At 41.3% G+C, this 144,179-nt stretch overlaps 8 protein-coding genes across 18 annotated transcripts; 6 read left to right on the top strand and 2 right to left on the bottom strand.

The window, feature by feature from the left end:
* The first annotated feature begins 14,352 nt into the window (after window positions 1-14,352).
* Window positions 14,353-33,866, top strand: LOC134532179 (zinc finger protein 239-like). Of its 2 annotated transcripts, none has more exons than XM_063368575.1 (3): window positions 14,353-14,600; window positions 24,704-24,891; window positions 27,796-33,866. In XM_063368575.1, the coding sequence occupies exons 2-3, from the start codon at window positions 24,704-24,706 to the stop codon at window positions 28,523-28,525; spliced, it is 918 nt and encodes a 305-aa protein (XP_063224645.1). In that variant the 5' UTR covers window positions 14,353-14,600; the 3' UTR covers window positions 28,526-33,866. The 2 variants fall into 2 exon arrangements, with proteins under 2 accessions (XP_063224645.1, XP_063224646.1); XM_063368576.1 differs by lacking the exon at window positions 14,353-14,600 and adding an exon at window positions 15,672-16,274.
* A 13,834-nt stretch (window positions 33,867-47,700) lies between these two features.
* LOC134532177 (glycine--tRNA ligase) lies at window positions 47,701-65,981 on the top strand. Its single transcript, XM_063368570.1, has 14 exons — window positions 47,701-47,992; window positions 49,323-49,527; window positions 50,301-50,442; window positions 51,819-51,984; window positions 53,387-53,532; window positions 56,153-56,302; window positions 57,727-57,889; window positions 58,389-58,553; window positions 58,885-59,011; window positions 59,227-59,353; window positions 61,361-61,556; window positions 62,435-62,528; window positions 64,302-64,489; window positions 64,903-65,981. Exons 1-14 carry the CDS (start codon window positions 47,765-47,767, stop codon window positions 65,014-65,016), a joined length of 2,211 nt encoding a protein of 736 aa, XP_063224640.1. The 5' UTR covers window positions 47,701-47,764; the 3' UTR covers window positions 65,017-65,981.
* A 6,452-nt stretch (window positions 65,982-72,433) lies between these two features.
* LOC134532178 (phosphatidylinositol N-acetylglucosaminyltransferase subunit P) lies at window positions 72,434-76,656 on the bottom strand. Of its 4 annotated transcripts, XM_063368573.1 has the most exons (5): window positions 76,333-76,656; window positions 75,214-75,342; window positions 74,378-74,476; window positions 74,248-74,346; window positions 72,434-74,216 (listed from the first exon to the last, which is right to left on the bottom strand). In XM_063368573.1, exon 5 carries the CDS (start codon window positions 74,113-74,115, stop codon window positions 73,732-73,734), a length of 384 nt encoding a protein of 127 aa, XP_063224643.1. In that variant the 5' UTR covers window positions 74,116-74,216; window positions 74,248-74,346; window positions 74,378-74,476; window positions 75,214-75,342; window positions 76,333-76,656; the 3' UTR covers window positions 72,434-73,731. The 4 variants fall into 4 exon arrangements, with proteins under 4 accessions (XP_063224643.1, XP_063224644.1, XP_063224642.1 ...); XM_063368574.1 differs by lacking the exon at window positions 74,378-74,476 and having other exon boundaries at window positions 72,434-74,281; XM_063368572.1 differs by lacking the exons at window positions 74,248-74,346; window positions 74,378-74,476 and having other exon boundaries at window positions 76,333-76,655.
* Window positions 76,657-82,063: 5,407 nt separating this feature from the next.
* LOC134532176 (ADP-ribosylation factor-like protein 5B) lies at window positions 82,064-92,779 on the top strand. 6 transcript variants are annotated; one of them, XM_063368562.1, is made up of 5 exons: window positions 82,064-82,522; window positions 82,606-82,701; window positions 84,940-85,148; window positions 87,802-88,037; window positions 92,392-92,779. In XM_063368562.1, exons 2-5 carry the CDS (start codon window positions 82,656-82,658, stop codon window positions 92,438-92,440), a joined length of 540 nt encoding a protein of 179 aa, XP_063224632.1. In that variant the 5' UTR covers window positions 82,064-82,522; window positions 82,606-82,655; the 3' UTR covers window positions 92,441-92,779. The 6 variants fall into 6 exon arrangements, with proteins under 6 accessions (XP_063224632.1, XP_063224633.1, XP_063224634.1 ...); XM_063368563.1 differs by having other exon boundaries at window positions 82,073-82,522; window positions 87,834-88,037; XM_063368564.1 differs by having other exon boundaries at window positions 82,087-82,522; window positions 92,360-92,779.
* Window positions 92,780-97,977: 5,198 nt separating this feature from the next.
* LOC134532175 (prostamide/prostaglandin F synthase-like) lies at window positions 97,978-104,433 on the bottom strand. Its single transcript, XM_063368561.1, has 4 exons — window positions 104,301-104,433; window positions 102,727-102,931; window positions 98,723-98,838; window positions 97,978-98,393 (listed from the first exon to the last, which is right to left on the bottom strand). Exons 1-4 carry the CDS (start codon window positions 104,352-104,354, stop codon window positions 98,166-98,168), a joined length of 603 nt encoding a protein of 200 aa, XP_063224631.1. The 5' UTR covers window positions 104,355-104,433; the 3' UTR covers window positions 97,978-98,165.
* Window positions 104,434-106,274: 1,841 nt separating this feature from the next.
* On the top strand, window positions 106,275-118,334 carry LOC134532174 (transmembrane protein 256 homolog). 2 transcript variants are annotated; one of them, XM_063368560.1, is made up of 4 exons: window positions 106,275-106,575; window positions 113,124-113,286; window positions 116,593-116,711; window positions 116,961-118,334. In XM_063368560.1, the coding sequence occupies exons 1-4, from the start codon at window positions 106,489-106,491 to the stop codon at window positions 117,102-117,104; spliced, it is 513 nt and encodes a 170-aa protein (XP_063224630.1). In that variant the 5' UTR covers window positions 106,275-106,488; the 3' UTR covers window positions 117,105-118,334. The 2 variants fall into 2 exon arrangements, with proteins under 2 accessions (XP_063224630.1, XP_063224628.1); XM_063368558.1 differs by having other exon boundaries at window positions 106,292-106,575; window positions 116,562-116,711.
* A 2,944-nt stretch (window positions 118,335-121,278) lies between these two features.
* On the top strand, window positions 121,279-130,132 carry LOC134532333 (uncharacterized). Its single transcript, XM_063368754.1, has 2 exons — window positions 121,279-121,561; window positions 130,041-130,132. Exons 1-2 carry the CDS (start codon window positions 121,279-121,281, stop codon window positions 130,130-130,132), a joined length of 375 nt encoding a protein of 124 aa, XP_063224824.1.
* LOC134532173 (ragulator complex protein LAMTOR4 homolog) lies at window positions 129,292-136,071 on the top strand. Its single transcript, XM_063368557.1, has 4 exons — window positions 129,292-129,513; window positions 130,787-130,868; window positions 133,523-133,643; window positions 133,995-136,071. Exons 2-4 carry the CDS (start codon window positions 130,797-130,799, stop codon window positions 134,096-134,098), a joined length of 297 nt encoding a protein of 98 aa, XP_063224627.1. The 5' UTR covers window positions 129,292-129,513; window positions 130,787-130,796; the 3' UTR covers window positions 134,099-136,071.
* Window positions 136,072-144,179: the final 8,108 nt, after the last annotated feature.

Genomic DNA, 144,179 nt, shown 5'->3' with positions numbered 1-144,179 from the left:
GCAGCGTGAACCGGCGGCCCTCCAGGTGGTGGCGGTAGCGGCGCATAGCCCAAACGACGGCCATGCACTCCTGCTCGTTCACATGGTACCGCCGTTCGGGCTGGCCGAACTTGGCGCTGGCGTACTCCACCACCCGGCGCACGCCTTTGTCCCCCACCTGGTATAGGACGGCCCCCATCCCCTCCTGACTGGCGTCTGTCTGAAGGAACAGGGGAAGGTCAGGCTGCAGACGGGCGAGCTGGTGGCACTCGCGGAACTGCCGTTTCACCGCATCCAGGGCGGCGTCCGCTTCGCTGGTCCACTGAAACCGGAGCTTGGGTGACAGCAAGTCCGTCATCGGGGCGGTGACGCTGGCAAAATGCGGAATGAACGAGCGCAGCCAGTTGAGAAGGCCCATCAACTTCTGCAGCTGCTTGCGGGTTCGAGGGGCGGGTTTGGACTCAATAAGGTTCAGGTGCTTTGGCAGAGGGCGGCAACCCTCCGCGTCCACCATGTGCCCTAGGTACTCCAGTTCAGCCGCGCCCACGTGGCATTTCTGGGGGGCACACGTGAGGCCGTGTCTGGCCAGCCGCTCAAGGACCAGGCCGAGGTGCCGGGCGTGGTCCTCCCACGACCGTGACCAGATAAAGACGTCATCCAGGTACGCGGCGGCGAACTCGCCCGCGTACCCGTCTAACACACGCACCATCATGGCCTGGAAGGTCGCGGGGGCGTCCATCAGCCCGAACGGCATGGCACAGAACTGGAAACGCCGGCCGTCAGGGGCAGTGAACGCGGTCTTCGGGCGGTCCTCTGGACGTACCGGCACCTGCCAGTACCCGGACTTGAGGTCCAGGGACGTGAAGATGCGGGCGTCGCCCAGCCCCGCCAAAGCGTCTGTTATGTTGATGAGCGGTGGTGGGGCGGGTATGGTTACTGAATTGACTGGTTTGAAATTCACACAAAAACGCATGGAGCCATCTTTCTTGTTCGCCATGACAATCTGGCAGTTGTATGGCGACTCACTGGGTTCGATGACTCCATCGCGTAACATTTCCGTGATCTGGGTCTGGATGACGTGCCTTTCAGTGGGTCCGAACCCGTATGGTTTTACGAACTGGGGTTGGTGAGGTCGGGTGGGGATGGTGTGTTCCGTGGTTGTGGTACGGCGGAGCATATCTGTGGCCGCAAACACCTGTGGCTGTTGAGACAAGACATTGTTTATGAGCTCTACATGGGCAGCGGGCACACCGTTCCTCAAGTCCGCGAGCGTGATGGGTGTCCCCTGCTCGGCGGGTGGCCGATAGCCCAGGCTGTAAACTGTGCGCCGCTCGTGGTGGCCAACGTGCAACCTCCCCTCCCTGACTTCCACAGTGGCGTCCTCCTGCGCCAGCCAAGGCAGACCTAGGATCAGCATCTCCCGTAGTCCCTCTACTACTAGTGCTGTTGTGTGACTAACATGGTCCCTGATGGAGAGGGTGATGTTCGAGCGGCCAACAATACGCGCTGTCGCCCCCTGCGTCGCTAACTGTACCTCCTCCACATCTGAGACAATGTCCCGTACGCTCGAGCATTGAGCCGACACATACGTGTGGCTGGCGGCCGTGTCGACAAGAGCATGCACCGGCTGTCCATCCATCCTGACGGGAATTCGGAGTAAATGCCCCGCCCCAGGTCCCAACAGCCCTAATTGGAACGACTCACCACACTGCTCCCGGGGCGCTGCCGCTGCCGTCAGGCGGTCCGCAGGTGCTGCCGGTGTCGCCGGGGTCACCTGGTGTCCGGTACTGCTCGCCGACGACCCGGTGCAGGCCGCTGACGAGTCGGGTGCGCCGCGCCCGTCCGTCCTGACGGGGCGTGCCGGTGTGTCAGCGGACACCGCAGGTGCTGCCGGTGTCGCCGGGGCCACCTGGTGTCCGGTGCGGCTCGCCGACGACCCGGTGCAGGCCGCTGACGAGTCGGGTGCGCCGCGCCCGTCCGTCCTGACGGGGCGTGCCGGTGTGTCAGCGGACACCGCAGGTGCTGCCGGTGTCGCCGGGGCCACCTGGTGTCCGGTGCGGCTCGCCGACGACCCGGTGCAGGCCGCTGACGAGTCGGGTGCGCCGCGCCCGTCCGTCCTGACGGGGCGTGCCGGTGTGTCAGCGGACACCGCAGGTGCTGCCGGTGTCGCCGGGGCCACCTGGTGTCCGGTGCGGCTCGCCGACGACCCGGTGCAGGCCGCTGACGAGTCGGGTGCGCCGCGCCCGTCCGTCCTGACGGGGCGTGCCGGTGTGTCAGCGGACACCGCCGGTGCTGCCGGTGTCGCCGGGGCCACCTGGTGTCCGGTGCGGCTCGCCGAGACCCGGTGCAGGCCGCTGACGAGTCGGGTGCGCCGCGCCCGTCCGTCCTGACGGGGCGTGCCGGTGTGTCAGCGGACACCGCAGGTGCTGCCGGTGTCGCCGGGGCCACCTGGTGTCCGGTGCGGCTCGCCGACGACCCGGTGCAGGCCGCTGACGAGTCGGGTGCGCCGCGCCCGTCCGTCCTGACAGGGCGTGCCGGTGTGTCAGCGGACACCGCAGGTGCTGCCGGTGTCGCCGGGGCCACCTGGTGTCCGGTGCGGCTCGCCGACGACCCGGTGCAGGCCGCTGACGAGTCGGGTGCGCCGCGCCCGTCCGTCCTGACGGGGCGTGCCGGTGTGTCAGCGGACACCGCAGGTGCTGCCGGTGTCGCCGGGGCCACCTGGTGTCCGGTGCGGCTCGCCGACGACCCGGTGCAGGCCGCTGACGAGTCGGGTGCGCCGCGCCCGTCCGTCCTGACGGGGCGTGCCGGTGTGTCAGCGGACACCGCAGGTGCTGCCGGTGTCGCCGGGGCCACCTGGTGTCCGGTGCGGCTCGCCGACGACCCGGTGCAGGCCGCTGACGAGTCGGGTGCGCCGCGCCCGTCCGTCCTGACGGGGCGTGCCGGTGTGTCAGCGGACACCGCAGGTGCTGCCGGTGTCGCCGGGGCCACCTGGTGTCCGGTGCGGCTCGCCGACGACCTGGTGCAGGCCGCTGACGAGTCGGGTGCGCCGCGCCCGTCCGTCCTGACGAGGCGTGCCGGTGTGTCAGCGGACACCGCAGGTGCTGCCGGTGTCGCCGGGGCCACCTGGTGTCCGGTGCGGCTCGCCGACGACCCGGTGCAGGCCGCTGACGAGTCGGGTGCGCCGCGCCCGTCCGTCCTGACGGGGCGTGCCGGTGTGTCCGCGGACACCGCAGGTGCTGCCGGTGTCGCCGGGGCCACCTGGTGTCCGGTGCGGCTCGCCGACGACCCGGTGCAGGCCGCTGACGAGTCGAGTGCGCCGCGCCCGTCCGTCCTGACGGGGCGCGCCGGGGTGACAGTGGAGGCCGGGCTAGGGTTCCAGGGACAGTGGCCAGCCATGGCACTACCCCCTAGCGGGCGTTTCCCGACGTAAGGCCGCCCGCCCCACGGGCTTGCCAGACAGCTGCCCGCGTGGGACAGACGTCGTGCCAGTGGTACCGCTCCTCACGGCAGTACTTGCAGCGCGGAGCCCCCTGGTTTGGTGCCCCGGTGTTCTCCCTGGGTGCGGTACGTCGGGACGGCTGCTCCCCCTGTTGCCTCGGCACTGGCTCCACGTACGGTACCAGAGCCCTGGAGACCTCGGGGGCCGCCAACATCGGTGGCGACGCACCTGGCCGTCGGGTGGGCGGCTCGCGGCTGCGACGGACAGCTTGCACGTCGCGCTCCACCTCGTTCGCCAACCGCACGAACGTCTCCAGTCCCTTGTCGGTGGCGGCCCTAAGGAATGGCCGCAGTTCGGGCAGCATCAGCTGGACGACTACCCCTAGCATGCTGCTGTCGTCCTCCCCTTCCGCCAGCCGTCGGTGGAGCCGCGCCTTAGACCTGATGAAGGCCTCCGCGCTCTCCCCCGCCTCCTGAGGCCGGCAGAACAGTGACTGTTGACACCGGGCCCGGGCACGGGCGTCGTTGAAACGCTCCTCCAGTCCGTTGGCGAAGTCACCCCACTCCATGCCGTATTCTCCGGCTGTGGTCCACCAGTCAAGGGCACACCCCCTCAGCTGATCGCACGCCTTCTCCGTCCACTCATCTGTAGGCACCGCGTATCGTGCCAGCCTGTCTCGGCATGTCCGCAGGAACTTTGCGGGGTCCTCGTGCTCCTGCCCTCCGAACTCCGGCAGCTTGAGGGTGCCGCCGGGGCGCGGTGCGACAGGGGCCGCCGGCGTCGCTGACGGTCTGTCCAGCGCGAGCTCGCACGCGCGGCACATGAATAGCCCATTTCGGAAGTTAAGGAACTTCCGGGCCTCGGTGCACGAGCGGTGCCTCACGGTGCCGCACTGGTGGCAGAACGCCACCTCATCGGGCCGCCGATGACATCCCCTCGCGCCGCACTGAATTGTAGACGTCGGCCCTGATTTTCTGTCGTCAAAGTCTGTTTTGTGCTTCCTATCTGTGTCGCAGGTACAGGTGGCGAAAACCCCTGCCGCGGCATGATTTATTGGCAACCCTGGCAGAAGGCATGCGTGGCATACCCCTTCCATGTCTATCTTTACCGCTCCGTCACGGCTCATGTTCGTGCTCCTGTTCGGCGCGTAGCAGCTGCGCAGCTGCGCCACCTGATCCGTGTGCGAGGCGCGCGGACTTCCGCTCCCACAGCCGTTATCTCGCCTGACGCGTAACTTGATGCGCGTCTGGCGTGTAACTTGACGCGCGCCTATCGCCAGGTGCCCGCTCCTTTGGCTGTCTGCGCGTCGCGTCCGTTTCCGCGCGATTCCCGACTTCCTACGCGAGCCCTTACTGGTACACTAATTTGAAGTATAAAATTTGAAAAATTTGAGAAAAAATTTGAAAAATTTGAAACAAAATTTGGAAATTAATTTTTAGAAAATTAAAGCCACACTAGTCGGGCGCCAATTTGATGCCGTCCCCGCTACCTCTGAGTATTTAGACGTGATTTTGTTCAGTTCGTGATCTCAGGGAAGGTTCGGCCTTGTGGCTAGAGGTAGGGGTCAACGCAGTAGGGCCCCCCGAGCTGTTGAGGCCACTCGGGACGCCTGAATAATAACACAAAACCTCTTCAGATAGTTGGTGAATTTAATACAGCACAGCCCAATACATGGTGCTGCCCGTTCTGGCCGTAACGGTTTGCCCGACGCGACTAGTCACACGCGCAGCTCACTTCCTCAGTGGCGGCTCACGATTCTTATGCGCGTGAGGGGCAGACTCGTATACGTGACGCGAAAGTTACAAAAGACACTCTGACATGGCACACGATATTTTGAAGCACAATACACTACACTAATACCTAGCTCTGGATAAACTGGGCTAGCAACACGTAGGCCCGTGTCTCCGGCGACTCTACGTGGTGACTAGGTGTGTCCCAGGGACTGAATCGTTATTAAGTTTGGTGGCGCACTACAGTACGACGGTGATACATAAGCCCTGACATGACGAATTACACTTAGGCGAACAACTATTCCGCTAACACATTACACTTGATAAACTGGGCTAGCAACACGTAGGCCCGTGTCTCCGGCGACTCTACGTGGTGTCTAGGTGTGTCCCAGGGACTGAATCGTTATTAAGTTGGATGGCACGTGTCGCCTGCTGGCTGCCCCGTGCGGGCCAAAACTAAGTAGCCTGTAGGCTAGGTTGGGCGTGAAGCGCCGACGTAAAAACACATACTCTCCCCACAGTACTTACGTATGACGTAAACACTCATCTCGGAGCACTGATTGAATTAAGTTAAGTACCTCATGGTAAATTTAGGCCGACCGCAGAACTGTACAAAAGGTTGAAAAGAAATTACACTATGGAAAACTACATGTCGGTGAATGCAAAGGTTGAAGGTTCCGCGTTGCGCGCAGGCTGCCGGCCTGGTTGAGCTCTCGAAGGACACTAGCGGTGTCGCCGTGCGCGACCCCCCTCCCCCGCCAGCCCTCCCGCGGAAACGTGTGAATTTCGCGGGAAACTGAACCGGCCAGGTTCGGGACAAATCGCACATTGAAACATGATTTTGCAAAGACTTAATTATTAATTAATAAAAAATAATGTTTAATAAAATCCTGTGGAAAAACATAATTATAACAATTTGTTGTAGTGCGGCGGAAGGATATGCCACACCCGGCCGGATCCTTGCGCCGGTGTAGCACTCGTTGTATGGCGTTCGCCTCGTCGCACGAACTGCACTTTGCTGCGCGCACGGGCGCGTTCGGTGCACACGCTTTTGCGAGACGTTGATGAGGCATAGCGGTCTATGCGACAGAGGAGCATTGGCGGTCGGCGTCAACGTTTTATGTTCTTATCTTAAAAGATATATTATAATAAAGCCGCTCTAATGAGAGTTAATTGTTTCTTGGTTAACAAAAGCTGTTCATTATCAAATATTTTTAATTGTTTATATTCGATTTATTTTTATTTACGCGACGTCATACTGTACGCGTACGAAATACGACTCGATTCGATGCTGTTACATAAGATAGCATGTGCCATGACATGCGGTATCAGAAGTAACGAGTAACGATACGAAAGTAACGAGTACTAATTGTTATAGTAACGAATACATACGGGTACACACTTTTTCGTTACTTTTACACCTCTAATGTACATCAACATGACCATAGACAACCATAAAAAATCGATATAATGGTGATAGTGAGAAAAACAAGACATTTTCTAAGCCTTTATTTCTACAGTATTGTTTTTCCTAGTATTCATGTACCATTATGGCGATATTCTGTATAAAAAAAATAAACCTCCAAAAGGTATTTAAATATTAATTTTCAATGCCAATAGCCAATCAATGATATTTTTATAGAACCACAAGAGCAGTAGGTATATTTTCGGTGACTAGAAAAAAAAAAAAGGGAGGTTTGTCTGTACTGTCGGTTTACGAACGATAATTTTACTTCATAACGTTATAAGAAAACATTGATGAAAAATTGCATTCTTTTTAATTTTCAAATATTATTTACGATTTTTGCAAAGTTAATTTAAATAAATCGTTTAAATATAATCACGAACAATTAATTAAAAAGCCTGCCTTAACCTGTTTGATATTATAGAAGATTTTCTCGCACGGTGGTTAACCAGTTCTTGCACGCTCGCATCAAACGGAACGTGACAATTTTTCGTGTGTGCAGCCGGCGTTCATTGATTTTTAATACGTTATCACGTCAAAATGTTTAAATCGTTATGTATTGACAATATTAACCAGGGTGTCTACACGATTACATGATAACTTTAACGCCGCCGTCAGTGCTCCCTCTGAGAGCACAGGCCGTTATGTGTCCACAACACCTGATCAGTGCCGTGCCACGAACAAGCCCGTGCGTGCAACGTAGTGCAGTGCCCCGAACGACGTGACGTCAGTCACGACCTCCTACGTGTGCAAAGCGCCCGGCCGGGTGTGGCATTGCGCAACTAAATAATCTGTTCATGCATTCGATAAAACAAGCAAAAACTAAAACTTGTAAAATAGCCAATAACTAATGTTAATTAAAAAATCATTGTGTAAACCAATATCGTTCACAAAACTGGCCGAAATCATCTTCCCGCGCTCTGCAGTTTCCCGCGGAATTTTCCCCCTCACTAGCCAAGGTGGCCAGGGAGGTTAGGCAGTCGCCATCCAGCACTCGCCAGGGCCGGCAGCACCGCGCACGAGGAGCATTCATCTTTCGCGCCAATCTCACCATTTACAGCAATAGGTAATTATAGTCAAACCGTTTCAACTGCTCCCCGGTCGGCCCTGACCGGCCGTACGATATTTCGTGCGGTCTTTCAATATAATGTGTGACTCGCCACTGGGTCTTTCTTGTGCTACGTAAATTAATTAGGTGACCCGCCGTGGCACCTGCGCCTCACGCTACTGAAACTCCCCACTTGGAATTAGTTCATCGCCCACGCGGGGCGGCACTGTGCCAAACGCGAGACTAAGTTTACAGACGATTCATCAACTGGGACGTGCAACGGTCACGGACGCGATATCCTGCCGGATTCCTCCGTGCCCGTACCCAGCATAACGTGGCCCTCACCACCACGCGGGGTAGCCGCCATTGTGTGACCACCTGAGTGGGGCACCTGAACTTGGCCCGAACCCGGGACTAACCACAGTGACTGTAGTGTAGTGTTTTGTATTAAGTAATTTTGTATGACCAGTCGCCCACGCATTTCACGTTGCGTTCCGCATACTTTCACGTAGGTAGGAACAGACTTACCGTTCGCCGAGCATCCCACTCGCAACTCGCCGGGAACAACCCCTATCAACGTACTTGCCACCGGGTTACCGTGTGGCCGTAACAAGTCCGCCAATAGAGGGTGGCGTGCGTGGAGCTTAGGTCGACGATGAAGCGGCCAGTTACGTGAGCGTGTAACGTGTAAAGTGTGCGACGGAATAAACCAGCTAAAAGTACGTGTGTGTTTTTATTAATAAGGCGTCCTGGGAGGCCATAACAGCCCGGGGAGTCCTTTGTCGACGCGTCCCTGCCTGCAGCCACGAGGCCAGGAACCCCGCCCTTGAGATCAAAATTAATCAAAACATTTCTAATTCACGTAAAATTCAGATCAGGCAACGGCGACGGCGTCAACGTGGTTAGATTGCACATTAGAGGTTACACATTTTGCCATCACCCGACCTCTGTAAAAGGTCCGGAGATACCTGACGGGCGCTACGGGCGTCGCGCTGCTGCTGTTGTCCGGAGGGGCGCCAGGCTAGCGGACTGCTAGGCCGTTGATTTTGGGTCGTGGGTACTCTGCCCTCGCGTGCCCCGCCAGGTACACGGCTTGAATCTAACCTGAATGGTTCTCCCTTGACTGTGAAGGCTGCTCGGCCGTGTGGAGCATGTGAGACTACGGAAAGTTATTGTACACAAGTTGGTGAGAATTGCTTTTAATTTAGTCCCACTACAAAAACTCTTACCAACACTTGACGACGTCTAGCGGTTACACAATTAACAAAAAACACAACACTACGCGACACTAAAGGTTACCATGGCAGTCTCGCAGGACGTGGGTCGATGCTCGCTGGAGACGACCAGTGCCGAATGTTGACGGGTGCAGGGGGGGCTCTATGAGCGGGCTCCTAAGTTCGGAGAAACACTTATTTGAGTGCAGCCGGCAGGCATATGCATGACATCTTTAATTAAAAATACTTTCGCTGGAGTCGGCCAGTACCGTAAGTTCCGTGATACGATACATAGCTGGGTATCACACTGAAGACGGTCGGAATAGGCCCGGTTCCGCAAAATATGAGCCGAGTCGACGTGAGTAGCGGTGAATTAATAAAAGGATTTAAATTTGAAGATGTAGTACAGAATAAAAATAATCAATGATACAAACTTGAATGCTGCCCACGGACACACGTCTGTTCCCGGCGCGGAGTGGTTGGAGACTGCCGAACATGGCCGCCTCGCAAGGAAGAGAAACTTTCTCTTCTTTGTGAGTCGGCACCAAAAACTTATAATAATTTAATTGGTTATATGATGAGTAAAAAACATGCTCCAGGTGCTTGATTAAAACTTGGCATCCGGTAAATATTTGCCTAAGGCTTAACAATTGTTTTAATTGATTAATTAATTAAAAAAAGCGGCACCAAGTTGGCGACTGTAAATTTAACTACAAATTGTCTCAATGTGCACTGTTTGGGTTTGAATTCCCTTAGTTTGGCTAGACCTCTATCATAGGACAATTAATCAAGGCCAGTAGCCGCTGTGGCTAGTAACGAGGGTGGTTTTCTGTTCCGTGCGAGCCGCGCACGCACGGAGTCTCTACGACGCTCTTGCTTACTGCATGTGATTACTTAATTTCGTCATAATGCCTCGTTTGGGAATTGTTTTCCGCAGTCGAGCCCCAGGGATTTCGTGTCCTGATGTTTTAATTCAGTTAATTGAGGTCACGGCCGGGGCGCTCGCTTGACTCAATCCGGCTGGGCGAGAGGCGCGCTCCGAAAACGGGATACGGTACTGGCGGTGCGGAGCATGGGCTTAACGGCCATGGTCGGTACGACATCAATTAAAATAAGATGAAAGTTAGATACAGAGATTAACGAGTTAGGACTCGACACACGAGGCTGGCTAGGAGCTTTCGACGATATGATTACTAGGCTTCGAAGCCTGAAAACTGCGTAAGACTCATTTGCGCTGTCCTTAAACCCCTGCGAGCTCCCGACGGTAACTGGCGTGAGAGCGCCGTGCGACCTCGCGCCGAGACACGTGAAGCACTGGAAAACAGCTCCGACCAGTTTTGGACTAAAATGACATATTTCACAATATATGATTATTTAACAATTGGACAAAATTTCCCTTGAATTAATTATCTTTTAAATGTTATTAATTTGGTTGTTTTTGCTTTAAAAGAATAATTATTGATTTAGTTTAGCGCATTGCCACATCCAGCCGGGCGTTGTAATCGACTTGGTGTTCGTCGCGGTGCACTTTCACTCACTCGGCGGACATCATGCTCGGGCTTGTTCGATGCACTTAAGAGTAAGTGTTGTGACATAACGGCCTGTGCGGACCAGAGGGAGCACTGGCGGTTGGCGTCAAAGTCATCGACCTAAACCTGTTTTATTGTCTTTATGTAAACTCCCCATGCATGCCCGGTTCTTTTACGGTGCAGGGCCTAACCCTATCGCTTAACTTTAAACTCCCCACACGAACCATCATGTGGGGTAGTTCACCTTATGGCATGGGCTGACTCCCACTACCTACGAAATTTTACTTAATGTCGAGTGCACGAGCGCCGACGACAGCTACGTGTAAAAATTTTTCATCTAATTTAACTTGACGTCGTCCGGCCGAAGGCCACCCAAAAGCCTGACCTGCAACCGTTAGTATCCGACCCCGCTAATGGAACGCGCCCCTAGCCATGGCCCACCTGAGTCAGACGAGCGCAGCAGGACTTAGGTATTATCAACGCCCTTAATGTAATCGGCAAGACAAACCGAGTCATGTACACAGTAAATTCACTAAACTTTAATGAACACGCCACTTTGAAATAACAACACCGTGCAACACAAGTGCGACGTAGGAGCACGTGTAGTTTTTTAGTAAAACAACTGTGAGTGCACCCCTTGCGGCCTTCTGCCTGAATTCAATAGTGTATTATGTGACGTAACTCAAACCGCCCCAAATTAGCATTAAACATTCGCCACTGGATTAGTTATCTAGCAACAAACAGTCTCCAGTGTGACTCTAATAATTCAAAATTATTTTATACATAATTTATTAAATGTCATTTCTAAAACATATATATATATATTAAGTTAATCATTAAGTTTTATTGTATGAATTTAGAGCCACTTAAATTTAGTTATTAATATATTTTTTTACGAATAACGGAACTTTAGAAACTCTGGCGCGACAGGGAGCTCACCCCTCCCCTCGCGCCAGGGCCAGACGCCAGTACAGCGCGACTCGCGGACCGGGACGGACGCACGTCCCACAGGGAGCCATCATCTCTTTGTCTTCACCGAACTTCAATCTGGTAATTATAATCAGACCCCGAAAACTTTTTTAACTACTCCACGTGTGCGCCTGGTCCTTTTCCGGTGTAGGACCTAACTCAGCCGGGTCAACTTAACACGCCCCACACAACGCATTACGTGGGGCCGTGCAATATACGCTACGGGCTGACTCCTGCCACCACAGACTTTTAATTAATCGCCAAGTGCACAGGCACTGGCTTCAGCTAATCGTAGATGTTTCTTAATTTAATTGCGAACCGCGGTCCACACAGGTGGGCCCGCGCATCGCCGTTCACCAATTACGGGATTAGCCGACTCTAATCAAACACTCTCCCTCAACTGCGACTGGCGTGAGGACATAACGTTAGTGACAGCGCGTTAGAGCGCCTAGTGTGTAATTGACAATGTACTTTATGTTAGGGAATTCGTGTGATTGTAAGTGCAGTGTAATTTGCCATCGTAATTAAACGTCCACTCCGCATACTCTGTGCGCGACGTGTAAACGACAGTGCAAAACCGTGTACGTTATTTCTGAACCTCACCAACCTAGTTAGGGATCAGCATCCTATGCTGTGGATGGCCGGTGGGGCAACAAGCATTATGGATCCCTAACATCATCATCACCACCGCCGCCGTTCCTAGTGGGCCACGCAGGGGCTTTCGGACTTCACGACCCACCTCGTGGCTAACCTCTGCGTTAGCCCGGCGCCCTCCCGGACACGTTTCCCCGCAAGAGAACAGCCTTCCCGCTAGGATCACCGCCGAGTCTCGAACACGAGAACCCGGGCGACGGCAAACTGTGGACCGCGACTCACACAAGTGAACACGTACGCCGCCAAGTTAGTAACTTTCGGGATTGGCCGTCTCCAATCATCCCCCCCTAATTTTGGCTGGCGTGAGGTCTTAAACTAGATATATTGCGTCAGAGCACTATTTTTTAACCAAGTGTATTTTTGTAGGGTAATTCCTTGTGCGCCGTGTAATGTGTGATGATGTAATGTAAGAGTAATTGCAAATTTAACTATCAACATGATTAAACGACCACTCCGCACATTCCGTGCGTGGCGTGTAATCGACAGTATAAATCTTGAGTTCGTGTTTGTTATTTTATTGAGTCTCCCTATCCCAGCTAGGAATCAGTGTATTATGCTGCACAGGGCCTGGGATGTGATACTAGCTTGGGACCCCTCCAACCACGAGCTTCACCGACGGTCCTAGCGGGCCACGCAGGGGCAACGCACCCATGTAACCAAAATTTTGTTAGACGCTGAGCTAACCTGGTACCCTCCCGGAACACAATTTTAATAAGAACCAGTTTCCCGCTAGGATTATCGTCCATAAACCGACTTTACAGACAAACCCCCGCCTTTTTTTTAACTCTTACATTACTACAAACTTGACGCCAACCGCCGGTGCTCCCTCTGGTCCGCAAAGGTCGTTATGCCACAACAACACGGGCTCCGAAGTGCGTCGAACACGCCCGAGCGTGATCTTCACAAAGTGTAAGAAAGTGCACCGCAACGAACGCCGCGACGACGACAGCGCCCGTCGGGTGTGGCAATGCGCCTAATTAAACACTTGATTATTTTGTTAATTAGAACAACCAAATTAATAACAATTTAAAAGAAGGGTTTATGTAAGGGAAATTATGTCTAATTGTCTTATAAGCATATGTTGTGTAATTTGTTTCTAAGTCCAAAACTGGTCGGGTCGGTTTTCCCGCGTTCCATGCGTTTAGGCGCGAGGCCGCCGGGCGGTCTCGCGCTCAGTCATCATCAGGGGCTCTCAGGGGTCGGACGCTCCGCGAACGTCGGGCCAGCACTTCTAGTTTCTCTTCAACATTTCAGCAATAGTGTAAGTTTCTACAAACCTTTCAATCAGCTCGGCGCCGACCCCACTTCAGTCGCACGATACTTCGTGTGACACTTAACTTAATAATTTATTCCCTACAGGGATCTCTAACTTAATACGTAAGGCCATGTCCAGTTTAAGGACAGCGTAATATTGGCACGCAGTTTTCGGCTTCAGTAGCCAATTAATTGTTATCGTCGAGAATCTTGTGAAATACTGACTAACTTTCGTATTGTAACTTTTTTCATATTTTAGTGCAATTTGTAACGTGTGTTTTAAGTGACTATCTTGCCATTTATTGAAGCTTTACGTGTACGTCGCACACTGACGTGATCGCGTAACTTTTCGAGACTTTAGTTTTTCGTCGCAGGCTAGACTGCAAACCACCCTAATCACAGGGTTTTCGCTATTCGTTTACTTTTATACATAATTTGTTGCAACCACAATTCCGTGACTGTGTACTGAATCTTACTCAGGGACACGTAGACACCGTTTCAACTCATTGATTTCACTTTGCAATCTACCCTGGTCTCGCGTATTGTTCGCCCGCGTTTATACGTGTGTCACAGCGGTTCGACAACGGACGCGGCCAGTAACAGGACCATTCAGTGTATCAACGTTGAATAAAGTGCAGTGTTTTGGTAATCTGTTTATTAATCATTTACAAGGCGTCCTGGGTGGCCTGAACAGCCCAGGTGAATACGGTTCCACGGCGCACCCCTGCCTATAGCCACGAGGCCGAACCCCCATTAAAATCCCTGAGATCTTTTCAAGCATTCATATTAAATTTTAAAACATAAACAGGCAGCGGGAGTAGCGTCAAACTTATTGGTTGTAAACAACGGGGTGTAATTGTTGGACCAAAAATTTTGGTAGGGTGACAGGGCCTTAAAAGGATATCCAAAATATTTGCTCAATCGATAAAAAAACTTCTCTATCGTATTCAACAAAAAGTCCTACATTAAATGTTTGCAAATTTGTGTTTTCAAATAGAGTTCCTTTCAAACGCCTCGTTTATGATGTTTTGGCGTTCCATACTTATATTTTTAGTCTATGGTTTAAATGTTATTAAAGTTTTTTGTTTATTTTGTTTTTTGGTGGTTTAAATGAGATCTTGTATAATGTTGGCTTAAATAGGTGGCTCAATAACAATATTAAATAGGAATTTTTTTACAAATTTTATGTTGGCGTCTAGTAATCACTTTAATGGATTGTTTTCTGTTAAAATTACCTGACGTCGCTTTGGACATAAAAAGTATTTGTTTTTAAAGTTTGTATTTTGAATTCAAGTGTGGCGAACTGAAACTATATTAAGGTATTTGTTTTCATCAGTTTGATTTCAAATTTATTATCATCAGATTGTATAGGCTATCTTGATTATTAATTAGTTTCAGTATATACAAGCAAAAATATATATGCAGTATTTTTTAAAATTATTACTTTGCGGTTTTTCATTAATAAAATACATAAATTTGCGTTTTTCAGTACTACAGTCTTATCTCTTCTTACCTATTAAACAGCGTTTGCAAATTCATAGTGCTTTCAGAGGAATTACTGTTGGTTGCATAGGATGTAGGCTACATAATGAGAAAATGGTCTTGGTTTTCAGATATCTCGAAGAGATATCTTTTTGGGGTAATATTTTTCCAGCTTTTCTTCTGTGTACATTCTCTCACGTTACATCATGATTCTCTTATCAAGTGAATTGCTCCATTGAGATTACTTTTATCAAGTCTTTCGTCAACTGTCATTTTCTAGCTGCCCAAGCAAATGTTTCAGCAGTCATTTTCGTGGTAAATATGTAGTTGGGCGGTATTTGCGAAAAAAAATGTTAAAAATCCGAAATTACTTTTATCAGATGCTCTTCAACTTCCTCTTTTCATTAAAAGCGGCGGAGATAAGAATATTCAAATGCTTTAGGAGATATTGAATTTTTAAATTTCATCACAAATATACCAGTGCATTCATGTGGCTTTCACTATTGTTTCTTGTTTACGAGTATCTATTTTTGGTAAATATGTAGTGTACGGATTAGCGGCAAAAAAAATCGTACAAATCAGAAATAACTTTCATTAATGATGTCACGTGATTGTTCGTGATAGGCCAGAATTCAAATGAACCAATACGTGATTATTTAGTTCATTTATTGTTTAAAACGGTGTTTAATTACCGCCTCCAACTTAGGCGAGTTTTTAACGTTTCTAATTTTAAAGTTTTATTTGTTATTGTTGCGCAAGTAATAAGTAACAAAAAAAATTTACTTGAGTTGTTACTGTTCATCCTTTGTCCCGGATTGTTAGGTCAGGTCAGTTACATTATAAATACTTTAAAACTAAAGAACCATTGAAATTAATTCATATTATTTTTAATTTACTGTTCTGCAACATGTTTGTTTTGACAGTTTAATTATTTATTATTATTTACGATTTATTTATTTTGTTTGCTCTATGTCTAATATTATTTATTTTCATAAACGGCAATTTATTGTTATGTATGTCTATGGAAAAGTGATTCTTTGGATTTTTACCGGACTATTTGAACTAGGTATTGTTGATACCCCTCTAAGGACTAATGAACTTGGAAACTGTAAACGGTAAAATTAACGCCGTGATTTTATTATGTAAATTATTATTTTAATATTTATTTATTTAAATTGTACGTGAAATTTTGTTATCCGCGCAATTGTTGCGTTCGGAGTTCACGTTTTCGTTAAGAAATTAAGTAACCGATTTAGGTTTTTGGCCAATCACAGGCCACCATTTAAAAGTTGAGTTTTACTGGCTTATTGGAGAAGCTAGTAAGAAAGAGAGTTCTACAATGGCCAGCTGAAAGAGCGGCAACTTCGTGACGTCGGCGATTTTAAATCCTGAAAATTAGCTATTTAGCAACAGGCATCCCGGATAGAGGATGATAATTATGGATCATTAGGGAGTCCAGAATATTGAAATAGGATTTATCTAAAAAGATAAATAATATAGGAGTGAAAATCGTGAGTAATAAAAGTGCCCAGATTTTTGTGTCCTCATCTTATGCACAGATCACGCAACTCTCGTTTTTACGTCACATCGTCGCCGGAAATTAATATAAACATTGATTTTCTGAAGTTAATTGACTTTACATATGATTCGAATAATACTTGGATATAAATTTTACGATTTTACACACTAGTTAACAGACTCAGAGGTCCTATAGATAAGAGGCTCTAAGCTCTACCGATGACATTTTGAACCTAACTAGCCGAGGTAAATTGATTTTAAGTTCCCTAAAACATTAATTAAAAACTGTGTAGTGTCAACGAACCCGAATAAGGACTTTTGTAAATATTTAAATGTGCGCAACATAAATCCTGGTAATTAATTGAACTTTTATCGGAGTTATATGATGTCAATTATAAGTTAAGTTGTTGTTTTGGATATAAATAGTAATTTAATTAAAAAAATTGATAAGAGTAAAATTTTTAAATCGTTTTTACATTGGGAATAAAATAATTATATATTTTATATTCAAAGTGTTGTGTCATGTTATTTGTAGTTTCATCTACCCCAGTGTATGTTTATGTATGTTTGTACCCCAATTAAGTAACACCTAACTGTGACCTACCTGATATCAACATTACCAGTGGAGAGCCACTCAAGTAAAATAAAATTTGTTACACAGTTTAAACGCAGCCCAACGTTTTATTTAGCACAAAGGTCTCCGCACATATTTAATTTGGCGACCCAAGTGGAGCCTAAGTAGGAAGTAGCTCTACATTACGCTTAGTTTCAAAGCATTTATAATGTAACTGACCTGACATAATCGACCATTTTCATTAATTAGGCATTCACAAACACATGGAAATAAAAAAAATGGCGGCGGTCAATTGATTTCACAGGTCTTGTATAGCAAAATAAGAACGGCGATATCTCCTAAAGTATTTGGAATTTCTTATCTCCGCCGCTTTTAATGAAAAGAAGAAGTTGAAGAGCATATAATAAAGGTATTTTCTGATTTTTAACTTTTTTTTCGCAAATACCGCTCAACTACATATTTACCGAAAACCTCAGATTCACACCAGTCCATTCAGAGGCCTGAACAGTTCCTATGTTCATCAAAGTTTGCCACACACTTGTGCAACTTTGGTAGCACTTAATATAGAATGAAAATAAACAGGAAAGATGTCTATGTCTTCTTTCATAGACTAAAGTGACAGAAAACTTAGAGAATTTTTGAGCTACATCAAAAATACTTAAAAAAAATAGTGTGGATGTTTGATTAGGTTAGTTTAGCTACATAAAATACACTGTAATTGGTTGGTTAGGTTAGTTTAGTTTAGCTAAGTTGTAAATACTACAAAATAATGTAGCTATGTACTAACCTAGCCAACCATCACCTAGGTATTTTAAGCTAACTATCGGACGTCACAGCTATTTAAAACGGATAGAAAAAATTGAGAAACATGGTTTTCACACTCTACACACGTCCCTAAATTTACCCTGAAGGAATGATTTCATAATTCCTACTAGCTTGTGAAAATAGTTTATAGCTTACATTACTGTACCATCATCGGACGTTGCGGCTTCGGGGAACAAAAATAAAATAAAAATGGAAAATATTTTTTTCAAGTACTAGAGACCTCCCTAAATTTACCCTGTAAACATGGTTTCTTAATTCCTACTGGTTCGTGAAAAATAACAGTTTAAAGCTTATATTACAATACCTATGTTTTCACAATGCCGTAGCCAGTCATTGTTTACCTGCGATCGTGTATCTCTTTGTTTAGTACAACTTTAGCCAACTATGGAGAATTAAAAATACTCTAATTGTTCCGTTTTATATATTGAAGTTTATCCCTGGATCATGAAGGCTTGATCCTGTTGGCATGATCCGGTTGGCATGATCCGGTTGGCTTGATCCTTTGGTACATGATGCTTGCTGTTATAGTTCAGTATGTCGAAAGATCCTGATAGCATGATGCTGTTGGCATGATCCTGTGCTGTTTTAATTCAGTATGTCAGAAGATACTGTAGGGTGTTTGCCAAAATAAGGTACCTAAAGCATGTCCCTAGGCCTTAAAAATATTGTTACGATCGCGCTTGGCTGCAGTGCTTGGCATCCCCGCACTCGTTCGGCCTCCCTGCGCCCCCATCCACCCGCATCCTCTCCCTGGTATCTCGTGTCGTACTGTCTCGCAACATCCTGACCGTCGCAGCGTGCACCTGCCTCAGATCGAGTTACTTAAAAGAGGCAGCACTGCGGAATAAAAGGATTCAGACATGTTAATCGGCGCGTTTTGTGGGAACCCGTAGCTTGTTGCGTTTATCGGCGTTCTTTGAGCAGCTGCCGCGTCCTTCGAGGACTCACGACGCGTTTCTGGGCATTTCGACGGCGAAGGTCGCGCGATATCTCGGAGACATGCCCGATTGTTCTGGACGGGAACCCAAGGGCTATATAAGGAGGTTGGGCCGACCTTCGAGAGGAGTTCAGTCAGGAGTTCTCCTGCGGCGGAGTTTCCGGGCGATAGTGCCGCGGGTGCGGCAGAGTGGCGAAGTCCTTGGACGAAGGTTCCAGGGCAGGGAGTGAGTGAGTTCAGTGGAGTCGGGAGTTTTCCCGCGGCGGAGTTTCCGGGCGATAGAGTCGCGGGTGCGGCGGAGTCAGTGAAGTTCCGAGTGAGGCGTCGAGTGGGATCTCGGCGAAGGGTGTGATGGCGGCGGCGGCGGAGTGTGGCGACGGAGTCCTGCGGCGGGAGACCCACGAGGGGTGCTGCGGCGAGAGTTGCGCCAGAGGTGCGGCCCAGCGAGGTGTGCGGAACGAGTGACTGGGGGAATAGACATTTCTTTAAGTGTAGTTAATTGTTTGCCATCTTAGAAGATTAATTGTAAGTGACGTAAGTAGTGGAAATAAATAAAACTGTGTGCGATAAAAATCTTTAATTGGGCTATCCTTTACGAACCCGCGGTAAATCGTAACAATATTATACATTTGTATTAATAGTAATTTTTACAATAAGATATATGCTTGAATGTAATAGAAGCCTATTATTTATAATATTTCTTAAATAAATGTTTTTATATTTAAGATGTGAGACCAAGAAAGTGCCAATGTCCTCTCCGTGGACTGTCCCCAAGTACAGTTTGATAACATTTTAATTATCCACAACAATATAATTTTATGTTATTTAATATTAATTCTTTAAATTGTAATGTCCAAAGATTAAAAAAGAAATCATAAAATTGCTGGACTGCAAAGGTTTGAATTTTCAAGTAAGATTAATGTTTATTAATTGTCCCCAGGAAATGGGTCCTTTGTGTGGACATACAAAATAGTTTCAATATAAACCTCCAGGGTGCAGCACTGGCCACTGAACCCTACAAAAAAGGAGGGAAAAGAATCTATCTTATTTTCTATCAAGTCATAAGTGGATGATTGGTGATTTATTGGTACCTACTTACATTAGTTGATCCATGTGATTTAACGGTTGGTCAAGATCGCTTAGTCCACTCTGTGGACAACTTTTTGAAGGTGAGAAATGATATCTGTCACTTCTAATAGATGAATAGATAAAAAGTACTACGTATAAATTTCTTTTACAAATGCAGTGATATTCTAACCTTAAAAATTAAAGGACCAGAAAACAAAAGTACAGTTTCTGTCCCCTCCGTGGACGTCCCCTCCGTGGACGTCCCCTCCGTGGAATTCACAGGCTACAGAGGGGACATCATTGTACACGTAGTGAAATATTTCCAGAGTTGAATTAATGAGAACTGTATGGAAGTGTTAGTGCTATTTCGAGTAGGTACCAGAACTGCTGACATTGCAGCATGGGCCTATTAACAGACCATAACATATTTATGTACTTAATCATTGATAAAATTTATACATTAATTATGAAAATTACCATACAGCTGCACTAAGTACTGTTTTTGTTAATTCATTAGATCCAGTATACTTGTGTAGAAAGATATTTGACAATTTAAATATTGTCACAGGTACATGATTTTGTAATGCCTTAAATGTTAATAATAATTTACCTTGCAATCTGCTGAATTGATTATTTTCTGCTTTGACAAATGTTCATGCAGCACGGTTGTGGTCTGTCTATCCTCATTAAAAAAAAGCATTAATTTTACTCTTTCAGATGTTTTATCATTACAACAGAGCCCAATAAACGTTCTGATAGATTTTGTATATATCTTGCAGAATAATGGCTCCCATAAAAAAGAAAACTTCAAATTTCGCTGATAAGATCAAAAAACGAAGGGAACAGAAAAATATCAGCATGAGAAAGGCTAGAGAAAGGTTAACTAACAACCCAAGAAAGTATGAAGAAGAAAAAACTAAAGAAAGGGAAAGATACCACATGAGGAAAAAATTAATTTTGAATATGAGTGAAAGGGATGAACGATCAGTCAGGAAAGAATGGAGAGACCGGAAACAACATCAACGAAAAGAGAGAGAAAAAAAAAGCGAAAGAAACCGAAGAAGAATTAAAAATTAATTCTCCTGAAATGCCACCAGAAATTTCAGATGCTGTAGTACCCTCAACTTGCTGAGTTGAATGTGGAAAAAAGCGTTCAAGGAAAAACAGGAAGAAAATGTAAGAAGAAAAATGGAAGTTGGAAAAGGACAATGAGAGACTACGAAGAAAACTTGAAAGATACAAAAAAAGAATAAATAGAATACGAGATTCATTACAACCTAATGCAGATACTCTAACCCCTAGGAAGAGAGTGGAAAAGTTATTTAGTAATAACAACACTAATTCAGAAAAAGTTAAAAAGAAAGTTTTGTTTGCTGAAGTTATCCGTGACCAAATAAAATACAGTTTTAAAACTGAGAAATCTTTATAAAAAAAAAAAGTTACTAGTTTTAACTGGAAAAATTATCGACTCTGTGTACATAACCACACACTAAAAAAAAGTACCAAAATCAATGGTAAGGTTAAATTTGTCCACTCGGTGGACAGTAGAGTCCACTCCGTGGACAGCCCCAAAATTCTATTTACGTTTTATTAATTCAATTTAATGTATCGATCTTGACCACTTATTGTACTGAATTTGGCGTAACAAGGGGAATATTTAAGAATCTTTACAGGTGTATAAAACATAATAATTTTTTTTTTTCAAATCATACATAGTTTAGGTACCTTATTTTGGCAATCACCCTGTACATAAAAAAATTGTCATATAATAATGAACTATAATTGTCAGTCAAATAAATAATTTTTTTTTTCTGTTGTAACCAGTCCAACTGTTTACAGTTATATTATTATTATTTTTATTATTATGGTAACATTAATTGTACATTTCATGAGCCAATATTATGTATTTAATTATTTTATTGTAAAGAGGACAACCAAAGTATAACAGATATTACACATCTGATTGCCAGAGACAACACACTTTTAACTTCAGGGTCTTCTAAGCATTATTCTTTGGAAACTTTATTCATTTGGTCTTAGTTCGATACTCTTACACGCTAACATCCAAGTTTTATTTCACTATGCAGTCTATTCGGTTTGCTGATAGCTATAGCTCCTTGGTTGCTAGGGACTGAAAGTAAATAGTTAGAAGGAGGAAGGAAGGGAGACGCCATCACCATCTTGCAGCGGGAAGACGTTTCTCGGGCTGGGGCAAACCAAAGCCTTGGTTGCCGCCCGAGGAATTGAAGATTCGCGTCATCCGCGGTTGTGTACTATCTAGAATTCTCCATTCTCCGAGTTGGGAGAATAGTATCTGGACTGAATAAGTCTTAAATAGGGAGTATCGGCGACATTGAGTGCCAACTTCCGCATCAGTCCCATTTCGTCCCGTAGTGGTTCCGGACGACTGTCAGCGCCAGCTGCGATCGGCCACGACGATTGGTGAGACCGATCCTAATTAAACTAGACTTTCTAGGACGAGAGGGAAGTCGATTCTTCAGCCAGACGCCCGGCTACCTCAGATCTTCTGTAGTTCGCCAATTACAGCTTACAGCGTCCAGTGTTCCAGTGTAGCAGCAGACCACCTGGAGGTCCTAAGAAGAGAGCCTCAAGCCTCCGACAGCGTATAGCTAGACCCGCCATGGTATTCAATGTGTTCCAGTGACGTCATTTGCATTTAATTACCGACACCTCGGTTTGAACAGAAGTTAACATACAAAATATATTATTTTGGTTGTTCTCGCTTAATTACATGTTAACAGTAACTTCACTCCCATATTCAAGAACCCATTAAAATCATATGTTTTTCAGTTATTACTATTTCATTTATAACAAATGTCAGTTAAGTAATGCAAATTTCCACTATTCACACAACACTACCAAATTTTCCTTTTAATAATTACTCTCTGGACAGTAACACAGTGCAGTGACGTGCTAGCTGGATTATCAGTCTGGTAGTCAATCCAGTAGCAGCGTTCCTGGTATCTACTGCGAAGAGGGTAGGTGCCCAAAACCCCGTAATAACACACCATATTAGTTAGAGTGGCTACCACAATTTGGAGCCAACGTATACTACAGGAGCAGCAGCATATTTAACTACACTGTTTAACCCACAATCATAATTCTTTTGTATTTCACAATGTCTTATATGTGCAGGATCTTCACCAACGTACTGAACTAAAACAGCAAACATCACGTACCTACCACTGGATCAAGCCAACAGGATCATGCCATCAGGATTAAGCCTTCATGATCCAGGGATAAACTTGGATACATGAAACACAAGCCATAACGAACACAGAATATATGATGGCTGTAATCAAAGAATTCCCTGGAAAGACTGCAAAATACAATGTGTCAACTACTTCAGTGCACAGCATATGTTCCTGTCAGAAAATGAAGGATGTTAAAGATTCAATTCAAATTTTAGGCACCAATTAAGACTCGTTCATTACAAAATGACTCCAAATTAGTACCTACGTACTTCAAATGCAATGTAACAAATCAAACATTTCATTATACAATTACATACTTATTCTAATAAAACAACAAACATTAAATACAAGCATTAAAAATGCCTTACAACTGCAATACAGTAATTATTTAAATGAATTTCATTATTACAGAAACTACATTGACTAATGTTATCCAAAAAAAAATATTATAAAAACCCACGCGGGTAAACTGAGATGGTCTGCAATTGCGTGAATACAAATGTATTGGAATGTAAGCTGTAAACTGTTATTTTTTCACAAACCTGTAGAAATTAAGAAACCTGGTTAATTCAAGAATGTCTCTAGTATATGGATAACATATATCCCTATTTATTGGGGGTAAACAATGAATTACGACGGCAGCGTAAAAGCACAGATATTGTAATGCAAGATATTAATTTTTAATTTTTGAACATACTACTAGAAATTACGAAACCTTCCCTTGGGAGCAAATTTAGGGATGTATGTAGTTCGTGAAAACCATGTTTTCCTATTTTTTCTTTCCGTTCTAAAAAACAGCGTAGTCTGATAAATACCCATTTTAAAATTTTTTTAATGTACCTTAACCTAACTTATCGGCCGCAATATTTTTAAACTATTTTTCATTTAGCTTACCCAACCTAACTGACCATTATCATGGTATTACAAATTTGTAATAGTAACACCAGACCTTAAAATGGTAAACTACTATAATTTTTTTTTTTTTTTTAATTTTCAGAATTGTATCTTTCCTTTAATTTTCCAATTATTTAACAAAACAGCATAAAATTTGTTACAAAATACTCTGTAAAAGAAATTAAAAATTCAATTCCTCTATATGTTGATTTTAGGTAAACAGAAAAAACCGTTAAAGAAAAACAGAACATGCACGAACACGGCTTTGGAAGAAAATGTTATTCTCTCTCTCTCTCTCTCTTTCTCTTTCTCTCTCTCTTTCTCTCTTTCTCTCTCTTTCTCTTTCTCTCTCTTTCTCTCTCTCTGGTTTTCTTCAAATTATCTAGTCAATAGAAGTATTATATTAATAATGAAAATTATTAATATATGCTATCGTAAATCACAAGTTGGTGCTCTGCCCTGCAATACCGCTAAAAATACATCCCTGTCAAAGGTTTACACTTGGATTTGGATGCACAATAGAAACTAACAATTTTTTATATTTTTTATTTACCTCAGACTGCACCGCAAAATACAGAGACAAAATATACACGTTATAAATGGAGAATCACAGATACAACTATACGATTAAAGCACAAAATGGCGACAGCCTCATCAGTGCTCAGGTATTGTAATGTTACCTATGAATGACAATACCTCAGAAACCAGTATGAATTTGCAAACTTAGTTTTAAAGTTAAGCTGAGGAAAACCCTATAGTACACCATTTTAGAATTTTATCATTTCATTTAAGGAAAAGCAGCGACGTAAGAGTTTTGCCAAGTTCTTCATAGCAGATAACTAAAGCACACTATCATGTAGGTGACATGGCTCAGAGCAACCAAGCCTTGGACACGGGTGGTTGTTGCAGATGGAGGAGGTGGTGTTTGCGCTGCCCGAGGTGAAGGTGGAGATCAAGGTGGAGGCAGATGAGAGGAGCCTCATGTCGGTGGCCGAGGGGCTCGGCCTGAGCCTGGAGGCCTTCCAGAGAGTCGACGTTGACCCCCCGGAGGAGACCAGGGTCAAGGTGGAGGCTGGCACGGACGACCTGGCTTACGCGTGAGTTCAGCACTGCCCCGGTCACCCCGGTCGCCTGGGACCACTGCCGATGTAACATGTGGGGGTGGGGGTTTTTTCTTTCTTTTGATGGTCAGGCTATACCTACGTGATGTTTTTTAAGTTTAGTACAGTAGAGTCTTGATTAATGGAGATCACAGAGACTTCTCCATCCAAAATCAGTATTATTCCGTTGACAGATCTTAACAGACTGAGCAATATGGGAAGGATTGTAATTGGAAAGGATTGGGAAAAGAAGTAGCCACTGCCTTTATCAAAAATAAAATGTTTTTTTAAATACTTATTTTTTAAACTTTTATTTTATCAAACTGGTACTTTTCTCTGGATGTGCATTGTAGTGCTTCCACAATGTTTTGTGTAGATGTCATTAACTATTTCTTCATCTAGATTTTATGCTTATTTGTCACATATTTTAGAGCTTACGTTTGTTAAAAGGCATAGATAATGCAACACAGGTTCTTCAACTGTGCAAAATAATCCAACTTCGCCTCAGTTATAAAGTCAACGTTTGTACTTTATAGAAATATTTATATTGATCAATTTTTGTGGTTGCAGAAGTCGAAACAAAAAATTGTTTGATTTATGATATGCAAATCTTTACAAATTTTAAATAAGCTAAAACGTTATTTTGTCTCTGGAAGTATGCTTATCTTTGGTTTTTTTTAAAAAGGTAATAAATTTGTTGTTTATTACTATATTTGTAAAGAATAGGAGATTCATTTTGATTATATTTTGCTTGCGTTAAAGCATTGATTTTTTTTTGTTTAAAGAAAAATTGTAGAATCGCGTGTTACAAACAAGGACAAGTAAAAATATTCTTTTAGAATATTCGGTTTGTTCCATTTTTCGGTCATTGATAATATGTGTCCGTAATTTTAGCAGCAAACTGGAAACTTCGTATGATTTGAATTAATACTTAAAAGAGATATCGAAGAGCTGTTTTAGTAACAGTAAGATTTATTTATCGATATATACCAAGAATTAAGTAAATTTATTGAAAATATTGTGTTTTGATAAGAATTGTTAATTATCGTCGAAGATTTCAACACTAAAATTCACGGAAGAACATGCAACGAAACTTTTATACTAGAACGAAGATCTGCCTAATTACGTTACCTTAATCGACGCAAAGAAGAACGGTTAAAATATCTTGAGGATTTGAGAGAGAGACAATTCAATTATTCAATCGACGACGACTGAACCACGTTAAAATAGGAAAGGCGCTGCAGTTTTGACGACACGAGCTAATAAGAAGACGTCTCGGGAGCCTAGCAGGAGGACAACCCAGCAGCCCGGTCCGCGAGAAGGACCGACTCGACGGCGCAAACTAAGAAGGAGGCGGCCCACGAGCCGAGCAGTAGAACAGCCCAGCAGTCCGGTACGAGAGGAGGACTGAGTCAACGACCTACCAGCTATCCAGAGCAGGAGAGCCAGCTACACGCGGATTGTCGCAGAGTCCTGGTCATCGAGGAAGTCAATACGTCTGTAGAGGCTATAACTGTCACTGAGGTCGGTTTTTTTTCCAGTCCCCGTCCAGTCGTCGATTTGGAACGTTTCCCGTTTGTTGAATTTCACGAACATTATTTTTTTTATAAAAACATTGATTTCCGCCTGAAAGACTTACCAGCGTCATAATTTAAATCCAAATCTTGTTCTATAATTATTAGAATAACCAAACTAATTAATTTAAATTAACTCTCGGGATCCCAAGACTATTGAATAGTAAATATCTGTTTGGAATTCTTTCAGGGCATTAAATTTGATATAAACGTTAGTCTCTGATGTAGTAATGTTTCACCAACACTCAGTGGTCCACGCTCACCGAGTGCTTTCAATCCTGGCTTAATACATAATTTTTACTTAATTTGAACTTACCACAACTTAACTTTCAACAGAAACATATAGAATTATTGAATCGTTTACATGATATAAAACAAATTGTTGATATATTTACACTACACTAACTTTGAATGAGTTTTTTTTTTGTTTTGTTTTGAACTGGATAAACTTGTTACATACATACACAAAGAATTCCAAGCATTCTAGAATAAGTTAATAGTCTAGTAGGATAAAATTGTGATCAATGTATGTATAATAATAATTGTACCCTGCAACGGCTCTGCCGCACTCACATTAGGTCTAAAATACACCTACTTTAGTTACAGACGCAATTTACTTTTATTTACGACACATAACCTAGTTACATTGATTTACCTTGATAATTTTAGCTGTTTGAACCAAGAACATCTAATTCATTTTTTTTTAAACTGACGGAACTCGACGGTTGTGAAAATTTGTTAAAGAAACATAATCAATTTTTTTTTAGCTTCACACACCCGTTGGTACGTCACAGTCTCAATTACATTGCTCTTATGCCATTGTACTTTTGAAATAAATTAATCGTAACATTTTTATTTAAGCATTCAGAACAAACAACAAATTGTTGAAGTGTATCTACAAATCCTCTTGGAATTCGTGCTTTTATCAAAATCTTAAAATTTCTTGCAGTTAAAAAACATCTCAAATTTTTCACAAAATTACATCTTTGTTTCATGTCTAGATGTTACACACAAACTCATCATCGTTGCCTCTGTATTTATCACGAGAGACCTTGCCATCACAACTAACATTTTTGGACAGAATTTAAACATATATGTGTTTTTTCTTTTGTATTAAACCCTATGTAAATTATTTATACATACTCTAGATCCTCAAACTATTCTTTAAAAATTATTAATGGCCATTAAAAACTATTGTGAATTTCTTCGAAAGAAGTGGTCACCATTTAGTTCCGTTTATGTCTCAAACTATAATAAAAAACATGTTCTGTTTTGTATAATATTTTGCAGTCTTCCCTATGGTCGTGCCATGTACACGTGTGCGCAGGGCGCTGCCCATGCAGCGGGGGAAGAGGCAGGGGGTCGCGAAGAGGTTCCAGTGCGAGATGTGCAGCTTCAAGAGCAGGACGCACGCTGGCCTGAAGGCGCACCAGCGACGAGAGGCACACCGTGCGAAGCTGCGCTGTAACATCTGCGCGCAGGGCTTCCCGCGGCTGAGCGAGCTGCAGTCGCACCGGCGCGAGCGCCACGCCAACGAGAAGCCCTTCGAGTGCGACGAGTGCGGGCGCTCGTACGCCTACAAGGCCAACCTGTTCACGCACGTCAAGATGGCGCACCTGGGCGTGGTGCCCGAGAAGAAGGTGCACGCCTGCCGGCTGTGCGAGAAGGTGTACGTGTTCCCGCGCTCGCTGCACCTGCACATGGCCGCCCACGCGGGCACCAACGTCTTCATCTGCGACGTCTGCGGCAAGTCGCTGACCAACCGGGACCACCTCAAGTTCCACCGCCGCATCCACACGGGCGAGAAGCCCTACGTGTGCGAGACGTGCGGGAAGGGCTTCTGCAAGAGCTGCAACCTGACGCTGCACCGGCGCGTCCACACGGGCGAGAAGCCCTACGTGTGCGACTGCTGCAAGAAGGCGTTCTCCCAGCGCTCGACGCTCGTCATCCACATGCGCCTGCACACCGGCCAGAAGCCGTACGTGTGCTTCGTGTGCCAGCGTGCCTTCATCTGCCGCGCACTCCTCAACGTGCACCTCAAGAACCACCGTGTCTGAAACTGTTCTCTGTAGTGGTGGTCGTTGCTCCTGTCGCATTCTTCAGGAAGACTCTTCAGCCTCTACAGACACTGTTTATCTTCCATACGAACCATACTTTCATTGGTAGCTAATTCTGAAAGGAATCCAACCTAACATGTCTGGTACGCTCAGCCTAATGTACCGTAAGCACGGTAGCCACCTTGTGTGTGGCTGGAGGCAGCACCACACGTACACGGCCAGTCTGCCTTGACATGCAGTCAGGCAATGCACACTTGTCCTTAAGTAAAAGCAGTGATCACGTCAGTGGAGTTAAATATGTGCGTCTCAGATATTAGATGGCATTATCACTGTTGAATGTTTGTATACTTAAAGTTGAATCATAGGGGTGATCAATTATTCAAACTTCATGTGTTTTCTGCACTAGATAATGTTGCATTGAAACAGGCTGAGGAGAGAGGAAATAACGGGGGAACTGGCACCAGCATCAAGGAGATGAACTCTGCGAGTATTAGCTGTGGGCCTCAAAAAGCATAGAAAGTGTGTTGTCCGTCGCGGGAAGCTGCAGTGCTTGCAATCCATCGGACCTCACACTTGTGTCTCGATCCGAGCCCAGCGGGGTCGGCGCTACTGACCCAAGGTCATCCAAGATTGACACATAATTTAAGAGCCCAATCTTTATGGCAGTCGTGGCACCTTAAGAGTAGCAGATATTTTAAAAATTTTAGTTTAGTTATGATTATTTTATATTTAATTCTTTACAGTTCTCTGTATGAAACATTTGCAATGAAGTTTAATGCAAATTCATGCCATGCCAGCAGCAACACAGCTAAGCTTGCTTACATTTAATACAAAAGTAATTCTTTTATTAAGCTCCAATATTTGTATAAGAAAATATAAATATTAATGTTGTACGTATAAACATTTGATATTGTTGCTAAACTAAAATATATAATAAGCTTAGCTAAATTTTAATTTTCTTCAAAGTTTATGACAGCATTTGAATCAGTCTTACACATTCTGATGTATGTTCTGATCCAAACACGAGACCTCAAATGCTCATTGTTCCACTCATTTTTAGCATGGTTCCTGACAGGAAAAATGGACTGGGTTGGATTTTAAATAAAATAGTGAGCTAAGTTGTCTGTTTATTTGCAATTCAACATTAGTCAGGTTAAATACATCCACCAGTTCAGCAACCCAAAAAAAATATGAGAATAGCCTGCCCTTTTGTATTGTAACCAAAGTTACGTACGTGCATGCAGACACAGAGAGAGAATGAGAGAGAGAGAGAATGGGAGAGAGGAAGAGAGAATGGGAGAGAGGAAGAGAGAATGGGAGAGAGGAAGACAGAATGGGAGAGAGGGAGAGGTCAAAGGAGGGAATGAGAGGGACAGAAAGAAGCAAGCAACTGTCATGTGAAGCTTGTTTTTCTGCCAGCGTGACATGAAACCTGTGGTTGTTCCTTTCATTGACCTGTACACTCTGTCTCGTGTGTGTGTATTGGGGTGTTGGGTGAGAACTGTGTGTGCATTTACTGTAGTACAGTAGAACCTCGCATATCCGACCTTCCCACAACCGACTCCTCCCGATATCCGACCTAGTGTCCGACTGTCGGTGATTCACACGCGCTTCCGGTTGGTGAGCCTGTTAGGCTTGAAGGAGTGACTCATCTACGATATGCTTTGTTTTCGTATCAAAAACTGTCAGTTCAGCCGTGAATCTTGATGTGTAATGTGCTCTGACTATAATCTTGTACAGTTCTGTGTTTGTTAACGTCAATACTGTTTGTGTTTTTCCCCATTATTTATTCACGACTACAGAATTTAAAGTGTGCAATACGTAGTGCTTTACGTGTGTGACAATGGCAACTCAAAAACGTAAACGTGTTTGTGTTTCTCTGCAACAAAAACTTGAGATTTTACAACGATTGGACCATGGAGAGTCTGTTATTAAATTAGCTTCTGAGTTGGGTGTAGGGGTGACTACGATAAAAGATTGGAAAAAAAACCGTAAAGATCTGGAAACGTACTCAACAACAGTTGAGACAGAAGATGCATTAAAAAGTAGAAAAATGTTGAAAAAACCAAAACTTGAACTTGTCGATGAAGCATTATGGGTTTGGTTTTGTCAGGAAAGGCGCAAGGGAATACCATTGTCAGGCCCCATCGTAAAGGAAAAAGCCATAAAATTGCATGAAAAGCTGGGAGGTGATCTAGAAAAATTTAGCGCTAGCGAAGGGTGGCTACATAAATGGAAGTTGCGTCATGGCATACGACATCTTATTATTGCGGGGGAAAAACTCTCAGCTGATGATAATGCTGCTACAGAATTTGTAGCAACATTTGAGAAGTTGGTCACAGAACAGAAACTTGTACCCAAACAAGTGTACAATGTAGATGAAACAGGCCTAAATTACAAAATGCTTCCAAAAACCACTCTAGCTGCTAAAAATGAACCTGTGTTAGGAACAAAGCTGGCTAAAGACAGGCTCACAATTGCAACTTGTAGCAATGCCATGGGAAGCCACAAAATGCCGCTGTTCGTCATAGGAAAATCTAAGAAACCAAGAGCATTCAAAAATCTAAACATGGCAACACTTCCAGTTTTCTATCGGAATCAATCATCTGCTTGGATGGATGCGATTTATTTAAGGAGTGGTTTTTTGGCGAATTTGTCCCCGCAGTAAAAAAACATTTAAAGTCTAAAAACTTACCTGCTCGTGCTGTTTTGCTGTTAGATAACGCTCCTAGTCACCCCTCTGAATGTGAATTAAATAAAGGAAACATCAAGGCTTTATTTTTACCGCCCCATGTTACACCTTTAATACAACCTATGGATCAGGGAGTCATCCAGGGGCGTAGCCAGGGGGGGGTTTTAGGGGTTCGAACCCCCCCCTTAGCACAAATCTTTAATTAATTTCTTATTCATCACTCAAACAAAATTTCATATTAAAATTAATAAAATTTTTACCATTACAATATTTAAATTTAAGTACCGAAAACTGCTAAAATAGCACTATTTTACACCTTAAAATCCAAATTTTCCCGGGGGAGGACCCCCGGACCCCCCGCTTTAATACGGTGGGAAGGGGGGGGGCATGCTTCTTAACACCCCCCATACGCTAATCCTGGCTACGCCACTGGAGTCATCGAGTTGTTAAAGAGAAGATACAGAAGAAAATATGTCGGCTCTCTGCTGGACAAAACAGAAGAAGGAGGTAACCTTTTTGAGGCGATGAAAAGTTTCAACATAAAAGACGCAATCTACACCGTTGCTGCAGCCTGGGACGAAATTAATCAATTACCCTTCAGAAGGCTTGGAAAAAGATTTGGCCATCATTGAAACAAGAAGAACCTGAGACAGAAGCACAAGTTGAGACAGACAACACAGAAGTATTACAAAATTTACAAGTGTTTCAGCATGATCTCCAGATGAATGATGTAGAAGAGTGGTTTGTTGAAGCTGATGTTTCGGAAGACACCAATGAAGAACTAAATGACGACGAAATTATCGCTGTTGTGCAGAACAAAGCCGTGGAAGAAGATATCGACTCGGATGAAGACGAAACCACCGGTGACAACGTAGTGAGTCATTCTGCTGCTAAGGACGCCTTCGAAGTTGCGCTGAAATACATTGAGCAACATCCAAATGCAAACCCAATGGACGTATTGTGGGCAAAAAAGTGGAGGGACACTTCTGCAAAGTCAAGATTGACAAAATTAAAACAAAAGTCCATTACTGAATTCTTTAAATAAGGTATGCTTAGATTTTATTGATCTCATTTAATTTAAAAACAGTAAATGTTTGAAATATATACAGCAACATTTTTATAAGTACATACTTTACAATAAAGTTGTATTACAGTACGATATAGCTGTTTTTCTATCTGAGAAAGTCGTTTTTTTTGCTCCTCCCGATATCTGACCTTTTGGCCGTTCCGACCATGGCCTGGTCCCGTCATGGTCGGATATGCGGGGTTCTACTGTAATTGGCTTCTGAAAGTAAGCAATATTTATGTATTTCTTTGATCTGTTCCATTAATTTTAGTGTTGTACTAAACACCCAAAGCTATGTCAGCCAATGAGCACATTATTCTGTAAAAAAAAATCTATATTTTTTAGTAAGGATGTTTTGCAGATTTCTATGTTAGCTGCAAACTTTTTTGTGAATAATTAGTATTTTTTATTTTTGTTCCTATTGTTTCACTAAAAATTGATTAGAGTAGTTTTGTCAATTTTTTTTTACATAATGTATTAAAAATTAAATAATGAATAATAGCTATTTTAAAGAGAGAAAAAAAACTACTTTCGACTCTTCGTTATTTAAGTGTTTTCATCAGAAAGGGAAGAAAGTTTTCTATAGAGGTGAAACACAAACTGTCTTGTTTGATACAGTTTTGTTATAAGGAGGTTATTGTTATAAGAGGTTTATTATATAGAGATTTTACTGTATTTTGAAGTTATGGAAGCCTTAAATGAATTGAAAATTTTTCTATTTACATCAGTAAAAATCAGGAACTTATATTTTTTTTTTATTGTGGAGATAATTTGTGACATGCCTTTAAAACAACAGTTTTAAATTTGCCAAGATATTCGTGCAGGTTGAGTTCTCTTTAAACTATTAATGGATTCTCATAGGGAAATTATGTACATTTGTACAATTTTTATTGTAATTTCTGTGGCCTTCTAAATCCTTGTGCCAGTTTGCATGTTCTGACTGAATGTAATGTAAGCCGTCTCTTCCCAGCCGTGAGTAACTTATGTTACTCGCTGATTTCTTGTTGGAGTGGAACAGGAATTATGAAAGGTATTGACCTTGAAGGCACTAGAAGATAATGCAAGCTTTGTTTTAACATCTATAAAATTTTATGCACATATTTTGTTATAGTATGGGTACTCAGTCTGATAAAATATATCATATGTGACTTGGCTATTTATTGTGGTGTCTGATTTTATGTAGGTATTTGATTGGCAATAGAGTGTACTGTCGTAAATCATCACTGCCTTTGATTTAATAAATTGTGGGCAGAGTCTTTAACGATGTCTCAACTTCTGCACTGAGGCTAGGTCTGTGAAACCAAAAACATTGGAATCAAAGCTTTTATATCTGTACAAGGGCTTATTTTAACCAGTTATATTGTTTAAAAATTGTGTGTTTATATTGTTATGTTTTGAAATTTGGTCTTTTAATATCATAAAACAAATTTTTGTTAATGGTATTTGTTTTGTTTGCATATAGTTTATACAGTGTTGTGGGTAGCTGAAAGTTGCAGTCAATAATTATTGTTTCAAATGTAATAATTTCTGAAAGTATGTTCATTCTTTCCACAATAAAATTTATGGATCACTGCGTTACTTAATTCAGTCTATAATTATTTCAATTTTTTTTATTGGAATGACCTTGGGAAATTTACTTTGTTAAAAAGATCTTAGTATTTTAACTAAAGCTTTTCTGTTCAATGGTATTGTAAACTCAGGAATAGGGAATAATGTACAGGAGGAAAAAAATCAGATGGAATGCCTAACACATATTTATTACGAGTAAATTGTTGAATATGAGGAATTAAAAAATATAACATACATTGGGAAATAAATCATTACTGAAAATTTAGAAGAGGTTAATAAATACACAGAGAGAGAATGGGTGAGAGGAAGAGGGAGAAAGAGAGACAGCAAGCAAATCATAAAGCTTGTTTGTCTGCCAGTGATCAAACCAGCATGACAATGGTTGTTCCTTATAAAGATCTTAGTATTTTAACTAAAGCTTTTCTGTTCAATGGTATTGTAAACTCAGGAATAGGGAATAATGTACAGGAGGAAAAAAATCAGATGGAATGCCTAACACATATTTATTACGAGTAAATTGTTGAATATGAGGAATTAAAAAATATAACATACATTGGGAAATAAATCATTACTGAAAATTTAGAAGAGGTTAATAAATACACAGAGAGAGAATGGGTGAGAGGAAGAGGGAGAAAGAGAGACAGCAAGCAAATCATAAAGCTTGTTTGTCTGCCAGTGATCAAACCAGCATGACAATGGTTGTTCCTTATATAGGGTGAAGGCAACTAATCACAACTATGTGGGCTTCTGAAAGTAAACGATAATTATGTACCTGTTTGGTCTATTTCATTTAAATCCTTATTTACAAATGCTATTGGGTTGAGGATTTATGATAGAGGACATGAGACAAAAATTGCAACCAGTAACTGTACAGCGTGAATGTGTAGGATGTTAACTGCCTTTACTGAGCTAGAGTGAACTGATTGTGCTCAAGAGTGGAAGTGGACAAGTTGAGAAAGCTATGAACTTTAAGACAGAAGAAGCTTTGAGGATAGATGTAAAATATTTTAAATCACAAAACAACTTATTGACGTGTCCGGGGATCTTGTTATCGGGTAAATGTTAGAATTAATGGGCGCCACCGTGCGTAGAGGCACGGACCCGGTTGTGACGTAGCCGATGTGAGGCGTGACTCGTGACCCCTTAATCTGCCCGAATACCCTGGATCCGGCCCGCTCTCAGCGTCGGGCATTATTATATCTGTAACGCAGTAGTCTCTTATGGCGTCTCAAACACAGACACGCACCTTCAACACACATGGGGTCAGGTGTAAGTTGAACACGAGGTAGTTGAAACTGAAATTTTTTATACGCTACTCAACACACGTCCCTCGCACAATGTTTACAATATGATATTAAAATGTGAAAAGCATTGCGGCATGACCAGCTTACGGAGGTTTGAACAGAATATTCGCGGTGATGATGAATTCCAGCGATCCAATACAAATATAAATTACCTAATGCAAAAACGATAGAGATTAGTTAATGGCAGACAGAATTGCTTAGCTCAGATATTAATATTACTAATGGTGAAGTCCTCGGAGTGCTGGAACTGGAAGCGTCCTACTTCGGGTGACGATGCGACGCGACTGGGGCAAGACCTGACTCCTGAGGTGGTTCTTCAGTACTATCGTGACAAAACTCAAGTACCATTATGCGAACCCCAATCTTTTCGCTGATGTACACCAATTTAAGCATGAATATTTTCACAAAAATTTCCATCAAATTAATCAAAAAATAAACTGTTTTTATAATTTCCATACCAATCACATTTAAATAAATTAGAATATAGAATGCCCTTCGGTAGTCCTGGATATTTGTAATTTAATGGAATTAAAATAATAAAATGTCTGCTTGTAGTTGAAAGAACAAAATGTTTTTCAACTTAAAGGAAAAAGGTTTACAATATTAATGATTGATTACTTGAACAGAAAAAACCAATATTGTTTATAATATGTTATTGACTTGACTGCGCCCCCTGGTGAGCGTTAGCGGCGCACACGCGCATGTCGCAAGCAGGGCGTTCAAAATGCCATAAGGCGAGGTATTGGGAGTGATGGCATGTCGCGCTTGGATGGGCATAGCCCTGGACTAGCCACGGGATTGTTGAGGTTGTTAAATTGTCGAGCATTTAGATACATTGTTGTTAGCATCTAAACAAAATAAAAATAGTGTAAGTTAATAAAAAAGAACATTAAACTTAAACACCTGATAATTAGGCACCTAGGATATTTATATAGGTTGATGCGAGCCACTCTCCATCTGGATTGTGTAGAGACCTGGGAGGTGATGATGATTGTCTGGTTACAGCCCTCAGGTGAGAGCAGCCCCACACACAGTGAAGCAAGGCGTGGACCATTTGGCCCATTGTTGGAGAGCTATAGGGGTTTGTGGTCTTTCTGAAACACTTGTTGGTCCACTGTGTAGTGGACACACCCCACTTAGACTATTTATTGCAGCCTCCCGTTGGGACACATGCCAAGAGAGAAAACGTGTGCTGTAAAAATTATTAAAAATATTTTTTCTAAAGTCATGGTCGGAGCTGTGGACGGCATACCTCCAGACTCTGCGCGGAATGGCGGGAGTCACCAGGTCTCCGAAAGGAACACGACATCGGGAGAGTGCTTGCGGACGAGGTGCAGGAAGTCGAAGAGCTTCAGAAGCAAGGAGAAGGAGTAGCATATTAGGATCATAAGGGGAGGGGCAGCGTCCATTGGAGAAAGACAAAAGTGCTTGGGGAAGCACTTCGAATTTCTCCGAAGAGGTGTGGGCCTGGGAAAGAGTGTGGTGGATGAGGAGGAAGTACTGCTTGAAGAGCAGGATGATGTCTCGTATCATGGATGAAATGGAAGTCTCGTCGGAGTCCGATAAGTGGTGGTGTGATGAGGTGGCCTGTGCGGCTGATGAGGGGACATCGCTTCGGGCGGGGAACCGGGGGAGGATGCAGAACCATGTTGGGTTCACACGTTCGTCAATATGGTTGGAAATGTCTTAGGTTCAGTCAGCAGCACAGAAGTGTTTGTGGGCAAGATGTCTATTGGTTTTAGGTGCCATGTTCGGGACAATGAATAACTTATTTGTCACATTACATATGACATTTATGATCATATATTTATATAGGATGATATTTTATTGTCAACATGTATATCTTTAATCACTATAAGTTATGTGGAATATGTTCTTATTATCTTACATTTTAACACGTATCACATACTTATATAAGCTCAAATAATTTTTGGCATGATATTAGGTATTGCCTTGCCGTTGTCCGGGTTCTCGTGTTCGAGACCGGGCGTGGATCCTAGCGGGGAAGACTGGCTCTTACTGAAAATGTGTCCAGGAGGGCGCCAGGCTAGCTCTGTGTCGAACCAAGAGTTGGGTCGGTGGGTGCGAATGCCCCTGCGTGGCCCGCTAGGACCGTCGGCGGTGGTATGCGGTCATAGGCGTGCCTACAGGGGGGGGGGGGGGGCAGGTGGGCCATGGCCCCCCCTAATGTAATCACTCAGATCGGCATTTTCTCAAATGCGTTCGTTAATATTCGTATATTCCTGGCACTGTGACACTCAAACTGTTTTTCAGTGTTGCAGCGTGCTAATTAACAATATTTTTAAACATTTTATCGTTCTGAAAATACAGCCGCCTTAGTTTATTTAAAACACGAGGTCCCTTAAAATGGCCAAGCAAAAAAAAATTTTAAGAGGTTTGTTAAAGTTCTGTTGTCTGAATTGCTGTGTTTGCATTCACTAAAAAGAAGTTCATTTCAAGGTAGAACTGGACCAAGCTATTGGAAAATTCGAGGGGGAAAAATGTGGAAGTACCCTTTAAAAATTTGTCTATGGAAAAAAAAAAAAACATATTTTCAAGATTGTTAAAATTATATGGATATAAATATTAACTAGTAAACATATCTCGTTGATACTGCACAAAAATATAAACACGGCAATGAGTGAATGTATTTAGGCTATTTAACATTCTAAATTCAGCTTCTGATTTAAAAATTTAGCAGGGCCCCCCCCCTAATGGAAATGTCTGGGCACACCTATGTATGCGGTTGGAGGGGTCCCTGGCTGTTAACACGTTACCGGCCCTGCACAGCATAACACGCTGATTCCTGGCTGAATTAGGGAGGTTCACACAATAATACACACAAATTCGGTTTTCGGTACTGGCGTTTGCCTCTGGCGCGAGGGGAGGCCTCAGCGTTCTCTCGCGCCAAAGTTTCTAAAGTTCCGTTATTCGGAAATTTATTTCAATAACAAGAGATTGAGAGTGGCTCTAAATTCGTACATTAAATAACAAAGATTAACCTCATTTGCAGATACTCTCTAAGAATTAGATTTAACAAGTTTACATAAATTAAGTTTAAATAATACGAGTCACACCAGAGACTGTTCGTCGCTTGTTGACTGCTCCAGTGGCAAGTTATACACAAAAAAGGGGAGGTCATAATTACGTTACAAATTACTCTAATTAATTTAGGCTGAAGGCCGCAAGGGAGACACAAATGTATTAATATAATTTCACACGTGAGTGACCCGGGCACTCCTACATCGCACTTTCCTTGGGCGGGGTTTTTAATAAAAAGTGGCATTACTATTAAATTGTGTCTGATTTCTAATGAACTGTGGTCGAGGTGGCTGATTAATTTAGTCATTAACCTTGATATTACCTGGTCCCAACCATAGAGTAAATAAAGTACTAGTACAGAGTGGACACTCAATGCTTATGCAGTTCTACGTTTTTTTTATTCTGAAATGCCCTAGTTGCTATACAAAAACGCAAACTTGACAAACATTAAAACGAAGTTGCGGTGGCTTAAAACCGAGATAAAATACCTTCTGGACTAATACTTACGTTTAAAATTAAAAATAAATTTTAATTTAAATACAACATTGATCGTAGAAAGTACAATTTGCAGTTAATATGCTTAAAACACTAATTTGAATAATAGGGAAATTTTCAGCTTCAACTGAATGTTGGCGAGCTTGTGACTTTTTTCGTGCATGCATTAATATTTATTAAAATATTTTTTTTTTTCCCCTTATATGCAAATAATTTAACTAAATATCGGTAAACGTAACATATAATGATTTAGGAGAGCAATATTTTTAAAACAATAAGTAAATGTCTTACCTTCGGGACAGTGTTTGCCTTAACCTCATTTTGGTTAACAGCCCCGAATAACACCGAATTAAATGCATTAGCCGTAAACACTCTAGATAACATGGAATCTTGGTTTAAAGAAAACAGACTAAAACTAAATCTGAATAAAACAAACTTCCTACACTTCAAGAGAAACACAGTGTTCAATCCCACACACACTTCTTACACTTATAACGGTCAACTAATAGAGGAAAAAAATTCAACAAAATTTTTAGGTTTTGAAATAGACACCCACCTAAACTGGCACTCGCATATACACAACACTGTTAAAAGACTAACCCGTGCTTGTTATGGTCTTAGGGTGATTCGAATGTTATTGTCTAAAGACTATGTAAGATCTGCATATTTTGCAAATTTTCATTCCATTATGAGTTACGGCATGGAACTTTGGGGACACACAGCAGAAGGAAACAGAATATTTAAGCTTCAGAAAAAAGCAATTCGACTAATTTCCTTTTCGAAACCATCATCATCCTGTAGACACCTATTTCAAGATCTCAAAATTATACCTTTTTACTGTCAATATTTTATCCAGCTAATGAATTTAATGAAAGATAACATACATCTACACAAAACAAATAGTGACATACACCCGTATCAAACAAGAACTACACTCAACCTCAGAATACCATCTCACTCCACCAGCCAATATGCCAAAAACTGTAATTATGTGGGAATCTGCTTATATAATAGTCTACCTCGGCATGTTAAAAATATCAATAATAAAAAATTGTTTGCAATAGAGTTAAAAAAAATAGCTGAAAAACAGTTTTTTTTATTCTTTCAAAGATGTAGAAGACTTTATAAAAATAAAAAATAATAGCAAAGATTTTATAGGGTAAATTCAATCCCACTTGCAATGTATGTTAACTTATAAGTAAAATGTAATTGTATATTATTATTATTATTTTTTTGTGAAATTGTATATTTTTGTGTTTTTGTTTTTTGTGAAATTATATATTTTGTGCTTTTGTTTTTTGTGAAATTGTATATTTTTTTTTTTGTGAAACTTTATATGTATATATATATATTTTATTTTTCCTATATGTACTTGACATGTATCATACCCCAGAAATGGGGTCAAAGGATATGAAAATAAATAAATAAATAAATAAATAAATAAATAAATAAAAATGTTTTGTTTACGTATCATAACATTTGTTAAAATGCATAACATGTAACATATTTTCGGATTATATTAAATTGCTGCCTTTTTTTTATGTCCAAGAAACAATTTGTTCTAGTAGAATCACGTTGATTGAAGTTAAGGTTAGGATTTTCGGAGGTACCTACCGAATTGCATTACAAATCGCAAACAAAACTAATGCATAAAAAAACGTGCAGAAGTATTTAATCATTAACACGGGCAATGTGTATTTCTGGTAACATTTAACTGCCTAAGATGTACAATTTTCCCACAAAAACTGAAATGAAGCTGTTACCAATGGCATCTAATTCTTTATGGATTAGGTGAAAGTACAAATCTTTCTCGTATCTTCACTTCTTGAAGACAAGTGTATATCAATTGTTAAGGGAAAAAAACACTTTGATTTCAACATAAAAATTAAAAAGACACCATTTTATCGCAACCCTCACCTGGGTAATTGTTCCGTTTCACGTATCCAAGTTTATTCCTTGATCCTGTTGGCATGATCATGTATGATTTATCCGGTAGCACATGATGCTTGCTGTTTTAATTAATGTTAAAACAGCAAGCATCATTACCACAGGATCATGCCGATTAGTATCAAGGGATAGACTTGGATACACAATACAAAATTTTTACCCACACCTCCCTCTCGACCTAAAAATAAAATTCATACAAAACATTTAGACTAATTTAAGTACATAAGCAGCCAGTTTGAGCAGAATTTGAGACTCACTGACATTTAGAACAGTACCTAAATATAATGTATTGTGTGCTTGTCCTCAATGTGCGACTACACACTACCTAAAAAGAGGAAATTCTGTAGGACATGAAAACAAAACGCTCATCACTATTTTAATTACACAAAACTTTTATTTTGTTTCGTTTTAATAATTTACACATACCTACTTTCGTCAAGCGGAAACTTAAAGTAAAGTTAATTATTATTATCTCTTCTCTTGTACCAGTAGTTAACACAACACGTAGCCGAATCTGGCATGTTTCATAACAGTGATTTATAAAGTAGTTCATGAAAACATTGATATTATTTAACGAGATTACTATTTCAACATGATTGAAACAAAATTTCCTTAGAAATTTTTTATTAAACCTAATATTGCTTAATTCAACGCCGACGCCATTGATTATGGTGTTGAGGATAAACACGTGATTCAACATGCCAACGAAAACTTGTTTATTTTCTTTTAAGTAAATATATTATTTTCATTTCAACAATACCAATTTATTCCATAAATTTGATAAAATGTTAAAATAAATGTAATAATTATTTATTCATCGTGGTATTTTGATTATAATTTTTGTGCTCAGATGTTGGATAAAGTTGTATAGCAACTAGAAAAATGCGATTGCTATGCCCCAAGGTCATTAGATACCAGGTCGTCTCAACAGAAGAAAAACGAGTTTGGTCGTTCGGGTGTTTCCGTGATATGACGTATTCGCTAGACCTTCAAAGTAAACAAAACTGTGAAATTGCGTGCTTGTTTTGATTTTGTTTTCGTGCTGTTGTTTAGTAATGTAAAAATGCCTGCTGTTGAGAAGAAATTGGTTGCTTCATTTGTAAGAATAAGGACTTTATTTAAGATTGAATCATCTCAATCAACAGCTAAGTAAAAAACGTGTTGGAAGAAGCAGCAACAAAGTGTGGAAGAAAATGATAAAAATTGTAACATAAATAGTAGGCTTATAGATTTTTTAAGGAAGTGTAATTTAATTTAGATTTAGCAAAAAAAAATTGTGGGGTGTGTTTGGAGTGATAGTAATCTTTTGTATTTCATATGAAATAATTTACATGCAAATTGCAGTCATGGATAATTTCAGAATGTGTTTGCTTCAGAATTGTTTAACAAAAACTTATGACTTCGCAAGATAAAACTTCTAAAACTGTTTGACAGGACTAAATGTTATTGGATGTATTATGTTTGTAGGAAAACAATAAGGCTCCTGATATTGCTCATCGTTCATTGAATAAAAGCATGTTTGATGTGAACCACACCTAATGAACTTCATTTTCTGGTATAATGAATTTGTCATTGCTTTGTTTATCTTTAAATAGCAAACATTCCATAGCTTGTCAGATCACTCATTCTTTCATTGTATTGTTTTCTTTCTCTGGTTTTTCACTAAATTGAAACTAAATAAATAACTCTTGACATATTGCAAAGAATTGTCCCTTGTTATGTTATTATATTTACATATTTGTGCATTTTATAATTTTTAATATGTTTTGTGGTCATAATTGGGCCACAGTGATTTAATGCAGTTTAACAAAAAAAAAAAAAACTGAACCTAACCGCAGTTGTTTTCAACATGAATATAAAATATGTAGCATATCAAACTAAGTAATTCAGATGCATGGAAAAGTTACAAATGTGTTTGTATACTTATGTAACAAGCAAGTGCACCCATGTGATATTTCGAAGGGGAGGGGGGGGGGGAAGTGAGATCTGGAGGTATATGGTGTTTTAAATATTTTGGAAGACAAATGGTGATTTGTAAGTAGGTACATATATTTAAAATCTTCTACGTGAAAATATTTCAGTGTTGGACGACTTATACGTAACTACATTTTTGTCTTTCTCTGTCAAGGGGGGGGGGGGGGGTGCTTTGCCCCAGGTATGGGTGCCCATGGTAACAAGTAATAATCTAGTGATGTAAAATATGTCTTGTTAGCTCCAAATGAAGTATTTAGGGAGTCATGCTTAGTTTTACCTCAATTTATAACATGAATTTGTCTACCACACACCAAAATTTATACTAAGCCTTATCATTATCATCCACTGTTTCCAGCCTGTGGCTGGGTCAGCCAAGTGGGTCTTGTGACTTTGTCCATTTAACAATCACATTAAAGTGTGATGATATTGAAAGCCTTGCAGTTTATATTTTATTCGTACAAATATAGTTATGTATGTGTGTGTATGTATATATATATACACACACAACACACATACATACATATGCCATATAAATTTCAGAGATAAAGAAAATATGGTATTAATTTTCATGGCTAGCTGCCACACTAATTCTTTTGATCCAGGATTTTGTGCGAAATTACTTTTATAAAAAAAAAACTAATGGCAACAGTATAATAAATAAATTTAACTTTTAATAGAGGTGGTATTAACCAAAATGTAAATAATGTTATATCATTTACATAAATATCTTAGTAACAAAATTTATGTATGTACATATTTCATTAAGGAGACTTCATGCTAAACCATTTGAAACTTTACAAATTGTATGTAAAATTACAGAAAAAATATTAAATTACTTTTTATGTAAATTAATGTAATAAATGATCAGCTACAAGTTGGAAAAACAATTCCTACACATTTGCATTGAAAAAAGCAATTAAAGCAAAATAGTACCTAATGAGATAATGCCTGTAGTAAAAAATAAAGTTTTGTGTATTTTTGTCAGCTTTTTATTTATCTTTCAAATATGTGTTCATTATAAAACATACTTGAAGTGCCTATTTATGTTGATGAAATATTTAGAGAGAAAAATCATGTCAATTGATGTAGTTTGCATGACAGAACATAGTGACTAATTGTATTTGTTTTATAGCTTCTTACTTGCCACAATTTATAATAGGCATAAGTAAATGTAGATTATTATGGATTACCTATATATTTTGTTAAATACTGAATTATGATGTAATGAATTATGTTCTGTGATCAGATTTGGAGTGTTGAAATGTTTCTGATGAATTATTTGAGAAAAATTACCTTGTTACTGTTTCTAGCAGTAAAGAATTATGATGAGAGTATACAGACTTCATCTAATAAAATGAAAACAATTTAAGATATGGAGAAATGTGTTATGTTCATGAAAAATAATGAATATCTGATAAATTAATGGTGACTTCGAAATGCAAATCATCAATATAATCATGAGTACATTTAGTAATAAATTTAATAGTCACAAAAATAAATATTGCAAGTTTTAAAATATGTTACACTCCTAGGATATAAACACTTACAATGAAATATTTTTCACAGTAAATTATTATGTTTATTTGGCTCAGTGGTTTGTACGTAGTTATGGATTACAAGTTTCCAGGTTTAAATCCTGTCACTTAAGAATTATTTTAAGTAAGTACATAAACTTTTACTACATTTTAACTCACTAGAGTTATAGAGGATTATATTATTGATGGTTATTTGTTCACCTAATTGTTGTAATTACTATTAGCTTTGTCATTTTTCACTAGGTCGTCTTACAACAATTATATATTTTTTACTTGTAACAAAAAATTAATCTTACAAACACAATCAAGGAGATTAATTACGAACATGTAAATAAACATTTATATTGATACAAATTAAGTGTATATGTTTGTTTGCATGCTGTTTTTTTTTTTTTATTTTATACAAATGTACAATTTTATTCTACACAAATAAAGTTTTGCACATTTAACCTTTGAAACTAGATGAATGTCACTGTCTACACATTTAAAAAACCTGCCTCTTTTTCTACCTCTTACAGCAGAAGTTTGGCATTTTGTGGTGAAATTTTTTGTAACTAACAGTTCAAAATATGATTACTACTGTGAACATCTGATTACAAAATAAAAAAAAAAACTATTCTCATGCTCCATCTTCTACCAGTAGTTTAATTTTCTGACAAATTAAAAAATATATTTTTTTATTCTAGTTACTCTTGTTCAAAAAAAAATTATGTTTGTATAAACTGCAAATTATGTTTATGTGATACTGTTTCTCATTACCGGCTTAGTACAATTTTACGTTCCAATGTTAAGAGATGAAATAAAATTACTCAGCGATGTATCATGTAATAAAGACTTTGAACAATGGTCGTGATATTTGTGTTTTAAGCCACATATTTGCGGACCACTTGTTGGAAAGTATCACAAGGTAGGAATAAAGTGTTTCAGTGTTTTAGGCATGTTTTCTTCCAGAAGAAGTGTTCAGGTAAATCAGAAACTGAGTATGCCTTACTGCCTGCACTATGGTGCGTAAGTAGTGGCCTTAGTGGGAAAGGAGCATATTTAGTAATACCAGCTTGGAAACATGTAGGTACCTGCCAAGAATGCCAAAATACCAAAATATTTTTATCATGGTAAATGATCTGGGAGTTTGTTTTGCAATTTTAATTTGAGATTTTATATCAAAATATAATAGTATATGTGGTATTTTGGAGACTATTAGTTTTTGGTAAATAAGTTGAGTAAGGATTTAAATGAAAGATTTTAAGCAGAGAAATACATAATCTTTTAAAGAATTAATTACTTTAAAAAAATAATTGTGTTATTATTGTACACTAATAAATCTTTCACTTAGAGCTACCATTTTTCAGAATTACAGATCATAGTTAACCTAGCAAACCTTTCACATAGTGATCATTTACCATGTTACTCAGGAGTTACCATTCTTAAGAATTACAGCTGATGGAAAGGGACATGGTTAATGGTAGGCCAGACAGCTTTAGAGTGCAGTTTAAATTTTTTACTTAAATTAATAATTATAAATGACAGGTCTGTAAGAAAACTTTTTCTATGCAAAATTACTAGCTCACTTAATATGAAATTAATGGTAGGAAGAGGGAGTGGTGACATGGAGTATGTACCACAGGGGAGTGCCATGGGGCCCTTGCTGTTCATAATGAAAGATGTCTGGGAAAGCATGATGAGTAGATTAAGATTGTTCGTAGGTGACTGTGATATAAAAAACCTTGGGAGGAGTGGCACATCTATAAGATGAAATTAGAGTGTTGGTCAAGGAATAATGGAATGGGGATAAATGTAAACAAAAAATAGATACATAGACAAGCAAGTATATTATTGGAATATATTGCAGGAGATTCTGTAAGCAATAGATGATTACAAGTATCTGGGATTAACACTACAGAGAGACCTAGACTGGAAAAAAAAAAAAAAAAAATTGGACAGTGAAGAAGGGAGTAGGGGTCTGGGGTTAACAGCTATGACACTAAAGGAGAGAAATAAAAGTCAATGAAAAGGCATCTTCCATGCTGGTGATAACCCAATATGGAATACGCCACAGGAATTTGGGACCCGTACCTAGCGATGGACATTTAAGAGTTATAAAGGTACAATGCAATGTAGTGAGATAAGTGACAAATATCGGAGGAGAAACAATGATGGAAGAAGGAAGATCCATAGACCATCAGTGATGATGATGGAGCTTGTGTGGGACACACTGTAAAGGAGGAGAAAGAAAGAATGGTGAAATAGTTTAAGGTAATTAAAGGGAGGGGATTTTGGAAAGCTGAGAGATAGGTAAAGGGCAGAGGGATCACATGTGGAAGATACACAGGTTAGAATGCAATGGATTAGACAAAATCATATTACTGCACACAAATATGAAATTTGGTAGTTAAAGGGCCATTAAATATTCTTAGAATATTTTTTGGAGGATAGTCATTACCATAAAACTTGTTATATTGTATGATATTCTTAATACACTTACATTAGTTTGTTTACTACTGCAAATGAACATAACATGTTGACACTTAAACATCTAGCAAGGAAGCTAAATGTAATATTGAATATAATTACTTATCAATGGTAACAAGCATAAACAAATTAGCATTAAATAACACAATATGTGAATATTGGAAGAACAGCACGCATCACAATGTTTACCAACACCAGTTTAGATTTTAAAATACACATTTGAGCTAATTTACGATTAAATAACTGACAACATAACAAAGATTAAATATATTACTAGCGGAAACACGTGATACATTTAACCTGTACATAAATTACACCAGTCTATGTGAATAGGAAAATTTAAGAAAGTGCCATTTAGACACATGATTAATTTGAATTCCCGCGGCAATATGGTCTAGCATGTACGTCAGACGCGATTGACCAATAACAGTAAAATAGCGGGATGAGATGACCTGGTATCTATTGACCTTGGCTATGCCCTATGAAGTGTCCCCCCCCTGGGCGCAACGAGCATTACCCTGCTCGCTTGACTCGGATGGGTCATTGCTAGGGGTGCGTTTCGTTAGCGGGGTCGGATACTGGCGGTTGTAGGTCGGGCTTTGGGGTGGCCTTCGGCCGGACAAAGTCAGCCTAAGATATTACACCTACAGACGAATCTAAATTCACACTTGTATTTTTTAAAGTTTATGTTTTCGAGCCAGGTTAAAAATAACTCGATACGTTTTATTCACCTATTTGACTTTTATCAACTTTTTTGACCAAGTTTTTTTTGCTCCTAACTTTTAAATTGACAGATTAATTTAATTGTTTAACATAATCTCCATTATTAGAAATTTGCAATAATTTTTATGCTAGCTAATGTATATTGTACATATATTAGAAATAGTGTATGTAATCATATACATATATTTCTTAAATTTTGTAACCTTGTTGACAAGCCCTATATCCAGAGAGCCACTGCTCATCAACTGAGTTTATTGGTTGCTAAGAAAATAAATAAAATTCCCATAGAGAGTAAAAAAGGCGGTGAATAAAACATGACTATTATTTCGATATTTAGGGATCGATAGTAGTTTTCCGCTGATTATATATCGATGGTTCATCTAGTGACATTTGTTGACATCGAGGACGTGGAAGTTTTTTCAGATGAAATTGAGTTCCCACGTGTCAGCGGTAATAAGATACTTGTGTCAGAAAAAGCATGCAAGTATATTAAAAACAAAGCCATTCAACGTTTCGCGCGTAAACTACGAAAGCATTTGGGGAAGCACAAAGAAGAACAGGCACGTTAAACTCGGTGTATCAGCGAACAGAATGGCAGATCCAAAGACAGAAGAAATTTTGTCGCCGCTTCGAGCCGCAGTCAAAGAACAGGTGACAACCCCCCCCCCCCCCCCCCCCCACTGTTACATTTTGTCGAACATCTATAAACTATAAATCTATGTACTGTGTCACATGGTTGCAGGTATAAAACCCAAATAGTTGTAGTGTAAACTTATACTTAATAAATGTTTCACCAATACTAATTCTAGACACATTGTTCCAGCACCTATGAGGAAATAATTACCTTGGCTATGCATGTACTGTTTAAACTTTCAATGTTGAAATGTGAATTTGAAGATGACAAGAGAATTTTTATTGATTTATTTTCACAAGACATCACAATGTTCCATGAAACAGTTTAAGTTGATTTGACAATAATTGGTCGATAGTAACAGTTTGGAAGTCGCAGTGTTAATTGCAGTAATAATTTTTGTAATAACCAGCCACAAACTAGCAAATAATAATAAACATTAAAGCATCCGTCTTGAACGGAAAAAATAGAAATGTACTTTTTACTGGTATATTTGTAAATATATGAATCTATAGGAATCAAAACAGGATCTATCTAAGTTGTTTAGTTCCTTTGCAGTTCATGTCAGAATTGATTAGCTAGTCGTGGCAGCTGTAGTGGTAAGACTTGGATTTAATTAAAGTTCTGCAACAAGCATTCTACAATTGCGAACATACACATGACTTCTGTTATGACCTTATAACTATGTCTCATTGTAGAACCAGCGATTCTGTAGGATTACCACCAGTGGTAAGCTGCAATTTTTCTTATGGTTTTCAAAACCAGTTATTTTTGATAACCATTAATGTTTTTATTGACGTGATAACGTCTTATAAATCGATGAACGCCGGCTGCGCGCACAAAAAAGCATGACTCATGGTTACGTTCTACCTGAGCCGAGCGTGCAAGAACCGGCCAACCACAGTGCGAGAAAATCTTCTATAATATCAAACAGGTTAAGGCGGGCTTTTTAAAGGCAGCAATTTAAAAATTTTTATTTATTTTCCAATTTCGTCATATCAAATTAACAATTTATTGACATTGATTTGATTTCAGTTTATTTATATAACTAATTGTTAGTGATTATATTTTAACAAGTAATTTAAATTAAATTTGCAAAAACTGTAAATAATATTTGAAAATTAAAAAGTATGAAATTTTCCATCAATGTTTTCTTATGACGTTATCACATAAAATTATTGTCCGTTAACCGAATTTACAGACAACCTCCCTATTTCAATACCTACAATTACTATGCAATGCGTATTTTGTAGTAATTTAGGAGTTACTTTACTAACATTTGTTTCACCACGGCACGACGGCACCGGTGGAGCAGCTCTGGGAGATGAAGCAACGGCGGTGTGTCTCCAGGGGGACGCGGTGCGGGCCCTGAAGGCCAGCGGCGCCCCAGAGCTGGACGTGAAGAAGGCGGTGGCAGAGTTGAAGCAGCGCAAGAAGGCGCTGGAGGACAGGGAGCTGGCGCTGGCCCCGGTCGATGCCTCGTTCGACCGCGCGCGCATGGAGGACCTGCTGAAGCGACGCTTCTTCTTCGACCAGTCCTTCGCCATCTACGGAGGTGACGTCCAGCGCTGCCAAGCCGGGAAACAAACTATCGTCCTCCCCGATCGGCCAACTTACTTGGATGTGGGATAGCCATGATCACGGGCAGTGACCTGTTTCAAAGGTTCATTTCCTGCTGGGTTCTGAATACTGTGTAGTTTGCCCGAGACACGGTTGGCTGATTTTAAACCACAGTGGTTTAAAACATGATTTAAACCATGGTTTATGCCAAGTGGTTTTTATAAATAAAAAAAAACCCAATGGATTTTAAAAATAATGTATTTTTGAATAGAATCTTTCAACTTTTTCAATGTAGAGTCTAATTCCACTCTAATAACAAAAGTTTGGTCATTAATGTTTCTTGTTATTTAAAGGAACATAAATTATATACTGATCAAGATATTATCATTTAAAAAATCTGAATAGTTGTAAATCATACGTAGCTAAATACTCCTGTAAAATAAAAATATTAAATACTTAATTCCTATTCTGCTGGAAACCCCAGACTGTACTTTTAAGTCCCCATTCTGTGAGAAATACCCATTCCTTCTCCTGTGGGGAAATACCCTTTCTGTGGTCATGTCTCATTCAGATGTGCAGATTTGCTGGACTTCAGTTCTTTGAAGTTATAACTTTTCTAGTTCGACATGAGCGGCAGAAAGTGAGATGTTGTATGGCTTTCGTTTGAACGTGGGGATAACCGAAGTAACTTACAGAACCCTGGTCCAAACAGAAAAGAAGCAGGTTGTCGGGTGTTGTGGCAGGGAGTGGCACTGGGGCGTGTTGCAGGCATCACGGGGCAGTTTGACTTTGGGCCGATGGGCTGCGCGCTCAAGGCCAACCTGCTGCACGCCTGGCGCAGCTTCTTCGTGCTGGAGGAGCAGATGCTGGAGGTGGACTGCTCCGTGCTCACCCCGGAGCCCGTCCTCAAGTGAGCCCCGCTCCTCCACAGCATCTGTGATCTCTTATGCATTTAATCATTCATTTCTGTGGCTACCGTTTACAATCTCTACTGGAATTTTTTAAATAGGGATATTTGAAGCACAGTCAATAATTCTTTAGTCTTTCGCTTGAAGTAAGAGAGAAATTATCCTGTCTAGATTACTTTGATATCTAACGAAGTTACAGTTACATGATTTTCTCTGTGAAAGAAGTTACAAGTAAATCATGAATTAGGTAACTAAGCATTGAATTTAAACCATTTAGTCCATTTAGTTTTAATTTTTACTTACTGGAAAAAATGTAAATAAGCATAATTTTTATGGATAATCATGCCTAAAGTATGCCAAATTTTTTTTCTTCATATCATGCTGTTAGTTCACTTAAAATGTCCAGAGAGAGGTAACTCATGTACTGGAGTGGATAATTTCCTAAATTAAGTTGTATCTGCAATTTTATTTTGCTGTGCTTGAAATTGAGTTCATAACATCTTAGTAGCAATTCTTGGTTATTTATTTATAAATTATACACATATATTATTGCTTAGGCACTGTCACAACTATATTTGACAACAAACATGGAGGCGATGTATTGTAAGAAATGTGACTCAGTTTTCTTCAATAATAAAGTTACTGATAGAAGAAGCAGTGACAGACGAGAGAGTGACAGATGAGAGAGTGACAGACGAGACACTGACTGACGATACACTTACAGAAGCAGTGACAGTCAAAACGGTGACAGATAATTCACTGACAGATGACACAGTGACAGATGATAATTTGACTGGCGATACATTGACAGACAATACAGTGACATACATTGACAGACGAGACATTGACAGATGATACAGTGACAGATGATACACTGACAGATGAGTTAGTGACAGATGATACACTGACAGATGACACAGTGACAGATGACACAGTGACAGACGAGACAGGGACAGATGAGAGTTTAACACTTTGGTATGCCAAAAAGGGGAGAAGGAGAGAGTTGCCATATAGTTGGTCTCTGGGTTTCTTCCACTTTTCTTGACTGTGGTTGTGGCCAAGGCACCTCCTTTCCCCCCACCACATATCATTCTCCCAGGCGACCATACATCAGCAACATTCTTTACTTTCTGACCGATCACCTTTCAACTACAACCGTAATTTTTTTTTGTGATTGCCAGCTTGTTTTATAAGCCATGTAGCCATCTACTGATGCAAGTAGCATCTGAAAAGCTGTTGTAAATACTGTATAAATTTACTAACGAAAATAATTTTTACTTTTTATCTGTTTGAATTGTTATTTCCGGTCCATGAAGTATTGTTGGTAAACTCGCAGTAGAGCAGCTAGGGGTTGCACTGTGGGGGCGGGGTGTGGCAGGGCGTCGGGCCACGTGGACCGCTTCGCGGACCTCATGGTGAAGGACGCGGGCAACGGGGAGTGCTTCCGGCTGGACCACCTGCTCAAGGCCCACCTGGAGCGGCTGGCGGCCGACAAGAAGACGAGCGCGGCCACGCGCGACGAGTGCCGCGACATCGTCGTCAGGGTGAGGACGGCGTGGAGGGGGAAAAATACTAGTTACTTATTACATACGTACATACCTATATCGTTTGATACATTGAAACAAGTATCAAGTTTTTTTTTCTGTGTATATTTTAATGCTCATTCTTTCTCATTCTTCTTTCATATTAGTCTCCTAGTTTCTGATTCTTCTATTTTTCTCTTTTTTACTATCATATCTGCCAGCTTTCACAAGTAGGTTCATTTCAATTTCACGACTTGACATAATTTCCTCTCACTTTTACAGATGATTTAACTTTTATTTTGTTCTGCGTACATAGTTGTTTTATGTACTCCAACTATCACTTAATCACAAGGAGTTGCTTCTTTTTGAAGAGTAGTGTATGTCTTTGGTTTGTGTTTAAACTATCATGATTAGTGCTGCTATCACAGTGGTTACCAGTATCATGATTTGAGGATCGATGCTCAGCTTGCAACTCCCAACTCGTGCCTTTTTTTTTATATATTGCTTTATTTTTTTTTGATGTGTGTTTATGCTGTGGTTTCAGTTTCACATTTTCTACTGAGGTTAAAGGAAGTTAGTCTGTGTTAGTTAGGTTTGAGAATTGAATATTATTATTAAATTTACGTGTTATGAACGAAGTGTTGGTAATTTGAATCACTACCTGACAACATTCAGCAAGTCATATACAGATGTACATATGTATTTCCTCACATAATTTCTTCACAAAAAAAGCAATACATTTCATGCCTGGAATGACGTGTTCTGTCGTTCGCAAGCTAGTAAGCACATTGAAACAGAAAGTTCCAAACTAATAATTTTTTATGGATGCAGAAGAAATCCAAGGTAAGCAGAATTCACTATTCCCGGGAACGAAACGTGAACGGGATGCCAACACAGAGAGAGATGAAAAAGCTTAGCATTCACAACAAAATGTTATTGTGATGGTACACAATAAACAGAGTTGTTAACAAATCAAATTTGAAAGAATAATTAGTTAATTACAATTATGTTGGTTTTAAAGTTGGTTTTTAAATTTTCATAAAATTAATATTGGTGGTAAATTTGTGATTCAATTTTGTATTGCCATGTAGCATACTTGTGAATAGAACGCTGCCATCTGATTGGCTGAACAGGTAGGAGAGGGGGGAGGGAAAGAAAGACGTTGCATAGGTATTTTGCATGTCTGTTCCTGGGCTTCTCTGTCATCCTGTCAGTTGTGTAGTGGTGCAGCTATAGTTGTGTCATAAACACAGATAACACCTAATCTTTAACAATATTTCTAAAGTTAGAGGTAATCCTTTCTAAACCTCAAGAATTCCAAACTCTGTCATTCTGTAGGTATGTGACTAGCTGCACCCGTGGACCCTACAGGAATAGTGCTAGTCGAGGGGGTCGCGTCGCGAGACAGGCTGTGTGTGTGCAGCTGGACGGCATGTCGAAGCAGGAGATGGCGGACGTGCTGAGGAGGTTCGACGTCCGGTCCCCGCTCACGGGCAGCGCGCTCTCGGAGCCCATCGAGTTCAACCTGATGTTCGGGACGCAGATCGGTCCGTCCGGACTCATCAAGGGGTGAGCTGCCTCGTGTTCCTCAAGTACCTCACAAGATCTTTACATTTACTAACTGTTAAGTATCAAGCACTACAATTATTATGTACAAAAATATGGATTTTTTTCAGTTACCTTTAATGAGATTTCACTGTATTGCTAAGCAGAAATTGTTTCAGACTGTAGTAGTGTAGTAAAAGTATTAAAACTGGATCCAAGAAAATTTTTAAATTAAAATTTTTTTTAAAAATTGACATACAAGCATTGGGAATGTGTACATGATTAAATTTTCTTGTTCAATTAATTTTTCTTAATTTTATTATCGTGTAAAAGTTTTATATTGCCCAATTACATGTATGCATGTGTTGGGTTACTAACCCAACCATAGTGTTGCTAGTTTTCTTACAGTTTCATCATTGTTCTCAGTAGAATCATATTCAGGCTATAATATTTCACGTTTCAATCCTTTTCAGTATGTGACCACATGAGATACATTTTCATCGTTAATTTGACTGCTTTGCAATAGCTTCCAAACAGAAGTAGTGGTTGAAAACTATCCTCTCTGCTTCAGTTGTGTGGCTTCGCAGGAGGAAATGTGGGATATTCTGGCATTTAAGGGATGGAAGCTCCAGCTGTCTGTGTGAGTGGCCGTCTCTAGCTCTTCTAGACCTTGCACAGCGACCAAGGACCATGATGTGTAGCTGGTGTTGTTGGTTTAGTTGCAGCAAATATCTCTTATAGTATTTTTGTCATAAAGTTAGGGAGTTCGACGATATCTGCTGAACTTCTGCGTCAGTCGTATACCAACTGCACGTCAGCGCAGAGCCATAGGTGACGCCGTTCGAGTCTTCATCGGTGTGATCGATGTAATTAATTAGTAAACTATTCAGCAGCTGAAGGAGAAGCAGTCTTCTGACCACCACTCCAAAACAATGTTGGTAGTTCATTTCAATAGCCTCGCATGCTGGCATGCCGAGTCAAAGCATCTTTGGTTCTGTATGAATACCATCTCAATTCTGCGGCGGTGAGCCGCCGGAACGATTGATGGTAAAATGATCTGTAGTACTGTGTCTGTGAATAACCTGTCTTCAAAAATCTAAACATTTATATTTTTTAACATAACATAGTCTTTAATTCATTGCTATACCGTATTTACTTGCAGAAGTGTTGCCCCTTCGTATGTGTTGCATCCTTAATTTTGGGCAAAAAAAATCTAATTTTTTTTACAGTAAGGGTTGTCCTCGAATATAGGTTGCGCCATATAACTGTCTCCAGTAGAATACATGTGAAGTCTTTATGGTCCGTGTATCAGCTTATTGCCAATTCAGTATTGATGTCCTTTGTCTTTCCCCTCATCATTCTTTTTGGCCCATCCTCCCCCCTTCCCCATCGCCATAGCTCTATCTAACAAAAAATACAAAGGAAAAGTGTTACCCTTCCCGTGTATTTTTTTTTAACCGTCACCTTGCCCAAGAGAGGGAAGACCACAGGCTATTTCCTTGTCAATTTTTCTGTCAGTTTCTTCAATAAAAACAAGCACGCCCTTTACAGAAGTTTTGTCATGAATGAAATGTTGCAGTAGAAAGTGTATGAAATCTCATGCAAAAACAATGTTTGGACACAGTTGCATCACAAAAACCTGTCGAGATAGAAACGTGACGATTGAGTACGGTGCCAGTTTACTGACATTTACAACAATTAGAGATGGAGCTAGAACCATAAAACACTGCCGCATGGCCGCAAGCACTCACTCATTCACACATTTACACACGTGTTTAGAATTGCTTTATGGAAAACTTCGAGGTTGTGAATAGTATTGTTACAAAAGGGGAAACAGGTCAGGAAAGGATAATCTAGTTAATTATTAGTGCTGGGCTCGACAGTGGTTCTCTCTGCTGTTTGTCTCTTACTGCACGTCTCAGTCTCAACACACTGCCTCGTACTACTTACCAGACCATCGCACACGCATCACCATCCCTGATACTTCTGTCTGCGTTGATCCGATCTTTGCACGTGAAGCCCGATGTTGCTGCCTGCCATCGCTCGTGAAGGGGTCACTCTCTCTATTCACTTAATTTCCCGATGAATTGCTGATATCACCACCAGCCTCTCACACACACTCCCTCTGGTGTCGCCACCAGCCTCTGTTCTGTGCCTGAGCTGTGAGTCTCCTTATGTACCTGTTAAGTTCCGTCCTGGAAAGGTCTCATGGCCCTAGAAGTGTCGCTCATCAGAATCCCCGACTGAACACTTGAAGCTGCAGAAACAATGGCATCCGAGTCACACTACTTCCCACAGCTTCCTGCCGCTGGGGTTCTAGCAGCCTGCCGAGCCTTCCTCAAGGCAGGTGGAGAGGTGCACTGCTGACGGGCGTTGTCTGTGTCCGGGAGGTACCACCGCTGCGCTTGCCGGCCTGCCCCGTACCGAGTGAAGGGTTAAGTTTTCCCTTGCAGCTCATTCGTTCAACTAAATCGGACCTCCAGCTCTATCTAGCGGCTTTCCGTGAGACGCTACGGAGGAGGCCCGAGAGTCAATGTGCACTGGATGTGTGGCGCTTGTCCCGATGTTTGGCCACACGCCCCAGGTGTTTGAGCCGTACGTGCGGGAAGCAGTAGCTGGAGTGGGTTCGGGCTGGTTGCCTCAGGTTCTTGCGGCCGGAGACGGCGCAGGGCATCTTCGTGAACTTCAAGCGCCTGTTGGAGTTCAACCAGGGCCGCCTGCCCTTCGCCGCGGCCCAGATCGGCAACGCCTTCCGCAACGAGATATCCCCGCGCTCGGGACTCATCCGGGTCAGGTGAGGTCACCTTGCTCTACGGCGAACCAGAAGCAAATAACCTGGGTTCTTTCATTCTGGAGTTTGATAACAATTAGCTCAGCCAGTATCACATGTACCCTTCTTGATAACTGCCAGCTTGCAGCGTTTGGAAAAAATATCCTATTGGTATTTTAGCTTGGATTGAATTCAGAGAGAAGTTGTAACATAGTCTCCCCACTTTTATAAGTATTCTTGAGAAGAATAAACATTTTAAACATTATGTTGTGTCATGCAAATGGCTCAGCTGATTATGTAGCCTCAAGGCCAAACTTGCATTTTGTCATTTGAAATATTATAATAATTAAATTTTTTTTTTTATTTAGATGTGTAGGTTATTTAATAAAAGCCTGTCAAATATTTTTTACTGGTTTCCACTTTGCTTGCTAGGTTATTATTTATTTTTATGCATTTTTCAGAAATTTATTTTAGTATTGTTCTTATGTGTATATTCTATGTTTGTGTGCATTGGGAAGCTATAAGTACGCTTCTAGACCAGTGTGCAATGTTTCGGGCTGAGAACCGTCGAGAGAGAAAGTTGCGTGATGTGACTGCGCAGAGGCCTTCTAGCAGTTTCTGTGTGTATTCATATGATAGGAAAATCAGCAGGTGTCCTTTCTCAGAAGAGACTAATTTTATCATGTTTTTACAACAGCCAATCAGAAACACTTTGTGATACTTTTTGTTACAATTTTTGCAGGAAAATCCTCGAATCGTAGGTCAAGAAATTTGTGTACTGCTATGTTTTTGTGAGTACAGGACTGTGATTGGTTGGTGAGGCCGTGCACCTGCTACTTCCCTCAGGGGGTAGCCTCGTTGGTCGCTGTTCAAGCACGGTGCCGGAAAGATGTGCAGGGCACAGCGGCTCATAAACCACAAGTATCGAGTGCATAGATGCAGACATTTTCATGTCGGGATGCTGCTACCAAGCCTGAACCTTTGTTGTATTATTTTTGAGATTGCATTAAACTAAAAATTAGCATGCTCCAGACATGCGGCACAGCCCCGGGTGGTCCGTTGATCCACCGGGACAAAGTATCCGCGTTTCATCGTACATAGACGATGAAGTCGCTAAGGACATTATTTCGTGAAGACACAGGACTGAGTAACGAACTAGCGATCTGCGAAAATGAGAGAGTATTCTGGGGGACCTATCTGGTTTTTCTCAAGAGAAGAATAAAAGTCAAAATAATCTCAAACTTTTTTATTTAAACTCAATGAATAGCAGTTTTCCATAAGTTGAATATGTAATCACAAACAGGACTTTACATCCCACACTACCTGCAACTTCAGAGCAGGTTATTTTTCAAGTGTTCACGTGTGTGAAAGGAACAACCGTCGTCTCAGCCGAGCCGATTGTGACTGGTCACGAAGCAAGAGCGATGACGCTGCAGCTGGTGTTGCAGGGAGTTCACGATGGCGGAGATAGAGCACTTCTGCGACCCGAGCGACAAGAGCCACCCCAAGTTCCCCGCGGTGCGCGACACCCGGCTGCTGCTCTACTCCGCCTGCAACCAGATGGACGGCAAGTCTGCGGAGACGGTCTCTGTGGGGGACGCCGTGGCCCAGGTGAGCTCAGGTGCCACTTGTTTGGTAATAGCACTGTCCCGGCCACCCATCAGGTCCTTGGGCGTGAGTGTGGGTGTGTGAGTTCGTGGAGATAGTCATATGTTCACAATAATTTCTTTTATCATTAGTCATGGCAGAAATCACAATTTTGTCAAATCAGAACCACAAAGAGTTTATGTAATCCACATCTCAAATCTGAATCCAGGTATCAATGGCCAATAAATAAGTTAATATACAACAAATGAAACATATCATGTTGAAACATTGAACCATTCAAAAGTTCATTTCACAAACTAAGTTTCTTGAAGAAATAAATAAATAAACTTTATTTATGTAATTACATACTGAAAAAAAAAAATATTAAGAACAGTAATAGTACTTAACAAGAGTTGTCAGTGTTGATTTTCATCTATTTTTCCTTGATTATCAATCAATTCTTTGAGATGCTAATGTTTTGATGGTATATGTTATTGGGGATATGATTGGTGTGGTGTGCCAGGGGCTGGTAGCCAACGAGACGCTGGGCTACTTCATGGCCCGCATCCAGCGCTTCCTGCTGCTGGCGGGAGTGGACGAGCGCAAGCTGCGGTTCCGCCAGCACATGGCCAACGAGATGGCGCACTACGCCCGCGACTGCTGGGACGCCGAGCTGCTCACGTCCTACGTACGTCGCCTCCCACTCTGCTCACTCCAGGTTCACTGAGGATGTGTGAGACGTCTTGTCACGGGGGTTAACTGCACTTACTGTGAGTTCAGTGCGTGCCGTGCTGCGGTTTCTTATTTCATTCATCCAAGAGATCCATCTAGGGACTTGGAAATTACCATTCCTGCTTAGGACTGACTGGTGGTTCAGAAAACACTTATAATGTAGTTAAAACTGTAAATGTTCATACTGCTACTGACCTGAACTAAGCAGCAGGAACACGGCCTCCACGGAGATGAGTGCTTGCATGGAGCGGGGGGTTGGACGAGGATCGTGCGTGTGTTGCCTGCAGGGCTGGATCGAGTGCGTGGGCTGCGCGGACCGCTCGGCCTTCGACCTGACGCAGCACTCCAAGGCCACGGGCGTGCGGCTGGCCGCTGAGAAGAAGCTGCTCGAGCCCAAGGTCGTGGACGTCACAGGTGAGCGGAACATCGCTCGGTTCACGACGGCCGAGACCCTTTTGCCGTAGCGAGTTGTCGTCGTGTCTGTCAAAGTGCAAACATGCTGAGCTTTATTTGTTTGATTGTAAAATTTGTTCTCCCACGTGTCTTCCTACATGCTCAGCGACAAGCCTTCACATACTTGTGTGTCGTGAGTGCGTCGGAGCAGTGTGCCGACTGCTGCTGTGTCGCAGAGCCGCAGCCTAACAAGGGCGTGCTGGGGAAGGCCTTCAAGAAGGACGCGAAGCTGGTGATGGACCACTTGTCGGCCCTGGACCGCGAGGACATCCTGCAGCTCGACAGGAAGCTGTCCGAGAACGGGTGAGGCCCCATTGTGCTCTCTAATCCATACACAAGTAAATAGATGCTTAGGGCTAATAAAGACGATGGTTTGTAGGTGTCTGAATGCCTTTGGATATTTAAATATAAGATAACACTTCACAAAGAACACTAGAGGTCTTGATAGCCATTTACTAAGTTAAGCCCCACGTAGGTAGGAATGTAACTACTAATATACAGTGAAACCCCTTATTTACGTTACCGTTATTTACGTTTTCCCGTTATTTGCACTATATTCTTCAGGTTCCGTTTAGTTCCCATTTAGTCCAATACAATACTTTCACACAAGTTACGTCTCAAAAATTGAATCCATCCCGCTATTTACGTCACGTAACAACCATAAACAACCAGAAAAAAGGCCTGAAAACATCGTGAAAAACGTAACTTTTATAGTCTTCAATGAACATTTTAAATTGCAAAATATACATATTTTATAACATGAAAAGTTGCTTTTATTTCTTAACATGTAATAATTTAAGCCTAGGCGTGCAAAAGTCCGAGTAATTATAGCAAGAGACAATCTTAAATACACGAGGGAAAAACGTAAACTCACGAATGTATAAATGTGGCTGCTTGTAACTTGTAAATTCTGATACTGTATTTATGTCACAACTTAGCCGAAATACTGGTACGAGACATAACCTTCACAAGATAAAATGAGTGGAGTGTTGGTAACTGTTTTATACGCATTTTATAATTTCGGAAGCATTGTACAGTTGACGCATATTTTTTAAACTAACCATTTATTTCTGGGGATCGTAAATCATTAATTATTGGTATCAAGACATCACGATAAACGTAAACTTGAACATGTCACGGCAGCGAGAAAACTGGTGCATATATCCAATAAACTGGTATTAGAACTGGACAAAACTGGTACACGGGAGGTGGAGCTTACATTTTTTTCCGCTAAGCTCGCATCTATTGGCTGGCTGCTGATGGAAGGTCACGAGTCTGGGCGGAGCATTGAGTGAGTTATACTGCGCATGCGCAGCTCAGAGAACAAAGAGAGCCAGCCGGCACGCGCCGTAACAGCAGCTGACCGAGTACATTGCCCTTTCTCCGCGTATGGCGCGCTATTGACGGTAAATTTCCATCAATTTGCTGCCTTTTTTTTTTTTTTTTTTTTTTTTAATTTTTTACTGTGACGCAATGTGTATTTGTTATAATATTATAAACGCTGCAGGTTGAAACTGTATTTATAATTTGGAGAGGCAAATAATCTCCTTGAACCGCCATAAAAGCAAGCAGAAGAAAAGTTCAGATTTTTTTGTTAGGAAGTAATCAGAAAAACATTTTGGCTTTCATTCTTTTTTTATTTTTGTCAAATGTGGTAAATTAATAATTGATTAAATACTAAAGTAAAATTTGTTGTTAGTGTGTTTGTACCTGCATTATAGTATGTGCTATTAAACAAAAGGAAAAAATACTAAATAATGTAAGCTGTACTCCTTTTTATACTTTTCCCTTTATTTACACTTTCCCGCTTTTTACACTTTTTTACTTTGTCCCCATGAAAAGTGCAAATAAGGGGTTTTGCTGTAAGTGCATTTCGCCGTTACAAAGCAGTGTACAGAGGTACCCCTCGAGTCAGCTGTGGCCATTAGTTCAACTAGACGCCAAGGCGAGAAAAGTACTGTTCCTGCTGGAAGTCTTTAGCCTGTATTCTGAAGCACTCTGGTCCATTGCACAACACTCCAGTTGACGGGGCCCCGTGTGGGTTCAGTGGGAACGGTATTAAGACAGTTTATTTGAGGTCTCATTGCCTCCAGAGCCTGGACGAAGGACACATAGGTAGTTGGTGATAATTATTGTCTCAAAGCATGCAGTCTGCTTCGGAACACAGGATCCATAGCTTCAAGCACTGTGAGGGGTAGCGGAGTAGCGAGGGCTCCGACCGAGAGAGGAGTAGCGGAGTAGCCAGGGCTCCGAGAGAGGAGTAGCGGAGTAGCGAGGGCCCCGACCGAGAGCGGGTGTGGGCGTGTGCAGGCAGCACGTGCTTGCGGTGGACGGCAAGGACTACCGCCTCACCCGCGACATGCTGGCGGTCAAGAGCTACCAGAAGACGGTGCATGTGGAGGAGATCATCCCCAGCGTGATCGAGCCGTCCTTCGGCATCGGCCGCATCATGTACGCTCTGTTCGAGCACAACTTCCGCACCAGGGAGGGCGACGAGCAGCGCACGGTACTGCTTCCTTCGTCTTGCTGGGCCTCGTAAACAGTGAGGTCATTGTAGAGGGGTGAAGGAGTCTTGTCCCAGCTGGGAAACCAAGGAGAACTGTCCGGTGTCTGACCTGCTTGAGGCTTCGTCGTACCCTGGCAGTGAGTTCCGCCAATCCGGACTGGACCCTCTCCCGATCAACGAGGATCCAAATTAAATGGATTTTCTCTTAAAGTGCATGTAATACAAGTTATAAATGGGTTAAAAAAAATTTTTTTGAGAATGTATTTTTTCCTACATGTTAAATTTAGTTTTAATAACCTTTGTATACATAGAGCTAAGTTTTTAAGATACAAACTGATGTAAGATAAACTAAAACCAAATCGCTTCGTGATTAAATCCTGTCTGGATTAGTGGAACTCTGCCGCATAACTCAGTCCCTGAATTGCTTGTGGAAACACTCTTGCCAACCATCATGAAAATGTTTCCTTGCGACACAGCATTGTCAGTCACTTGTCGGTTATCATGCATATCATAGCATAGTTGCAAACGCACCTACGTCATGCTATGTGTTGGGAATAAAATACATATGAGTTCAATACTTTCATTTATTTGCAAATATAAAAAAATTGCTAATGCTCTAGTGTTTAATAATTTAAATAATCTTATTAAAGGAGTTAGTAGTGTATTAAATATATCTGGGTATAAAATTCACTAAGTATTCATGTCCATATTAAAACCAGATGAATGTTTGTGCGCATTCATCATCTCTATTTTGTTTAGCTGTTATTAATAGGTAAAAAACTGTTTGAAGTTAGTAATCAATAAATAAATATTTAGCCACTATTAAACATTGGGAATCAGTTGGTAAGAACCGAGTTCATGAGGTGTTTGTGTTGCAGTTCCTGTCGCTGCCCCCGGTCGTGGCCCCCCTCAAGTGCTCGGTGCTGCCCCTCAGCGGCAACGCGGAGTTCCAGCCCTTCACGAGGCGGCTGTGTGAGTGCTCTTCCCCTCTCCGCACCGTCCCCTTTATGTCATATGAACCATTGTGAAGGCGAACACATTACATCATTTATTTCTTTAACGCTATAAATAAGCATATGTTCAAAAGGATTAAGAAACAAAATGATGTGCAAATGGTAAAACAATTTTAGATTGCATTCCCCGGCACTGGTGCGGTCCTTCTCATGAAGAGAGGCGAGGGGTTAGACTCTCGTCTGAAGTAGTATCGCGTGAGGCTGGCCAAGGCGTACGACTGAGTCATTAGAGACACGACTGAGTCCTGGAAGGCACGTGCTAACGAAGCAGGAGTACTCCATCAGAGCCTGCACAGGATCAACAGTCAGTAAATGAATAGTCGAGATAATTTCCGGTTTAAATGATCATGCCAGCAAACATGAGTAACAAAAATTGGCCCCCTTAACATATTTTCACAGCTGTTCTTACAGTGCCAACTGAGTTAGGGCATGAGACAGGATGGGATGTGGATGTGCCTGTGACTAAGTTTGTAGTTAGCCAGTCACGCCAACCGCACAATGCCGCAGAGTGGCGTTCGTAGACATGCGGGTTGGATATGACAGACAGACGGCAGCGGTTAACCTTTCAGACAGTGCCACTACACGTCCGGAAACGAAATGTCATTTACTGTTACCCTTCAAGATAGGGCGCCTGTAAACAGGCCAGAGGCACAGAGTTTACGTAAACGTAAATTAGAATCTGTGGCTAGCAGTTCCAGCTGGCAGAGGAAGTATAGAGTTGCTGTGGAAGGCAAGTCGACGACTGCTAGGGGAAGGGAGGGGAAGAGTCGTTGCCTCCCTCCAGGCGAGTCTCACCAGTTCAAGGTCACGCAGCAGCACTGAGCAGGGCGTGCAGTCTCTCGCACCGGGGCGCTAATAGAGCTGAGCGGTTGGGAGGAAGGGCGTGGCAGTTGCTTGCATGACACTCATTTACGAAGCAGAATCTTTCGTTGTGATTTCACTAATATTTTTTAATTGTACATCTGTCAATAATTTAATCTTGAAAGAGTAACTTTTCTTAAGTAGATATATGTCAGATGCTTAATAGTTTTAAGCTTATAGGGTTGGGCAAATAATGTTGCTATTCTTGACTGAAACACAATAGCTATAGAGTGTTCGTGAATATAAAGTCAAAATTAAAATTCAGATTGGAATTATGAATGAAACATCCCATGTTCTTGTGGAATGTGAATAAAGCATGTATAATTCAGTGTAAGGGTGTCTATAATCTGTTGGAAGCCTTAACTCTGTACGGATAAGTACCACCTGTGTCACTTTAGCCACTCGGGAACGCTGGCCGTCTGGGTTGAAATTAATACATCCAACACTCGTGTTAAAGTGCTGTGGCCTCATATTCGAGTGTTTTATGTTACAGCGTCAGTATTCTTGAACCCAGGTTTTTGTCTTCATTTGAAGTTGTATAACTGAGCTATTCTTTTGAGCAAATTGTGTTACATTCAAGAGCATATATTTCAGGGCATCATAAACTGAAAGTACAAATATTCTTGACAAAACACAGAGTGTATTACTACGTATATTTTGTAAGACTACAAAATTTGGGAATGGCTTCATTAATTTAAATATCTTTGCACCTGGTGTGTGAACTCTTAAAAAAATTTCTTGGTTAATAACCATAAACTTTAAGTTACTTCAGTATAAATATTTGGTAGGAGAATGTTTGTGTCGAGAGCTAACTTGGTGAATGAACGGAGAGTGTGCTCGTCCAGACGCCGTGTGTCTTGTGGCCGTGCAGCGCAGGAGCTGACGCGGCTGGACGTGTCACACAAGGTGGACGACTCCAGCGGCTCCATCGGCCGACGCTACGCTCGCACGGACGAGATAGCCATCCCGTTCGGCGTGACCATCGACTTCGACAGCCTCAAGGCTCCCCACTCCGCCACCCTGCGTGAGCGCGACTCCATGGGCCAGGTCCGGATCCCGGTCAGTACCGACCCTGCCGGCCCTGCCTTCCTTCCGTACCGTGCCAGCTCACGTTTCTTCTTTTCTCAGTATGAAACAAATAGATTATATACAAAGTATTGCATATTGAAGTATTAAGCAAATGAAAATAACATTGAAATATTTGTTGGCAGAATTATAATTTTTCAGATAGAAAATTATGAGAGTTGTCAGTTTTAGTTTTAGGGCCAGTTATCTGGTGGCAGCTGTTTTTATATAAAATTGAAGTGGGAGGTTAAATACTTTCACACTCCATCATGCCTGTGTTCTATCATGATGCAAGTTCTAAGTGGAACTGGTACTCACCCAATGTGGCTTGACAAAAGAGATGAAGGCGAGTGTGATGTAGCGGCGCCGGCAGAGCGAGGCGTGACGTGACGTGACGTGTCCTGCAGCTGGACGAGCTGCCCGGCGTGGTGCGTGACCTGTCCTACGGCAAGACGACGTGGCGGAGCGTGGAGGCGCGGTACCCCAGGTTCGAGCAGCAGGAGACGACGAGGGCGGCGTGAGCTCCGCCCCTCCGCCCCACGCCTGTCGTTTATTTCAGTTTCTTGTTTTTTTATAAGTATTTATTATTTAAGGACTGTTTCTTGTAGCTATCGTTCATTTTGTTAGGTCTCAAATCTTCCTTATCTAGACGTGGTAAGTCTCGCAGGTGTTCACAATTCTGATCGCTTGCTTGACCTCTTACAGTTCAGAAATAGAGTTCAGTAAATAACTGGTGAGAGTGCAAGAGCTATCGGAACAGATGTGATGCAAGGGAAAGTCCCGTAGTGAATGGCACTGACAAGGAAATGTGGTAACCACAGTAGCATGTGAGGCCGAGTCTGACGAGAGAGGATCTCCTACACGCTGTCCGTGGCGAGTAAACCCATCCACGGAGCGCGGCAGCAGCAGAGGCCCGAGCAAACACTAGTTCTGTGGTGGGAACCGATTTTCAAGTTGAAAGTTTAAAATATGCATCAAGTCAAATTGAATTGCAAATATTTTTTCTTAACATGGCCGTGTTATACTTATTTTAGAAAATCATTTAATAAAAAAATGATGTAACTATGCATAAAAAAATAATTTTGTGCATTGATAAAAGCAGACCTGAGCTTTGTCGCAAATGCCAAGCTTAGCATCACATTCGAAGCTTCAGATAAAATGAATAGCAAATTCCCTGATGTAGTCAAATCGAAAATTAAAAAGAGGTTTGATTTGATTTGCTTAATTGAATCTTCGCACAGAACTAATTCATATGTTTGTTATTTGTTTTCAGTAATATCCCATGATTTTTGGTTGAAAGGTCACAATTCTTGTGTGTGTTTTGGTTACACATCTTCGCAGTTTAACTTTTAGTTGATTGTAAATAATTAATTAACATTTTACCATCTATTCTTTGTGACGTGTTATTGTGAGCAATCCTGCTGCTGTCAAGGCTTTCTACTATCGAGCAATCTTCTCTGAAATAAACTGCTGGTTGGTTTAGTGAGTTTATTGTTTATTCCTTATTGCAATGCCTTGTTATCCACAAAACCATAAACAATTATGATCATGATGTAAAATTAAATTTTTTTTGTGTAACTTGAGTTTGAAACTACACTAGAACCCCTGATTTAATGAAGCAGCTATTTTACAAATACATTCTCAGGAACGAACCATCAAAAAGTAGGAACTTTTGACACAAAAAATATATCAGAAAAATTTTGTAAATGTTAGTGAAAACTGTTAAAAATATATTATTTTCTAATGCACAACATATATTTTGTGTTAAGTATTAATATATACTTAATTATGATCCTATAAGAACAAAAAAAAAAGGACAACTATGTAAGTTGGCGTGTGCTGTCAGCCTGTCAGCAGTGTGGCGACACATGACGTCTGGCTTACACCTCCCCTCCCTCTCCTGGTAACATTTTTCTAGATCATCCCTCCCAGACACACCTTGTCTCCCCCTCTCAACACTCCCTCCCCTCTTAGCCCCCACCTGAGAAACTGTCAACATCCACCCCCCACCATTCGCAATAACCCGTGACGAAAGCCAAACCACCAGTGTTGTGTAGTGCCTTTCCAGTAAAATGATTATTTTGTTTAGGCCCACGCGACAGCCATATACCATTATTAAATACTATATAAGTTATTATGGCATTATATATTAAACTTAAAAAATATTGACTAGTTAAATTGTGTTCATTATCACGCAGGAGTATTTCTGCTGGAATATAACAAACTTAAATTTCTTGGTTGGGAAAAAATTTAGCAGGGCTGTAAAAATATTTATTTTACCACAAATGAACTATAAATACCTTCTCTCCGCATTCCAACATTTCCGGCACGTGACTCATGGCAACTACAACTGTGCAAGCTGAGAGAGAGTTCTCCCCCTCCCCCTTCTGCTAATCGCAGGCTACACATCACATTCGTCACATCCGCTGGCTGCAGAGGGTCGTCAGTAAAACTGCATTCAAAAATGGTGTAAGAGATGTTGTTTTTAGGCATGGAGTATAGTTTTCAACTGAGCCGTGAACAGCGCTCAAAAACAAAATGGGCATAAGTGATGCATTTCATAGGCACAAGCAGGTTTTCAGCTTGCAATACAAACAATTCCTGGGTTTCTCGCACTACAGTGTACAGTATGTTTTAATGAATTTGTCATTACAAACACCTGTGATTGCTTTAATAAACAGTACAGGTGAACTCTCCACTATGTGCTGGTTTCCCTTGATTCTGGTTATCAACGTGCGTTTGTAAACATTCCCAACTGCGAGCTGTAGAGAATAACATATAAAGCTGAGTGGGTAAGCGCGTAGAAATGCACGGCAGGAAATCCTCCCAGCTCAGCAACTAGGCCCTGGGCGAGTCTTGTTTAACCTGCAGTACTTCTGATTCTCTTTTACCCCTCATTTATCACTTTATCCTGTAAAGATTAGATGTTGGCTTGTTCACGACTGGAAGATGTCGCTATTCACGCGATCGTATGGAGGCGAGCAGGATTACACCGCATGATACGCTGTAACGTACAGCAGATATGTACTTTGTAATGTTTGCTTTGGGAGCATTGAGACTGGCTGCAGTGCAGAGGGCCAGCACACATTCCGTGTTCACTCGCTGCGGCCGGAGGTTATTTTCGTTGTGTTAATAGTATTTAATATTATGTTATTTTTATTCATAGAGACCAAATACACACAAATAATACCAGATTTATTAAGGCTCAAAAGGTATTACAAAATATTTTCTGATTTTACGAATGCAGTGTGTAACCGTGTGCATATGTAAAATCAGGGTTCTAGTGTATCTTGGCTAAAGAAACTTTAATAACACATGTTTTGATAGTATGGTATATTATTAGGTAGATACTGATTAGTATGCTGGTGCTATTATTAGTTTCTTAGTTTCAAAATCAAATATGAATACCAAATTATTCTCAAATATGAGTATTGGATTAGAATACATAGTAAGAATTAGAATTGGAATTCCACTAAAAAAAAAAAAGTTTTCTCATTTAACAAGTTCTTGAAAATTAGACAATTAATACTAAATTGAAAGGTTGGTTAGGTTAAATCAGCTACAATAATTACAAGGAAAATTTTTGTCAAAATATTTAGAATTATGAAATAATAATTGTTTTCTCAATTATGCAACTAACCTAATTTAACCAACCTAACTTTCATTTCCGGTCCTATTCGCTATATTTTCCAGAATTCAAGCGACTGTTAGACCACGCTCGGGAGACGTCTTGCCCGATGACAAACTAGACCACGACTCTCCTTATTGTGAAATTATTTTATTTGGCTAAGCCACCAATGAGTAACAATGCTCCGAGATGTACTGGCTGACACTTTCTACCTGTATAGCACTGTCAGGTGTAATTCAAAGAAGAATATGTATTTAATGCACGAAAAGGAACAGTCAACCATTAAAAATATGTATTTAAAGACCAAACTATAAGAAATTAAATTGTTAAATTGAAAATCAAGATGAATATTCTAGTGACAGTTTGCTCAACGTTTTAACTGTAACAATTTAAGATTTAGGTAATATTACAATATTCATTGTAAACCGTCACTATGTTTACAGTTTTTCCTTTTTTTTTCATTTTTTTATGAGATTATGAGTGCAAAACTGATGTAATTTATTTAAAATGTTTTATGTTAAAAAAAGTAAGAGGAATATGTGAATAGAGAGCCTCAAATCTAATTAATGATGCTATTGCAAAGCTATTTTATCTATGCATTTATAAAACCATTACTATATTTTAGCGCGGTTTAAATTCTCGTTATTCCTACTTGCATAAGTCTGTGGATTTTCAATTCCAGCTTTGGTTAATTCATCTATGGTGGCTATAAACAGGTATTCGTTCAATAGTGGTTTTTCGAATATGGATGTGTAAAAAAGCAAATAAAATAAGGAAAAATTATCTGGAGAGGAAGATACGTACTGAGTGAGGGTCGTACTTCTCTTTACATTTCCGTTCAGCTCACAAGAAGAGACTACAGCAGAGTTCCGTTATTTTGATAGACGTCAAGTTGGGTTCATGAAATTCTGCATTAATTTGACAGAATTATGGATTTTCCGAACTTCAAGAATGAACTTACTCCACGGTTGATATCTACATTCATGACCATCCTGGGTTCGAATCTTCGTACTTTCCATCCCTGAAGGACGATGGTCGGAGCCGTCAGTCGCTGTCACAAGAATTCTGAGGCCTGAGTTCCCGTCACAACCATGACGACCATACATCCAAGGTTCCATGTGGTCTACGTCGGTGAGATCGTTTCACATTAATTATAAAGACTTTTCAGGATCAGAGGAGGATGCTGGACTGACGTCATCTAATTTTACAACTAGAACAGTAGTATTCGTAGTTTTCAGCTGGTCGAAACGTCCTTGTCTCTGGTTACTGCTATCCAGATGTCCAGTGCTGCAGAGTTTGCAGTGTCTCCGAACAACTGAACTAGACGTAAGGTTACGTGAATCGAGACATTACTAGTATGAAATACCTTTACTTAGATTTTTTGGCTCTCTAGGAATATATGTCCGCATACAGATAACTATCACTGATATAGTATATATGTTATTGAGACTATTTGATCACCTAAATACCGTATTTACTCGCGTAAAGGCCCCGCCCGCGTATAAGCCCCCCTCCTTGTTTTGTAAACATTTTTGAGAAAAAATTTAAAAACGTGTTTTTCTGGGTTTATCTGAGGGCAGGGCAGCTTGGCATGCATCAAACAAGCCATGTATTGTGAGCTGAGGGAGGTGATTTTGTAAGCGGCAGTGATACAGAGACTGGTATTATAGTTTGTCCGTTCTCAGTAGGACCGTCGTGAGGCATGCCAGACGTAAGCAGTTAGTCCTATCTCAAACGACATAAAGATAAAGAAAGCTGGACTCGGGCGCTGCCGCTGTGTTGATGTGGAGTGTTGTCGGAATAGAAGAGGGGAAGTGAAGGAGGAAGGGAAGTGGGTCAAGGATTCTAACACTCCTTTGTCTGGTTGGCTGGCTAGCTGGCAGGAGGGAGGTTAAGCCACGCCTCTGCCTCTGCCTCTCTCTCCCCCCCCCCCCCCGTCTTAGCGCTGCCACTCCCCCCTGCGGAGTCGCTGCCTCCCCCGCCTTCCTCATTCGAACAAAGACGCACAACTTGAAAACAAAAATCTATTTTTTCCTCCAAATTCGCGTATAGGCCCCCTCCCCTTTTTTGGAGTCAAAATTTGGGGAAAAAAGGGGGGCCTTTACGCGAGTAAATACGGTAGATGTCATTTATGTTTGCTTGTTCTTTTAATTCAAGATAATAAAAAAAACTAATATTTTGGAAGGTATAACTAGTTATGTCAAATTCCTAACCTTTGGCATTACTATTAACATATACATGGTGGCCACTCACAGTCACCAAAAATATTCCCTGATTTTTCCCTGATTTCCCTGATTAAAAATTCAAAATTTCCCTGATATTTACAATTACAAAAAAACATACTTTTGATGAAAAAATATAATATTATAGAAAGAGATTACTCATATTTTAGCACCCTGCTGTATTTTCTTCATTATATACATACGGAAGTTCGTTAAATAACATAATACATTTTAAATATGTCACTTTACATTATAGCGTCCCTTTCAATGACCTGCAGTCTGTGTTTTGTTTTATGTCTAGATACCGGAAAAATTCACGAATTCATTTCGCAATAGGCTAAAATACAAATAGTTATACCTCAGTGCTGCCCCTGTTATTGGCTCACTACTCACCTGGATGACTCTGGGCCAATGAGAAACACCCGACCAAAGCTTTATCAAATCTCAGGCTGCTACGTTGGAACGTCTCACAAGACAGCAGCCAATGAGTGGGTGGCATTTGACCGAGAGTACGCATAACTATGGAGTTCATCCTACAGGTCATTGAACCCGCAAATTTTTCCTGTCCCTAGTAATGGGGTATTTCAGTGACGAGCACTCAAACATTTTTTCACACAACGTTTGATAACTGTTCTTACATTCATTTTTGAAGTGTAACATTTATAGTTGTGAAATATTCTTAGTCATAGTACTCTCAACAAGGGATAACAGTACAGTGCAAATTTTACCTTGTGTTTGATTTAAAAATGAAACAACTAATAGATATATCTTCACTGCATTACAATCAGTACTCCCATCTGTAGCTAAAGCAAAAGGTCCACTTACTAAAGATTCAACAGTTTTAATTTAGTTTCACCAGCCATATACTCCACTAAGGCAGATGTTTTTTGCTCTCGCACAGCTGTATTTCTGTGCAATTTATGAGTCCGGAAACATAGCTCTATACAAATTACCCGAATGATCGGCTACTGCTATCGGTAAATTGTGTTCTACCAAAAAACTTGGGAAAACAATAACTCTGCGTTTGTTACTTTCGTTTCTTCAGATGTAGCGAAAAACGACGATATAGATTTATTGCTCGTCACGGCTTTAAAATGTTCTGCATGTTTCTTTGATTCAATATGCCGTCTACAGTCATCCCTTCCACCATGTGCAATCGAAAAGTTACACGTGCATACATTACAAAACGCGTGGCGTTCCAAAACATTTGAAGATGACAAGCATGGCCATTCTTTTGAATAGTTTGGTCGAAAGTTCTGAAGAATAACGTTCTTTTTTTGCCCCATATACACATTGTTCTGTCACACGCTTCATTTCTACAACCGGCACTGAAGAACACAACACTATCGAACAACATAAAATGGTTTCACGTCTGTAGACACGACAAAAACACTATGATGAAAAAAATGGCTTTCAAGAAAGTAATTAACACAATACAGGTTAGCCAAAGTACCGTACAAAAATTATCGTGATATAAGTAGCTAACAAACGAAAAGTCCGAGAATATGTACTAGTTGTATCGTACAACGGACGTAATACCGTACCATTTCTATTATAAAACACAAGAATTAATCTACTTATTTTGACAGTACATGCGCACATTTATTAGTTCCGTTATCTGCGCAACCACGTGATGTATTCGAACTGCGTTCACGAAACACGCACACCAGAAACGGAATTTTTTTCCGTTACCATGCAGCACAAAGCCTCGTTTCCGTAATAAACCAGCGATGTTCCGTAATTCTGTGTTAAATCCGTAATAATTACGGAAAATCCGTAATGGTTGACCGGGAAATATACATGACACAAAAAATTCCCGGTTATTAAAAAAATTCCCTGACATTTCCCTGATAATTCCCGATCAACGTGATTTCCCTGATAAATCCCGGTTTTCCCGGTTTTCCCGGTGAGTGGCCACCCTGAATATACATTTTACAAATTGAATTCATAAATGAATATTTAGTTTATGATTCACTCTACACTTTCTTATTACACATTTTAGACACTTACATGTCTTGTAAGCGGAAACAAATTAGCCAGGAACAAATGAGTGTAATAACTTGGATAAAACAATATTAACAAGAGGAATCATAATCAATTGTTTATTTCTGGAGAAACATATATATAAAATTAGGAGCCCAATTTCAATAAATAAATATACCACGTTATACATCATAATTCATACTTAAATACATATATTTGCAAAATAATAATAAAGAACATGTAAACATTCTCAATGGTTACAAGTTACACATTGTAACTGGCATATTTGAAGGATTATTGCAAAGCATGTGATCAGGAGTGACCATTTAAAAGTATATATAGTGCAACAAGAAACAAAAGAGACTTCTACGCAAATTTTTTTTTCATTGTCGTGTAGTAACAACTCAAAGTGAAAAAAGAAGACAGTTATTAAACAGAGATTTTTTTCTTGTTAGGTGGTGTTTTGTTTATTAATTCTGCCAACATTAGAGGTTATAGCATAGGTACTTTTATTTCTGAACTGACATCTTGAGGTTAATTGGACTCAAATACAATAGAGGTTGTACTTGTACATCCAGCCTATAGTAACAAGATAAATAATTTTTAACAGAACAACACACTGATTAATTACATTTGTCATTTACAAAATGAAATCTCCAAAAGTTCATTATTTTGTATTCTTTAGCTTCAAGTATACAGTAATGCCATTTTTATTGGATTATAGTAGTGAGGTGTAAATTAAATAATTTTAATTTAATTTTTTAAAACAAAAGTGTAAATATTTTGTAAAAATTAATGTAAGTGCACAAAATAACTGTAAAAAAAATACCATTTGGTGCCATAAAATTTAATCATAAATGCATGTCTACTAATCATATTAAGTATTTATAAGTACAGAATTGTACCAAAGAAGCTGGCTGAATCAATGCATTCATTAAATTCATCAAATGTGAATGAATCTACAATTAGTTAAACCGACAACAGAGAAATTATTGGTAAATGGTAGCTGAAGATACTGAGCAGATGTTAATATGAGTCAAAGATGTTCACTGGGGAAAAGACATTCCTTCGGCAAATATATACTGCCAACAACTCAGGAAGTAGCATGGGTCAGTAGTTTCTTGCATATAAAATGAGCTAGGGTTTCACTAGTGAAAGTTGGGATATAAATCTTAATCTTTATAAGGACAAATGTGAAGTCACCTGGGTAGACAGTAACAGAACCTTGGTGCTACAATAATCATGAAACAATTTTTGGGTAGCATTGTATGATGTACGAATGTGTCTCGCAACATTCTAAATAAAAGGTTTCCCAACTTCTCTTTCCTTCTCCTCCACTATAATTGGAGAGCACCAAAAGTAACGTCACCTAACACTCCATCAGGTACGAGTGCAGCGGGCGGCTAGTCCAGGTAGAGGTGGCGGCACACCTGGGACACGGGTATGTCGGAGACGGGCGGGACGGCCCCAGGGGGCACGGCCCCCCGAGCCAGGCGCAAGGCATGGCCGTCGGTGACGGTGCGCATGTCGCTGGCGGCGGGCGTCATGACCAGGCCGAGGCTGGGGTACACCAGGAACGCAAACAGCCCCAGCGTGACGCACAGGTGCACCGGCACGGCGACCGCCCAGTGCTTCTGCGGCCAGTAGGAGAGGCCGGCGGCGGCCAGCGCCTCGTGGGGCACCAGCGCCCACACCAGGTACAGTGCCAGGGCCGAGCGGCAGCTCAGGTGCAGCACGAAGCCGTACACGGAGCGGCTGGGCGTGGGCGCGGGCGTGTGCTCGGGCATGTCACGCGAACTGCTCCATGGTCTCCATCACCAGCAGGAGGTGCTCCAGCACGGAGCCGGCGCTCACTCGCACGCTGCGAGCCTCCGGGCTGCTCAGCCGTCTGCGCAGGGAACACACAGGCCGGCACTCACTCGCACGCTGCGAGCCTCCGGGCTGCTCAGCCGTCTGCGCAGGGAACACACAGGCCGGCACTCACTCGCACGCTGCGAGCCTCCGGGCTGCTCAGCCGTCTGCGCAGGGAACACACAGGCCGGCACTCACTCGCACGCTGCGAGCCTCCGGGCTGCTCAGCCGTCTGCGCAGGGAACACACAGGCCGGCACTCACTCGCACGCTGCGAGCCTCCGGGCTGCTCAGCCGTCTGCGCAGGGAACACACAGGCCGGTGAGCCCAGAGGCCAGGAGCTCAGGGAAAGGGAAATGGGAAAAATGGAAGCCGAGGAACTTTTAAGGCTGAGTCCTTCGGAACTGTCCGTGGATTTGGCAATGAACAGCTAGTGAAGGCTTACCAAATTTTCATTTTCATCTACAAAAAATTCATTACACTCTTAGACTAACCTATTTAATCATTTCAAGAATTGTTGTGGCAAATATTTCCCACTACCTCATCAAGCAAATAAGTTACTTCTACTTGAGATAAAACTGGTAAATGTTTAAGCTTTCTCCCACTATATTGAGCTTGTCAACTGCTTTGCTCAACTTGCTGTACAATCGCTGCAAGATTACATATGAGGCGACTGATTAAACTGCATCAAGATTTCGAACATGAGTTATTTAACGGCTGAGATTTTTCATAGTGGGTAGAGACAATTCTCACGAGAGAAGTTAAAATGAATTTTGAAAGAGCATTTGGTGATACCAATTGAAACACTTAGGTAACAGTAAATGCATAGTTAGTATGAACCGATTTATTATCTTCATGTGCGCCCATCACCAGCGAATAGTGTTTTGCAGTGTTGCAACAGCCAGGTTTCATGCCCGTGTTCCTTACAAGTGTTGTACCGCTGGTTTCATGCTGAACATGCGAGTACACTGTGGTGTTGGCATGACTGAATGAGTTACAGCTTGGCTTCCTATTGGCCGGAGAGTCAGGACTCACATGTGCAGCGAGCAGCCCTCCAAGGTCAGGACCTTGCGGACAGAGTTCTTCTTGGGCTCCTGGTCCACACGCAGGACGTTGTACGCTATCTCCGCCTCCTTCGCGCTCGGGAACGGGACCTTGACGTGTCTGTACGGCACCCGTTAAGATGACTATCATGTATACGCATGTGGTTGCTACTACCTCCACATCTGCCTGTCCAGGAAACTTTCTACAATAACTCAAGGCAACAAGACTAATATGGCATTTTTAGCACCTATAAACATTTTGTTCAACAAAATTTTTTTAGAAGTTTAACCTAATAATTTGTGACGAATCAAATAGTGTATTTGGTTTTGAATGTAATTTCTACATTTTCATAATAAATAAAATGGAACACTATAAAATTGGAACAGTTTTAGAATTTTCTAAACATTATTTATAAAAACCAAACAGATACTCTATGCTTTTGAAGGGGGGAAATTGCTGTGCATCATTTTACTTTGATCTGCGCTTAAAGCAGGCAAATCCACAGAATAAGTTACTTAAGGCACTTGTCCCACATTCCCAACTTTATTCCATTATGACTGATTTTACATGTGTTTATTTAAATATTATACCTTAAACAACCAAACCTAAATAATCAAAAAGACTGTTTCAAACAGTACTTGAGAGCTGACATGTGGCATGACCTCGTAACCTTGTACAGATGACTAGATCAACCAAACCCACTGCTGACTCTGGTGTGCATCCACACACGGCCAAAGACTGTTTTCCATTTAAAGCAAATATTTTTTAATATTAGGGTTGAGTTCACTACATGTTACCAAGCATGACAGATGCATTATATTGGTTAGAAAGTAAGTAGGGAAACGTATAATGTCTTGGAAGTTGACCAATGATAAAAACCTGAATGGACAAACAAAGGTAAATATAGTACCTATATAATAATAGGAACGGCGAAAGAGTAAAACTTTTAAATACCTAAATTGATATTTTACATTATCCAACCAACAAATATTATAAGGAACTTGAACTATCTCCCAAATGAAGTAAGCTCTAGGAATTGTATTACGAAACTAGGTACTGTCAAATATCTCCTTACAAAATTTGTAAGAAATATAAAATTTAAAAGGATACACTAAAATATCATCTGACATACTTCTTCGTTAAACAATAACACAAGTACTACTGTCATTAATGCCGGACATTCATTTGTACCAATACCTTGCATTTGTACATTGGGCCTGTTTAACATAAACATTAAAAAACCATAGATGTTATAGCTTCCTTGAGAGAGTTGTTAATTAGGCGATAACAAAGGGGAAGCCTACAACTCACGTAGTTTCGGTTCCCTACCACGTTCGTGCAACTTCGTTTGTTTACGCTTCATTAACCACGGTCATATAGGGCGGTATTCCAAAACATTCAGGTAAGGTAGTGAATAAGCACTACCTTGTTGGGATACAACTGTAACCTATCTCGCAGACTGTATTCCAGAACGCGTCCCAATCCAATTCCTGTTGGGAAACGAAAAAGCAACTGTTTTAATAAACTGTGCCCTGTAAGAGGCTAGAAACTGATTTCAATGCATTCTAGCGGATTTTTGGCAACCATTGATGGATTTGTTACGCTAAGATCCTACAGATAGCAGCACTATCGTGCGAATTAATTGGCGTAATTTGAATTTTCTCAGGTAATTATAAAAATTTTTGATTATTTGTTTTTATGACCATTAAACTATTCAAATATATTCCAGAATAGTTTTTGCTATTATAAAGTTTTATTTGACACACTAGGTAATTTTAAAGTTGTTGATTATTTGTTTTTATGACCATTAAAGTAATCAAGTATATTTCAGAATAGTTTTTGGTATTATAAAGTTTTATTTGACACACTAAAACACATTATACAACCCCCGATTATAATTAAAATTACTATATATGAGTTAATGGCGCCAGATGCGATTCAGCCATCTGGGAGAAATCAACGAAAAAGTGAGTTCTGCGCATGCGCGTGATTTTGGCAACGAAACGGCAACAGATAGGACACCAAAAATCAGTGCCCTAAAAATTAGGTACTGGCCGTGTCCTATTGTGTACTTGGAATATGGTTAGGGTACAGGTATCGCATATTCAACACCTAAACCCTTATTTTTGTGTCTTGGAATACGGCCCATAGATACAAAAAAAAATTACCTTCATTCACGTCGGCTTAGTGATCACAAACAAAAACTAAACTCATTTAAAACACACAATAAATTTCTTCAGCACTTCATACGGGATTTATTTAATGTTAAAAATATGTGGTTCACAAGAATTTTCTATTTTCTACTCTGCAATCTAAACAAGTTATTTTTGAGACATGAATGCAGTTATCTTTGCAAATATAGTCCTATTCATTTTCTTAAGCACAGTCTCAGCGACTATAAACCATGCTTCGGAAATTGTTATTTATGCGACGACTATGAGACAGAAGAATGCCCTCTCAAAATAATAAATATGGGACTATCATCAAGACCGTCTTCTGTGAGATCAATTGAAACATTCTCAAGTAACATTATTGCGCACACACATTTAAATAAGAATACATATAAGAATTTCGTGAATAGAGCATTTTACAATTCAATAACAATACTGACGATGTCACCAAGATGGCATCGCTTACATCATGCCGTCACCCGACCTCTGTGAAAGAGCCGGGGGTTACCTGACGGGCGCTATAGGCGTCGCGATGCTGTGGTTGTCCGGAGGGGCGCCAGGCTAGCGGACTGCTAGGCCATTGATGTTACATCGTGGGCTTTCTGCCCCCGCGTGCCCCGCCAGGTACACGGCTTGAATCTAACCTGAATGGTTCTCCCTTAACTGTAAAGGCCGCTCGGCCGTGTGGAGGACGGGAGACTACGGAAAATTATTGTACACAAGTTGGTGAGAATTACCTTTAATTTAGTGCCGCTACAAAAACTCTCACCAACACTTGGCGACGTCTAGCGGTTACACAATTAACACAAAAAAAAAACACTACGCGACACTAATGGTTACCGCGGCAGTCTCGCGGGATGTGGGTCGATGCTCGCTGGAGACGGCCAGCGCCGAAAATTAACGGGTGCAGGGGGGGCTCTATGAGCGGGCTCCTAAGTTCGGAGAAACACTTACGTGTGTGCAGCCGGCAGGCATATGCACGGCGTCCTTAATTAAAAATACTTTCGCTGGAGTCGGCCAGTACCGTACGTTCAGTGATACGATACGTAGCGCGGTATCACACTGAAGACGGTCGGGATAGGCCCGGTTCCGCAAAATACGTGCCGAGTCGACGTGGGCAGCGGTGAATTAACAAAAGGTTTTAAATTTGAAGATGTAGTACAGAATAAAAATAATCAATGAAACAAACTTGAATTCTGCCCACGGACACACGTCTGTTTCCGGCGCGGAGTGGTTGGAGACTGCCGAACATGGCCGCCTCGCAAGGAAGAGAAATTTTCTCTTCTTTGTGAGTCGGCACCAAAAACTTATAATAATTTAATTGGTTACATGATGAGTAAAAAACATGCTCCAGGTGCTTGATTTAAATGTAGAACCTGGTAATTGGGTGCTTAAGGCTTAATGGTTTTAATGTATTTAATTATTCAAATTGTGACATCAAGTTGGCGACTGTAAATTTACTAACATATTGTACCACTGCGAATTGTTTTAGAGGGATTTCTCCTAGTCTGACTTTATCATAGTCACGGGCATTTTAATTAAGGCCAGTGGCCGCAGTGACTGTTAATGAGGTTTGTTGTCTGCTCCGTGCATAGTGTACTCGCCCGGAGTGGCTACAACGCACTTACTACATGTCGGGTAATTAGTAATTTCGTACTAATGGCTTTTCCCTTAATTCAATTATGGGTTCGAGCCTCCGGGGTTCCGTACCTTTAAGTTTCATTACGTCTATTGGGTTTCTGCCCGAGGCGCTCACCTGACTCATGCTGTCTGGGCAAAGGGACGCGCTCCGAAAACGGGATACGGTATTGGCGGTGCGGAGCACTGGCTTAACGGCCATGGTCGGTACGACGTCAATCAATATCACACATTCTTATGGGAGAAACACAGGAAAATGGGGATTTTGTTTGGGAAACTATAAACATACTATTTCTCACGAATTACAATTTTTTTGAATATTATATTTTATCGGTGTCATAAACCACACTATAATCTCTATAGGCCCAAACGATGCTCTAGATTATTTAGCGATACTAAATTTTCATTATCTAAGACACTATTTCTGTACATGATATAATGACATTATTGGTATTGTGAATTATAACAACGTGCTCTATTTATGCTTCTGAAAATTAAAAGTTGCGGGAACCATGATTTATGTAGCATGGAAAATGGCACCGCAAAATATACCATACTGGCAGGTGGGACTGTCGTCTACTTCATGATACCGCGAAAACTTGCCGTCGCTCGGGTTCTCGTGCTCGTGCCTGGGCATGTGTCCTAGCAGATATGTGGCTTTTAGGTGTTTCTCCGGGTGGGCATCAGGCTAGCTGTTCTAACCATGATTTGGTTGTGGGTGTTTCGGCCCTTACGTGGTCTAATAGGATCGTCGGCGGTACTTACTACAAATAATGTACACAGGTTTTCTGAGACGTCTTTTAATTGCGCAGCGTGCACTGATTGGGCATAGCCTGCACTGTACGAATGTTTGCAATTACATACGGAGTGACATGACATGTTACAAATGAAGTTACACATTACCTTACAAAGGAAGTTACACGACACATTATACTGTAAAACTATGTAGGTTTAAAGGCACTGCATCCTACATGATACCACTCTAGGATTTCAGAGAAGCCAGTGAAAAAATGTCTTAAAAAATTATTAAATGTGTATTTAATCTACTCACACTACACATAACATCCCACCACCAGATTTTATGATTCTACAAGAAATTCTTTAATTATATTAAAATATTTTATTGGTTTCAGAAACAATCATTTTTGTCGGCAATATTAATGTAGCAGACAACCGTTTTTTCTGGAGGGGAGGGGGGTTACTTGCCCCTGGTGCCCCCCTTGGATCCGCCAATGCGTGTTACCCTAATGCCAGTCTCGGTTAGGGTGGCGATTGGAGACGGCCAATCCCGTAAATTACAAGCCGAGCAGAGGCCGGGCTCACCTGTGTGAGCCGCGGTGCAAATTACATTTAGCGAACAAGTCTGTTACACGGTTGATATCGGCACACGTGTACCTGACACATTAAATAAAGTTCTAAGTCCTCGGGAGTCAGCCCGTGCCGTGAAGTGACTACACTGTGGGTCTAAGTCACACGTGAGCGAGACATTAAGCGGCCGGGTTAAGTCCTGCACCATAAAAGGATGGTGGGGATTAGTTAAGAAAAAGGGTTAGGATGATGAGTTAATAGTTACCAGAATGAACAGTTCAGTGAAGACAAAAATGTATCTCCCCATAGAACACTAGTTCCGCCCCGGTTCGCGAGTCGCGCGGTACTGGCGTCTGGCCCTGGCCCGAGGGAGGGGGTGAGCTCTCTCTCGCGCCAAGGTTCCTAAAGTGTCGTTATTCGAAAAAATATGAAACATGAGTAAGTTTTGATTGTACACAAATTCTATTAATAATTAGTTACGTATATGCAAATTAGGTGACAGAAGGCCTATGATAATTATGCTAATGAAATTTACGTAAAATTATGTTTGAAAATTCAAAGTCATGCTAGAGACTGTTCGTCACTTGTTGAATACTCTAGTGATTGCTTATGTATAAAAACGTGGAGGCCAAATTTGGTAAACTTAATAATACACTTGATTAAGGTGGAAGGCCGCAAGGGGGACACTCATGCTCATAGATTAACATGTTCCTGTGGGAGTGACCCGGGCACTCCTGCGTCGCACTTTCCCCAGACGGGGTTGGGAAATTATATAAAAATCACTGGTGAGTGGCATCTAATAATTAGGTGTGGGGGTCAAGTGGTATGGTGGTTAAGTGCCGTGGTAACCGTTTTACCTTAGAGTTGGGAGGCTTGCCTGACTCGGGTTGGTTTAGCTAGGGGTGCGTTCCGTCAGCGGGGTCAGATGCTAGCGGTTGCAGGTCGGACTTAAGGCAGCCTTCGGCTGAACAACATCAACTATAATTAAGGAATTTAATCCTTCGACAGGCTCCTTTTCTTTAATGTTGTAGTTTTTTAGTGCGGTTTTTTCTTCTGGTTTTGCTACTGCCATATTCTTCGGACTTTGAGTTTGTTTTCGACACTATGGATTAGCATCTGGACATCCCCACATATGTGGTAAGTGGAACCACCAACCTAACTTCAACTTTTGATAGAGTTTTTAATTCGTAATTGTCATTGCTTTGTTTCTTTATTGGTTCTTTATTTATCACTGATTGCTCTTGGGTGTGCAGTAAGTTTACCTGTCGGGGACCCTTTTACGCTGGTTTTCTCCCCTGACTTCTCTGGGTCACATTCCTCGGGAGATAAGCTTATGTCACAGACCGAAGCTAATCGGAGACTTTCCCTGATTAGCAACCAGCCCTCCGGAAACACCTCCAACCAAACGTCCGGCGCGCAGTAGTCAGCCAAGTCCAATGGAATGTGAGTTATATACCCTCCTAATATATCCAAAACTGATCTTACGAGAATTACTCGCACTTTACAGCTCACTTCACGGAAGCCTGTTTGCGATTGTCAAAAAAAAAAAATGAAATTTAATTTTAGAAATGTTGGTGATGTTTAATAATATTATAAAATATAATAAAAAGAGTCATTACATAAAAAAAAGCTATTAAAAAAGATGAAAACATTCAAGTGGTAACCCGCATGTAAAAATGAAAATATATTGCAGTCATCAATATTAAACAATCGATTCTCAACGATTCCGAATTGAGTTGACTGTGACGTAAGATTGTAGAGAAAGGCTGTGTGGAAAGGAGCAGAGATTGTGTTGTGTGCGAAGTATGTCAGGTTTCAAAAGAAATAATACCGTAAATGTTCTATAGTTTGAGCCCGAAAACAAAACTAATTTGTGCAGGTTTCAATCGAATTTTTATTTAATTGACTATTAAATGTATGAGTAGTAGTAAAACTATTGTTTAATTGTCAGTGATGTTATAATTCTAGAGAAAGCTGTACAGAGGAACTTTTTATATTGTTTTTTCCTAATCACGTAATAATAATCGAGTGTAGGATCATTGTGTAGGAACACAATGTTCTGCAAAGTATTCAGTTTTATAATTTAATGAGTGCAATTAAAGAGTTACCATATTAACCTTCTGCCAGAAAGCTAACCTTCAGAATGGTTTCTTCCATATGTTTTTCGTGACACCAGAGGGCAGGTATGACATTTATTTAATTTTTTAATATTTTTAATTAATTTTTTGTTTAAGTATTGCTTTAATACATAGGGAAATGTTTACAGGTTTTGAATGGACAGACTTGCGAAGTAAATGTTTAACTCAAGATAATACAATGGGGTTGCTGTTCACAAAAATATGGAGTTTATTTGGAAATGAAGGTAAGTGCAAAGTTTTTTTTAAATTTACTCTAAAATATATTAGTGTGTGAATGTAAAGGCCTGGTGCAATCAGCCAACTGTCAGCAATTGCTCACTGACAAGTCTGTAGAAAGTGATCCGAAATCGGATTTGCTTAAAATGCCTTTCACGTAACTGCAAATTGACTTGTTGGAGCGTTGCTGACGGAACTGGTGTTGATCATCTAAGAGATGTGCACATGGAAAAAATAGGTAATTATCGGATGTTGCTGCTTTTTAGAACGGAAAGAAAAATCAGAAAACATGGGTTTCACATACTATACATTTCCCAAAAATTTCCCCTGAAGGGATGGTTTCTTAATTCCTACTAGTTAGTTAAAAAAATAATATTTTATAGCTTGCATTACAATACCTGTGTTTTCGCACTGCAGTCACCAGTCATTATTTACCTGCGATAGTGTATCTCTTTGTTTAGCACAACTGTAACCAACTATAGAGAGTTAAAAATACACTTATTATTCTGTTTCATATATTGAAGTTTATCCCTGCACCATGAAGACTTGATGCTGTTGTACATGATGCTTGCTGTTTTAGTTCATTTTCCACATAATATTTTTTTGGTTTATTGTGTCAGTTGATAGACGGTAATCATATGTATGTACCTTGAAAAACCAACAGTTCCAAAAAGTAGTTTTTTTTTACGAAAAAACATAATTTTGAAAACTAGGTACATTTCCAGAACTTACCTTAGTCCATTATGTCCACCACCCAATTACTGGACCAAAATTTGTTAAGTCCTATTATCTTTCACTATTATGTAGTGTGTCATTTCCATTTGTCATTATGTCCAAAATAAACTCAGCCTTTCTAGTTTAATACGAAAAACTACACAAACAACTGATAATTCAGTTTTTTTTTTTTTTTTTTTTTTTTCATTTTCCTAAGCCTGGTATTTTTTAAGTCAGGATTTTTTATCAATGAATGAATCAGAGGTCTTGGACACACTCCGGACCGTCGAGTCCAGAGCGAGAGTATTGTAAAGTCTGCGACAGTTGAAGCCCCTCATCGCAGAAGGAACGTGCAAGAACCATGAAAATAATGTAGGGCTGCCTGCTATTAATTATGGAGCTGAAATATATTGTATTGTGCCGGAGTGGGGCTGAGCTGAGCAATTCGCTTGCTGGGTATGCTAGTTGCTCAGTAAAGTGGAATTATAATAAAAAAATCTGACTCTGTTTAGGATAATTTTCTAAGTCCACCAGCATTCAACACCACTATTTTAGGAATTTTTTTTTAATACATAAATATTGTTTAGTTAACAATTTACAACTTAAAAACAAGTTAATACACCATCACTTTTCGAATTGAAGTGAAAATGTAGACACAATACAATTAGGAATGATTACCATTGACTACCCAAAGATCTTGCACAAGGAGTGCCAGTCCACTGTCAGTCCGAGACCTGTCATGAACTGAGAACGGGCAAGTTGAACCACTTGTTCCGCACATCGCAGATTTACGAGGCTTGTTTCTGTGTTCTGAAGTTGTCGCACACTCTTCGTGCCGCAAAAAATAAAAGTAGTAGCTACGTTTTTATGCATTTTTTTTTGGTGTACATTTAGTAATTCACTGGTAATATCCAACAGTTTAGTTTTAGTGAAGTAATTTTAAGTTTACGGTACAATGCATGCATCACTGCCGGAATGCTGAAGGTAACTTTTAGTCAGTGCATTGGAAATGGTGTGTGCACAGCAGAGTGGTCACGATGACCTGCTTGTACACTATGTGAACCAACGTGCAAGTAACTAGTCAGTGGGAGGATGTTTTGAAGTTATGGGAAACATGAAAAAGTCAGGAAAGTAGGGTTTGTGTGGCTCCAGCCTTGTGAGTACCAAGGAACCTGACGGCTACACGACCAAGGTTTAGGCCTGCTCTCTAAGAGTTCTGAGATCAAACCCACTGTTTAATTGTGAAATATAGCCATTTGCAACTTATAGGAAGTTCAGCTGCCTAGTTTTTCACGTACATGATCAAATGATTCAGTTCTTTCATGCGTATTTCTTATATCAACGTCTTTTCTTCAACGACATTTTTATTTGCATACACGGCATGGTTTGCGAAATATGCAACAGCTATTTGATATTCTGTGGTGTGTGGGAACTAAGTCTACTGGATTTAACGCCACTATGAAATGGAAACCTTAAAGGAGCAGAGACAGAGCAGGTGAGAGGGAACGCGAGGACGTGATGGCGTGTTGCAGAGCACAAGATAGTGATGGTGGGCCTGGACAACGCGGGCAAGACCACGATCCTGTACCAGTACCTGATGAACGAGGTGGTGCACACGTCGCCCACCATCGGCTCCAACGTGGAGGAGGTGGTGTGGAAGAACATCCACTTCATCATGTGGGACCTGGGCGGGCAGCAGTCGCTGCGCGCCGCCTGGAGCACCTACTACAGCAACACGGAGGTGCCTTCTCTCGTCTCCCGACACTGTGCTTTTCCGAAATGTCGTTCATTTGTAAAAATACCCTTCATAATTGTACAAGATGTATCTTTTCACACTTGAAAGAAACGACCCTGTCTAGTAGACTTTCAGTAATCTGACTCTCTTGCCATTATACATCCGCATGAATAATTAAATTGTTTGATTTATCTTGTCACTTAGGACTTAAAAAGCACTTCAGTTAATACACGAAAACAACACGTCCGCCATATTTGCCGCAGATCTTCTCGTCTCGCAGACGAAGGTGTACGGTCGGCTAACAAGATGAAATCGGAACAGGCTGCACTCTGCTGTAGCATGGTGTAACACTATGTTATATAGACTACAAGTGTGTGGTTGAGTTGGTAGCGCAGATACGGCGAAGCTGCAGTGAAGGCTGGACAGCAGTGTTGTGATATTTTTGTTCACTGTCAGGCCCGCAAGCTAAATCTTGTTCTTTTGTATTTAATTTTTATTAAAAAGGACACATACTTTAAGTTGTTATGGCTTTTAGAGTATATTAATATTATATATATATATATATATATATATATATATATATATATATATATATATATATATATATATATATATATATATAAATAAAAAGAAAATAATAATTTACCTTGGAAGTAGCTAGGATTTGGAACAAAAAAGGCTAATAAAACATTGAACCTCAGAGGTGACACTAAAGGCCAAACAAAGAAAAGGTAATTCCTCCCTGAAAACACTTTGGAGACGTGGATCTGTAACTTTAAATTAATAAATAAAAAGACAGTCTCAATTTTAGGTGTGCTTTGATTTATTTTGCTTCATAGGTCTTTTCTTGTGAGATTTAAAACTTTGATTATTTTAACTAAGGTAAAAGAAAACATGATACATCATTGTGAATTGTTACAAAAGGAAACACACATCATTTTGATGATTGAATAATTGAGATATAGTGTTAACTGAATAATAATAATAAGTTAACTTTATAATAGGGTTAACTTAATAGTAATAATAAGTTAATTTTATAATAGGGCGCCCAAAAATGATTTAAAAAAATGCATTAAGCCATAGTTAAAAATGAAACTGAATACTATATTTTAAACAGATAATCAATTTACACACTGTTGCTTTTTTTTTGTTACATAAGTAATTATTGTTATTGAAAATGTCAGAATTATATTTATTAACATGTGGTGCAATATACTTCCGTTTGAAAACTGCAGGGTTTTTCTTTAGAAAATAAATTAATACAAATTTATATTTCACATATTCGGTCAACTTGCTGGCATCCTACAATCTTGTAGAAGTGGCCCGCTGTGGGTGTCACAGAACAGAAAGGAGTTCTGAGGCGTCGTGGAGAGTTTGGAAGTAGAATATCCGTAGCTTGTGGGTCGGGAGTGATTATTTCTTACGGTGCCGAGCTACAGGGTGGCGTCTTAGTAGCCTTAGGATACAGAGGCCCAGGAAGACCATTTGACCGCAATCTCGGCTCCAGTTCTTGGGCCCTGTCAAAACAGGGTGTTGCTCCTTGAAATCAGGAGGTGTCTCGCTGAGGTGCCCACGAAACACGGAGCGAAACTAGTGCGGTGGACGTGGAAGCACTCATAATTTAAACAAACACTGACTGACTGACTGATTACAAAAACGTAACTGCTCGGCTTAGTCTTCATCTTGAAGCACTATATAGTATGGTCTCGACAGACGCGTCAGGAATCACCGGGTTCAAAACAGACTCCCTGAGTCTGACATAAATAAATCAGATATCTCTTAAGTTTTTAATATTAGTAAAGATCTATCTATGGCGCGGTAGGTATGAATCTTCTTTTCGCTTGTGCAGAGCTCCGAGGATTCGGAGACCCTTACATATACGAACAACGTCTTTGCTCCTTCAGTGGCTAGCCTCTTCTCTATATTTTCCTTCAAACAGAAACTTCTGTCGTTCAGTTTGTTGTGGCAACCAAGGAACGAGGCTGCTAAAACTGACTGAAGACTGAATTTATAACAACTTGGAGGAATGAAACCATTGTATAATTTGTGCTTGGTGCATGAAAATAATAAAATGTAATATTCAACCAAAGAAATATGTAATAGACTCCAATAAAAATTAAAATATAACCAAATTAGTGATTATAGCTGCAATGAGATGTGGTTTTACCAGGTTGCTCTAGTTCACCTACATACATTATCATATCAAAATAGTATAGATTAATTAAAAATAATAGTTATGATAGTAAAATAAGGGAACAATAAATGTAAACATGCTCACTTTTTACAAAACCTTTCCTTTTTTTTTTCCACAGAAATATTTTTTTTATTAATAAATTAATGTTTCTACCTGGGGTATATTTAATGTTTATATGTGAAAACTGTGTTAATAAGGCCTTTTTGCTTTTGAAATGGGCATTGCCTCTACTCCTGGTCATGTGATTCCTGGCCACTGGTTGGTTGCAGTATTTCATCAGTTCCAACTGAGTTGCTGTACTCATTGATTTTTTATATTCTTTGAGGGTATTCAAAAGAGCTGATTGTAGTATTTATGATTTATGTACAAGGTGCAAGTCTTGGGGTTACAACTAGTGCATCCCGTGGTGTCGGGAGTGCTCGGGAGTGCTCTCTCGGCACGTGGTCGCGACGGGGCGGGGTGCAGTTTGTGATAGTGGTGGTGGACTCGACGGACAGAGACCGGCTGGCCGTCACCAAGGAGGAGCTGTACCGCATGCTGGCCCACGAGGAGCTGTCGAGGGCGGCCGTGCTCATCTACGCCAACAAGCAGGACCTGAAGGGCTCCATGAGCGCCGCCGAGATCAGCAGGCAGCTGGACCTCACCTCCATCAAGGACCACCGCTGGCAGATCCAGTCGTGCTGCGCCCTCACCGGCGAGGGGTCAGTGCCTGTCAGCATTATTTGCACGTTGGTGTGCACCGTGTTTTCTCGCATAATCGTCACACATTTATACTAAATCAAGTTTGAAAAGAAGGGGTCCGGCGGTTATTCGGGAAAAAAAATTTTTTTGTTAGGTAAAGTTATTCATAAAAAACAAAACCCATTCATGGAGAGTACGTTTATTTAACAAAAGGTGGAGTATGCAAGAGCACGCCAAACAATTTACATTAATAATTCATGCAACAAAAACCTTTCTTCAACTTTAAATAGAAAAACAAAATCTGTGACCCAATAGCAAGCCACTTGAATGTGTGACGTGAACTAACGTGTAACTATGGTTGTACCACGAAAGAGTGCGGGCTATCAGAAGTAGTTAACTCAGCAGTTGACAGAGATCGCGTGTTGCACGAATCTACGAGAAATAGATATTTTACTACGTGTGCGCGCTCTATACGGGAAGCAACATAACCAAACATGAATGATGCCAACTAGCGCTGGCTACATTTTTATAAGTGGTAAACTGCGGCGACGCAGACGAACAGATAAAGGTTATTGCGTTTAAAAACGTCCTTAAAAAGAAAATTTTCATGTCAGACAACTTCGTATTTCCCTTAATTAAATAAGTGGTAGTGTTCAAATAAATATTAGATTTATACTTTAAAATACATCATTTTATACAAAAAAGAAACCTACACAAAGTGCTCGGAATCTAATAGCTTGACCAAAAACATCATGCGATTTTTACGCGAGTGTTTCTTTTTATCCCAATTTCGACGCCCTAAAATATGGTTGCGACGATTATGCGATAAAACAGGGTATTTTAAATCGTGGAATGAGTGACATGGCAGTAGATCAAGGACTCCACACAGTCTAAATTTTATGGGTTGAAATAACCAAAAATCATAAAAAAACTCATCTAAATGTGAAGTCTTCCATGAGCTTCATAGGAAAGTGTCAGCAGGTGAAGTACTTTCACGAGAACCTTCAACCTCTTTATAACAATCCTTAAAATTTTATAAAATAATATGAGCTTAGTAAACAGTGTTCGAAAGGGTAATCCAATTAATAATAGCCAAGGATAGATGCTAAGGTTAAATCAGCAAGTATTTAAATTAACTCATTTCGTTTTAATCATGGGCAAAAGCCTCATGTAAATCCTCATTCAATTACACCAACCTTTCACATATAAATTACTAATACTGATTAATTAGCAAAGGGATACAAAGACAATTATATATAATTAAGTAATTATCCTATAGAACAAGAGCACTAGTACTATTGTCACGGCAAAATACGTATTTTCAATATTACAAATACTTTAGTATTTACTTTAGACAGATAGTATTGGATAGTATTGGATAATAAAGAATAATTTCTCGTTAAATTAACGTCAACAAGTGACAACCCTCAATCATCACAGCGACCGAGAATGACGTTAGCACAGACAAATGCCTCATTAGACATTACAAGACCCGTAAATGTTAATGCAGGCGACCGCGGCCTAACCTACACTAGGCAGTTTGAAACTTAATTGAAATGCATGACATCAAGAGAAAACCCACAATATGTAACAATTTAACACTACGTGATTACATACATTACGTAAAAGCAAAAGACAAGCCCTAAACACGAGTAACGACATGACGGGGAGAAACGTCAGACAAAATACAAGTAGCAATGCAAGCAATCAATAAAGAAAACGAAAAGGGTAAAATTGCCAAATGGAATTTCAAAGGTGACGGCCGAATAAACAAGTTAGAATGCCTTAAGAGTTTAGCTGTTACCAGTTACATGACTGTAAGGGACACCACCTTACAAACACTTACATGTAGTTTCCCCGCTGTCACACTCTCTACATTTAACTATCTGACCTACATACTTAATTCAGTGCGATACCAGCACCGACTGGTTATCACAACCTATCTACATGAGTTGCCAACGAACAAGAGCCTTCAAGGCAATACACGCAGTTTTAAGTAAAACAGAGGGCGCCACGCGCATGCGCGGACACCTCAAGAGGGGATGTCAAGCACAGCACTAGACGCAGGGAGGGGGAAAACGAGGAAGGGAAGGAGCGCCAAAGCCCGCCGCGCGGCGCGAAGTTCAATCACAGCGCACCGACCACTTCAAATGCTTCTGTTGGTTTATTAATCCTAGCACGGATACAAATCATTTGATATGGCAACGTTAACTTAGTTGTAGATTGATGCACAACAGGTTGAAAGTAATCCAGAAATGACATTCAGAAGCGTGCAGAGTGAATTGGATATTTTATTTTATAGCCACGGCCCAAGACTTGAACTGGAGTGATTCTGGCGAGTATCTTCGGCTCAATTATGCTCGAACGCCAAGTTCATGGTTCTTGACTTGACAAGTCTCTATAGTATTTTATTTTTTTTAACTTGATAAATATTCTACATGAGCAGCAAACATAAAATCACGTATTACTATTATGCAAACATTTTGCCATGTAACTTTGTATTTAATTTTAAAGTTTTACATTTTCCTGCCAATTTGTTAGTTTGCTTAAGGGCGTGCCTCTTTTTTCAGGTCATGATTTTATATTTATATTAATCACTAATCAACTTTTAGACTTTTTCAATTGTTTAACTTTCACGAAATGAAAAATATATATATTGCATACTTTTTGCATAATTAGCTGCCAAAGTCACTTTTTTAACGTTTTTGGGTTGTCCAAATAAGGAGAATTTAATTTATTGCAGAACTAAAACTTTTTAGGTTTAACTGCAATGCCACTGGCAACTTCATGATATGGTTTGCATTTATATCACAAAATCTCGTTTCATGTTTCTTGGTTGTCAAAACGTAACAAATTTGAGAATTTTGAAATACCAGGTAAAATAAATTAACATTTTCTGAAAGAAATTCAAACCATTTCTTGAAGTAGCCAGTGGCATTGCAGTTAAACCTAAAAAGTTTAATTTTTTCATTAAATTAACTTCTCCTTATTTGTACCACCCAAAAATGTTTAAAATGTAACTTTTTCAGCTAATTATGCAAAAAGTATGCATTGTATATATTTTTCATTTCGTGAAAGTTAAACAATAAAAAAGTCTACAAGTTAATCTGTAAATACTGTAAATATAAAATCTTGACCTGAAATGGGAGGCACCCCCTTAAAGTATAGTCTGCTTGTTCGTTCCGAGGTTCCCAATGATCTTGGTTGGTTGCTTAAACCAGTTGGGATCCTGACAGTGTGGACTGGGTTGCAGCCTGTGATGTGACGGTGTGGACTGGGTTGCAGCCTGTGATGTGACGGTGTGGACTGGGCTGCAGCCTGTGATGTAACGGTTTGGACTGGGCTGCAGCCTGTGATGTGATGGTGTGGACTGGGCTGCAGCCTGTGATGTGACGGTGTGGACTGGGCTGCAGCATGTGATGGTGTGGACTGAGTTGCAGCCTGTGATGTGACGGTGTGGACTGGGCTGCAGCCTGTGATGTGACGGTGTGTACTGGGTTGCTGCCTGTGATGTGACGGTGTGGACTGGGCTGCAGCCTGTGATGTGATGGTGTGGACTGAGTTGCAGCCTGTGATGTAACGGTGTGGACTGGGTTGCAGCCTGTGATGTGACACGGTGTGGACTGGGTTGCAGCCTGTGATGTAACGGTGTGGCCTGGGTTGCAGCTTGTGATGTGACACGGTGTGGACTGGGCTGCAGCCTGTGATGTGACGGTGTGGACTGGGTTGCAGCCTGTGATGTAACGGTGTGGACTGGGTTGCAGCCTGTGATGTAACGGTGTGGACTGGGTTGCAGCCTGTGATGTAATGGTGTGGACTGGGTTGCAGCCTGTGATGTAACGGTGTGGCCTGGGTTGCAGCTTGTGATGTGACACGGTGTGGACTGGGCTGCAGCCTGTGATGTGACGGTGTGGACTGGGTTGCAGCCTGTGATGTAACGGTGTGGCCTGGGTTGCAGCCTGTGATGTAACAGTGTGGACTGGGTTGCAGCCTGTGATGTAACGGTGTGGCCTGGGTTGCAGCCTGTGATGTAACGGTGTGGCCTGGGTTGCAGCCTGTGATGTAACGGTGTGGACTGGGTTGCAGCCTGTGATGTAACGGTGTGGCCTGGGTTGCAGCTTGTGATGTAACAGTGTGGACTGGGTTGCAGCCTGTGATGTGACGGTGTGGACTGGGTTGCAGCCTGTGATGTAACGGTGTGGCCTGGGTTGCAGCTTGTGATGTGACGGTGTGGACTGGGTTGCAGCCTGTGATGTGACGGTGTGGACTGGGTTGCAGCCTGTGATGTAACGGTGTGGCCTGGGTTGCAGCCTGTGATGTGACGGTGTGGACTGGGTTGCAGCCTGTGATGTGACGGTGTGGACTGGGTTGCAGCCTGTACCAGGGGCTGGAGTGGATCTGCAGCCAGCTCAAGAGGAAGTGACCGCAGAACTGTCCTCGTAACTGCAGGTTGTGACCGTCGGCATTCCAGGGGCCGCTCCCCGCCGCTCGACTCTGAACCAACAACCTGTGTGATCATCGTCAGCTCTTTTGAGCAAGATTGTGAATTGTGACGTGTGGAGTAATATTTGCTGTTTTAACGTTTTTATGTTTTATTTTTGTATGCCTGTGGCATGCGCCATTGCGTAACTGCATCAGTGATAACTAAAATAATGTTAAAAATAATATAATGTATAAATAGCTTCTGTATATTGCAGTGTAAGACATCGATGCTGTATCCTTGCAAGGGTTTAAGTTATAAACATATGTTTCGTCCTTTGTACTGTGTCTTTTATTTTGTAGAAAAGAAAAGTTTCCACTGTCTTTTTCGCCAATGTCATATTAATGTCGTGTGTGCTTATCTCCAATGTAGAACTTAATCTAGTTACCACAAAAAATATGTACATATTTGAAGAAAGCACAACACTTAAATACAAAAATGTGCAAATCAATCATTACATTTTGGTCATAGAACAAAAAATCAAATGACAATTAACTGTCTGGTATGCAACATTAGCTGGGTTTCTCCATAGTTATCTAAAAAAAAATATTAGTATTAACTAGTATATATACAAATGGTTTTCCCTGTTAATAAGTCTGAGTTACTATGTATTTGATACATAAAAATATGCATATAATTTTTTGTATAATATTGTCAACAGGGAAAATCTCATTGCAGTATTATGGTTGCTACTGGAGTATAAAACTAGGAAGTATGGAATTCTAGAATTTCTTCTTGTGCTAACAAAAGTGAAACTGAAAATATCACTTTCGTTGACCTTCAGTCACCTCAAAAATTCAGAAACGTTTAATAACATAAAATTTGGCTGATTTTCCTTCTTTTTGTGAGTTACCAGGGTTTATTCTGTAAACACATAGTTTAACAAGGAAAGAAGATACAAGTTCGAAAGCTTACTCAATAGTTTCAGATGAATCAATAGTTAGCGTTTGCAAACACATACTTTGATCTCAAGCTGCGTTAATTTGATAGGCGTGTATCGTAATAAATAATCCAACACTAAATTTATTTGGATTACATATTTATGCAGATTAATAGAGATAAAATTACAAAGTGGTGTTAAAAAATAGCAAAATAATTTTATCACTTGCATTTTTTTTTGTAAGGAGATCAAGACCAAAGTGGTTTCAAGGAGAATATATTTGTGATTCTGCATTGTTTATACAGACTGGATGCACAAGTAGATATTGTGTGTTGGTATGAAAACAAAAAAACCAGGCCGCATTTATGTTGTGATGCCATCGTAAATCATATAGAAATAGGAACAAGTCAATATTCAAGCAAAGAATGGTATCATTACAAACATATATTTGTACACTACTGTCATTTAAATACAGTAAAACCTTTTTGTTGCGACCACCTCTCTATTACAACCCAATTTGGAGGAACCGTGAAAAAATTGCCGCAAATCCGAAGAAAATCGGACAGAAAATAAGTTTCTTGTGGTGAGTAGCGTGTTACTGCGTTTCACTTGCTGAGTGCCGACTTGTTTTAACTGCCGCAGCGATGTTTATTTTGACAGCTCAAGCAATTATCTTTTCCCGTTGTGGGGAAACTTAACTTAGGCCCCACTTCTATGGAGATAAACATACATGTAACACGTTGGGCTGTGTAAATAAAAATTCGATATTACTTATGTGGCTCTCCGATGGTATGTGCTGATATTATGTAGGCCACAGTTAGGTGTTAATTAAATAGGTACAAACATACATAGATATACACTAGGCTAAATGAAATTATAAATAACATAACACAACACTCTCAAATAAAATATGTAATTATTTATTACAAATGAAAAATGGATTCAAAGTTTACCCTTATTAATTATATTTATTTAATTACTAATTATATTCAAAAACCTAACTGGTACTTGGCATCATATATCACAAATAAATTTCAATTACCAGGATTTATGGTGCGCACATTTAAGTTTTAACAAAAGTCTTTATTCTGGTTCGTCGAAACTACACAGTTTTAATATGTGTTTTTAGGGCTCTTAAATTAAATTTACCTCGGCTAGTAAGGTTAGAAATGTCGTCGGTAGAGCGCAGAGTCTCTCAATCTGTCGGACCTCTGAGTCGATGTAATAGTGTGTAAAACGGTTAAATTTGTATCAAAATATTATTAAAATCGTAGATAATGTCAAATTACATCAAAAATTCAATGTTTGCATTTTATTCTGACGGCGATGTGACGGGAAACGGGAGTTACGTGGCGAGTGCATAAGTGGAGGAAACAAATTTTTGGCACTTTTATTTACTCACGTTTTACACTCCTAGGTTATTTATCTTTTTAGATAAATCCTAAAATAGTATCTTGACTCCCTAAAGATACATAATTTTCATCCTCTATCCGGGATGCCTACTGCTAAATAGCTAATTCGTAGGATTTATTATCGCCGACGTCACGAAGTTACAGCTCTCTTAGCTGGCCATTATAGAACTCTCTTTCCTACTAGGCTAGCTTCTTAAATTAAGCCAGTAAAATTAACTTTCAATTGGTGGCCTGTGATTGGCCGAAAACCAAAATCAGTTACATAATTTCCTTAATAAAACGTGAAATCCGCACGCAACAATAGCGCAGATTACAAAATTTCACGTACAATTTAAATAAAAAATTATTAAAATAAAAATTTACATTACAAAATAACGGCGTTAATTTTACCGTTTACCGTCTTAAAGTTCATTTAGTCCTTAGAGGGGTCCAACAATACAAATTTCAAATAGTCCGGATAAAATCCATAGAGTCACTTTCTCATAGATACACATAAAAAATAATTACCGTTTCAGAAAAGGAATAACATTAGACATAGAGTAAACAAAATAAATAAATCGTAAATAATAATAATAATTAAACTGTCAAAACAAATAACATGTTGCAGTACACTGATGGGAAAAGGTCTCTTCACCCAGCTTAAAAAAAAAAAAGCTACACCACTTATTCCCCACGCAGGAAACACACTGGCTGCCTTCTGTCTCCCCCCCCCCCCCCCCCCCCCCCCCGGCATTTATCTTTCTTCTAACATTCTACTTCTCGCCTCTCGGGCGAGCTATAACGAAGCGACCACGCATTGGGCCGTTTTATGCTTGCTTTGGTGACAGCAGCTTGATTTTATTCGGTATATTCCTTTTCATAGGACCCTTGCCATTAAAATACTTTTATATTTAAGTTTGAAAGCTTGTAAATTCCTTGCCAGAGATGACTGAACTCTAACTTGGTGTGAAAAGTGACATTTTGACATACTTTTACTTGGGCGTGTTTGCCGCGGAGGGAAGGGTCCGAAAATATTTACAACGATCCTACCCCTCCCTCACCACTTTAGTACCCCATTCATAATAGCCCAATTTTACAGAAGGGAGAGTGAAATGAGCATTTTCTCGCTGAAGGTTTTTCAAAGGGGAGCGAAGTTGGGGTGTTATAAGGGAGGACACTAGATGGTTTGTGTGTCTGGGAGGGATGAGCTAGGCTTGAAGAATGTTACCGTGGGGAGGGAGGGGTGAGCTTATGCGTCATGAAGCCGCTGCCGCCAGCCAGCCAGCCGGGCGAGCTTCGTGTGCGCCCACTCGTGTTGCAGAACCTACCTCTGGCATATTTTTAAAGGAAATGTCCCATTATTTTTTTTGTTATTCTTACATGAACATTATTGGAAGTATTAAAGCTGTGTATTAAAATTAACAGATTTTAATGATCTTCCATTTTTTTTAAAATTTTTTTTCTTCATATTTTCACATTTTGGTCAAAATGTCCAATTTTTTGACGGTTCCCGAGAATGTATTCGTAAAATCCGGGGTTCGTGACATTGGGGTTCTAGTGTATTTAACTACGGCAAGCAGAAAACGTACATGTAAACTAACCAGTAAAAATAAACCTTCTTTTGACATATTTTCTTTAGAGGTGGCCTGTAGGGCGACGGACTTGTCATAAAGGTTGAAGTGGGTTTAAAGCAAAGCCGTCTAGCATTGTAAGTAACAGCATCCTGCCATTGTAGGGCTGGTTTCTTAGCGAGTAGAATTTTTTTTTTTTTGGTGGTGGTGGTTTGGGGGGGGGGGGGGGGGGGGGGGGGGGGAGAGAGAGAGTTTGAAATGAACTGAAAATTTTGGAAAACATCTATTACGACCCTATTCCTGGGAACCGTGAGGGGTCGTTTCAGAGAGGTTGTGGTTAAAACATTGTGCTGCTGGCCCCTAGTTGAGGTAGCCACTCTAATAAATCTCCTTGCTCTGTATTATATGGTATTCAACTCACTCTAATTATTGATGTGTGTTCTCATGGGGTTCTTGGCGCCTACCCTCGTCGCAGTAAATACCAGGAACGCTGCTACTGGATGGTCTGCCCAGACTGATAGTCCAGCTAGCACGTCACTGCCCTGTGTTACTGTCCAGAGAGTAATTATAAAAAGGAAATTTAGTAGTGTTGGGTGAATAGTGGAAATTTGCATGTAAATGAAATAATAATAACTGAAAAACATATGATTTTAATGGGTTCTTGAATATGGGTGTGAAGTTACGGTTAACATGTGATTAAGCGAGAACTAAGGTGTCAAACCTAGGTGTCGGTAATTAGATGCAAATGACGTCACTGGAACACATTGAATACCATGCCGGGTCTAGCTATACGTTGTCGGAGGCTTGAGGCTCTCTTCACAGGACCTCCAGGTGGTCTGCTGCTACACTGGAACACTGGACGCTGTAAGCTGTAATTGGTAACTACAGAAGGTCTGAGGTAGCCGGGTATCTGGCTGAAGACTCGACTTCCCTCTCGTCCTAGAAAGTCTGGTTTACTCTGGATCGGTTTCACCAATCGTCGTGGCCGATCGCAGCTGGCGCTGACCTCAGTTGTCTGGAACCACTACGGGACGAAAACGGGACCGACGCGGAAGTTGGCACTCGACGTCGCCGATACTCCCTATTTAGGACTTATTTAGTCCAGATACAATTCTCCCAACTCGTAGAGAGGAGAATTCTAAGTAGTACACGATCGCGGATGACGCGAATCTTCTATTTCTCGGGCGGCAACCAAGGCTTTGGTTCACCCCAGCCTGAGAAACGTCTTCCCGCTGCAAGATGGCGATGGCGTCTCTCTTCTTCCTCCTTATAACTACGTATTTACTTTCAGTCCCTAGCAACCAAGGAGCTATAGCTATCAGCAAACAGAATAAGCTGCATAGTGAAATAAAAACTTGGATGTTAAGAGTGTAAGAGTATCGAACTAAGACCAAATGAATAAAGTTTCCAAAGAATAATTCTTAGAAGACCCTGAAGTTAAAAGTGTGTGTCTATGGCAATAAGATGTGTTATATCTGTTATACCTTGGTTGTCCTCTTTACAATAAAACATTTAAATACATAATATTCGCTCATGAAATATACAATTAATGTTACAATAATAAAATAATAATAATAATAATAATAACTGTAAACAGTTGTACTGGTTACAAGGTTTACTGTAATAAATTAGAAACAATTAAAAGCAGTATATATTTGGCAAAAATAAAAATACATTCTCAATCAATACAATTCAGTCTTTCACATTGGTGCAACACAGGTAAGGATGCAAATATGTCCACTGTGACAAGTGACAGGATCTGTACCAAGGAAGCACAGACAAGACAAAAGTTGTGATCTGTACAAGTCAACTGCTGGGTGGAGGCACTAGGCGTCCCCGGGACACTGCGGCGGGGCCGGGGTGCTCTGGGCGGGCGGAGGGGCCAGGGCCTCCAGTCCCACGGCCCGCAGCAGGGCCAGGTTGGGGGGGTGCTCCGCGGGGCCCTCCTGCCGGAACCGGTACAGCACCTCCTTGCCCCCGGCCGACACCACCAGCACGCCCCCGTTCTGCAGGCCGTCCCCGCGCAGGTCTCCGCCCAGCTTCATGGCCCGTGCCTGCGAGGGACCAGCGCTCTTTGCCAGGTGCACAAGCTCTGGAGTTGCAATCATATCAACTAATCATTCAGTGTATAAACATGGAATAAAACTGCTTATTTAAAATAAATTTTATTAAACTGGTTTTTATTAATCACTAATGAGCTTTAACTCAATGAATCTCCCCTTTTACTAGACCTTGCACATACGTATAAATACCATGACCCATTATAAGGTGTAAAACAGGAGTTTTATTCCTAATAATTTAGGCTGCTAGGTTAAACTATAAAACAGTGTGAGGGTCAACACAAGTGACACTCGACGGATAACAGGCCTGAAGCATCCGCTACCTTGGCGGTGGCCGCCCGCGCCTCGCTGCTGAACAGCGACGCCAGCACACTCAGGATGTTGAACCTCTTGAACTGCATGGCGCTGTACACCTGCTTGTTCACGTCCACGTACAGCTCTGCCCCAGCAACACACGACCACGCACCAGTCACTCGACAACACGGCACTCGCAGGCTCAACCAACAAACAACACGATCTTACTGAGGTTTTTTTTCCCCATTTCCTTCGTCCATACAGGCCAGCAATTCAGAATTTTTTTTCAAACAATCTTTGAAAACTTCATTTAAACACTTTTAAATTTTGGCTGCATTATTATTATTATTATTTTAGTTTATTAAAATAAAGTATGGTTTACCGAACCATTTGAACCTTGTTGTGGGTGGAAGCTGGAGTTTTAGGATTATTTACAAGAAGACACAATAACCAATTAGATTTTTAATTCTTTGACTAAGTTTTGACAAGATGCCAATTGATATTATCGCACTCTGAATCTGTTCAGATTTTTGTAAATTTAAACATGTTGATGGTATCTGACACAAGATCAGGAGGGCTACGAGACCTTCACAGGCACACGAGATGATGCGACCTCCGGCGAGAGAACGTGAAGAGGGCGAGCAGACGAGTGAGCAGTAGAGAGCCACTGTGGGTCCAGCTCTAATGGACTGACGAAGGTGTGATTAACTTGTGGACAGACATTAACACTCTAGCAATAAGAAATAGTGTGGTTGTTAGTTAATACTTAAAGCTGTATACAGTAAAACCTTTTTGTTGCGACCTCATTTATTGCGACCACCTCTCTATTACAACCCGATTTCGAGGAACCGTGAAAAAATTGCCGTAAATCCAAAAAAATATGACAGAAAATAAGTTTCTTGTGGTGAGTAGCGTGTTACTGCGTTTCTCTTGCCAAGTGCTTCCTGTCGACCGCTGTCAGCACTTAACAACCCCCATTCCACGTCTCTTTGCCGGCAGGGTGCAGATAAAGGTTTTTGTGGCAACGTGTTTACGTTTAGCTTTTTGCTAGTGTCTAGTGTGGTACGCAGTTAAGGCAAAGCTACCTGCTGGATTTCTCTTGATTTTGATTACTATCGGTTGGCAATACACAGCGACCGACTAGATGCACGCCCGCCTCGACTTGTTTTAACTGCCGCAGCGATGTTTATTTTGACAGCTCAAGCAATTATCTTTTCCCGTGGGTTGATAGAAAAAGGTCGCTTCACCCAGCATAAAAAAAAAAGGCTACGCCACTTATTCCCCGCGCAGGAAACACACTGGCTGCCATCTGTCTACCCCGCATTTATCTTAATTCTAACATTCCACGTCTCACCTCTCGCGCGAGCAATAACTAGGGCCACGATTATATGGTGAATTGCAAAATCGCGAAATTTTCCGCGAATTTATATGGAAAATGCGAAAAAAGCGATTTTTAAGAAAAACTGCTAAATAACACCGAAATTACACAATACAAGTCTCTTATATTTTAATGTGAAAAGCTTGATAGGCAAGACTTGCCCGGGTCCTGGTTGATAAGCTGGAAAAATTTCCTGCCTTGCATTTCTACATAATTCCTCTAATCAGCTTTAGGGCGCCGTCTGGTCAGCGTGTGTGTTAGTGAAGCGGGATGATAAGAGCGACACTCAATGGTAGTTCTAGCACGGTAAAACCTCAAAGTGCAAGGCTCTGAACTGGCGCGCAGTCATCTCGTTCCCGTCAGATAACTGTGAAATTTGAGCGGTGACCGTAACATTATATGGCGGAAAAATAAAGATAAAGGTGTAATGCATTTCCCTATGATACTTTCAAGAAATTTGTAACGGGTTTTTTACACCTAAAACTTCGAAAACATTCCTTTAGCCATTTTATCTCAATAGAACCAGTTGGGCATTAACAAATTCTTAAATGCTTTTCGTAAACAGACTCCAGGCGGATATCTAGTGTAGTTTGGAAAACGCGTAGGTTTTTCGTGGCTGTGCGCGTCACACGACTGTAGTTTACATGCATCACGCGCCGAGAATGTTGTCCGGCAGGAAGGGCGAGTATAGTTCATTTGCTGCAAAAATGAATACTTTTACGGCCCTGCTAAATTTTTCCATTAAAGAAATTTTGAAGTTTCAGTGATTTTCCAGCAGAAATAATGTTGTTTCAAATTGTCGCGGGGACCCTTAAAAATTTTTCATTTTACCAGAAATGGACTATACAAACCTTGCTTTCGTCGCATGCAGTTTGGAGAAGGGGAGGAAGGATGTTGACAGTTTCACATGCCAAAGGACGTTGAGGGAGGAGGGGGAGAGAGACACGATGGTTTGTATGCCTGGGAGGGATGAACCTTGAAGTCTGGACAAGGGAAGGAGGTAAGCCGTATGACGTCATGCATCCGCCGCCTGTGCTGCCGCCAGCCTGTCTAGACGATATTCCCGCGCTCCCACTTACGTTGCACAAGCTACTGCTGCCGTATTTTTAAAGGAAATGTCCCATTATTTTTTTGTTATTCTTACATGAACATTATTGGAAGTTTTAAAGCCGACACAAAAATACGCTGTGTGTTAAAATTAGCAGATTTTAATGATCTTTCATTTCGTTTTTTTTTTCTTCTTCTGATTTTCACATTTTGGTCAAAATGTCCAATTTTTTGACGGTTCCCGAGAATGTATTCGTAAAATCACTGCTTCGTTAAATCCGGGGTTCGTGACATTGGGGTTCTAGTGTATTTAACTACGGCAAGCAGAAAACGTACATGTAAACTAACCAGTAAAAATAAACTGTATATTGACATATTTTCTTTAAAGGTGGCCTGTAGGGCGACGGACTTGTCATGAAGGTTGAAGTGGGTTTAAAGCAAAGCCGTCTAGCATTGTGAGTGACAGCATCCTGCCATTGTACGGCTGATTTTTAGTTTTTAGCGAGTAGCGGTTTTAGGGGGGGGGGGGGGGGGGGGGTTTGAAATGAACTGAAAATTTCGGAAAACATCTATTACAACCCCCTCTCTATTACGACCCTATTCCTGGGAACCGTGAGGGGTCGTTGCAGAGAGGTTTGACTGTATAATCAATTGGACTATCGTCCCTGGACCATGATTGCACTGTGTGAACTAAGCAAGATACAGCTACCAACTATTAAATCATCACTGCATTGAAATTGTTTCTACGGAATTTCACTAAGAATGTGAGTATTATTTTTGCTAATTGTTCCTTATTGCATATCCGGTCGTATTTCAAAATAAAATATTAAGATAACGGAAGGAATTGAGACAATGATCCCTATCGTGACAATGTTCAATATCGCATATCAAGTTTGCATCAAAGCTTTATAACATTATAACTAATATATTATAATCAAAAATATTATCATAATTGTACACTTGAAATCACAACACATTCAAATGCTTACATTATAATTTATGTTAAAATACCAATGAATACGTTACACAGAAAAATTTCTCCCAGAAATAATGTTCCTCTAAATTTTATATATATGGATTTTAAAATGCAAATAAGTTTGAGTACGTAATTCTACAACTTTGCATCATAAATTAATCCAATTTCTGACAATTGTTCGACGAAAGGCATACAATTGTATTTTAACGTAAAGTATTAAAATAAATTAAGTAGTTAATGTTTGTGATGCAAAGCAGTACCAAAACCAAAATTAATTTGATTTTTAAAATATGAATTATAATTATAAATCTTATAGGCTTTATTTAATCATGCCAATAAAATATAACTTCTAACTTTTGTAAAAAAGTACATGCACCAATTTTTACTGAATTCTTCAGATAAATCATGAAGTAACACCAAGACTATTATTTTTTAAATGCTTTATTGGCTGAAAACCGAGTCGAAACAAATTGTTTTCTATTTTTCTGTCTGCCTGGCCTCACAAATCTGCTGCCATTTGCATTTCTGGCAAGTAATTATTGTTACATACTCTTGGTTAGCTTTGATAATATCATTGCCTCGACTCTAAAGAAGATACACCTCGGACACGGCAAGCGAGGACGGGCGCGTACCTCCGTCGAAGAACTTGCCGTCCACGAACTCCTGCAGTCCCACCTCGTCCACCCCGACCCCCACCATGCTGACGCTGTTGTCCCGCAGGAGGGGCGCGATCTCGCTCAGCTCACGCGCCCACAGGCGACAGAACAGGCAGCCCCAGCGGCGGAAGAAGATGAACACCGTCGTGCGCTCCTTCCACACTTCCTCCATGGCTAGCACCTGCGCAACACAGCCGGTCACTGCCCTGCCGGCATCACAGCCCGGTCACTGCCCTGCCGGCATCACAGCTCGGTCACTGCCCTGCCGGCATCACAGCCCTACCAGCAACACAGCCCGGTCACAGCCCTGCCGGCAACACAGCCCATCACTGCCCTGTCGGCAACACAGCCGGTCACTGCCCTGCTGGCCCCACCATCCTCCCGGGGCATCTGCTTAGCACACCTTGCACCTCATCCAAACACAAACATACTCTGAACAGTTTTCATCCGAGTAATTGTGACTATAGTTAAAATTACTTCTATACTACACACAAAAAATATTGTTAGATTTTTGTATCAAAAAGTACTGGTATTATATCTTGCAATAAGGTCACAAATTAATATAGAAGAAATATTAGTTGACAGTTAATAAACTTGTCAAACGCTACATATTACATGTTTTTAACTAAATTTAAGGTTCACTATGCCATGTAACATTGTTGTATTATCATAAAAACTTCTCAGAACCAACAAACACAGAAAGGTCTTAAATCGGGCACATTTGGGGACACTGCAATACGAATGAGTGGAGTTTGCGAGGTTAGAGGATGTCAATGTAATGATGAACTCCAAGCGTCGGCAGCGCAGTGCTGCTGCTGGGCCGAGACCAACTGCCAGAACACACCGTGGGGCTGGTCAGTGCCGGCTCACAGGATGTGATGAATGCTGGATTAACGACAAATTACATACAATGGACATGACAATTATTAAAAATTTTCTCCAACTGTACTCTGGAGTACCATTTTTGTAAAATAATTGGATAATTCTGTACTCCTTTAAATTAATTGTTTTAACTAAGAGTAATATGATTGATTTTTAATCATGTTTCAAAAGTTAAATTATAAAGTAATTCCTGTCTGAATTGAAATGTGTGATTTTGCTTTCATGGATGATTAAAAAATCATTTCAAAAACCTGTTTAAGTTAAAAAATTGTTAAAAAATTTTTTAAGTGAATTTTTTTAAATTCATTCCCCTTAATAGCAAACATCATACGGCACTGGGGGATCAAATTAATGAACTTAGTAGGAGCGACATAAAAAATGTTCTAAGAAGTGTTACATAACTTCTTATTATGAAATCATTTACCGGTAAAAATAAAAACTGCTTGTAATATCGGAATGCCCCCAAAGGAAAGCAAAAATGTGTTGTTTTAGATGCCAAAAACATGTTACGTTGTTTAATTAACATTATTTCGAAATAAATACAACTTTTAAATTTTATCTTCAGTTACTTAGGGGTCAGCTATAAATTTCGTATATATAATAATGCAATAAAGAACTCGATGAAAAGATTTTAGAAACAAAACAATTATATTCTTAAAATGCCATACCTCTCCTGACCGAACATTTTTCAATGCAACTTTTGCCACTTTACTTAAATCCATTTTCAAAATATCTCAGAGGTCATTAGATAACGGTGACACAAAATTGCACTAAGTACCGCGCACGGAAAGAAGGCGTGTATCTAATGGCTTCGTGAGCTTAGCTGCATCCTACAGCCAGAACTTGCAAAACATAACTCCATGGCCAGAACCTTGAATACGCCATTTTATTGAAAACAATTACTCTAAGCCATAACATTTTTTTATCGTTTAAAAATAAATATTGTCTTCATTAAGTACATTTCATGACAATTTAATGCCCAAGTTAACAGTTACAGATTGCTACCAATAGTTTCCACTGTGAAATAACTGTCACTTAGTACTGAAATTATTTTTTTAGAAACTACTGACGCCACTCCCGCTGCCTGTTTTAGCTTTTTAATTAATTATTAGTGTTGTAAAATATCTCAGGGTTTTTAACGGGGGTTCGGCCTCGTGGCTGCAGGCAGGAGCGCGTCTCGGAGTTTGAAGATTACGTTCAGAAGTTACCTGGGCTGTTTAGGCCACCCAGGACGCCTCGTAAATGAATGGAAAACGGTTTATATGACACTGCACTTTATTCAGTATCAATACACTCATACGCCCCGAGACTGGCCGCGTCTGTTGTCGGACCGCTAAGACACGTGTATCTCTAAACGTGACGGTTCGCGCGACCAAGATAGATTGCAAAGTTATATTGACGAGCTGAAACAGTGGCTTCACGTCCCTATGAAAGGTTTAGCAAGTAAATGAATGGCTGTTGCCGAAACTTAGGCCAGCACGTGAATACGCAGGCAAGATTCTATGTTCAGAATGGTTTGCAGTCTAGCCTGCTATTAAATATTAACGTCTCTAACCAGGACGTGGGTACGCCGACTGAAGACGTACACGCAAAAGTTCCTACAAATAAAAGTTAGTCACTTAAAATACACGTTACACTTTGCACATAAAACGGAGAAAGTTACAAGACGAAAGTTAGTCAGTGCTATTCTCAACACTTATATGGAGGATCTACGACGATAACGATTAATTGGCTCATTAGCCGAAAACTGCGTACCACTACTACGCGGTCCTTAAACTGGACATGGATTACGTATGAAAAGTAAAATTCCCTGGTGGGAAGAATTTAAATTAATTAAGAGCCGCACGAAATATCGTGCGACTGGGTTGGGGTCGGTGCCGAGTTAATAAAAAGGTTTCCGAAAACTTACACTATTGCTGAAATGTTGAAGAGATGCTAGAGCTGATGACCCGACGTTCGCGGAGCGTCCGACCCCTTCGAGCCCCGAACAGTAACTGAGCGCGAGACCGCCCTGCGGCCTTGCGCCTAACCATGTGAAACGCGGGAAAACCGACCCGGCCAGTTTTGGACTTAAAGACAAGTTACAAAATATATGCTTATAAAACAATTAGACATAATTTCCCTTACATGAATCCGATTTTAAATTGTTATTAATTTAGTTGTTTTAATTTGACAAACAATTATATATAATTAGTTAGGCACATTGCCACACCCGGCCGAGCGCTGACGTCGCTGCGGCGTTCGTTACGGTGCACTTTCTCACACTTTGTGAAGATCACGCTCGGGTGTGTTCGCCGCACTTCGGAGCCAGTGTTGTGGCATAACGACCTTTGCGGACCAGAGGGAGCACCGGCGGTTGGCGTCACTACAACTGTAATAATGTTGTCAATACAACCTATTATGGATTAAAAAAATATCGTAACTCCAATTTTTGCCTTAATATAAGTACATTTTCAATATAAAAAAATAAATTATTTTGTAAAAAAGAACACAGAAACCAATGCAGTGTTTTTTTAGAACATTATACTCTCTATATATAAATATATGTTTGTATTAGAATTGAAATTTCAAGTTTATGCATCAAATTACTTCCTTTAAATTAATAACTAAACAAAAGTACTTGGTTGTTGCAGAACATGCCGTAGAGATTTTATCTCTTACTTCCAAAGTAGATGATATTTGTTAGCAAACATTGACAAATTATGCGCAAATATACAAAATGATTTTGGTACTTACTTTGGCCTCGAAATCTTCAGCAGTAAAGAACTTGAGTTCTATTGTCTTTGCATTTATGCATCTATGGTTGTAATTACAAGTTGCTAAATGTTATGTCATGGTTTGTTATTGGACTATTAAATGAGAATGGGTTTTCAAGAATCTGTGGAATACATACTATTCAAGAATCCTGTAATAACAGGGACAGCTGAAGCTATCAAAGTAATTGTAAGTGTGACTTTAAACTCTTTCGGATGTGTAAGACCGTAGCAAAGGAGGCATGACAAGTTGCAAGTTCGAACCCCGGCTTGGAGTTATCACTCAGGCCTGTTCTACAATGGCACGGAAACGGAGACGGATTTCCCGGAACATTTTACTGATAGCAATCAATGAGATTGCGTTTCAAGGTTACGAAATTGTCGTCGCCTGGTCGACTAGCCCCTGAATGATATTATTTTGCCGGCTACTCAGTGTTCGGAAGAGGGGGGTTCGGGCCGCGTGGCCAAGGGACTTAGTCACCAGAATAACAATTGACACACTCGAAGACAGTTTCCAGATTCTTTATACACGGTAAATCGAACCCTTTACAGGGGGCTGCCGCGTTTCCGCCTGTGACTGTTTCTGTAGGGCGAAGCCCGGTTCCGCGCACTTATACTGTATTGGAAAATACGTGACGTCCCGCTCGTGACAAGCATTACCCACGCTGCTAAGACTTGAACGCGCTATGACTCGCGTAATAAGATGACTGTCTGACCGGACAACACAGTGTCCGAGAGGGCCCGCAAATCACTGTACACGCAATGGCGAATATCCAGTCCACAAAAGTAATCCGCGACTCGCAAACCCCCGGAGAAACACGTACGCGAGAAGAATGACAAACTGCAAACCGCAACCGAATGACGAGGTGACACACTCGCCTGAATGACAATACGACTGTAGGAAGTGGAACTCCTTCCCCTCGGCAAGGCCTGAACTACAGCGAGACACAGCGCCCGTTCTCACCGTCTTGGAGCGATCTCGCAGACACGTCCGCCGTCTCCCGCGCCCAGCTGCCGACTGCCGACTTCCCCGCCTCGCGCGACAGAGCGCCCGCGTCCCTCCCCTCTCCGCGAGCCCGCGGAACACGCTCATTGGTCACAGGCGGAAGCCACGGCCTTGGCGCCCGGTGAACACGTAAAAACTTATACATAACTTATACATAACACTTCAAAATAATATAATAAACTATTTACAGTAAAGAATGTTAAAGAATATTTACAATAAATAGTCACGTCCGGTTCTTATGTATTTACATTAAATTCCCACTGGCGCGCGGATCTCTTTTCCCTCCCCTGCCTTAGCCGCACAGCACTATCGTCGCACACACAACACAGGGCAGGAGAAGGCGTTGGCGTGGCATAACGGGCTGTGAGAGCTGGGTCGACACTTGGATCGACGTCAAAATATTTATTAAAAATATATATTATGCTTCAAGACCATAGCACTGGCAGGATTTACATTTTTAATAAAAATAAATCACAAGTCAAAATAGAACGCAATATGCTTGTACTTGAAACAGTTTTTAACTTATTTATAATATAAACAAACTTGGGTGCCACCGCAGGTTACACGGAGTAACGTAAATAGAAGAGCTCAGCATTGCCGAGCTAATCTGTGTGAGCCAGACTACATCTGCGTGTTATTGTAGAAACTATTCTGTGAGATCCATCTCTGATTCTATGTCATTGTAGAACGGGCCTATGCAAAGAAGGGCGGGAGTCAGCAGCCAGATGACTCCAGATTGTGTTTTGTGTCTGTGAAGTAGAAGCTCTTGTGCATGATGTTAATGTGCAAATAACGAATAATACTGCGTGAAGTATAGGTTGGTACGTGTGCGGTGGTTTGCAGTGACCTAGGTTGGGTAGACAGTAGACAGCATGGATTCAGGAGAGGTTTCTTGGGTGAAACACAGATGGCATGGTTGCTGGATGATCTGGTGTAAGCAGTGGACCGGGGGAAGCAGATGGATGCAATTTTTATAGACTTTGAAAAGGCATTTGATAAAGTGCCTCACAAGAGGCTAATGGAGAAGGCAGTTAGTTAGTTGGGCAGGAGACTTGCTGAGGGATAGACGGCAGAGGGTGAAGGGAGGTCTGAAGTGATGTCAGGAGTTTCGCAAGGGTGTGTGTTGGGGCTCTTGTTGTTCACGATGATGATGAATGGGTAAATATGTAGTTTAGCGGTATTTCTAAAAAATAATGTTAAAAATCCGAAAATACTTTTATTCTATGCTCTTTAACTTCCTCTTTTCATTTTTACCGGCGGAGATAAGAAATTCCAAATACTTTAGGAGATATCGCCGTTCTTATTTTGCAATACAAGACCTGTGTTTATCATTCGACCGCCGCCATTTTTTTATTTTGCTGTGTGTTCGTGAATGCCTAATTAATTAAAATGGTCGATTAGGTCAGGTCAGCTACATTGTAAATACTTTCAAACTAAGCGGACATTAAAAATAATATGAATTAATTTTAATGGTTGTTTAGTTTTAAAGTATTTATAATGTAACTGACCTGACCAAACAAACCGGGACAAAGGATGAACAGTAGGAGCTCACGTAATTTTTTTTATTATTACTTGCGCAATAATATCGAAATAACAAATAAAACATTAAAATTTGAAACGTTGAAATATCACCTTAATTAGAGGCGGGTACAATTCCTTTGCCATTAGTAGAAAATAATGTAGTCGTTCACCTACGTCGCGAAAAAAAATTTCATACTTGTAAACAAGAAACAATGTTGAATGGCGCATGAATGCACAGGTATTGTGATCAGAATAAAAAAAATTGTTATCTCCTAAAGTATTTGGAATTTCTTATCTCTGCCGGGTTTAATGAAAAGAGGAAGTTAAAGAGCATAGAATAAAAGTATTTTCGGAATTTTTAAATTTTTTTAACAAATATCGCCCAACTATTAAAATTAAAAAATTCTTTATCTCCTAAAGTATTTGGAATTTCTGATCTCCGCCGGGTTTAATGAGAAGAGGAAATTAAAGAGCATAGAATAAAAGTATTTTCGGAATTTTTAAATTTTTTTAACAAATATCGCCCAACTATTAAAATTAAAAAATTCTTTATCTCCTAAAGTATTTGGAATTTCTGATCTCCGCCGGGTTTAATGAGAAGAGGAAGTTAAAGAGCATATAATAAAAGTATTTTCGGATTTTTAACATTTATTTTCGCAAATACCGCTAAACTACATATTTACCGATGAATGATATTGGAGAGGGGATGGAGGCCAGGATGATTGCGTAGTGTATGAGGTGGTGGGCAGACTGGGATGTCGCTGAATGTTGTAAAGACGAAGGTGGTTAGGTTCACGAGGAAGAGGAAGGTAACGAGGCAAGTGTATATGTGGAAGGGGCAGGAGAGTACAAGTACAGGGGTGTGGCCCTGCACAGTAACCTGGGATGGGAAAGCAGGTTCAGCGGGTGGTGAGTAAGGGTAGGAGGGCGCTGCAGGGGGCAGGGAGAAGACACACTCCACATTGGTCAGGCCAGTGGCGGAGTGTGCAGCTGTGATCTGGGACCCCTGCCTAGTGACTGAGGAGCAGCGTAGAGCAGCGAGGTGGGTGATGTGAAGCGAAGGGGGGAAGCATTACTAGGGAGAAGGGTGGAAAGGTTAGTCAGACTGTGTAAGGAGATAAAGGGAGCAGCTGGGGACTAGGATACACAGAGGTGGGTATAAAGAGCGGAGAGATCACGGATGGAAGAAACAGAGGGACTGGAGGTGAATGGAAAGGGGTAGGAACGCTTTACGTGGCAGGACAGGAAGGGAGTGGGATGGGTTGGATGAAGAGATGCTGGGGGTGAAAGATGCAAAGGATCTGAGGAGAATGCTATAGGCGATGGGGGGGGGGGGGAGGGGGAGGACTCCTTGCCACTGGGGAACAGTCCAATTGTGAGCATATTAGTCTATTCAATTCAAGCAACAGGCTGAAGTTAACAGTCCATGATATTTAATTCCAAACCAAAATATGGAGCACTCATCACAATTAATAGAGTTTAATATAAAATACTCCAATTACAGTCAAAACAGTAGCATCTAACGTATACAGTTACGTTAAGTGTGTGCCTAGTACCTTATACATATTCAATTTCCTCATCATGTAATTGTTGAAACTGCCACAATATTTCCTTAAACTAAACACACAAAAACAAGGTAGGCCTATAGCAATCTGACACATGTTTCAAAGAAGTGTGCACAATACATTATACATAGTTAACATGAGCTCCTGGAACCTTTACCACAATATATGATGTGTGAAAACTAGTTTGAACAAGCACGTGACATGGCAATAAGCATTCTTTTACTGAACATTAAAATAGCCATTGAGTAAAAGCTCAACAAGGTAACTAAACGTCTATCAGTTAATTATATATAGCTGCCATTAGCCTTAGTTTAGTAACGAGACTTCTTCTGACAACATTAAACACAAGTTAACATCAAGTTAAACATAAGTTAACATCTGTAACATGAATAGAATTAAGGAGGTACATACAAATAAGTATGTAATGACAAATTTAAGTTATGTTGATCATGTTCCCTTTGGACCGTACCCATGTGTAGTTCAATTCCAAGACAATGACTCAAATTAATGCAACAGATCAAGGAAAGGCATAAGCTTACAAAGGCTTCCAAACTCACATCTAAATTGAACAAACATAACATCAGCCTTACATGGGCGAAGCAAAGGAAGTCAACAGGGTTTAGGCCCAATCGTTCCAAACAGCCACTTCGGCAGCCCACTAAACAAACCTTAGTTACGTCCGGCATTGTTGGCAATCGGCAAACAAAGAGCAGGTAAAGTTAACTTAAGTGTGAGTCAGATTACAAAACTCATCAACAAAGGCAATCCTGCTCGTAACCGGAGCAAGTGAAGCAAAGTTAACATGTCACGACAAAGTCAAAAAGGCAGTTAAACAGACATTTCCATGAGAGCGGGGCCGAAGAGAATTTAGAAATAACAGATCAATTCAAAATACACTCACATTTCGCACACCACTCTTGTGTTATAACAGCCAAACTTTATGTAAATTTAAAAATAATCTGCGTGTTACAAGGTGAAAGTCTGTTCGAAGAAGAAGGTAGCTCTTCCAACAGAGCTCTAAAATGGACATAGTGCACAGGCACAGAGGGAGGGGATAAGGAGGGGAAGTGTCTCTCGGCCAGCGCTGAGGCAAGGCCATGCGGGCCGACGGTAGCGCTTCTGGCTTGTGTGTTAGGTGTAAGAGAGGGAACGTAGTGAGTCTGTCATTGGGAGCTGCAGAAGATACAGGAAGCAGGTGGGGGTGGCTTGCAGAGCGACCTGTGATGGGGTAAAAACAGGGAGAAAGGCAATGGTGTTAATTGGGAGAGTTTGAGGGGAACAGGAAGGAAAGTAAAAGGAAATGTGTACTCTGCGTTGGTGGGGCTGATGGAGCATGAGGCAGCTGTTTGGGCCCTGTATCTGGCGCAGGAGACTAGAGGGAGGAGCAGGGAAGGACAGTCGGTGAAGGGAAATCTAATCAATAGACGGAGGTGGACAGAGAGGTACCATGTAGTGAGGGGGCTAGCTGGGGAGGGGGGACACAGGATAGAGAAAGGAAGCTTGGAAACAAGAGGGTAAACTCCAAAAAGTGAATAATTGTAAAGCTGTGGCTTTTTGGAAATAGGGTTAACAATGAATGAATTTAAAATTCTTAAATGTGAATAAAACCAGATATTTTGAGCATTATTATTTTGATAATTGATTGTACTTATATCTTAGAAGCCGCAACTCAAAGCATTTTTTCAGGAAAAGTTTTCAGAAAAAGGAGAACAGAGAGAGATAAAAACTTGCTTATTATGTGAATGATGTGTGAAGGGAATAGTTAAGGGTGATGAACGTGTGTTTGTAAGAAATGTGTATGTATAACTCAGGACGGTGAGGGGAAAGCAGCGAAAATTCAACAACAACAACAATAATAATAATAATGATAATAATACATAAAACAAAAATGCTACAGAAGCACATCTTAATAAAACAAAAAAGTAAGTAAATTTGTCTTGGATTTTGCTAATCTCTTCTGTTTGTGATTTTAAAAAAAAAAATCAATATTAATATTGTCAAATTTATGGAATGTTCAATTTATGTTTTAGACTTGATTTAGATATGCTTGTTCGTGCTTTGGTACATTGTGAGCACACGTTTGATGGGAGCACGTCACAAAAGATAAATAAACACGTAGGCATACTCCATCCATGCTGCCCTGTTATAGCTTGGAAATGAAAGCTAACAGTCTTGACTGTGACATCAGAGAATGGTCACTCGATTCCTAGCATGTCATGTGAACCATTCTTATTTCAGAATTGTCAGCACAGCACAGCAGAGTAGCGGGCGCGATTGATAAGTGCGAGAACATAACCATTGCTAGGACTTTGTTAAGTGATTTAGTTATCTTCTGTGATTTATTTAAATTAAAGTCATGGATGCACATTGTCAAGGAGAGATACGCGAACACGTGACCAGCATTTGCTGGCAGCTGTTGGAGCATGGTGTTTTTGTAACAGGGCCATGACGGAGTGGAATCAGCTCCATGTTTAACTTTGACCATCATGGCTTCAAGTGTTCAGTGCAATGCATTTTACATCCACAAAACAGATTTAAAACTGTAACAGGACTTGCTGTGTTCATGCCATGCACAGACATGTGCAAAGAGAGTGTACATTGAGACGTACGACAGTGTTACTAACACTGCAGGAGCGTGTGTCGCAGGGCAAGGTGGTCCCAGGTTCGCTCCTTAAACCTAAAGCAGAGATTGCGACCACCGCAGTGATGCCAGCGTTGAAGAACGTCGTTCTCACTGGCAGCCCTTTCATTCGTTTGGCTGGGATTTTCGGAGCATCGGCAGTTGCGCTGGGAGCGTACGGAGCCCACAGTAAGTGCCCTCGCGGAGTGGGTGCTAGGAGGCTATTCCTGGAGAATAGCTATTCTTTTAGAACTAAATTTTAAAAAGTGGCATGTTATTTATTGACTTTTACAAATAAGCTCTTTCACTATTAACAAAACCATATTTTAAAATTCCTTGGACATTGTAAGATATCTATCTGGTACCTAATGGAGATGGCTATCTTGTGTTGTCTTTTGGATTCATTTTTCTCGAGTTTTAGCTATTTTGGTTTGTGATAAATATAAGCAACTGATCTTTTTTGAAACACATGAATAATACGAGTCTCAGATCTCAAGTTTTTCCTGACAAATGTAAAATTGCAAAAAAATATTCCCATTCGCAAAAATGGCTCTAAATTAACTGTCTCTAATTATAGTCCAATTTCTTTAGTCAATGTATTTTAAAAAAAAAATTGGAAAGATTTATATTTAAATTTTGAACTTAGTAATAAACTACATAGCAAGTGATCAATGTGGTTTTAGATCAAATGTTTACATCCACTAATTTAATTACATTCCTAAATCCAATTTACATTGAAGTCATAAATGGGTTCAGACTGATGCTTGCTATTTCGATTTAGCAAAGGCATTTGAAACTGTAAATCATTCTTGAGACTATAAAAATTATTGTTAACTATTAGTTTTCTGAATTCTTCATTTATTGCAAGTTATGGTGTTCTGCAGGTTGGTAGTTTGTCACCACTTATATTTAACATCTTTATTAATGTCTTTACCCATGTTCTTAAGTACTCTTCTGGTCTTCATTTTGCGGATGATCTTGAAATATTTAAGGGAATAAACACACTTAATGACTGTTTATTTTTCCAAAATAATATTATAGAGGTTAGCAACTGGTGCATCAGGTGTACCAATCCCTCACTTAGCATGACTTATGTGTTCCAGAAATGTTCGTGTTATTCGAATTCGTGTATTCTGAAGCATTGGTCTTTGCGTATTCTAAAGCATTGGTCTACAAAATAAAATTTTAATTGTGTTTTCCAAAATGTTTATGGAAATATTCTTTACCTATAGTGGTTATGTACTTATCGTCAGTTGGGTGGTTGACTTGCCCGCCTGGGCCTAACCTTCAACTCGCGTCACGTACCTTTTAACAAACTTTCCAAACCATCCTTACTGACAGTGAAACTGATATTTCTATCCTGATAATAACATTTTAATTTTTCAAAAATTTTAAGTGCTTCACATATATCACCGCTTAGTTCACACCAATCCTGTCAGACCCATGATTTTTTTTTCATGTGAATCATTTGTCATATCTGTTCCAGTATCTAATATCAAATATATTCCCACTAGTGCAACCAACAGCATCAGACCTATATAAACATTTGATTCAATCCTTAGTTTATACAATTTTGTGCACAGTTGACTTGCTTAAAACTAAGTGTGACCAACATAAGTTTGGCCATCATGACATTCTGCACGCCATAATATTTGTAGTTTTGTCTCAAATACTTGAACACGATGCATTATGCTCTCGAGTTCCCTGCCACTTTCTAGACTGAAGTTCATCACGACCAGGTCTGTGGCCGGGCGACAACGGAACAGCCATGCGGCATACATGCCGATGTTGGTCCTTTACACTCCATAGTGCAAGTTAACTTGGCATAGCTGATGTTTGTACAACAGCCGATAGCGTAGTTAGACCTCCACACGCAATCTCTTCCTCCCTCGTATAGCTAACTGTATGCCACGGCACATCTGTTGTTTACTGAGTTGAAGCAGACTTTATGGTGTTATGCCTTTTGCCTGTGGTGATTTCGTGCTAGCTGAAATTTACAGAGGTGCTATTCAAGACTGGGGCTGTAACATTGCGCAAAATGAATTCGCCTAATCTGAAGGTTACTAAGTGAGGGATTGGTGTACTACAAAAACAAACATTATTACTTTTACCAGAAAAAATAATCCTGTCAATAATGTTTATAAATTAGATTTTTTTTAAATTTGTAAAACATCTAGTATCAAAGATGTTGCAATCTTTTTAGATTCTAAATTGCATTTTCATAAACATTTAGATATTTTTTATTTTACTGCTTGTAGAATCCTTGCCCTAATGAAATTTATCACTTTTTCTGCCATTAATTCGGATTCAATCCTTGCACTTATTTTGCATTAATCAGAACTAAACTGGAATTTTGCTCAATCATCTGGAATAACATAAATACTACTGATAGTAATAAATTTGAAAGTATACAAAATAAAATCATTAAAATAATTAATTCTAAGAATCTTCCAAATCCATTTTGACTTTCCTTTCTGGGTGTAGTACTCAGATGCTCTCTTTATTAAAAAATGTTATAATCACACAATCAATACTTGACAATACTGTTTTACATGTCCATCAATTTAATAGTCAATTGCAATATTCCTTGTGTACCCTCCATAAGAACTGATTTATAGATTAGTCACAAACTTTAAGATACAGCTTAAAAACAAAATACGGAAACACAACTACTAATCTGCCCTCGGCGAAGTTATAATTTCTTTTTGCAAATAAACTCCACTCAGATATCTTGAGCAGTTGTATAATTACATGTTTTTTTTTCTGAATGCTCATTGTATGCATGCCCAGAGGTGGGCCCTCTAGGCTAAAGAAATGAAAGCTGACTGTGGCTGTGTGTGGCAGACGTGTACCTGACTGTGGCTGTGTGTGGCAGACGTGTACCTGACTGTGGCTGTGTGTGGCAGACGTGTACCTGACTGTGGCTGTGTGTGGCAGACGTGTACCCGACTGTGGCTGTGTGTGGCAGACGTGTACCTGACTGTGGCTGTGTGTGGCAGACGTGTACCTGACTGTGGCTGTGTGTGGCAGACGTGTACCTGACTGTGGCTGTGTGTGGCAGACGTGTACCCGACTGTGGCTGTGTGTGGCAGACGTGTACCTGACTGTGGCTGTGTGTGGCAGACGTGTACCTGACTGTGGCTGTGTGTGGCAGACGTGTACCTGACTGTGGCTGTGTGTGGCAGACGTGTACCTGACTGTGGCTGTGTGTGGCAGACGTGTACCTGACTGTGGCTGTGTGTGGCAGACGTGTACCCGACTGTGGCTGTGTGTGGCAGACGTGTACCTGACTGTGGCTGTGTGTGGCAGACGTGTACCTGACTGTGGCTGTGTGTGGCAGACGTGTACCTGACTGTGGCTGTGTGTGGCAGACGTGTACCCGACTGTGGCTGTGTGTGGCAGACGTGTACCTGACTGTGGCTGTGTGTGGCAGACGTGTACCTGACTGTGGCTGTGTGTGGCAGACGTGTACCCGACTGTGGCTGTGTGTGGCAGACGTGTACCCGAAGGAGGGGGGCGAAGAGCTGAAGAGGATATTCGAGACGGCCAACCGGTACCACTTCCTGCACTCGTTGGCTCTGCTGGGAGTGCCGCTGTGCCGCTGGCCCAAGCTGGTGAGCCTCTCTCGTCAACTTCAGTGCGTTAGAAATACTATTTGAAATTGATTTCACAAGTTTTTTTTTTTTTTAGTAACAGTTCTACCAGCTGGCACGGCATTAACACAGTAGTTTTTTGTTTGAAAGTGATATTGTGACAGTAACATGGTCTAAACCACAATCCAGCGCAAGGATCAACTGTCGGTGCTTGGCAGTTTGTGTTGTGTCGCTGGGTCGGGAGGCCAGCACGGAGCGTGCGTGTTGCAGAGTGGCTCGCTGCTGGTGCTGGGCATGTCCGTGTTCTGCGGGACGTGCTACTACCACGCCCTGTCGGGCAACAGCCACCTGCGCGGCCTCACTCCGTGGGGCGGCACGGCGCTCATCTTCGGCTGGCTCGCCATGGTGCTGTGAGCAGCTCCTATCAGTACAGCAGTATGAAGTAATGCACCACAAGGAAACATGATATCCACATGTACGATAACCATCACAGTTAAAAAAAACATAACAGTTTACTTTCATACACATCATCAGAACAAATACGGTGTAATTTGGGCAGTAAGATAAAATAATCAGTTATGATGTACAAGATGTTCATGTTTTGGAGATGTTGTTTGATAGATGCGAATGTAAACTGTGAGAAGGAATTGAGGACAGAAGTTAATTTTAAAGCTTGTAGTGTGTTTGTCTTGTTACTGGAGGCCTGACGAACAAGTTGTTACCACTCACCACCTCCGGCTAGCTCAAAATTAGGTGATGAGTGGAACATACAAGTTATGTAGCAGGTCACGAAGAAATTATTACTCAATGTTCAATGGATTACCTGTTTTATTTATTCATTTAAAAATCACAGTTAATTTCGCCCAACATGTCACAAAAAATTGTAATGTACATCCAGAAAGAAATAAACCACGGAGCCATCGACGGCCTGGTGCTCGGACAATGACTCAATTTTACAGCCTTCCTTCCCTTTGTGCGGGCAGTGTCCTGGGCTCGCTGACGTAATTTTCAGCCAATCACGGCACATAGCAACAGAGGCTCAACGAAATGCTTACTTCTGTTACCACGACACAGCGATTTTCTCTCTCTCACACACTCCGTGACCGTAACTCACACGCCTAGCGTGTGAAACAAAGTCTCGGTCGTGGAAATAAGGAAGGAGAATTACGTAAGCATGCCTTGCCACACAAAGAAGCCAGCAAAAAAAAAAAAAACTACAAACAAAAAACTTATGAATTTTAAAAATAAAAACAATAAACCCGGAGAATTACGTTCACAATAATTTTGAAAAGGAAAAAAAAAATTACATCTAACCTGAAATTTGACATAAAAATTTATAACAAATTATTATTACTGGATGGCAATAGGAAGGCTGTAATCTGGGTCGTTACAAAGTGCAGCGTCTGTCCAGTGTGTTTCAGGAACAGCACACGATACATGTGCGGTCTTGCTTCTTAAGGTTGCGCTTCAGAAAAAAAGAAATACTAACCTCTAGAGTTGGCGGGTTCATAAACACACCAGTTGCACACGTTTATTTATGCTGGTTACAGTATGTGCTTTCATAGTAATTATCTATAAAGGTAATGAAAATTGTACACACGTGTTAACAATGTAAGCTATGAAAATAAATTAATTAAACATTTATTTGTGTTGTATTTATAAAAACCAAATAATTATGGAATTAACATGTACAATATGTATTGAGGGCTGTGCGCACGTTCCCGGCGATTTTAAGACGTTAAACATGGGCGCCACCACGTGGAAGGGCACGTGGACCCGGCGGAGTCTCTCTCTCAGGGCGTTACGTAGACCAAGTGGGGACGAGTTACCAGCCCTGTCTACCCTACCTATCCAGACCTGGCCCGCTCTAGGCGTCGGGCACGCCACACTCCTAGGCTAAGTAGGCTCACTCACCACGTGGTTAAATAAAATACTCAGTTTATATTTATTCCCAGATTTAATTTCACTAACACGTTATCTCCACGTCCGTTACACGTTACACGGTTAAAAAGCCTGAGGCACGAATCGACTTAGGTGAAGGCATGGTCCACACACGTGGCCATGCTACAAAGTATACTTATTACACGATGGTTAAAAAACTCGACTGAGACAATTAATTAATTATGCAGTCCGCTGACCGAGAGCTGCCCCGAGGATAACGAACGAAAGAGATTTAGAAAGAATTAACGATACAGAATTACTTGGTCAGTGATGCACAATGGTTGAGGTCCCCGGGGTGCTGGCGCGTCTGCTCTCGGTCAGTGATGAAGATGGACTGGGGCGAGAGCTCTGCTCGTCTCGACCAACATGGCGCCTCCGCGCCAACACAATTACCGTTATTACATCCTATGATTCCGTGCCCCGGCGAAAGTTAAATAAATTACAGATTAACATTAAAAAATATATAAAAATTACTGGCTAATTAAAGTTCGTTAATATTTACTTATTTAATGATAATTTATATAAAAACATTCCTACTCTCGTTCAAGTCCGTGCCTGTTCGGGTCCGCCCGGGCAACGTCTGTGGTTCTTTCAAGTAACATATTTAAATTAAAGAAAACACAAGTAAACTGCACAACACTGGGGCAAAGACGAATGAAAACAACAAAAAGGTTTACAAATAATATTAAAACGTAGCAATTTTAGGGGTCGCCGCACTGCTTCTAAGCGCCCTCTTGTGGTAGTTCGTGGCGTGCAATTCAAACACACGACTACGTACATGGCGGTACAAATGCCAGGGAAGGGGAGGGGGATGTTGAGGAAACGGAGACTGACTAGGCTCATGGGGCGTAGCCCCGGCTGACGTCAGTATGTATGTATGTATGTGGTCAATTGTCATAGTTTAGCATTTTTTTTCCAGTTACAAATCATAAAAATCAATGAGATATATTTGAAGTTGATATCCTGTATAAAAAGTTACACATTTACGTTTCTGACCAATAAACACTGAAATTTATAAACAATTGTGAAACGTTTAATGCAAGTCCCTACCAATAAATGGTTTAATCCATGCGTGTGGTGAATTGAAGGCAGCATAATACAGTGCACCATAAGGTGTTCCGCGGAACCTGGGGTTCCGTGTCAGGACAAATGTCGTATAAAGCAGGCACAATTATTGTCAAATAATTTTCTTTGAAGAGTTGGGGTTCCGCCAAAAGAAAAGTCAATCATAAGGTTACCTGGCCAAAAAAAAATTGGGAACCTCTGATATAGAGAAAATATTAAAAAAAAAAGAATGGTACTATAAAGTTTTACTTTATTCTGTACATTCTCTTGCTGTTTAATAAGCATCATGAATGTAAAGTGGCTACTGACTGCACATGTTTTGTTTACTGCAGGAAAGTGCCATTATCAACCTGGTAATGAATGATAGAAATCAATATGTTACAAAGAATATAACATAATAAATTGGTAAATTGCCTAACAATCACATGCAACAAATTCTTACCTTTCAAAATAACTTTTTTATTTCACTACACATTGATCATAAACAAACAAGTTTTTCCTCCAGTCCTGTATATGACTCCATGACAACTTTCTTTCTCCTGCAACTCGAGTTCTCGTTTACTGAGTCTTTTACATCATAGATGAACACAATTGCAATAGTCGGTAATTATTGCAACGTCTTTCTCGCAAACACACGCACAAACCACGTGCAAGACGTCCAAGCAATAGCAGAATTTCCGTGTGGTGTGGTAAAGTTTCCAATGAGCATGTTTTTCCAGCACACATTTTAAAAATAATTCTGTACTGGTTATTCGGGTAAATACGGTATATTCCCAAGTGTTGGTGCACGCCAAAGCACAATTATGGATTTTGTACTCTGACACCAGAGTTGGTTTTTCAACTCTCAAGCTGAATTCACAATGCCACCCGCCCAGTCTCTCAATGGATGATCTTCGGCACAACATGCCAGATGAGTACTCCGGTCTCAAAAACAGAGTGCTAGTGAGCCAACCACAGGTCTTCACCACTGCGAACAAGTTATGTCGCACGACGATCACCGAACACTCCATCCCGATGGTTCCACATCAACCGATGTACGAGAAGGTGTTTGGGTTTGGGCCCCGGCAGCAGGAAGCTATACAAGAACAGATTGACGAAATGCTGCGAGATGGGGGTCATCAAGCCCAGCACCTCCCCGTATAACTGTTGAATAGTGATGGCTGGCGAAAAGGATGGCACCCTATTTTTTTGTGTGAAATTCAAACCGATAAATCGTCTCACTATTCCAGCACCGCCACCACTAATAAACATTACTGATGCCCTGGCCAGCCTGGGAGATGATAAGATATGACGACCATTGATCTCAAATCAGGCTACTGGCAGATGCCAGTGAGTCCCGCCGACCGCCCCAAGACTGTTCACAGCACCTGATGGTCAGTATTTTCAGTTCTGCGCCATGCCGCTCGGACTGATGGGACACTCCCATGACTTTCCAGACCATGATGGTCTTGGACGGCTACACTGGCAAGTTTGTCACGTCTTACCTTGATGATGAGATCATCTGGTCACGTATGTGGGAGGGGCCGAGGAGATTGAGTTCCTGGGTCACATCGCGACGGCAGAGAGCTGTCGGCCACGGGCCATGCAGATGGAGCTCAGTGAACTTAAACCGCCGCAGCGCACAAGGAAGCAGCTCCAGGAACTCATTGGGCTGCTGAATTGGCTCCGGTCGTTCGCGACAGTCACTGCCTCGATGACCCACCTGTCCCCGAAGAATAAGTTCCGGTGGACAGCTGCTACGGACGAGGCCTTCCGCCAAGTCAAACAACAATTTCGTAACTGCCACACCTTGTCCCGCCTGAAGCCCGACCGCCCGCTCTTCGTCCAGACTGACACCGGCCGGGATGGGCTCGGTCCTTTACCAGGTGAGTGACGAGAGACAAAAACTCATCGAGTATGCAAGCACCAAGTTCGGCCTAGCTGAGAGGTGCTACCACGTCAATGAGCAGGAGTGCCTCGCGGTAGTCTTGGGCCCTCCAGAGTGCTATCGGCACCACCTTGAGGGCCGTCCGTTCATGCTGTGTACAGACAGCCAGTGCCTGTGCTGGCTTGACTCAACACAGGGTCTTGAAGTCCAAGTTTACTTGTTGGGCCATGATGCTCCAGGGTTTTTTCTTCATCATGTTCTGGAAACCAACTGGCTGACGAGTTGTCCCGACATCTGGACATGGCCATCAAGTTTCACGATGACCAGGGGTGGGAAGAACTTCTTCCTCCGGGACCCAAGTCCGCCATAGACGATCCAGAGCCACAGTTACATACCTTGTAGATATTGCGTGGTTCTCCTGCAATCCCTCCCTAGGTAAAGCCTGCCAACCCTGGCGGAGCTGATAGTGCGAGTACGCGACGAGCAGCACCGCGACCAGGATTGACGAGCTCGCTTGGATGACTGTGGGACACAGGTGGTCCCAAACCACAGTAGTCTGGAATGGCTACTCCAGACGAAGGGCCTTCACTGGAACAGTGAATGGCAGGCATACACATCCGACGCAGCGAGGCCTACCATTCTCTGTTATCTCTATGACCACGTACTAACCAGTCACCCTGGTGCTGAGCGAACACTGCTGGAGGTGAAGCGAATTTTCCATTGGCCGGGCATGGTCACGGATGTCAGGGTGTGTCTACCTTGTCAGCAACGCAAGTCCCACTGCCCAGATGGGGAAGAAAAGCAGTTTTCGCGACGGCCCAACATCTCCTTACATACCCTCGCCATGTGCATTATGGGCCTGTACCTGCATACATCCCGAGGCTGGAGCTTCAGCTTTGTGGTCACAGATGCCTTCGCCTGCTGGGTGCCAGACAGTCGTTTTGGGAGAGGAGAGGGACAGTGCCCTTGCGTGCCACATCCATAAAGCTTTAATATATTCTTTACATAAAATTTAATGTCTAAACAATTCACAATTTTATTAGTTTAATTACCCATGTGGGAAACGACTGACAGAAGGTCTACATTTGTGTGTATTATCTATATGGTAATTTTATATTTGGAAATAACCAATCAAACCAGAGACTGTTTGTCGCTTGTGTGTGCTACTCAATTACCTGGAGCCAGACTTTGTATATATATATTATTAAATACACTCAGTAAGCACTATGTATTAAATCGGCTTTAGGGCCACAAAATATATTAAAAGGCATTCGTAAAATAAGGTACTCTTAAGGAGTCATGCTGAGTCATAAATTTTCATATTCTCCTGGCTCATCTTTAGACTTAGGATAATTTAAATAAATATGACGCCGTCCCCGCTGCCTGTTTTGAAATTCCGCTAAATTATTAGGTTTTGCTGAATTTTGATCTCAAGGGCGGGGTTCCTGGCCTCGTGGCTGCAGGCAGGGACGCGTCGGCAAAGGGCTCCCCGGGCTGTTATGGCCTCCCAGGACACAGTATTAAAAAAAACACACACGTACTTTTAACTGATTTATTATGTCGCACACGTTACACTTCGCTACGTCACAGATGGCACTCTCACGCGACTGGCCGCATCATCGTCGACCTCCACTCAGCTTACACCACCCTCAATTGGCGGTACTTGTTACGGTTGCTCGGTAGCCCGGCGGCTAGTACTTTAAGAGGGGTAGTTACCCGGCGAGATGCGAGACGAATGCTCGGGTGAGCGGCAAGCCCGTTTCTGTACACGTGACCGTTTGTGCGGGACGTAACGTGAAGTACGCTAACGACTGATTATACAAAGTAACTTAACACAGTGACGCCGTCCCCGCTACCTCTGACTATTTAGACGTGATTTTTGTTCAGTTCGTGATCTCAGGGAAGGTTCGGCCTTGTGGCTAGAGGTAGGGGTCAACGCAGTAGGGCCCCCCGAGCTGTTATGGCCACTCGGGACGCCTGAATAATAACACAAAGCTTCTGAAGATAGTTGGTGAATTTAATACAGCACAGCCCAATACATGGTGCTGCCCGTTCTGGACGTAACGGTTTGCCCGACGCGACTAGTCACACGCGCAGCTCACTTCCTTAGTGGCGGCTCACGATTTTTATGCGCGTGAGGGGCTGACTCGTACACGTGATGCGATAGTTACAAAAAATACACTCTGACATGGCACACGATATCTTGACGCACAATACACTACACTATTACCTAACTCTAAATAAACTGGGCTAGCAGCATGTAGGCCCGTGTCTCCGGCGACTCTACGTGGTGTCTAGATGTGTTCCAGGGACTGAATCGTTATTAAGTTTGGTGGCGCACTGCCGTACGACGGTGATACATAAGCCCTGACATGACGAATTACACTTAGGCGAACAACTATTACACTAATACATTACACTTGATAAACTGGGCTAGCAGCACGTAGGCCCGTGACTCCGGCGACTATACGTGGTGTCTAGGTGTGTCCCAGGGACTGAATCGTTATTAAGTTTGATGGCACGTGTCGCCTGCTGGCTGCCCCGTGCGGGCCAAAACTAAGTAGTTTGTAGGCTAGGTTGGGCGTGAAGCGCCGACGTAAAACCACATAATCTCCCCACAGTACTTACGTATGACGTAGAACACTTATCTCGGAGCACTGATTGAATTAAGTTAAGTACCTCATGGTAAATTTAGGCCGACCGCGAAACTGTACAAAAAGGTTGAAAAGGAATTACACTATTGAAAACTACATGTCGGTGAATGCAAAGGTTGAAGGTTCCGCGTTGCGCGCAGGCTGCCGGCCTGGGTGAGCTCTCGAAGGACACTGCCTGTGTCGCCGCGCGCGACCCCCCTCCCCCGCCAGCCCTCCCGCGGAAACGTGTGAATTTCGCGGGAAACTGAACCGGCCAGGTTCGGGACAAATCGCACAGTGAAACATGATTTTGCAAAGACTGAATTATTAATTAATGGAAAATAATGTTTAATAAAACCTGTGGAAAACATAATTAAAATAATTTGTTGTAGTGCGGCGGAGGGACATGCCACACCCGGCCGGATCCTTCCGCCGGTGCAGCACTCGTTGCATGGTGTTCGCCTCGTCGCACGCACTGCACTTTGCTGCGCGCACGAGCGCGTTCGGTGCACACGTTTTTACGAGACGTTGATGAGGCATAGCGGTCTATGCGACAGAGGAGCATTGGCGGTCGGCGTCAACAGAAACAATACACTATAGTCACTAGGGGTTGGTCCCGGGTTCGGGCCGAGTTCACGTGTCCCACTCAGGTGGTCACACAATGGCGGCTACTCCGCGTGGTGGCGAGGGCCACGTTATGCTGGGCACTGGCACGGCGGAATCCGGCGGGATATCGCGTCCGTGACCGTTGCACATCCCAGTTGATGAATCGTCCGTAAACTTAGTCTCACGTTTGGCACAGTGCCGCCCCGCGTGGGCGATGAACTAATTCCCCGTGGGGAGTTTCAATAGCGTGAGGCGCAGGTGCCACGGCGGGTCACCTAAATAATTTACGTAGCACAAGAAAGATCCGGTGGCGAGTCACACATTATATCGAAAGACTGCACGAAATATCGTACGGCCGGTTAGGGCCGACCGGGGAGCAGTTGAAACGGTTTGACTATAATTACCTATTGCTGTTAATGGTGAGGTTGGCGCGAAAGATGAATGCTCCCCGTGCGCGGGGATGCCGGCCCTGGCGAGTGCTGGATGGCGACTGGCTAACCTCCCTGGCCACCGGGGCCAGGGAGGGGGAAAATTCCGCGGGAAACTGTTGCCGTCACCCGACCTCTGTGAAAGGTCCGGGGGGTACCTGACGGGCGCTACGGACGTCGCGATGCTCTTGTTGTCCGGAGGGGCGCCAGGCTAGCAGGCTGCTAGGCTGTTGGTGTGGGGTCGTGGGCATAGGCGTGCGCAGGACTTCAGTATTGGTGGTGCCAGATTACACAACAGCCCTGTCATTCACGGACCCCGAGCCAAAAGCGGAGGAGGGGGGGTGGTCCGGGGGTCCTCCCCCGGAAAAATTTGGATTTTAAAGCGCAAAATGGTGCTATTTAAGGTGTTCCCGAACAAAAACATTAAATACACAGATGTAAAAATTTTTAATTTTTTTTATGACAAATTATGGCTTTGAACGTTATAATTAATCACCAGCAAATCTACTAAACTATTTACAGTTTTAAGCTTTGTTGAGCCATAAAGTAAATTGCACAAATTGTTTGCACGGAATTCATGCTGGTGGCTTTGAAAAACCGTACTTATATGTTTTCTGAAGACGCCAAATAAATGCTAGAAAAAAATATTCTCAAATGTTATGTTTTAAACTCAACAAATGAAGGGAGTTTTTGTAATATACCTAAAATATGTAAAATATTAAAATAATAAAAGTACACAAATAAGAGTGGGCAAAAGTTTTAACTTTTGGAATACAACAAAAATGTTTTTTCGGCGACTGCATATAAGTCATTGAGTAAGCCTATCCTTTTAACTAACTAAACTCTCTCTTTTTTTAAATAAACCCTGGCGGACGGCGGCTATTATTCCGTGCGCCTGCCCAGTGGAGTGAACAGTGTACACCGAGCGCGCATTCTATGTAATTCAAGGAGAACTAGGAGAAGTATTTACATTTCAGAAGTTTCGTAGCCGCGGCCTGCGTGTACAACACAAGTAATTGCACCTGGCTTGTTTCCGTGTGTATAGTTAGTTCGATTGATAATTGATATACTGATAGTGTTATGAACACCTATCTGTAACTCGACACGATTGGAAAACATATTTTTTTTGGAAATAATACGGATTTTTGTAAGTATGTACTATTTCTGCTTGTAAAAAACAAAATAACGTTAACCCTAATGGTGGTGCCAAGGCACCTGTGGCACCTACCGTGCGCACGCCTATGGTCGTGGGTACTCTGCCCCCGCGTGCCCCGCCAGGTACATGGCTTGAATCTACCCTGAAGGGCTCTCCCTTGACTGTGAAGGCCGCTCGGCCGTGTGGAGGACGGGAGACTCGGGAAAATTAGTGTACATGAGTTGGTGAGAATTACCTTTAATCTAGTCCCGCTACAAAACACTCTCACCAACACTTGGCGATGTCTAGCCGTTACACAATTAACACAGAAAAAACATAACACTACGCGACACTAATGGTTACCACGGCAGTCTCGCGGGACGTGGGTCGATGCTCGCTGGAGACGGCCAGCGCCGAACATTAACGGGTACAGGGGGGGGCTCTATGAACGGGCTCCTAAATTCGGCGAAACACGTGAGTGATACGATCTGCAGCGCGGTATCACGATGAAGACGGTCGGGATAGGCCCGGTTCCGTAAAATACGCGCCGAGTCGACGTGGGCAGCTATGAATTAATAAGAGGTTTGAATTTAAATATTTAGTATAGAATAAAATAACCACAGAAAGAAAACTTGGATGCTGCTCACGGACACACGTCTGTTCCCGGCGCGGAGTGGTTCGAGACTGCCGGACATGGCCGCCTCGCAAAGAAGTGAAACTTTCTCTTCTTTGTGAGTCGGCGTCAAAAAACTTATATTAACTTAATTTGCTCTATTATAAGCTAAAAACACGTTCCAGGTGCTCAATTAAAAGGTAGCACCTGGTAATTGTGTGCTTAAGGCTTAACAACTGTTTTATAGTAGTATTTAATTATTTGAATTGTGGCATAAAGTTGGCGACTGTAAATTTATCAACATATTGTCTCACTGTGAGCTATTTTAGTTGGATTTCTTCTAATCTGACACGATCATAGTATCGGGCATTTTAATTAAGGCCAGTGGCTGCGGTGACTGTTAATGAGGTTTGTTGTCTATTGGGGTCACGCCCGGGGCGCTCGCCTGACTCAATCTGGCTGGGCAAGGGGCGCGCTCCGAAAACGGGATACGGTACTGGCGTTGCGGAGCACGGGCTTAAAGGCCATGGTCGGTACGACGTCACTGTGAAGCGCGGGAAGATGATTTCGGCCAGTGTTGTGAACGATATTGGTTTACAAAATGATTATTTAATTAACATTAATTATTGGCTATTTTACAAGTTTTAGTTTTTGCTTGTTTTATCGAATACATGAACAGATTACTTGGTTGCGCAGTGCCACACCCGGCCGGGCGCTTTGCACACGTAGGAGGCCGTGACTGACGTCACGCCGTTCGGGGCACTGCACTACGTTGCACGCACGGGCGTGTTGGTGGCACGGCACTGATCAGGTGTTGAGGACACATAACGGCCTGTGCTCTCAGAGGGAGCACTGATTGCGGCGTCAAATATTTTAGGTTTTTTTTTTTTTCTGTAGCCTGTTACAGCCTATCGAAATTTTATCCCAGTATTGTACTCTCCTACTTAATTTTGTCTCCGGCCGTTTTATCCACGGGCTCCCACATCACTCAGGTCCTGTTTAAGCTGTCGCCTCATGTCTCCTCGCTTCTCTGCACGTACGCGAGTGAAATTTCGCACCCCTTCAGTGCCCCGCGCACGTCCTGCCACTCGCTACCATAGCTTCGGTCAGCCCTCCTAGGCACACCTGTTGCTCAAGCTACAGTTGGCCGAAGCAACTTTGGTCAGGTTCACTGGCACAGGTTACGGTCGGTCCTGACACGCCTCGGGAGTCCTGTAGGCAGCCTTTCCCACTACGCAGCATTACCCCCCCTTTCTTTTTCCACTCTGTCCATTCAGATCCTTCCATCTGGATAAACTACCTCCCCGTGCTATAACAGACCCCAGGCTGGCGAACGGACAGCTTGTTCCATCTCCGGGCGGCACGGCGAACTAAATTACTTTCTTTTAGGCGTCGGAGCGAGCTTTCTGGCGGCCGCGACCCAACTTAATCTAAGTTACTTTCCCCCCCGACAGAGCTCGCACCAGTGGGCTCCATAGGGTACAAGCTATCGCTAGTTCCCCCCCCCCCCCCCTGGGTCTCTTGTGTACCAACACAGAGTCAGTTCCTGATGTCCCCAACAGAGCGCTCTGCTTTGCACCTCTGAGGCCCCTTTAAGTTAGGCCGGGTTTATTTTAGCCAATCAGAGGCCATTTCTCATACTCCCTAAGACTCCGGGCCTCTCGCTCAAACTTAACCACATGTCACCTGGAAGAGAGAGGGATTCTTCCTTCGGCGGTCAACACGATAGCGTCTCGCGCCGGAGCTTCATCGCTTGTCCTGATCAGGTGTTGAGGACACATAACGGCCTGTGCGATCAAAGGGAGCACATACAGGCGGCATCAATGTATGTGTGTGTGTGTGTGTGTGAAAGCTAAAATATCTTGAAAAACATCAAATAAGCTCCAAGCAATACATGAAGATATATTTTTTTAATTATTACTGAATTATCTTTCTGATACACATCACGCAATATAAACTAAAATATGAACGATATTGCTATAATAACAGTCTTTTGAAGGGTATTGAAATTATTTTACAGGGCTTAACTTAATAAAATTATTTTAAAACCTTTGTATTACTAAACAGATAATTGGTACCTGAAACAAAACATGAGACTTCTGACAAAAAAAAATGGAAAATTATATTTTGACCATAATATTTAATTAGGAGTATTTATAATCATAAACATAATCGTTTTGTTATCGGTCTACAGAAGAAGATAAAAACAGCCGGGTAGGCTGAAGCTGAATTCTTTGGGCGTATTCGGGCATATTCCGACTCCTTTTGCATTTTAGGCTTCCCGATGGAACTTGTCATGAGTTGCACTATCCTATTACTACTCATTCTAAGTGACCTATCAGCTGGCTGATCTGTTCATCTGTTTACGGACGTTTGAGCTGAAGGACATTTTGTTATTTACGTAAAAATTCTGTAATGTTCTTAGAAACAGTTAAATCATTGCTATAATTTATATGTAATATACAGCTGTACGATTTGAGGAAATAAATATATTGTAAACCTACTTTTGTAAAACACATCGAGGATTTGCAACAGGTATGTTGTAACAAAATAAGTAGCTTTTGTTATGTATTCTGTAACCTCTAATTAATAATCACTCAATTTTATATAAGTATAGTTTTTGTTTATCATAATTCTTTAAGCGATAGCTCGTCTGATTTTGCTGTCCTAAAACATTGTAACAGGCAGTAATATAGAAACCTAAATGGGAAGATTTATTTAAAAATTCCATGGAGTGGGGAGCAGTTTTCCTTTGAGATTAGGACTTCTCGGAAAGGAAGGCTTCCATTGGTTCCCAATTGACATGTGACAGTTTAGATGGCCTGAGGGAACCGAGGATGAAACTTTGCGAACCTCTTTAACCACTCGGATCCATGTTGCCAGCCAAGGAAAATGTCAACACATCCAAGCCAGATTATTGGCCGCTGGAAACTACCCATGAAAATATTGGCTATCAGCTGATTTTGGCTTGTGTTCATCAGGTGTGTGTCCGTGGAGTAGAAGGCTGAAGTGTGGGGCATGTGGGCTCACTGTGAGTCATCGAGAGTTGCGAGGTTTCCCAGAGGAGAGTTCTGGCGAGGGAGAAGCGAGGCTCGGCCGCTGGCACTACGTGGAGGATCCGGGACAGGCGGTCAGGAGAGGGGGTAGGACTTGAGGCGGGCGGGGAGCTGACGTCTCGGAGGGAGTAGAGCACGTGATTATCTAGGAGATACAATAATCTGGCAATGATTTATTTACTTCTCGATGTTTCATCTGATCGTACTGTAAAACTGCAGAGCTGTAATTGTATTTTTTATTACCCGAGGCAGAATTATTTTCCAGTTACATGTTCATGGAAGGATAATTTTCTGCCATGTTAAGTACGTTGATGAATACGATTGCAGTTAAGAGAAGATTAACTATTTAATGGTCCTTTTATATTTCGTAGTTATTGGTGATTGTTTGGTTTCATTCATATATATTTTTCAGAGGTTAGATTTTTTCATTTTTTACTGATTCTTGTCACAAAAAAATTTTTCTTTGGTCAACTCAGCTGTGTTATTAAATACGTATTGAACATGTGGTATGTTATTAATGTATCAAACCTAACCTAACAAACCAATAAAGCATTAAATAGAAGTAAAATGTTTTAAATATCGCAATGGCAATATTCAGCTATTAAAAAATGAACTGTCATATTTTTGCCGACTTATTGTTTCTGTGGACTCGCAGTGAAACGAACTGGAGGACAAGGCGGTAGAGGCAGCAGGGTCTTGAATAAGGCACAGTTCACGCGGCGTTGGTGTCGAGGGTGGCGGGCCTGTTGCAGAGCGGCCAGCATGCTGCACCTGGAGCGGGTCCCGGACCAGGTGGGCTACCTGGTGCTGACGGAGGACGGGGCCGTGGTGGCGGTGAGTGCCCCCTCCAGAGCCTCGCCGATGTCGCGACAGCCCTCGGGCACACGTGTCAGCTCTTCCTACTGCAGGGTTGTGTGGTGAGGTGGTACCTCCACGATCCGTTCACTGCTTCACCATCCGCAACTCACTAACACAGAGTGTTTAAAACTACCCTAAGTTTTTATGATTATTTCTTTAATGTAAAATGTAAAAAAAAAAAAAAAGTAAAAGAAGTTTGGCATGAGTTATAAATTGAGGATGTCCACAGGGCACAATAGTCCTGAAGTCACGAGAAAGTAAAGAAAATGGACTGGTCTCAAAAGTGACAAAAAAATCCAAATAGCACTCTTCTGCTAACTTACATTTTGTTACCTGCGACAGAAGAAGGTGTATGCTTTTAGGGTGAGAGGTTGTTTGTGTGTGCAAAAAATGAATGTTCGTGTTTACATCCAAAATGGTTGGACCGATTTAAATACGGCTTTCTGTAAAAGGTTTGTGATTCATCTGCGATGGTTCGTAGATAAAGTTTATGGTGTTAACTCGCCAGCGGGTGCCATAATAAACATTTTATATATAAAATTTGATGTTGGTATGTATGACATTGATAAATTCTGACTCCGTTTGACCGATTGCCATAACAATTGGCACATCGAAGTGTTTTTTCTTGGAGAAGGTTTTTTTGTAACTCTGCTAGATGGCGCTGCAGCGCGTCGACTTGTAAACAGTTCAACTGATCGCCATGGGTAAACAAATAATCATATGTCATAGGCATACAAAGAGTACCTAATTGTGTGTTATTTCACACTGTCATGTAGAGAGCTATCCATTTTGCTTTAACTCGCGTACATTATATCACCCAGTGTTCAGCCCAAGCAATGCCAGTTACTGCAGCTAGTTTATTATTACGTTGTTCATACAATTATTTATTCTTACACAAAAATATAAAACAGTTGCAGTTTGCGATATTTTAAAATATATCGCAATTCAAAAATCACTTTCGACAAAAAGGTGCAGTCTGCCACCGGAGGCAGGCCCTGAGGAAAGTGTTTCAGATTAAATACGGATGAAAACCAAATTACCGGGTCAGCGATGGCAATGGATGAAGTCCCCCGGGTGCCGACGCGTCCTGTCTCGGCCGGTGATGTAAGACTGGGCGGCAGAGCATCATGGCGTCCCCTCGCCAAACAAACAACTGTTACACTCATTTCAGTTTGTGCCGTGGGTGCTTTAAACCACATCCTTCATGCCCTCGTTATTAATTAATATACAGGAATTTGGCTTATAAAATTGAAAATATTGCCCAGTTCAGCCAAGTCTCTGTTAAATATTTTAGAATTACTTAAATTGCGTTGTAAGGGCACTTCAAGCTAGTCTGCTGAAAAAAACCCCTTGGGTATCAAAAAAGGAATAAATTTAATCATTTACTTATTTGGTTGAAAAGGGGTACGCACACTGCATGATGGATCTGTGACGGGCTGTGTGACGCCGGTGTGACGCTGGTGTGACGCCGGTGAGGACGGGTGAGAGTTGGGCTCAGGGGGGCGAAGCCCAGGTCGACTTCAATGCCTCTATAACGTATTTGGCTTAAAATATTTGTACTCAGGAGCGCAAAAGGTATTTCACAAAATAATTAACCCCTATTCTATGTTGAGCAAAAATGAATCAATTTTACTAATTTTAATTAAATCCCAGATCTTAGTAAATAAAAAAAAATTGGCAAAGAAAATTCATTTACTATATGCTTTCTTAAAAAAGTACCAAAACTACCAATCTTAAGTTGTTACAAATAAATACTTTCAAAAATCACTACACTGATTTCAATATTTTTTTACAAAATTTAAATATTTTCTTCTTATATTTCTATTTTAAATAGGAAATATGCTGGGACAGTTATACTCACAGTGCCACACGAGGCATACTTTTGCAAGTGTATACTCGCTACTTGAACAATCATATTCTTCTTGACACTTTAATGATCAGCTCAAGTGTTTAAATAATTTATAGTTTTCCTTTTTTAAGATATGGTTCAAAATAATAGCTGACATGCAAGCACCCTAGCCCCTCGTCGGGCAGACTGCCTGTGTGTGGAATACTGATGTAGTGCACTTCAAATCCTAAATCATGTAACAGTGTTGTACAACATGTCCATGCTCAGCTCTGCCGTCCTCCCTGAAGCCTCCCCCTTCTATGCCCGCCCACGTGCGAGTGAGCGTCTGTGCTAGTCCGGCACCGCAAGAGCTGCCACGTCCCCTGTAGTATTAGTGTTAGTCCACACCCCTGAGTGTTGTGGTTCCAGGGTAAAGGTTAAGGACAGAGTTGGACCATGCAGCACCTGTTGGACACACCGTGCCCAGAGGGATATGTGTTTATGAAACTTTATAAAGACTGCCATGATTTAAGTAAAGGTTAAAATTGTTCCGATGTGTTTTTTAAAACGACACGTATATTTTATTTTACCTTCGGCTCAATTTCGAATATGATGACATGACGGTCAGTTGGAGGTCACGACACCGCGTCTCAGGGCCAGTCCATCGTATTCGCCTCTCGGAGCCGCACCTCGTCGCCCCAACCTCCTATCTCTCGGTGAACTGATCTGTTGGCGTCCGGCGAGGGGGGAGGCTGAGTGGGGAGCGTGATGAGCCAGGATGAGGCACTTGTGTGTGCTGCAGTCTGGCGGGGAGCTGGAGAACAACGAGCGGGTCGCCAACGTCATCACGGGTCTCGTGTCCCTGACCAGCTGCGTGGACCCGGCCGCCTTCCCCGCCGACGAGGCCTTCAAGAGGATCTCAGGTGCGTGGCACGGTCACGCACGGAGGCCTTCACACTTGGTACTTTTGTGGTCCGTTTCGAGTGACACATTTTCACTGGAAAGGAAAGAAAGGAAACAATTTTCCATGAATTGGCTGTCAGAGTAACATTCTTAATCTTTGGGGATTTATCCACGGGGATTGTGTTAAGTTAGTGCTAGTGCCTACTATGAGACAGTTAAAAGCACGGAGACGCAGAGTGCCGGCGGAGTGGAGCGGAGGGGAGTGCTGACAGAGGGTGGACGTGGCTTGCTGTGTTGCGTGACTCACGGCAGTGAGACGCAGCGTGCCGGTGGAGTGGAGAGGATAACGGACAGAGGCTCGTGGGTTGCAGTGACGTACGAGGACCACAGCTACGTGGTGTGCCTGTCCAACAAGAGGCTGCTGGTGGTGAAACGCAGGTGCGTGCAGAGCCGGCCGGACGCGGCCGTGGCGTAGGACGTGCGTGTCGCCGCCTGCCAGCTGGCGCAGCTGGTGCGCTGCCTGCTGTGCCTGCTGGGCGTGGCCTGGACACGCCTCTCAGGCGGCGACGTGCTGCTGTGACTGGCGCAGTATCACCCCACAGGGGCTCCACGTTCTCGATGATCAGGATTGTAGCTATTGGTCAGGGGAATTATGTGAATTCACTTGAAACCTTGTAAAGTGTGGCAGATTCGGGAGGAAAATGTCATGCTCCATTCGGCCATCACACATGATATGTCAGAATTTTTTTTTTAGATGGTAAGTGCTTAATCATACTCACTATAAAAAGATGTGAGCAAGATCCTGTTGGATATATAGTAACTAGGCCATCTGTGGCACTGGTGAAGCCTGGATTGTCATCATTTATTTCAGAAAATTGCATATTTGGTAAATTATTTTCATATAATTAGTGGAACAAATCTAAAATGATCATCAGGATAGCCAGGGGAGAGTTATTATACATTAGTGTGGTCGCCCTGCCTGTGCTGCGGACGTACCAGACTCGGCTGGTGTGTGTTTGTATCTCCACGTGACTGCGTGGGAACGTAAAAGCACTCAATGCAAACATGATTTTTTTTTGTATTCAATGAGCTATATTTTACAATTTAATTTAATTTCAACCATCTACTGAAGTTCTGTGGAATCTGCTTTGTCTGGGAAGAGGTTGCTGCGTGATTGGCTTGAGTCTTTTGAAAATCAGCGGCTACGTGCCTCCTGGGCCAATCAGGAAGCTCTGCTGATTCTCTGTAACTGCGGTGGTTGCATGCGCCATGAGTCAGGGCATTCAGGTTGACTTCTCTGCTGTTTGCGATGGAGTGGTGTTGAGATGTCTGCAGATACAAGAGTCAGCTCGACAGCCATGTTGCTTGAACTCACAAGAAAACTGAATCCATATTTCTAGTTGGCGGAAGGTTGATTCAACATCCTATTAAAATCTTTTGTTGTATTTTTGTATGTAAATTAATGCTTAACTTTCTATGTATGTTTCCACATTGACAGAAATTCTGTTGCCTTCCTGTGGGAATCCTTCCAGATGAATTACTGACTCCTTTCATATGATGACTACAACATTGTTATGATATTTACAACCCTCATGGTCTAAGAGTGCCATCAAATCAGTGGTATTGTACCTCAAGTCCTCTTAGAGTTCTCGCAGTTGCAAATAATCTTATAAAGTCACATTGGGCACTAACTAGGAAATAATCCTGAAATTTTAAACATTACATACCAGTCAAAGTGTCATTTAAATGGAAAATTAAAATTTTTAAAGGTTTTAAGTATTAATATGTGTATTGTATAAAATTTACAGTACTCATACCATCATGTAGGTAGTGGGAATTCACATTTCCTGAAAGCTTTGAAATATAGAAGTTTATAATCATCTACAAAACTCTCAAAATTAAAAAAAAAAATTCTAATTTTACATTCATTTTAAGTTTGCATTGCTTTTAATTTACCATATTTCTGTATAATTTTGTGAAGGTCATCTGTGTTAGTATGTGAGACTTAAGCTCTTATTAGATCTACTTCTGTCAAGCATCCACTCCCTTGCTTCTTATTACAGGCTTGCTGTAAATATTGAAGCTCTGAACAAATAATTTGGATCCAATTTAATCCTAAGCTGTCGTTCTTTGAGCCACTAAGTTGGTCAGAAACTTTACTTATTTAACTACGTAAAAAAGTTTACATTCTTTGCACTGTAAAATATTTTTCACTTGTGAAGCTATTGTTATTATATTGTTGATTCGATGTTGGATTATATTTTAAGAAGCAAGTATTGTTGACTAGTTTATACATTTTGTCTTCCTTAAAAAGATAAATGGTTTGGTATGATGGAATGAATCATGAACAGCCTAGTTGTTGATTGTTGATAATGATAATGTATGTTACCTGACTTGATAATCTGTACTGATGCCTATGTAATCAATAATAAACATACATTTAGGTAATGTTTTCTTTTGTTATTAATGTTCGATGTAGACATGTCTCTCCCAATCATTAGCTGCTGTGTCAGTGAGTGTCATCTCGAACCTTTCTTTTCCTTCAATTCCTAGCACGTGCCACGTCTCCTTGGCTGGTGCTGTGGTGCTGTGGTGCTGTGGTGCTGACCGCCACCCCTGGCCCAGTCATGCCATTTTGAATGTTTGTAGTTCCCGATGGGATCACACTGGGACTAGTGTCACAACGGAATGAATGGGGAGTCATTGTTACGGCATGATGCCACGCTAGACTCGCGAACTGGGGCGTCAGTCTTGCCTGAATGTGTTTTGGCCATTTGGTTTGAAATGGCAAGGGTTGCTGCTCAGGTCCAGCTCTCTGCAAACACTCGGCCAGTGTCTGTAAGTCCGGTCGCTCGCGTCTCTGTGCTGACCGCGTGGGTGATGGTGGTGGGTCAAGGCCTCCCTTTCGGCCTGTCAGGTGGCGGGACCTGTAGCCTCGTCGTGTGACTCTCGCTCACAACTCGTCCTCCGCCAGCGTCGGGCCTGCTTGCTGTAGCCTCCGAGCACTGCGGACTGCCAGGCGCTACCGCTAGTGTTGATTGCTGGGGAGTTGCGTTATCTGATCTGCTACGCCCACGAGCCGGAGCTGGCAAGATGGCGGAGTCGTGTGTGTGTGAGCATGCACCTGCATTTGTTTGCGTTTCTGGACATCGGGAAACGTACCAGAAATATTGGTGTATCACAAATGTATATATTTTTTAGATTTAAATAATTTTAATATGAAATAAACACAACTTTAATGAGAATTCATGGTTGAACTAGCTTCTTTCAGTTTTTGAGGTAACAGCTCAAGGTTGTAGGTTGTGTGCGCGTGTAGCATAACGGTAAAGTGCAAGGTCCAATGAACAAAACATGAAGGCCAAGACATTTGTAGACCCTGTCATCGCATTTTTATTTAGTTTTGTATATACTTCATTGTTATGTTATATATACTTTACCTTATGCAATATGTAATTAATAGTATTTTTCTTCAATTGTTCTAAAAACTTTTAATGCATATTTATGCCCATTTATTCTGTTATATTATCTAGTTAGGTGTACAAAAAATTTTAAATATTGATTAAAAAAAAAAAGTAATTTAAAAATTATATAATTACATCAACTTTTTAACGGAAATAAATTTACAAGAAAGTGAATGTCCGTACATTATTGATATTCAAACAGACAATTAATAGGAATGCGAGGTGGTTTTTCTTTAACTTAGGATTTTAGGTTAGGAAGAGGACTTATTTTATCTTTAACTTTGCTTGTTTCTAAGTTATTTCTTAAAAAAAATGGTTTAGTACTCAAAAAGGTTAATTAGTTATACAACACAGTAATAAACTAACACAAAATAAGAAAATAACATATTAAAAATGCATGACTCATCAATATGAACTAGGTATTAAGATGACTACTTCAATTACTGTGGCCGTAGACACACTGAAAATTAAATGCATGTTATTTTACGACTGCGTATATATCGCAATCAAATGTAAATGCTCTTTTATACTTCTTAAAATAATCTTAGATGAATACATTTCTAAATTAGCCCATCAAGAAGGAAAATTTCATCTCATTTAGTCTAGAGCTGATCAGAAATATATTTCACTTGAAAACACATAAGTTGCATTATTTTTTTCAAGTAACGTGTTGAAGGAAATTATATATAAAAAAAATTCAATTCTGCTGGTAATATTCTTTTAGAATCAATGGCTTATAATTTTTGTGTATTTTCAGTATTTGGTTAAATTTACAGCCACTATACATCAGATTTACCAAGGGGAAAAACTAAACTTATTAAAAAATTAATCCATACGATTTCTCACTTTGTCTTTGGTTGCATAATAACTTCCTTGTCTAAGTAAAATTTTTATTGCTGTATGAAAAGTGTTTTTTTATGTAAAAAAAAAAAGCTTTTGGCAAGCTTTATCCTTTTGAAGCTCTGTCAGTCGCACATCAGTGAATGGGATGTCGCAGCGATGTCTTCGTGGTTTTAAAGCTGGGTTTACGATTGATTTCCTTAAGAATTATAACTTAACATCGAACACACGATTAAGTCAAAATTACGTATTCCAGTTTATGATTGACATAGAAGTCGTTAATTCTAACCAATCACAGCACAAAACACATGGTCGGCCATTGTTCGAAACGGAGAAGCAGGTTTGAAATAGGTTATTGACAAATGGGATATCTATTTTTCGAAATGGATGATGATTATAAATGACAAATATACAGATTCTAACCCAAAATACTGCCTCGCTCGGTCCAATAATAAGACATAAACTTCCGGTTGAAAGGTTCCAGTTTGTTGTGATTGGTCGCTTCCCTTAAGTCTTAACGAAAAATATAAAATATAACCATTTCTGTTAAGTCTTTAAGTCATCATATGGTTCGCACACGACCCGTCAAAATTCACACATGACAATCATAAACCATTCCACTAGTTTACATAGAGTCATATGGTAAGTACACGACTAAGTCTTAAGTCTTAATTCTTAATTTTCAATCATAAACCCACCTTAAGAACGTGGAAGCTTAAGGAAAACCCTACTAAATAAACTCAAACTAATTAGACTCGGCGTGAATGAACCAGTCGGACGGCAGGCAGTCACGTGGCTACAGAACACCGCGACAACCCTCACAACTACCGCCAGCCCGTGGTCTCCTTGGGGCGATTCAAGCGAACACAGATGACCTACCTGCATTCTCATGAGTTGTGGCCACAAGGCAGATAATGTTAAGGAAATCAGAACTCATTTTGTTATGAAGCTTTCTTCCATTTATGTTTTTTGTTATTTTATGAACTTAATCGTGGGTAATGAACACATCTAAAACATGTTGAATGGGAATTTAATTCTTCTGAGGGTTACCACTATTTTAAACCCGAGGTACTAAATTAAAAAAAAACTAAGCTTTGCATGTTTTTGACTTCTTAAAATTTTAAGGGGAACATACGCTACCAACTTGGCTTTTATAATATTTAGCTATAAATATTTAATTGTCGGGACAAGACATGAACAACATGTTCCCACGATGGTGTGCGCTGTTGCTCGGTAGAAATGAGCAGGCTCCATCACGTGCAGAAGCATCCAGGCGACTGCAGAGAAGTAACACTTGCACCAGGCCAGCGATACGGCAGTTCACAAGATACGCTCTGTGATTGGTTGAGCCATGAAACTAAATAACACATCAACTGCAAAATGTGGTCTATTAAAAGAACCTTGTATGAACATGGTCTAAACTAGAACTGTAGACAAGTCTACTCGGACCTCCGAAGGGAAGGAACGGTCACGGGAGTGAAACTGACTTATAAGAAATATCATTAGTTAATTTCTAAAGCAGGAATTACACCTAAGCATTGTAATATCTCGACAATTTCTTGCACCAATATGATTCATAAATGTAAACAGTTCTCTAGTCATGCCAAAATGGCTTTCTACTCTACTCTCATTGGCTGTTGCGCCATGCGTCCTCAACAGAAATAAAAAAAAAATGTTCAATTGCCTTCTATGCGCACGACCTGTCTCTTAAGCACACGGCGGTCCTACGCGCTATTGTGAACCAGTAGGTTGGGAAACATGTCGGTCAAATCTTGTGTGCACGACCTACTGTTACTGCTACATTATTTTTTCAATTGTGCACCCAGCTTTATTTGTTGAAACAAACACACACACTTGTGAATTGAATGTAAAAATTACAATATTGCTCATATTTGTTGTCATTTTAAATTATAAAGAATGGTAGTAATTTAACAATAAATTTACCTACTTATAACTCGAAGAGGATTTACCAGTGTAGAGTTCCAGATGAGCTGACGACTATCGAACCCCCATCCCCACCCCTCTCATGCCCACGCCCTGCTACTGCCCGGACATATATTCATATTAGAAGTTCCTTTCTGAAAGTATAGTAACAATTATCAAAATTGCTCGTTTTGAATAATTTTTTATTTATATGTCTATGTCAGCTGCTCCCCACTAAATTCAAAATATTTGACAGACAGTCCGGCAACAACATGTACACATACGTGCAAACATACTTCAAAAAAATTTTTTGTAAGGAAGAGAGAAGAAATGATGCTTGATGTTGCGGGTGCCCCTGGACCAACTAAGTTAAACCATCACTCATTATCTCAGGGAAGGGAGTTCAGTGGGTAGAAAACCATTGAAAAATAGTTTATTAAATATGATTATTTTTAATTTACTTTGATGTATGCAAGATACTTAATAAGAATTTAAGTTTTTACTCTACACTTTTATTTTCAATAACAAATTTTAGAATTCAAAGTTTACTTCCAACTTTTATTTGTAGTATAGTGTTCATGAAACAAACTTTGGAATACTAATCCAAAGTTGATTAGCTAGTTTTCTGTTTTATTATCAAGCTATGTAGCAATATCTGTAATGCTGGAGTGAATGTACAAGATGAATGAATACAAATTATTTCATTTTCCTGAACAGTCTTTATTGTCAACTGTGCTATCAACAACACTGATCAGAACTAAAACTTTGGCTTGAATGTACGTGACAAAGCCATTTTTAAAACTTGTTTAAATATGGCAACTATACGAAATACAGTTAAATTTATTTGTGTGTATTGGGTGGTTGGTATTTTTAAATGTAATCTTATTTATTTTAGTTCATAATCTTGTAAATTTTTTGAAGTTTAATTCCATAACATGTCCATATAAGTAGATACTTTTACAACATAACAATCACAATAGTTTATGAAATGTTTCTCTCCTTGTTTAATCACATGTACTAACTACAATGTGGCAGAGTCAACGCTCTCGCACGGATCCTGTCCGTCGGACTCCTCGTAGCCTGGTCTTGCGTCTTGTGCCCTTCTTGACTCTTGCGACAGCTACCACTAGCAACGAGCCTTGCTGCTCTGACATGCGACTTGGCAACGAAGCGAGAGCAAACAATGATGCTATGTTAACACAGTTGCCGGCCCTGTCCCAGAAATGAATGTGGTTTTCTACTAAGTGCTTCTAGTGTTACTAAGTGCCTTTACTTGCCAGCTTTCATATTATTTACTTCCTTAGAAATTATATTTGTAAAATTTTCATATAATTATTTGAGAAAACCATTTTTATTTATTTTGAAAATAACATTACATTCATTGAGACCAATTTTTAATCATAATCAGTAACATGAGTTTAAATTCAAAATTTAAAACTTTGGAAGTTCAAAATACATAACCTGTATTAGAAATGTGCACTAATTGATGGCAGTAGTATGTTTTGGCTGTTGGTAGACACATTTGGTTTGAGCTTATTTGAACACTTAAACGGTTTAGCTTTTTTGTGCATGTTTTTGCCACAAGGGGAAAAACTAACGTTGGCATAATTGTAGATGAGGTGGGGCAATTAAGGTGCAACACAGTACAATGTTTCAGATTGTGACTTCTTTGTTTGGTAAGCTGTGATGTTAACTGGCGTGCATTGTTCTGATTGGTGTATCAGGTCTGTCGGAAGATCTCACGAAAAACAAGTACACAGCAAAATGATAGCGATTTAACTGCACTATACCTAGTGGCTTGTATCCACACACTATTCTTATGAAATAGTAACATTCGAGAAAAATAAATGTGTAATTGCACTAGATCTTAATGCTGCATAAAATAACAAGGCACGCATGACTTGCACTGTGAACTGATAGTTATACAAAAAAGTTTGCTCTTAGTAGTATTTTACCTGCAACTATGTATCATCATAATCTCGCTAAAGCCATGATTGTGTAAAAATTTTAAAAATATTAAATTTTTATGCCATTATAATTCATTGGAAAAATCAAAAATAGCTTGTTCTCAAAAACATCTAAATTATGTCCCATACACCTTTGCATGTGTTTACATGTGTGTATCCCTTTTACAAATACGTACTCTACAAAATTTCAAACATAATGTTTTAGCAACAAAAAAATTGAAGAAATCGAAGTTATTATGTTATAGAAATTTTGAGTTTACGATATCAATGCTCCTAATGAGCAGACTGAGTTAAAACAGAAGGGTTCTGTTGGCTGTGGAAGTCGTAGACAATGAGTTGGGCTCCCGTCGCCACACGCCGCGACAGCCGCGTGCCAGCGACTAAGGTGACTCGGTGGGGTGGCCACGGAACCACGGGACAGAAGAGCGAAGAGGAGGTGAGGAAAGGAGGAAGGGAGGGAAGCTGACTGGACGTGTGTAGCCGAGGAGGCGTGCCCAGGAGTGCAGTCACTCTGCAGTTGGCGCTAGGTCGCTGTGACAGACAGAGCTAGGTCCACCCAACGACCAGCTCCTCAAGTTGAAGGGGCATGAGCGTTAGGGCTGTTCTGGGCATGTAAAGCTTGGACAAACTGCTCCTAAAGGAGCTTCTGGCACCTGCGAAGAAGGGACAGCGCTTGGTTGTTTCTCTCGGAGGGACCGGCACGAATCGAGGGCACCAGAAGGTGAGTCGAAGCCAACTGCAAACAGGGAGCTCTCCTCTCGAACTGTTCCCTGCGTTCTCTCGTGGCCGCCGCGACTCAAGCACTGCGCTGGCGATGGCCCCAGCTGCGGCAGTAGCTCCTGTGTCGTGGTTCCACCAGACGCTGACTCGAGCCCTGGGCAGTGGCCTGGCGCGCTCTCACACGCTCTGCACTCTGCACATGGACCAGCGACGCTCGGCAAGTCAAGTGGCGGGTGTTGGGACACGGGACGTTCTCAGAGACCGACTCATCTGCGAAGCCATCCACGGTGCTAACTAAATAAATTATAATTTAAAGTAATCTACTTAAAAGAGTCCAAAATTAATTTTGTAAGCATATTTGCTCAGGTTTTCTCTAATAGTATGTGTGATTGTGTTGTTTTAATCTGTACCAACTGGAAAACCTGTCTGCCAAAAAACATTGCCCAGTCAAGCACAACTAAGTGAGTCAGCATACTAACCACTGTAGTGTCTGCCGTAGTTACTAATGGAGACTCGTGTCTGATCTTGTACACTATCTACGCACTGTATTCACCAGGGGCCTTAAGACATTGTAGTAATCATTGCGTGTGCGCATCTACGTCAAAATATTGTATCATCGGTCTCAGTGTGGCATATCAGGTTGCCTTCTAAAGGTTCTTTTTGACCATGTTGCTTTTCTGTCATGGTTTTACTTTGAAAGAAGTAGTAATTTTGTACAGAATGAAAACTACAGCAGACACAATGGCACATATCTAACTTGAGGTCCTGGGTTGTAATCCTGGGCCTTGTGCTACTGTCAGGTACACAATTAGAGAAGATGTGGTCTCCACCCGTTAGACTGCAGACTCCACAGCCCATTGAACACATTGTAACACACGAGCGAGGTTCTTTAGAACATTTCTCTGAGTTTTCCCGCTTTGCCTGTCCAACTGAACATTACTTTCCTGTCTCATCAACCAATCTTGCAAGATAACTTGATATATTAATCTAAAAATTCATTTCAACCATGCATAACATGTTAAACTGACTATAAAATCCATTTCCCCATAAAGCACAGTTTGTACTATCATTTCCTTCTGTGCTGTGTGGCAAGGCTAATGTCTGCAGTTTTGAAAAACTTCATTTGAAACAATACATTGTTAATTCATTAATTATTTCTCTTACATTTAATGGCAGATGGTTTTCAGCTACACAAGAATTTATCATTAAAATACAGGCTGGTTTTATGACTAAGGGGGAACACACTAGAATTAAAAATTACTGAACCACTTTGATAACTGACATTTACACAGCTTCCTGTGTTTTCCAGGTTTTGAAGATACTTTTCAATTCCCTGAGTGTTTCCTGTTTTCCAGATTGTCCCTGTCTGTGAGAGCCATGATTGGGCTCGTGCATGATGCAGTGTCACCACATGAGGTACATAAAGTGAAATAATATTCAAACAAAAAGTTATATCTAAATAATGCAATAATTTTTCATTTATTTCTTCATTTGCAACAACTATTGTTCCTATAATGCATCTGTGTACATGCTACATGATTTATGAAATATGCCACATACCGTATTAATGGTATGTTAGGGTATCTGGAGAGCTCCGTAATTAACATCCAAGTATCTGCAAGTTACGATTTACAGGAACATAACC

This window comes from Bacillus rossius, chromosome 5, assembly GCF_032445375.1.
Source record: "Bacillus rossius redtenbacheri isolate Brsri chromosome 5, Brsri_v3, whole genome shotgun sequence".
NCBI classification, from domain to species: Eukaryota; Metazoa; Arthropoda; class Insecta; order Phasmatodea; family Bacillidae; genus Bacillus; species Bacillus rossius.
Note: the sequence above shows the minus strand (reverse complement) of the source record. Positions and strands in the feature narration are given on the sequence as shown.

Bases quoted from the DNA above. Each gene is read 5' to 3' on its own strand.
- LOC134532177 (XM_063368570.1), top strand. From the start codon at position 47,765: ATGAAATTGAGTTCCCACGTGTCAGCGGTAATAAGATACTTGTGTCAG. The intron at 53,533-56,152 runs GTGAGCTGCCTC...TGGTTGCCTCAG, and splicing joins CCGTCCGGACTCATCAAGGG to GTTCTTGCGGCCGGAGACGG. The intron at 58,554-58,884 runs GTACGTCGCCTC...TGTTGCCTGCAG, and splicing joins CCGAGCTGCTCACGTCCTAC to GGCTGGATCGAGTGCGTGGG.
- LOC134532178 (XM_063368571.1), bottom strand. From the start codon at position 74,115: ATGCCCGAGCACACGCCCGCGCCCACGCCCAGCCGCTCCGTGTACGGC.
- LOC134532173 (XM_063368557.1), top strand. From the start codon at position 130,797: ATGCTGCACCTGGAGCGGGTCCCGGACCAGGTGGGCTACCTGGTGCTG. The intron at 130,869-133,522 runs GTGAGTGCCCCC...TGTGTGCTGCAG, and splicing joins AGGACGGGGCCGTGGTGGCG to TCTGGCGGGGAGCTGGAGAA. The intron at 133,644-133,994 runs GTGCGTGGCACG...CGTGGGTTGCAG, and splicing joins GGCCTTCAAGAGGATCTCAG to TGACGTACGAGGACCACAGC.
- LOC134532174 (XM_063368558.1), top strand. From the start codon at position 106,489: ATGAGAATGGGTTTTCAAGAATCTGTGGAATACATACTATTCAAGAAT. The intron at 106,576-113,123 runs GTAAGTGTGACT...CGTGTGTCGCAG, and splicing joins CTGAAGCTATCAAAGTAATT to GGCAAGGTGGTCCCAGGTTC. The intron at 116,712-116,960 runs GTGAGCCTCTCT...TGCGTGTTGCAG, and splicing joins TGTGCCGCTGGCCCAAGCTG to AGTGGCTCGCTGCTGGTGCT.
- LOC134532175 (XM_063368561.1), bottom strand. From the start codon at position 104,354: ATGGATTTAAGTAAAGTGGCAAAAGTTGCATTGAAAAATGTTCGGTCA. The intron at 102,932-104,300 runs GTATGGCATTTT...TGTGTTGCGCAG, and splicing joins AAAATGTTCGGTCAGGAGAG to GTGCTAGCCATGGAGGAAGT. The intron at 98,839-102,726 runs GTACGCGCCCGT...TTGCTGGGGCAG, and splicing joins CGGCAAGTTCTTCGACGGAG to AGCTGTACGTGGACGTGAAC.
- LOC134532333 (XM_063368754.1), top strand. From the start codon at position 121,279: ATGCAGATGGAGCTCAGTGAACTTAAACCGCCGCAGCGCACAAGGAAG. The intron at 121,562-130,040 runs GTGAGTGACGAG...GAGGTTTCCCAG, and splicing joins TGGGCTCGGTCCTTTACCAG to AGGAGAGTTCTGGCGAGGGA.
- LOC134532176 (XM_063368562.1), top strand. From the start codon at position 82,656: ATGGGGTTGCTGTTCACAAAAATATGGAGTTTATTTGGAAATGAAG. The intron at 85,149-87,801 runs GTGCCTTCTCTC...GGCGGGGTGCAG, and splicing joins CCTACTACAGCAACACGGAG to TTTGTGATAGTGGTGGTGGA. The intron at 88,038-92,391 runs GTCAGTGCCTGT...ACTGGGTTGCAG, and splicing joins TGCGCCCTCACCGGCGAGGG to CCTGTACCAGGGGCTGGAGT.
- LOC134532179 (XM_063368575.1), top strand. From the start codon at position 24,704: ATGGAGGAGGTGGTGTTTGCGCTGCCCGAGGTGAAGGTGGAGATCAAG. The intron at 24,892-27,795 runs GTGAGTTCAGCA...ACGTGTGCGCAG, and splicing joins ACGGACGACCTGGCTTACGC to GGCGCTGCCCATGCAGCGGG.